Source organism: Schistocerca piceifrons, chromosome 5, assembly GCF_021461385.2.
Source record: "Schistocerca piceifrons isolate TAMUIC-IGC-003096 chromosome 5, iqSchPice1.1, whole genome shotgun sequence".
Classification (NCBI taxonomy): domain Eukaryota; kingdom Metazoa; phylum Arthropoda; class Insecta; order Orthoptera; family Acrididae; genus Schistocerca; species Schistocerca piceifrons.
The window spans coordinates 273,069,996-273,214,174 of record NC_060142.1 but is presented as its reverse complement, the minus strand read 5'-3'; the positions used below and the strand labels follow the sequence as shown (position 1 = coordinate 273,214,174).

Genomic DNA, 144,179 nt, shown 5'->3' with positions numbered 1-144,179 from the left:
CGCTCTCCCCACCCCTACCATTCCCTGCACTCCAACCATCTACATGCTTCCTGAAGTCCATAAACCGAACCACCAGGACGACGCATTGTGGCCGTTACTGAGAGAATCTCTGCTCTTGTAGGCCAACACCTACAGCCTATTACCCTCAACCTACCCTCGTATACAAAAGATACCATCCATTTCCTCCACGAAGTGTCCACAGTTAGTGTACCTTTACAGGGTGTATATAACCCAGGACAACCGGGAGATCTGGGAAAAGCCCAGGAATTTTTTCATCCGGGAGAAAAGTGGGAAAAACCTGGGAATTTTTCATTGTTTTAGTTTTGAGTTAAATTTTTGTAACTTTAACTGGTAAGAACCAATACTCTAACAAAGAGTAGTACCGTATCTCGCTACTGTGGAATAATACTGCAGCAATAAAAAACGAACGAGAGGAAAACAACCAAAATAAAACTTAAGTTGCAAAGGAAATACACCGTATACAACAACAAAACACAGTGTTCATACAAGCATCTGCCAACAGCAAAATGTGTCAAAGGCTTTAGGAAGACTGTGATGTATCTTAAAGTGTAACATGCGCAAAATAGATCAACATTATATGTGAAAGCTTAGCTTCTCTTGCAGCTTATTAATCTTAGAGACCAATATTATACATAAAAGATTTTCTTTTCTTGTAGCAACACTATGTATATTAATTTAAACCATTACGGTACCTTTTCCAGTCGGCCGTGGTGGCTGAGCGGTTCTAGGTGCTTCAGTCTGGAGCCGCAACCGCTACTGTTGTAGGTTCAAATCCTGCCTCGGGCATGGATGTGTGTGATGTCCTTAGGTTAGTTAGGTTTAAGTAGTTCTAAGTCCTAGGGGACTGATGACCTCAGATGTTACATCCCATAGTACTCAGAGCCATTTGAACCATTACCTTTTCCTATTTGTGTGTTCGCGTTACTTAACAGTGATGTTGCTATCGACTGACTACGTCACGTGTCCTATGCACTGAATATCTGCTATCATCAGCTGGCGAGATCGCTTGACATGAGCTCGATTTCAGTCCTTCAGAAAGTAACATGCGGTGTTTGGTATAATTCGAATTTATACTTTCATAATATGAAAATATGCAGTGTACAATTTGCTGCACATCAGACATCTTTCCAAAACGTGTTTTTCCCCTGAGTTTCGTTTTCTAAAGTGCCTGGAAATTATACACCAGTGTATAAAACCACAACCATTGAAAGGACTGATAAGTTTTACAGTCCCGAGGAAAATTATACTGTTACTTAACAATGAAAAGGTATATTTTCATCTGGGAGAAATTGTATTTTTAACCAGGAAATCCGGGAATTTTTTTTCCTCATCCACGTATATATCCTCCTTTAGCACACAGTGCCCTGCTTGTCACTATTGATGCCATCTCCCTTTACACTAACATCCTGGAAGCCCATGGCCTTACCACTATTGAACACTACCCTTCCTAATACCTGACGGATTCCAAACCAACAACCTCCTTCCTAGTTGCCATGACCGACTACACCCTAGTGGACAATTACTTCTCCTTTGATGGCATTACCTACTAACTAATCCGGCTACCACTATGGGCAGTCACATGGCAGCGTCCCATGCCAACTTTTTTATTGGCCATTTAGAGGAATCCATCCAAAATCCGAAACCCTTCACCTGGTTCAGATTCGTTGATGATGTCTTCGCGCTCTGGATTGGGGGTGAGGACACCCTATCCACATTCCTCCAGAACCTCAACACCTTCTCCCCCATTCGCTTTACCTGGTTCTTCTCGATCCAACAAGCTACCTTCCTCGATGTTGACTTCCACCTCAAAGATGGCTACATCAGTACCTCAGTCCATATCAAACCTACCAGCCACCAGCAATACCTGCACTTTGGCAGCTGCCTCCCATTCCACACCAAAAATTCCCTTCCATACAGCCTAATCACCCATGGCCATCTCATCTGCAGTAACAAGTGGTCCCTCTCGAAATATACCGAGTTTCTTACTGAGACCTTTATAGACCATAATTACCCACCCAACCTTGTATGAAAACAGATCTCCTATGCCTTATCTTTCCAGTCACCCACCACCTTCCAAAGTCCCACAGTCCGGCCGCAGAGGAGCATCCCCCTCATGACTCAGTACCACACAGGACTGGAACAACCGAATTACATTCTCTGTCAGGGTTCCAACTACCTCTCATCTTGCCCTGAAATGAGAAATGACTTATCCACTATCCTCCCCACCCCTCCTACAGTGGTATTCCACTGCCCAAAGAACTTACACAATATCCTCGTCCATCCCTACACAACCCCTGCTCCCAACTCCTTGCCTCATATCCCTGTAATAGACCTAGATGCAAGACCTGTCCCATATATCCTCCCACCACTATCTACTCCAGTCCGGTCACAAACATCACCTATCCCATCAAAGGCAAGGCTTCCTGTGAAACCAGTCAGGTGATCTACAAGCTAAGCTGCAACCACTGAGCTGCATTCTATGTGGGTATGACAACCAAAAAGCTGTCTGTCCGCATGAATGGCCACTGACAAAGTGTGTCCAAGAAACAAGTGGGCCACCCTGTTGCTGAGCATGCTGCCAAACATGACATCCTTCATTTCAATCACTGCTTCACAGCCTGTGCCATTCGGATTCTTCCCACCAGCACTAGCTTATATGATAGCATGGGTGGAAGCCCTCACTGCAATATTTCCTGCATTCTTGCAACCCTCCTGGCTTCAACCTTTGTTAGACATTGTACTTACCCATCTAGCCCCTTCCCTGTTCCTATTCCAGCACTCCACAGCCCTCAGTGTTTTTACTTCTTCCCCCCCCCCCCCTTTTCTCTTCCCCCTCCTCTATGTCTAACTTCCTGACTGGACTGAACCTAGCTGCCCTACCCTCTCTCCATCTCGTTCCTGCACTTTCTCACTAACAGTACTTTACCCATCTCTGCTCTGCTGACCCTCCCCTTCCCTGCCCCGGCCTCCTCCTCATCCCCACGCAGTTGTCTTTCCCATCATGCACAGCTGCTCACAGCCTGACTTCAGCTGCCGGAGACTGTGTTCATGTGTATGTTAGTTGAGTTTACGTGTGTGTGTGTGTGTGTGTGTGTGTGTGTGTGTGTATTGCCTTTTTTGACACAAAAGCTCATCTTGTGACAGTCTTTTTGTTATGTCTATCTCTGCTATATGGTGAGTAGCAACTATCCTCCTTTTTATAATACAGGGTGTCCCACTCAAACCTCCCTCATTTCAAAGACCCAGGGAAAAAAAATAAAAAGAAAAAGAAAATAAAACCACACACACACACACACACACACACACACACACACACACACACACACACACAGTGGATATGACAATGAAAAATGCACCACATTGTAGAGCATCTCAAAGAATTTATTTATTTATCATCATTACACCTCTACATGTGAACCATTTGTGCATGAATAATTTCGAGTCTTTATTAAATTTCTTGCCAAGTTCTTTCCTCTGTTATTGTTGCAGTCGCATTAGTGATACAATATCATCCACTTTGGTTGCATACACACGGTCCTTAACGAATCCCCACATGAAGAAATCAAGCGGCATAATGTCAGGTGAACATGGTGGCCAGGCAATGGGTCTTCCATGTCCGATCCAACAATTGGGAAATTTCCTATCCAGGAACTTGCAAATAGCCATTGACCAATGCAGCAGAGCCCCATATTGTTGAAAAATGATGTTGGGTTGCAAGTCTTGTATCTGAGGGTACACAAACTGCTCCAACATGTCCAGATACACTGACCCATTCACTGTTTGTTCCGTAAAGAAGAATGGTCCAACAATCCTGTCGTGCATTAGCCCGCACCAGATGTTTAGTTTAAGGCTATCATGAACATGTTCAATGACAACTTGCGAATTTTGTGAATCCCAAATCCGAACATTATTCCTATTAACCCTTCTTGATAGACGAAAGGTTGCCTCATCTGAGAATAAACATACACTCCTGGAAATGGAAAAAAGAACACATTGACACCGGTGTGTCAGACCCACCATACTTGCTCCGGACACTGCGAGAGGGCTGTACAAGCAATGATCACACGCACGGCACAGCGGACACAGCATTTGTGCACCGCCGCCGTCAGTGTCAGCCAGTTTGCCGTGGCATACGGAGCTCCATCGCAGTCTTTAACACTGGTAGCATGTCGCGACAGCGTGGACGTGAACTGTATGTGCAGTTGACGGACTTTGAGCGAGGGCGTATAGTGGGCATGCGGGAGGCCGGGTGGACGTACCGCCGAATTGCTCAACACGTGGGGCGTGAGGTCTCCACAGTACTTCGATGTTGTCGCCAGTGGTCGGCGGAAGGTGCACGTGCCCGTCGACCTGGGACCGGACCGCAGCGATGCACGGATGCACGCCAAGACCGTAGGATCCTACGCAGTGCCGTAGGGTACCGCACCGCCACTTCCCAGCAAATTAGGGACACTGTTGCTCCTGGGGTATCGGCGAGGACCATTCGCAACCGTCTGCATGAAGCTGGGCTACGGTCCCGCACACCGTTAGGCCGTCTTCCGCTCACGCCCCAACATCGTGCAGCCCGCCTCCAGTGGTGTCGCGACAGGCGTGAATGGAGGGACGAATGGAGACGTGTCGTCTTCAGCGATGAGAGTCGCTTCTGCCTTGGTGCCAATGATGGTCGTATGCGTGTTTGGCGCCGTGCAGGTGAGCGCCACAATCAGGACTGCATACGACCGAGGCACACAGGGCCAACACCCGGCATCATGGTGTGGGGAGCGATCTCCTACACTGGCCGTACACCACTGGTGATCGTCGAGGGGACACTGAATAGTGCACTGTACATCCAAACCGTCATCGAACCCATCGTTCTACCATTCCTAGACCGGCAAGGGAACTTGCTGTTCCAACAGGACAATGCACGTCCGCATGTATCCCGTGCCACCCAACGTGCTCTAGAAGGTGTAAGTCAACTACCCTGGCCAGCAAGATCTCCGGATCTGTCCCCCATTGAGCATGTTTGGGACTGGATGAAGCGTCGTCTCACGCGGTCTGCACGTCCAGCACGAACGCTGGTCCAACTGAGGCGCCAGGTGGAAATGGCATGGCAAGCCGTTCCACAGGACTACATCCAGCATATCTACGATCGTCTCCATGGGAAAATAGCAGCCTGGATTGCTGCGAAAGGTGGATATACACTGTACTAGTGCCGACATTGTGCATGCTCTGTTGCCTGTGTCTATGTGCCTGTGGTTCTGTCAGTGTGATCATGTGATGTATCTGACCCCAGGAATGTGTCAATAAAGTTTCCCCTTCCTGGGACAATGAATTCACGGTGTTCTTATTTCAATTTCCAGGAGTGTATTTACAGTCAGCTGTCATCCATATCAATACACTGCAACATATCTGCAGCAAATTGTTGTCGGCATGGTTTGTCATTCGGCATCAGATGTTGCAGAATTTGCACTTTGTAAGCACACATATGAAGAAGCTGGTGAACTACACAATGCAGTGTTGATTGAGGTACATCAAGTTGCCTAGATACTTGACAAACTGATTTACATGGGCTTCTGAGAAACGTTTGTCTGATGTCCTCCACTGTCTCTTCTGAAACTCTTGTAACTTCACCACCAGAATGTTTCAGAACACTTCCTGTTGCCAAAAACTTCCTATACCATTCCTTAATTGTTTTCACGTCAGGTGGACCACATTCATACATATGACGATAATTTCTTTGCACAGTAATTTGCGATTTTGTTTCTGCAAACCACACTACTGCTTGTGTGTGCTGCTGTGGAGTCACCATTTTCACTTCATGTGGCCATACTGCCTTCTGGTGATGATTCTTGGATCTTCTGATGCAGGAATATAAATTCTCTGTTGCAGCTTTCATTGTCGTACCTACTGTGGTTTTTCTCTCCTGGGTCCTTGAAATCAGGGAGGTATGAGTAGGACACCCTGTATTGTTACATTCAATTTTGAATTTTCCATTGTTCTATATAACCTTAGCTAGAACTCAGCCTGCACTATATCTTGTCGTGTTCAACATTTTCTCATAATTATGCACTACAAGAATGCTGTAAGTGCTGAAATGGACACTGATGGAGCAGTAACAATATTAGTCCATCACATTCGTTATTGGAGAAAGAAATAAGGATTTAAACGATACAGGATACATACTAAGTATGTGGAATGTACATTCTGTGTGTATTACAATGTTTTACATGAATGTGATGATTTGTTTTTTGATTTCACAAGAAAGAGTATTAAATCTTTTGATCAACTATTACCACTGATAAAGGATCAAACAGAAGGAATAGAAAAGTTCTAAAAGTAGCCAGAGTGTACTCTCTGAAGAGGACCGCATGGTCTCTTTAAGGTATTTAGCTACAATTTCTGTATACCTAGAGCTAAAGTATTAAAAGAGCACAATGCTATATAAAGAAGTAGATTTTTGTATTTAAATTAAGTTACTTAATGTGGACAGTGCAAAAAATCCGTAGTCATAAATCATTTTGTGAAAGCATAAGCTATGTACAGTATATAGTATAAAGTACACATATGTGGACTATAGAAATCATGATTCCAGAATCTCATTGACTCCCATCCTGCACATATCACACTCAAAAGATGGGTTATTAGACTTTTGACAGGTGGTCACATTAATGTGTGTGGCCAGTGTATTACGACCATTTGCCTCAGAACGTGTCCTACCATGAGATCACTTCTTCTAGTCCAGTTGTGCCACAAATTCCTCTTCTCCTCGATTCTATTCAGTACCTCCTCATTAGTTATGTGATCTAACCATCTAATCTTCAGCATTCTTCTGTAGCACCACATTTCAGAAGCTTCTATTCTCTACTACCCTAAAGTAAATTTGGAACATAAACATGAACTGTTAGAACACAAATGTTTAGATTTGCACTGTAAGTGAAATGTATAATCAAATGCTTTGGCTCTTAATTGCAGAAACAGTCACACTTGTTATTTGCAGTTACAGCACCGCCTACCATGAATGGAAAACAATGGTTTAAGTAAACTGTAAGTACGAGGTGTGATTTGAAATTTTTAAGAGTGGGCTTGTAATTGTACAGTGGTGGTACTTAAATCCTACTGTGATGCATCTCCTTCAAAATAGTTGCCTTCTGACTGAACACACTGACTCCAATGGTGTTTCTACTTTTGGAAACATTCCTGGAATTTTTCTTCCTGAAGTGTGTTAAAGATGCTCCCTGTATTTGCCTGGATGTCTTCAAGCAAGTCAAATCGCTTCACTTTCAGTGAAAATTTCAGTTTAGGAAACAGGTGGAAGTCCCCAGGGGCCAAACCAGGGAAAGATGGCGGTTGTGGAAGCATAGGAATTTTGAATTTGATCAAAAATTCAACAATGGAGAAGGCATGATGAGCTGGGGCATTGTCACGGTGTAGCACCCAACTCCTGTCTTTCCACAATGCAGGCCTTTTCTTCCACACCTTTTCACGCAAACACTCAAGGACACATTTGTAGTATTCCTGGTTAATTGTCTGTCCTCCAGGGGTAAATTCATGATGCACAATACTGGTAGAATAAAAAAAAAAATTCACCAACATTGTCTCCACCTTCAACCAACTTTGCCGTGTTTTTTATGGTCGTGGTGAACCTGGAGTCTTCCACTGCGAAGACTGCACTTTGATTTCAGGATCATATCTGTGTACCCACAGTTCATCACCTGTAATTACCCTTTAACAAATCTGGGTCATTTTTAGTCTGGTTTATCAGTCCTTGGCACACTTCAAGTCGGTATTGTCTCTAGTCACTTGACAACACTTTTCGAATGAATTTTGCAGACACTCGACACAGATCTTTAGTTAAAATTGGCTGAACTGCATAGAAGCTTTAAGTTAATCAGCCATCTCCCTAATTGTAAGTCTATGATCAAATTACACTTTCACATTGCGAACTTTCACATCATTTTCATTCATTTTTGAGGTGGAAAGACGGCCGGACTGTGGTTCATCTTCAAATTATTCACGTCCATTTTTAAATTTGTTGAACTAGACAAAAACATTTGACTGGTTCATACAATTATCTCCAAAAGCTGTTTTTAATAGTTCGTAAGTCTCAGAAGCTGATTTCCCATTTTTAAAACAAAATTTCACACAAACTCATTGCTCTGTTTTTCCGTCCACTTTTCACGCAGACAGAATCCGGCAACAAACCCTAACAGACTCACAATCAACCAGCAGCCACAGTGACATGAATAAAGGAGATGCAGTTTCCTGTAAGAGAGAGTTCAACGACAAGGCAATGACTCACTCCTCACCCTCCGTGTACCTGCCTGCCAAACCAGTAACCAGTAGTGGCTCCATTCTTAACACTTTCTAATCATACATCATAGAATCCAAATATTATTGTATTTGTGGTCTTCAATCCAAAGACTGGTTTGATGCAGCTCTCCACACTACTCTATCTTATGCAAACCTCTTCATCTATGAGTAACTACTGCAAACTATATCCTTCTGAATCTGCTTCACGTATTCATCTCTTTGTCTCCCTATATGATTTTTACCCTCCACTCTTCCCTCCAATACTAAAATTGTGATCCCTTGATGCCTCAGAATGTGTTCTACCAACTGATCCCTTCTTCTAGTCAAGTTGTGCCATAAATTTCTCTTTTCCCCAATTCTATTCAGTACCTTTTCATTAGTTACGTGACTTACCCATCTAATCTTCAGCATTCTACTGTAGCACCACATTTCAGAAGCTTCTGATCTCTTCTTATCAAAACTGTTTATCATCCCTTTTTCACATCCATACATGGATACACTCCATACAAATACTTTCAGGAAAGCCATCCTGACATTTAAATCTAACAAATTTCTCTTCTTCAGAAACACTTTCCTTGCCATTGCCAGTTTAAATTTTATGTCCTCTCTGCTTCAATCATCATCAATTATTTTGCTGCAATGTCTCATTTCCTTATCTAATTCCCTCAGAATCACCTGATTTGATTCAGCTATATTCTATTATCCAGTTATTTTGCTGTCCAAATAGCAAAAATCATCATCTGCTTTAAGTTTTCGTTCCTAATCTAATGCCCTTAGCATCACCTAATTTAATTTGACTACATTGCATTATCCTTGTTTTGCTTTTGTTGATGTTCATCATATATCCTCCTTTCAGGACACCCCATTCAACTGCTCTTTCATGTCCTTTGCCGTCTTTGACAAAATTGCAATGGCCTTGGGAAACTTCAAGGTTTTTATTTATTCTCGTTGGATTTTAATTTGTATTGCAAATTTTACTGTTGTTTCCTTTGCTACTGCTTGCTCAATATACAGATTGAATACCAGGAATAGGTTACAATCCTGTCTCACTCCCTTCTCAACCACTGCTTTCCTTTCATGTCCCTCGACTCTTATAATTGCTATTTGGTTTCTGTACAAATTGTATACAATTGCGAACACCAGTATTTTACCCCGAATACAATAAAAATACAAAGTTGACACTGATAATGCAATAGGAAGGGTGGTTAGAAGGTGGCCAGTTGTAGCAGACATGGATATATCCTGTACCAATATTAACTTTCCACGTAGGAAACATTTTTTTTTTAATGCATTGATTTTGATTTAGCTGTCTGAAATTTTTAAAGCAAGCATCCTGTATAAACCTGAGCCATGCACCATGGAGTGACGTTCCTACTGAAGATTGTGAATGCAGTGTGCAGTCCAGTTCAGCATGGTCAACCTGTGTGCTGCACTAAGACCATAGCATATTCAATTGTTGCATGTAATAGACTACAATTGGAAAATTCAGTATCCTGTGGCAATATTATTCTATGTTTATGTTGTAACAAAATCTTGTGTCGAAAGTTCGGAGGTGGTTGCCTGGATAATGTGGCATGAACCTCAAAGATTTCCAATTATGACTATTAGATTCAAGAGGGTGATGTAATGACTTCTGGCTCCATGGTTTCAAACAATAAGGTATCTAATGACTCACTAAAGGGGGAAAAAAGAAAATTATGACAAATCTTACATCAGTCTTGTATTTATTGATTCTAACAGTTCACATATTTGCATGTTATGAAGGAAGGTACTTCTTAATAATTCCATATGACCACTTAAGATGCGCCAACATTTAGAAACATACACCTTGATTGCAAAGACAGGAATGAATAACTTTTTACACGTAACAAAGAATGATTATTAATAAGTCAGAAAACTAAGGAGTGTGACCCAAACTGTGAATAAAAAAGACACAGAGAAAGTATTTGGTCAGGTACTGCACTGCACAAGCAGGTGAAGCGCAAACTATTGCTGAGAATTTAATAAAACCATGCGTGGCAAATATAACACAATGTATGCCCAATGAAAAATCCGCAAAGCATCTTTCTGCAGTGCTGCTTTCAAATCATACTGTTTCATGTCGAAGTCATGATTTTACATAATACATCAAACAAGAACTAGTTGGTCACTTTCAACACAGAAAATTTGTCATGCAAATGGAGGAATTGACTGATTTTGCTGGACTGGTCATCTTGCTGATAATTTTGTAAGATCCATATAAACATTCACTGCGCTATAACACTACAAAAAAGAAATTTTTGTCAAGATTAATAATCTTTTTCAAATAAACCATCTTGATTGTGAAGTGTCACATACTGTTTAGGTAAATGAAATTTGCCACTACCTATTTATGACATGGAAAGATGATAGTGAAAAAACAGTATAGTAGTATGAGGTATGGAATAAGTCGTGAAACATGTACTGTGTGTGATCGTTTTGTTTCATGTTTGTGCAGAGTTGAATGGAGAGTTGTGCAGTTCAAGTAATCAGCAAGACATGATGGCAAATAAATGTTTTCACCTGCTGTGAGAGGGGCCTTTTATGTTTTGATGTCACAGCTTGGTGGTGTCTTGACTGTCAAGGAGCTGATACCCTCTCCAAGAATGAACACAGTAGGCAACAAAGGAAGCTCTAAAAATGAAATGTCACTTACTTTTAGTTGAGCCTTTGAGACGGATTTTGTGTTTAATTTATATTGCATCTGCTCAAAGTTATGAAATAATTGCGATCTGTACACCCATTAAAACAAATACAAGACAGTCAGTGATGAAACGTTGATGTTATTTCATAATTAGAGTAGATATTGTTTTTCCTTCCAGCAATAACAGCTCCAAAGGGGAATAGTTGAAGTCTTTCCAGGGCTACATATGGTTCTATGGAGATAATGCTGTGCAGGACCCCCACATGAAGAAGATAAGTAAAGACTGAGTAACGTTAAAGGTAATACGTCGGGTGATAGACCAAATGTGAGGGTTCTGACTTGGCTTCAAACCCACTAGAATGAGGTTAAAAAACACGTAAATTTGGCAATGGTGACAATGTAATGAGATATCACCTCTGTAGATTATTGACAGATGAATAGACTGACTTTAACAGTTATAGTGACGTGAAAATACTTCCCTTTCTATTGCATATTTTAGGGGTCTGCAGATTTCAGGTTTTCTGTGATGGTGAAACTGTGGCAGAACCATTCTGTAGAAAGTGCTGAGCAGATAGTTCTTGGGGTAGGGGAGGGTGTTGGATTGGGAATTTATCTCTGGGGTACTGTCTTCTTTTCTTCTTCAACCCTAACACACCTGTCACTTTTCTTATTACTCCTGCAGGTGTATCAAATTAGTCCTCCCTCTGTCCACATGCAAAGTTCCTACTGAAGGATCCACATAATTGAAGTTACAACCTACAACAGTGGAATTGTACTACATGAGTGCAATTTCATGTACACTGACAGAATTCAATGGAGTGTCGATAACGTGACACATGTTAGTCACACCACGTGTTGTAGCAGAGGACAGTCCATGGAGAACACAGAAGGCTAGGAAAATTGATGTGTTCTTACATGCATAATAGAACAAGAGAATATAATGCTGAATAGTCAACAAGCTAATGAGGTGTGTTAACTGACCTTCAACAAGAAGTATGTTACGCATGACAGGAGTCTGAACATTAATGTAAGTTCACGACAAAAGATTTTATATAGAAAAGGAGAAGAGGTGCTAAGTTCTCCCAGTATGTAAAAAGAAGTACCAGTACATTGAATGTACTCAACAAATAGTCAAGTGTTTTCTTGCTCTAGTAGTTGTAAGAGAGTGAAAGATTAGAAAATATGTACCAATAAGCAGAAGCAGAATACATAGGGATGAGAACAATGTGTACTTCGTGTTATGTAATAAACAAGAGCAAGAAGGAAAAAAAAGTTAAAAAACAGAAGAGAAGTTAAAATGTGGAGGTAGAGAGTAATCTCTCTAATTTTTTATTATTTTTTTAAATTTTTACACGTATAACAACACCACGTACACAAATCCTTCATCGAGAACATACATTAATGCTCAAAATCATATGCTGCATAGCACAGTTCTTGTTGAAGATAAGTTTGTTGAAGATTAGTTTGTTGACTCTTTAGTGTATTATCTCTTGTTGTGTTACACTTGTTAGCACACCATCAATTTTCCTAGCCTTCTATGTCCTCCATGGGTTCTCCTCCCCTACAACACATGGTGTAACTAATATGTGTCATGTATTCAACACTCCATCAAATTCTGTCAGTCCATTGTCATCGTGATATGTGAAATACTCCAGTTGTAGGTTATAACTCCAATTATGTGGACTGTAAAGAGAAAGGGATCCTACAGTAGGACAGAGGGAGGATAGATTTGGTACTCCAGAGGGAAAAACAAGAAAAGGATGAAAGTGACAGGTGTGTTAGAATTGAAGAAGAAAAGAAGTTGGTGCCCTATAGAGAGATTCCCTTACCACCCTCCACCCTAAGGACCCTATATGCTAAGCCACTTCACCATGGCACTGGAGGAATTCTATAGAATGGCTCTGCCACAGATTCACCATTGTAGAAAACCCAAAAATTGACCCTAACAAATTCAATAGAAAGGAAAGTATTTACATATAAGTGTGTCATCAATCTGTCACTATAATCATGAAAATTAGTATATTCATATATCAATATTCTATAGAGGTGGCTTCCCCTAAAACAAAAACAAAAAAATATATAAACCTATGCATAATATTCTTCTTATTCAGTTTTATAAAATGTATAAAACTGATAACATTTTAATCGTAATTCTTAAATAGTTTTTTTACTACATTCATAGTTTATCTAAATCACATTGTTCCCACTATTTTACTTTTCTATACATTTTATAGTATTATATATTCTTCCAAATTCTAGTAGTATCAGAATAAAACTAAAATCATCCTTATTCTTAGTTTTTCATGTAACACATGTACATGGTAATATGCAGTTAAATGAAACACTTGGAAATATTAACTGTCATATATTAATTATAAAGTTTATGGACTAAAGCATCATCTATTATCATAAAGTAGCAGTTCAGTAGTCACAAAACAAGCACTAACTGCTATGCGTCCATATGTTGCAGATGTATATCTGCTTGTGTTCACAACTAGTTCAGTTCCCCCACTCTCGCCCGTTTTTTTTTTTTTTACAGAAGTGATAGTAGAAGGTGTTACTTTATTAAAAGGTAACAGGATAGTTGAAGAAGAAAGAAACTGTCTCCTGTCTCTGGGAAAACTATTGTTGTTGTTGTTGTGATCTTCAGCCTAAGACTGGTTTGATGCAGCTCTCCATGCTACTCAGTCCTGTGAGAGTCTCTTCATCTCCAAACAACTACTGCCATCTACATCCTTCAGAATCTGCCTACTATATTCATCTCTTGGTCTCCCTGTTTGATTTTTACACCCAACACTTTTATCCAATAATAAATTGGTGATCCCTTCATGTCTCAGATTGTGTCCTATAAAGCGATCCCTTCTTTTGGTCAAGTTGTGCCACAAATTTCTTGACTCCCTGTTCTGCTCAGTACCTCCTCATTAGTAACATGATCTACTCATCTAATCTTCAACATTCTTCTGTAGGACCACATTTCAAAAGCTTGTATTCCCTTTTTGTCTAAACATTCTATTGCCCATATTTCACTTCCATACATGGCTACACTCCAGACGAATGTTTTCAGAGAATACTTCCCAACACTTAAATCTATATTTCATGTTAACAAATTTATCTTCTCACAAAATACTTTTCTTGCCATTGCCAGTCTACATTTTCTATCCTCTTTACTTTGACCATCATCAGTTATTTTGCTGCCCAATTTGCAAAACTCATCTTCTACTTTAAGTGCCCATTCCTAATCTAATTCCCTTAGCATCACCTGATTTAATTTGACTGCATGCAATTATTCTTGATTTGCTTTTGCTTGTATCCATCTTATATCCACCTTTAAAGATAATGTAAATTCTGTTCAACTGCTCTTCCAAGTCTTTTGCTGTCTCTGACAGAATTACAATGTCATCAGCAAACCTCAAGGTTTTTGTTTCTTCTCCTTGGATTTTAATTCCGACTCCAAATTTTTCTGTTGTCTCCTTTACTGCTTGCTCAATATACAGATTGAATAGCATCGAGGATAAGCTACAATCCTGTCTCAGTCCCTTCTCATGTTTCCTTTTTCCTTGACTCTTACAACTGCCATCTGGTTTCTGTACAAGTTGTGAATAGCCTTTTGTTCACTGTATTTTTCCCCTGCAGCGATTAGAATTTCAAAGAGAGTAATCCAATCAACATTGTCAAAAGCTGTCTCTGAGTCTACAAATACTATAAATGTATGTTTGCCTTTTCTTAACCTATCATCTAAGATAAGTCTTAGGGTCAGTATTGCCTCGTGTGTTCATATGTTTAACCGGATTCCAAATTTATCTTCCCCGATGTCGGCTTCTACCAATTTTTCGACTCTTCTGTAAGGAATTCATGTTAGTATGTTGCAACTATGACTTATTAAACTGACAGTTTGGTAATTTTCACACCTGTCAGCAGCTTTCTTTGGAATTGGAATTATTACATTCTTCTTATAGTCTGAGGGTATTTTGCCTATTTTATATATCTTGCGCATCAGATAGAAGAGTTTTCTCATGGTCGGCTCTCCCAATGCTATCAGTAGTTCTGATGGAATATTGTCTATTCCTGGGCCCTTGTTTTGACTTAATCTTACAGAACTCTGTAAAATTGTTCTCGTATCATATCTCCCATCTCGTCTTCATCTATGTCCACCTCCCCTTCTATAATCTTGCCTTCTAGTTTATCTCCCTTGTATAGTCCCTCTAAATATGCCTTCCACCTTTCAGCTTTCCCTTCTTTGTTAGTACTGGTTTCCCATCTGAGCTCTTAATATTCATACAGCTGCTTCTGTTTTCCCCAAAGGCCTCTTTAATTTTCCTGTAGGTGGCAACTACCTTTCCCCTGGTGAAATATGCTACTAAATCCTTACTTTTGCCCTCTAGCCATTCCTGCTTAGCCATTTTGCACTTCCTATCAATCTCATTTTTTAAACATTTATATTCCCTTTCGCTTCTCCATCTGGTGCATTTTTATATGTTCTCATTTCTTCAGTTAAATTCCGTATCTCTTGTGTTATCCAAGGATTTGTACTAGGCCTTGTCTTTTTATCTATTTGATCCTCTGCTGCTGGGAAAACTAAAAAGAGAAATATTGAAGCAATTTAACTGGTTCAGCTGTCAGTCACAATTCCTGAATTCACAAAGAACTTGAACTTTTCTGGGCCTTGAATCTTTTAACCATATCTATGTTGTACAATACTGTATTTTTTCCTGAGTAAGTGTCTACCATGTATATTACTTTTGGATGTGGTACATCTTGCACTTCAAATGATCCCCTGTAACAAGGGAAAAATTAATTTTTCACCTTCTTTAAGTTGGAGATATGATGAAAACCATGTGCTAATGCCATATCACCTATTTGAAAGCTAGGTGTAACAGATTTATCATTGAAGATCTTGAGTCTGTTCTGTTCCTATGTATGCAGATGTTCATGCACCATCTCTTGCAATTTTTCTAATTCAGTCTCTGGCGATAATGGCCAGATAAAAATCTTCAACAAATGTTTTATTCATAATCTCCACCAGAACTAATCCCATTGAGATATTCAGAAGTTTGTTTAGGATCACCAAAAATTCTGGAACTAGTTTTGCCCATGTAGAACAGTAAACCCTGCACATAGTCATTCCAATTCATTCATAAAGTGTTCTCACAGATTAGTTTGTGATTATATTTGGGTATGGTTACATGTCATATCCTTTCCCATCCCAAGAATTCTTGAAAATTATGATTGTTAAATTGTGGACGATTATCCATCAATAGGCATCTTGAAAGTAGTCTTGTAAACAATGTATTACTGTACTGGTATTCACTTGTTTAATGGGCTAAAGTTTAACGTATTTTCACCAAATTTGGCTAACACTAATATGTAACTCTCTCTTTCCATACCTGTGGGTAACTGGCAAAAAAATCTGCAGCAGTTATGGAATATAGTTTTTAGTGCATATGATTGTTATCCTCTTTGTTGAGTTAACATGTTGTACATGACCCCCACAAAGCAACTGTTTTCTGACTCATATTTTTAAAGTAGTAGAATTTACAGATATATTTAATGCATTTTCTAATTCCAAAGTGACAATATTCTTTGTGTGTAAAGCATATCAGATCAGTTTCTACACTGTGTGGAATACATAGTTTCCATCTCGTCTGATCCGACTGTGCACTCCAAAATACTATAGCTTTTATTATCATCCACTGAGACTGCTCTGTCTCAGGCAGAGGCAGTTCTTTAAATTTGTTATACTTATTACTAAAATAATGACTTACTTGACTGAGCGAGGTGGTGCAGTGGTTAGCACACTGGACTCGCATTCGGGAGGATGACGGTTCAATCCCGCGTCCGGTCATCCTGATTTAGTTTTTCTGTGATTTCCCTAAATCGCTCCAGGCAAATGCCGGGATGGTTCCTTTGAAAGGGCATGGCTGACTTCCTTCCCCATCCTTCCCTAACCCGATGAGATGGATGACCTTGCTGTTTGGTCTCTTCCCCCGAAACAACCCAACCCCAATGATCTACTTGTATCTTCACATCTTGTTTCATTGTGAAGCTAAATTCCTTACATCATAGTTAGTGTACCTTAAACCCAAAAAATATATTGCAAAAATCACTCCCGGTTCTTCAGTTCATTTTAATTTACTCATACCTGGAGGTAATCGTGATAACACATTGGGCACTACATTCTGTGATCCTTTTATGTAATTAATTTCTGTATGTTATTCCTGTAAGAGTAGAACCCAACCCAATTTTTTTGTGCAACAACCGGCTTTCCATCAAACATGTCAGTGCTTAATGGTCTCTATAGATAATAGTCTGTGAACTCCATATCCGTGTTTAAAATTTTTGGATACTCCATACAGTCTCTTAACAGTTCTTTCTCTGTGCCCATGTAATTTATTTTGTGATTCATTAAGCTTCTACTAGTGAAAGTTATTGTCCCATGTTTGCCCAGTTTGGGATTTCATTCCCCTTGGAACAGTTCTCTAGCAACTCTGTTTTCTGATGCATCTGTTGTCAACTTAAACATCTCATTCATTACAGAATGCTTTAAAATGAGTGCATCTACTTGCGCCTGTTTAATATTTGAAAATGCTTCAGCTGTGCCTTCATCCCATGACCACGCAGACCATTTATTTAAAAGATTTAGTACTGTGGATCGTTTAAAGATTGGCCTTGAACATACTGATGATAGAATCTCACTAATCCTAAAAATGACTGCAACTGCTTTACATTCCGAAGTTCTGGACATTCCTTGATAGCTCTTATTCTCTCTGGGTCTGGTTTTATACCATTCATCTCAACAAAATACCCAAGAAATTTTAATGCCTCCCTCACAGACTGTTATTTCGACAGCTTGATTGTTATTCCCTTTTTATAAAATATTTTTAAAATGTTTGTTAGTAAATGACAATGTTTGTCTCAAGTTTTTGATACTAAAAGTATGTCATTTACATAGATAATCAGTTCTTGTAACAGTTCATCGAGCACTCATATAAAAACTGGCACAGAAATGTTTAACCCAAAAAAGCAACACTCAAAATTGGTAAGATTTCTCGTCAGATAGAAATGCAGTATATTTTTTGGAGTTTTTCTATAACTTGACTTGCCAGTAATCATTTGTCAGATGCATTGAGCTGAAGTATTTGGCCTGCTCGAATCTGGCTAATAAGTCTCCAATACAAATGGGTTTGTCCCTTTCTGTTTCAATATATTTAGTTAATGTACAAGCATCCAACACCAAGCATACCCCTCCTGTAGCTTTTCTCACAGCAAGTAATGGATTATTATATACACTCAGGTTTTGCTCAATAACTTGATTATCTACCATTTTTTAAAAATTTCTTTCTGGACTGCTGTTCTTAAACTTATAGGCACTAGGTATGTTTTACAAAAGAAAGGGTTTGGATCCTTTATCTTAAATTTACATATGTAATTTCCAATGATTCCCGGCTTGTTAGAGATTGTTTCTTTATATTTAGACAGAATATTATATCTCTTGTTGTTGCTCTGCAGTTAATAAGGGTGATTCATACATGTTATTATACAGGGTGTCCCATTTATCTTGACCACCCTAAATAACTGTTTATCCAGATGCAAATTACAAAATGTTTCAAGAAAATGTTCTTTAGCCATCAGGAGGAAATCAATCAGCATGATTGCTGTCATTGTAGCTTTGTTTTTTACAAAGATATGAATGGCAGTATTAATTTTTTAAATGGCACCCTGTATTTTTTATTCAGTAATTCATTTCCTCTTCTAGAGACCTATTCAAAAATGCACCACAGTGTACCATTCACTGGAACACAATGTTATTAATTACATGACACAACATTGACTTTGAGCCTGGGATCACAAACTCATCCACTTGCTGGGTTGTCAGAAAACAAATGAAAACCAAGTAAAAACATAACACAAAATTTGTCTTCAACTCTCCTGTACCATTGCCCAAGAGTAGAACATGCAAAGGTGCTCAAAGTGGTGACCCTGGACACCGATACACTGGTGCACTCATTGAGTGAAAGAATTATTTGCTGCTTCCAGTGTTGCCTGCTGAAGATAATTATAAGCAAGCACAATATGTTCCTGCATGTCCTCTAGAGTTGTTGGAATATTGCGATAGACGTCTTTAATGCATCCCCAAAGAAAAAATTCCAGAGGATTTAAATCAGGAGACCTAGCAGGCCAAGTAACTAACTCCTCGACCAATCCATCTGGCAGGACATCTTCAGTTCAGAACACGATGTGCACGCAAGGCATTGTGTGCTGGACATCCATCGTGTTGATACCATAGAAGCATTCTGGTTCATAGTGGCCCTTCCTCCAGAAGAGGAGGAATAATTTGTCTGAGGAAGTTGGCATACACTGTGCTGTTTAGACTACTATTGATGAAATAAGGGCCAGTAATTGTTGTACCAAGCATCCCACGCCATATATTAACTCTTCATTGATGCTGATGTTCCACCTGCCTAAGCCATCATGGGTTGTCACTGGACCAATAATGCATGTTCCTTGTACTTACACGTTCTTTGTTTGAGAAGGAGCATTCATCGGTAAATAGAACATTGGAGAAGAAGTTCGGGTTGGCGAGGATTTGCTGCTGTGCCCACGGACAGAACTTGACACGATTCTGAAAATCATTCCCATGCAATTCTTGATGTAGATGTACATGGTAAGGATGGAACTGGTGATGTGTAAGAATATGATGTACACTGGTTTTAGGAATGCCAATGTCGTGTCCAAGCTGTCATGTGCTCACATGTGGATTCTTAGCAACATAACTTCGGCAGCTTTGACTGTACGAGTGCTACGACAGTTGCATTGTCATAGCATGAAACTCCCTGTTTCCTGAAGTGTTGCAACAAGATGAGAAAACATTGACCAGGAAATGGGTCCTTATCAGGATATCACTCTATGTACAGTTCTGGTGCCTGCATAGCATTTCGCCTATCTTCAACAACAACAATAAAAGAATAGTTATGTCGATGCAATTTGTAGGAAGGACAGCCTTTACTGTATGCCTACTCTACACAACACTATTTAAAAGGACTAAGCTACTGTACTAAATGTACTCGTACATAAGAAAACAGTATTGCAATTACTGTTCTGCTAACTTACATTCCCCCTAGATGAGTAGCATTTCTACCTTCTCTTCATCGGTGTACACTCTGCTCACACAACTCTTCAACTGACGATGGTTGACGGAATAACGTGTGTGCATTCTACTTATGTTTACATTTGTCCTCTGTTAACATCAGCACGTGGATGTGTTCCATTATCCTGAGTACCTGCACTAAGCACTGGGAGCATCAATGTCAATGTTGTGTTATGTAATTAATAATGTTGTGTTTCAGTGAATGGTATACTGTGATACATTTTTGAATAGGTCTTTAGGAAAGGAAATGAATTACTGAATTAAAAATACAGGGTCCCATTTAAAAAAGTCATACCGCTGTTCATATCTTTGTAAAAAACAAAGCTACAATGACGGTAATCATGCTGATTGATCTCCTCACGGCTAAAGAACATTTTCTTGAAACATTTTTTAATTTGCATTTGGACAAACAGTTATTTAGAGCGGTCAAGATAAATGGGACACCCTGTATATTACTCTTTCACTAGTTAACATCTCATTTGAAGTTAATTCATCAAACGTTAACTGAGCAGTTGCCAACTAAACTATTTACTACTTAAAACAAGAGTGGGATTTACCTCTGCATCTGTCTTAAATATTGTTTTGCAACTAATTCCATAAATTACAAAACAGTTTTTTTGGTATAAAAATTTATAACTACTTTTTACTTTAGCAATCAATTCATTCCAAGAAACACTGGTAAATTTATATTTGATGCTATTAACAGAACTTTCATAAATTCTTGTTCTCCTATGGTTATAGGTATTCTTGTTTCATGCTTAACAGTTTTACCTTTGATTCCTGTAATATCTATTACATATACTCTTGTAACAGATGCATAAATTTATTTTTTGTAGTATGTACTAATTCTTGTGAAATTAATGAGACTTCACTACCAGAATTAATATAAATGTCTACAGGATTTCTATAAATTTTTCCTGTTACCACAGATGTTGATTGAATATCCTCTCAATCTCCTTCTACCTCTTCTAGTAACCATTAAAATGTGGACATTTTATGGGTAAGAGAAACTACCTTTTCTATGTATGAGCCTAATATCTCGTCCTGGATCTTGGTCCCTATTCCAGAATGCTGCCTGCTTTCTCTAACTATTATTGGATAGTTAGTTGTAATTACTGTGTTCTCTGTTGCTGTTCAATTTATCTGGTGCTATGTTGTCTTTCCTATTAGCTACCACCTTAGGCAGGAGTAGTTGTGAAAGAATGTTGCTATGTTGTAAACTCTCAGATGCATTTCTAGTTTCATTTTGTGTACATATTCGGCAAAGATTTGTATTCTATTATCCAACAAATTTGTTTGGTAATCATCCATTGCCTGTGTTATTATTTCCTCCTTTATTGTCTTGCATATGATTATTTATTTCTTTGTTCAAAGTATCTAATCCCTCAACATAGGTTAATAAATCACTAATCTAAGGACAACCCTGTATACCAAATCTCCTTTTGTACATAATATTGTAATCTTTTTACCACTATTTTGACTAAGTGTGATTCTTCTGTTGGATTATCTAAATACTTAGAATGGGTCAAGTGCCATTCTATGCACTTCTTATAACTTCCCCAAGAGCTATTAAAGTATTTTGGATCTTATAGCTCTACTGTCAATATCTGCCGTGTGCTAGCAGACCCGTACTTTCTCTTAAATTTTTCTTTTTAGTTCTCCCAAGCTGTAAACTCTTCAGAAAGAGTGGTTCCTCATTCTGCTGCACCTCCCACTAAGTAACTAAAGACAAAATTTATCTTTTTACCATCTTACAAATTTGATGGCAAATCTAGAAAAAATACTCTCAAAAAATACATCAGGTGAAATTCTCCATCTGGTTTGAATTATGGGAATTGTTTTGATAAGTTCATGTATTTCTTAGTAGTAACTCCTCTAGTAAATTATCTGATAACCTCCTACTATTTATAGCTGTCTTCCTCATAATTTCCTGCTTAGTACACTCTAAAGCCTCCTGCGTTTCTGTAATCCTTCCGTTGTTCTGCAAAGCCTTCTTTAGAATGACTGCTAAGTTAGTTAATTCTACTTTCTGTTGTGCTGTATGATTTACAAATTCTTATAACCATTCCTCCAGATTAGATAAAGCCTCAATTGTTCTGATTATATCTCTGAATTCTTTGCATTTTTCCAGTGCCATAATACATTAATTTATATCTGAGATTTGATCCTTAACCTGCTTGAATTCTTTAACGGAAACTGAGCTACAATGTTAACTTTGCATTCTAATTCTTGAAACTGCTCTTTGACTTCATTTTGAACTAAATCACATTAGTTATCTGTTTCATCCTTCAACTCCTTAGGTAACTTGTCAAAGTGTTTTTTAAATTCATTAACTTGGTTTGTACTGTATCAGTTAATTCTCTGTATCTGTTGTTGTTGTGGTCTTCAGTCCTGAGACTGGTTTGATGCAGCTCTCCATGCTACTCTATCCTGTGCAAGCTTCTTCATCTCCCAGTACCTACTGCAGCCTACATCCTTCTGAGTCTGCTTAGTGTATTCATCTCTTGGTCTCCCTCTTTGATTTTTACTCTCCACGCTGCCCTCCAATACTAAATTGGTGATCCCTCGATGTCTCAGAACATGTCCTACCAACCGATCTCTTCTTCTAGTCAAGTTGTGCCACAAGCTCCTCTTCTCCCCAATCAATTCTATTCAGTACCTCCTCATTAGTTATGTGATCTACCCATCTAATTCAGCAGTCTTCTGTAGCAAACTATATATTGTCCACGTTTCGCTTCCATACATGGCTACACTCCATACAAATACTTTCAGAAACGACTTCGTGACATTTAAATCTATACTCGATGTTAACAAATTTCTCTTCTTCATAAACGCTTTCCTTGCCATTGTCAGTCTACGTTTTATATCCTCTCTACTTCGACCATCATCAGTTATATTGCTCTCAAATAGCAAAACTCCTTTACTGCTTTAAGTGTCTCATTTCCTAATCTAATTTCCTCAGCATCACCCGACTTAATTCGACTACATCCCAGTATCCTCGTTTTGCTGTACCTAGTATCAGTTAATTCTCTCTATCTTAGTGCTTACATCCTTAATTTTCTGCATCAAGGCTTATAGCCTGTTAGGAAACTCTGCAGCCATGCTCCTCGTGAGTACTGTCATATAATGCAAATATACCCCTTCCTTTTGTTCACCTTCTACTTAGCTAGGTAAATTATCACCTCACAAAGTTTACACTAACACAATAACAAAAAAAAAAAAAAAAAAAAAAAAAAAAAAATGTCATACAATCTCCACAAAATGTTTAACAAACTTGAACTTAACAGCTCGCCATTTCTGTTGAACTACACCTTGGGATACATAGCCAATGCAATAGCGTGTATGATGTGATGTACCACAATATGTTGTACAACACAGATAACGTCTCAAAAGAAATGATTTGAAGACTGCAATGTGGCATATTGTGACATGCACACAGTATTGCTCAGCTACTACTGCGTAACCACCAATGGCAGGATTTGAAATCTCCTTCTCTGAACCCACCAAAAAATCTTCTTCTCTGAACTCATCGAAAATTGTTTACATTGTGGTTGGGGGGAAAATGCTTTTATATGTGTATTGTTGGTCCACAACTGTAGAACTGTGGATTGTTTTCAAATTTCATTACTTGTTTAGAATATATCAGTTCACTTTCTTCATGGTATTTTGTAAATAGCTTTTTGGCATTATGGCTGTATATGTCCACTTATATGTTCTTCTGTTTATTTTCGGTGGCTTATGCCAACACTGCAGTCTATCACTTACTGATCTTGAAAAACTTAAAATTGTATGCTTCACACCTTATTTATCTTCTTCCTCCTCACCAATGCTCCATATCCTGTCACAGTCACCAAAATGAAGTGTTTTTGACTCTCTTCTTGTGTGTTTGAAGCTGAGTAAACATCCTCACATTTGATTCATCACCCATTGAATCATGTGTTAATTTACTTGGTCACTGTTAATTATCTTCTTTATAAGGAGGCCTTATAAAGCAGCATCTCTGTAGAACCATGTGTAGTCCTGGACAGACTTCAACTCTTCTCCTTTGCAGCTGATATTGATGGAAGGAAAAACAATATCTATTCTAATTATGAAATGACATCAACATTCCATCACTGACTGTCTTTTATTTGTTTCAGTGGTTGTACAGATCATTATTACTTCATAACTTGGAGCAGATACAATATAAATACAGCATCCACCTTGAAGGCTCGACAAGAAGTAAGTGGCATTTCATTTTTAGAGCTTCCTTTGTCAGTCTTCGGTGGCTGGCGCGCTGCCAAGATGGACTTCAACCGCCTTATCGGCGGGGTCAAAGGTCAAGCGCTCAGGGAGCTGACATAACATGCTGTTGCATACTCTATGTCGACAGATTCGAGATGTACGCGCCCCGGTTCTCAGCTACGCTACAGAATTCAGGGCTACGCTACAATTCAATTTATTTGTGAAAATACAATGTACAATCTCCTACAAATTTCACATATTCACAAGTACCTTTACCTTTAATCCATATAAAAACAGTTTCATTAACAGATATCTTAAGTCTATTACGTGTATACAAGGAAAAGGGTGAGGGTGACATATATGTTGATTTGCCAAAGTCTTTATTAGCATTTTCAGTAACATGATATGTTCGGTATGCTATGATGTCACGATCAACAAAGCTTTCGAGTCCGGATACATTAGGTACACCTGTTCCACCACGTACAACAGCGACTGTTAGCCATCCATTTCCGTGGGTAAACGAATCATTGATGTCGATGCTGAAGTTCAGTCTGCATCCACAAAAGACTGCAGGTCCATCCAATAGAGAGTGTGCAGCAACAGATTTGATGGTATTCTTTTTCTTGTCATTGGAGAGGGTGTCTGTTCCCTGATAGTCAAGACACTGCCAAGCTGCAACATCAAAATATAAAAATCCCTGCTCACAGCAGGTGAAAATGTTTACTCGCTGTTGCACCTTATCAATTACTTGAACTGCACACCTCACCATTCAGCTCTGCGCAAGTGTGAAACAAAATGACTACGCACAGTATATGTTTTGCGACTTGTTCCATAGCTAATACTACTTTACTATTTTGTCACAATCATCTTTCCTACTCACAAACAGGAGTGGGAAGTTTCATTTGCCTAAACTGCATGTAACACTACAATTGGAATAATTGTATCAGTATTTATACAGATGGGACCAAGGCAGTGACTGGTAAAACAGTAGGAGTGGTATAATAAGAAGTAAGCACCAACTTGTAGTTCCAGCCATTGTATCCGACATAGACAAGCACTTGTGATAAAGAAATGTCACCAAATATAAAATTGATTCTTAATGAACCAGTAAATCAATTACATTAAATCACACTTTCTTCATTGCTGGTTGTGAAGATTATGGGAGCAAATAAAGAAACACTACTGCTCCACACTGAGTTGGAAGGTGAGACCTTAACAAGATTATTCAAACTAAGAGCTGAATTATAAGCTTTCATGACTGACATTTCTTTTAAATTAAAAGAAGTTTTGAGTGATGTGATTTAGTTGTTTAGACAAGATTTTTTGGCTGATGTGTTTGGAAAGATTAATGAATTAAATTCATCTTTACAAGGAAAACTGACAACAGTTTTTATCACCAATGACAAAATAAAGCCTTAAAAGATTAGGTATTTGGAGTGTTTGTGGTAGCAAGAGAGAACTAGAAAGCTTTTTTAACACTGATGTGTTTGTTGGTGTGATAGCTGAATTTCCAAATGAAATATTTGAAGAATTGCTCCACTGTCTCCGTGATATCATTTGAGACATATTTTTCTGAAGTGCAGAAAACTGACATTAAATGGTTGGTCAAAAATAAAAGTTCATGGATTCATAGTCCTTTTGAACCAAAATTGCGGGAGCCAGAAAATATGTCAAATAAAAACTGTAAACCCTTTTTAGAAACGGCATCAGATTCAAGCATGGAGTCATTGTTTGAAAAAATGTCCCTTGATGATTTTTGGTGCTAGTTTCATGATGATTGTCCACAACTTGACACACAGGCTCAGACTGTTCTCCTATTCCCAACAATATAACTTGTGTGAAATGGGATTCTCAGAATAAGCAGCTACAATGACACAGTACACCAGTAGACTGGATGCTGAACCTGACATTCATCATCAGCTCTCTTTTGTCAACCCTGACATTAAATGGTTGGTCAAAAATAAAAAGAAAATGCCATACTTCCCATAAAACAGAAAAAAAATTATTAATTTTTCAGTGGAATCAATACAGTGTTATATTGCATTATTGTATGTTGTTTTGTATACTGTTGTGGAAGTCAGTAGTGTATAATGTACCTATTATGATTTACATTAAATGTTTCTAATTAAAGAATGAACATAAACCATGCTTTGCTTATTTTAGGGCTCCATGAAATATTTAGTATTTCAAAAGGGTTCCAGCACCAAAATATTTGAGAACCACAGATCTAGACAGATGTAAACTTACAGATCATAGCTGCAGTTTTTGATGAGGTTAATAATTACTGGAAACAGTACTACTCAGACCAGCTTGCTTCACACTTTATTTCACCTGTTACATTACCATTTTTGTACATGTAATGATTCTTTAGGCACACAATTTCATTTATAATTTTTTTACATACATATATGACACATTGCACATTAACATTGCAGTTAAATGATGCACCACTGTTTGTTAATACACCTCAATATTAATGTGAAAATGACATTGTATTTGACATGAATTTGAATAAGATGATGTAATAAAAACAGAATTCAGTTCATGCTCTGCTGATGATACAAAAATCACAACAAAGTTCATTGTTGTAATGACATTAATTCTGCAGGTAATTGCATGCCAAATATTACTGTGTGTCAATTTGAATAATAGCCTGTATATAGATTCTATATGTTACAGTTAGTTAAATAATCAGCTTGCTGCATTCCTACTTCCACTGTTAGAAAATATGCTGACCGTTAATGATTTGAATAAAAAGTTGTTACACACTGATTCACATGTATTTGACACAGATTGTCACCATCACACAATGAGGACTAAGGAAAGGATGCCATTAAAGTCCAGTTACACAAATAACAAGACATTTTTTGGATTACTTGTACTGCTCAAAAAGAAATATATGTGTAAAGCACCATCTGGAAAATGACTGGCAACCTGATAGTCGCTGGACTTCCAGGACTCAAGCTAAATTATCCTACTAAGTTTAGTAGATATAGAAAATTTAATGTTTTGACTACAAGAAAGGTATTTTACAAGTAAATTACAATTCATGTTATCTTTTACTTTAAGAGAAGTCTGCCTCTTTTCGCCTCCCCCACTGCTATAGCAATTGGAGAATGCTCATGTTATCAAAACCTCACGAACTGTGTGCTATTGTAACTGTAGCCATAGATTTAAATCTTGCTGGAAAGGTATATTTAAAGTCAAATGTTTTTTCTCCTCTTCAACTTTAATAGAAAATAAACATTTCAAAATTAAGTAAAGGAACCGTAGAAACTTTTCATAGTTGTCATATGAGTAGAATTTGCCATACTTCTCTAATTATTACTGTATTGTTACTTATTAGTTCAATATGGTTGTTTGTCATTTATATTTACTATTTATAAATGGTGGAGCTGGAAGAATGCAAACATCAGATGTCAGCACACATAATATTTATATTTATGTTGAATATTATCTTTAGAGCAATAACAGAACACCCAGTAAGAAAATTGACAGCAAGAAACTGGTAAAGTAAGCATCAATTTGCATCCGGTCTCATAATTTGTGAGACATCCACAGTGAGTTTGGGTTGTGGGGAAAGGGAGTGGGCCTGAACAATGGAGTGATAAATTGTAACACTTGTTTATTGCCACCACAATGAGGTGAAAGAAATTAAGTCACCTTCAGAATACAAGCACAGGGCATTTTGTTGCAGTTAACTGACATATAATAGGGCTGTGTTGTGTGTGTGGGCTGCAGGGCTGTCGATGCTGTTCCCACACTGTGTAACAATTCTTAGCATTCATAGCTTATGAAGTCTCTCTGTGGATATGACTCTTCAAGCTTTCCCAGCAGATATTTTGTATAGTCTTCCCAGTTTTGCCGCTGAATCACATTGTGCAAATTCCACAATATTTCCTCGGAGCAATTGTTCGACATCTTCAGATGGTTCAACCTTGCTAGTGGCTAGGTACGACTGACGGTATCTGCATGTCGACACCCTATTTCTAGAACACATGTGCAAAGAATGCGCAGCTGCAGAAATCACCCTTGTCCAATGATTTGCAGATAGATGGTGCCATACTCAAATGCCCTCTGCCGAAAAGCGCAGAGCAGTTCTCGTGCGCGTGCACTGTACACTCTGTTTACTAACAGTGTGGCCAGACATTACTCACTAAAAAACCATTCTAGACCAATGTTATGATGGGTCTGTTATTGAAAAATCTTGATTTTTGCATCGTGATTTAATAGCAGCCAGTGCAGGGTTCCAGGCTATGCTTAGTTGAAATCCCGCTTCCCTGTTGGTGAGATTATCGGCTGTATGGATCTGCATTGCTTCCTTAATGATGCAGTGCCAGAAAGATGATGCCGGGGATAAAACTTCCGTCTTCTCATAAATCATGTGATGTCCTGTATTCAGACAGTGTTCCGCAAATTGCTGATTTTTCTGGTTGATGGAGGCATGTCTGATGCTGATGTTCATCACAGTGTTCTTGTACTGTGCGACATCTCTGGCCTATATGTGCTGTCCCACATTGAGAAGGAATCTTGTATACACTGCATTTCCTCAGGGTAAGATCATCCGTAACCAAACCCAACAGGTTTCTCAGTTTTGCAGATGGTCAAAAAACACACTTAATGCCATATCTTTTGAGGACTCTTCTGATTCTTGACGACATGGCACCAAAATACGGCAAAAAGGCCAAAGTGGTTGGTGTCTTAATATCTTCATTCTTCTCCACAGATTGAACTCACTTGGGCCTGAATGCATTACGTATCTGCCTCTCAGAATAACCATTTTGTTGGAACACTGTCTTCAGATGTTGTATTGCACTCAACAGGCTTTCAGGATCAGATACCACATGTGCTCTATGAACTAACATATGTAATGCTCTACCACATTGTGCATGATGTTTACATTCTGCAATCAGTACTGTGCTCTTCTGTTTTGAAGATAGTAACAGTGACTGCTCTCCTAAGAAAAATATTTTCTAAGTATATAATGGTGAAGACATGTTGCCTACTTCTATAATGTTTACATATAACCACCGGAGTGTTACAGATTCTTTATGATTTATTAAAAAAACTTTTATTGTAAGGTTACCATGGTAAGGTGTAATTAATATTAGTGCAGTGGATATTTTAATAGTAATTTTTAATTAGTTTATTGAACACAATCATAAACAAAATAGATAAATCAGTCATTAACAATATATTCTCTAACATTGACTAAAGCTGTCTGACAATGCCCAATATCTGTAGAAACTTATTTGTCCATGGTTAGAGTTGTCATAAAGCCAGGTACAGAGCGCTTTTTTGTCATTAAACAAATTTTCTTGATGGTTATTTGATAAAGAGCAGGCTTTGAGGGCATAAGGTCAGAAGTAAAGTGCCTGAGGGCATAAGGTCAGAAGCAAAGTGCCTGAGGGATGACTTCCCAAACAACCTTCTGGATAGATTTGTCTATTACATTAGAAGAGTGCATTATCATGTAGCATCAACAATTGATGCAGTTTTGTTAGTGATTTATCTTACATTGCAACCAAAAGGTGTCTCAGTTGTTGTCAACAAGTCCCAGTCGTGATGGACACACCTCTGGAGACAGTGCATAACACACTTTTGTGTCACTAGATGCCTTTTGTTCACACTGCCCTTTTCTTGAGGCGATGTCTTGTTTGGTCTCAGCCATTGACTTCTTCTTACGAAATTAATATAAAGGCATCATAACTCATCACCTGTAATTATATTGCACAGGAACACTCAATGTGTGAACTGATTGTGTTCAAACAAAAACACAGTAATAGTCATCCCTATAATTTTTATTGCTTTGAATCAGAGTATGCGGTACTTGATTTGACCAATAGCACCCGCCACACAGATGATGCAAATTTTCCAAGCAACATCCCTGCCTTCACCCCTCTATTAAATACAAAGTGAGTGAATGTTAGAGCTTTTTCCACTTATGAATCTATTTTATAATGCTTAAACAATGTTCTTAAGATTCAAGTATGCTATATCCAATCTGTAACAACAATATTTATGTATGCAAGACAAATATTTGAACTTCAATTAAGAAAATGACATATAATAAATATACTAATAATAACCAATGCATGATGTGTAACTGCAGAGTGTTTCCTTGATTTATCAAAGTTATTTTGGAAGGAAATTCAACCTATGTCAAGAAACAAATTTATGCTTACCAGTGAGAGAGCAGAAACTCACCCGAGGTCTGTAGGGTGAGAAAGCTCTTGAGCGTAAACTGTTTTGATCTTGAAGCTGATGTGACATCTTTCAGAGAACATTTTGCTGTTACTTGCAGGTTAGAAATGAGAGAAAATGATCTTGCAGGGTCCATCAAGCAGATCTATTTATCAGGGAGCCAAAATGCAGTTTCAAAATAAAAGGAATTAGTGGACTTGGACTTGTGCCTCCACGTCTACATTGTGTGATGTTTGCCACTAGATCATGAGCAGGTGAAACATGGTAATGTTGCTAGATTGTGCAGATGATGGCTGGGCTTAGAATTCAGATGGGGGTGGGGTAGGATCAGTTTTATTGACCACCTATGTGAATGACTTAGATTTAGTCTTTTCGTCAGCTGGCCAGCAGCTAGGTTTTGTGTCAAAGAGGGTAACTTTTCTTCTTACCTACTCATTCACTCATCTTCCTCATATACAAAGCTTCTAATTACATTTCCAACATTGAATGTGAATTCATTTATCTGTACTCTTTGGAGACACATTTGTTCAAGTGATAGTTCTTGTTACTTTCTCAGCATGTTTCATGCCAGTTGTACATTAAAACATGCCTTTTTTTTAAAAAAAGAAGATAATTGCCTAATCATTGTATAAAACTAAAAGGAGAGCTTCAGTCTCAACTAACCTGGGAATTTTGGGAATACAAAGTGGTCATAAAGTGTCCATACATTTCTAAGAAATAATGGAAACATTTATATAATATGCATGTGTGTTTGTTTTAAACCTACATATACATTTTCAGTACACTGCAAAAAGGATTCCATTCTTATTGAAGCAAAGTTCCATTGTTAAAAAGCAGACCTGAATATAATCTGAAGCATATCTTGTGATACTGATAGCACTGCATCCCAGATTTGAGTTCTTAGATCCTATAAATCTTTTACTTCCAGTTTGTACCCTCTGAACTTTATGTATTCCCAAGCGAAGAAATCCAAGGAGTCAGATCAGGTAAATACATTGAAAATAGTCTTGTCGTACATATCTGTCATTTGGCAGATCTTCAATTTAGTTACCAGTACTCACTTCTACAGTAATAGAAAGAAGGAATGTTCTGTGTTGTTGGAACAAAACAATGTCAGCAAAGCCTTCTTGCTGAAATGTGGTTCTAAGCCTTGCTCAAGCATAACAAGGTAAACACTTCCTGTAATTGCCTCTTCTGAAAAGTAAAAGGTCCATAAACTCTAGTCTTCCTGAATCCAAGCCACATATTAACTTTTCATGTATCTCTGTGCCATTCAGTAGTAGCATAAAGTGGCCTGGTACTCCTGATATGGCAATTCCATTTATTAACTTTCCATAGGTGTGGAATGTGGCCTGATCAGTAAACGAAGTGCAATCAGTGAAGTGTTCATTGTGTGTACCTTCTATAAAATCGCAAGATGCTGCTTTACTACTATTATTATCATAGCCATGTTGTTCATCTGTCAAGACTGGATAGACTGCATCAGTGTTAAAAGTTTAAGATTACATAATCATCACAATAAAAAAAAAAAAACCAAATTAGCCTAATTATGCTTAATAATAAAGAAAAATTTTGCATAAGTACAGCATAACACTTAATGATATGTATTGTGAGAGATTTTTAACAAGTGCATGTTCACTTCATTTCATACGGCAGTGCATTGTTTTGGAAGCCCAATTTGCTGTTTTACTGACAAAGATCTTTTTTAAACTTTACAGTGGTTTTTCACACAGATTTTACGATATCTTTCCTTGAAATTTCACCATGTCTAAGGACTGCATTTTAGTATATGGGAACAGGATTGGTAATTGAGATATAGGAAACTTAATTCCCATATATGTCGTAGCTTGTATATATTTACACTTGACTCTGCATCTGTATGGAATGAAGTATAACAAAGAACTGACTAAAGTAAAGTTAAGATGGAGGCTCGACAGAGCACTTAGAGTTCACAGATATTAAGTTTTGTGGTCAATACAAACTATCGACACCACACAGCCCCCCCCCTCCCCCTCTCGCATTACGAAGTACTACAGATGTCCAAGGGTGAGGGTGTGTGGGCATCGACGTCGGTGGAAATCGTACACGTAGGCAGGCTCACCACAAGTACTTCCACATGGAATGAGGTGGGTTGTGCAGGCAGAGCAGCAAGAGGCAGGTTTACTTTGAAGTCAGTCAGCCACCGTGGCCAGATGAGATGGCGGCCGGCTTGGGAGTAAACGGGCAGGGTGGCTGACGGCATTGTGGAGGTGTGTGTGGCCCTTAAGTGGATCGAGCTATCTGTAGATATGAAAGCACGTAGAGATGCTCGGTCACACTCACGCGGGATTGTGAGGCTGTGTGCAATGTTGATGTGTAAGGGACCATCTGATGGTGGGACCCCGGTATCTGACAAAAGAATGAGCACTTGGTCATCGAACGTCATTATAGAAACGTAATTCACTCAGCGTGGCGGCACGCTGCAGAACAAACTGATAGTAGGTGCGTGTGTCTCCAACTTTGGAGGTGAGAGCGCGAAACCTGCACAGGGTGAAACAGGGAACGAGGTCGGGAAACCAGCGAACGGTGCCGAACAGTCTTTGGTGGAAGAGGTGTGCAGTGAGGTTGATGGGAGCATGTCTTCATTCTCGATCAAGGATGGACCATCTGCAGAGTCCGACTGCGGTGGTGTGAGACCATCAGGGTCAACGAAAGCCCACTTCAGGCGATACAGAGAAACTGTGTGCAGTCTTTAATCATGATATCAAAAGTCTTGTCCCCCCACTGCAGGACCTTGTAGGGGCCAAGATAAGGAGGTTGAAGAGGTTGCCTAACTGCATCATCACGCAGCATGGTGTGGGAGCAGTCGGAGAATATGGTGGGATCATAAGTCTCGGGTGGTGAGTGACTGATGGGTGGGTGCAAACACGTTTGTTGAAAATAAGTGCGCATGGGCTAATGAAATCTGGTGAGGGGGGAAGATCCTCGCTAACATGGAGAAGAATAAGTTCCCCCGGTAGGACTGGATTCTCGCCGAAAACAAATTTGGATATAGTCCCCTGTAGGTTAGGTTTATAGGTTGAGCATAGACCAAGTAGCACCCATGGCAGAGCTTCCGACCAAGAGACAATCATGGCATCGAAGGGCCGTCTTGAGGGTGCAGTGCCATTTCTCCACCAACCCATTCGTTTGTGGATGATAGGCAGTAGTATGTATTTTTTTAATACCAGAGATATTGCAGAGGATGGCAAAAAGGGAGGATTCGAAGTGTCGACCTTGATCGGTGGTGATAGTGGTCGGGCACCCGAAACGAGTGATCCACAAACCAACGAAAGCCTTGGCTACCATATGCCCTCCAAAAGAGGAAGAGGCCCGATTAGATCAAAATGTATGTGACTGAATTGTCCTGCGGGAATGTCGAACTTGCCCAGAGGCGGGGAGGTGTGGCAGCTGATCTTGTTGCGCTGGCAAGTGACGCAGCTGCATGCCCAGGTTTGACAATCGCATTTGCTATTCTTCCAAACAAAACGTTCTGACACGAGACGTGTGGTGGCTCGAATGCCCAGGTGGGCTAGGTTATGCAGGGCGTCGAAAACCTGTTGGCGCAGCCCGGGTGGGAGCAAAGGGCATAGGGTGCCAGTCGAAGAATCACACCACACCTCATCAGAAAAGCCAGGAAATTTAGCCTTTGTGAAAAAAAGTGATGTTTGTGGGTCTCATAGGAAAGCCTGATTATCTTCGTCAGAAGCTTGGAGGGAGGCCAGATCAGAAAGATCAACGATGCGGGAAACAGCACTGATCCACAAGAAGAAATCCTCAGTGACGTTATCTGCACCCTTGATGTAATGGACGTCCATTGTGAATTGAGAAACCGGGTCAAAGTGGCAGTAACATTGAGGGTGTGGGTCCTCAGGTGGGTTGCAGAACGCTTCTGCCAGTGGTTTGTGATCAGTGAGGATGAAAAACGAATGTCCCTTGACATCGGGGCAGAAATGTTTGATTGCCTCATAAACAGCAAGGAGCTCTCTATCGAATGCAGAATATTTTCTCTCAGCCGTAGATAGTTTCTTGGAAAAGAAATGAAGGGGAGAAACCATGTCGCCCTTGCGTGGTTGCAACACTGCCCCCACTGTGATGTCGCTGGTGTCTGTAGTGCTGAATAACTTGGCCAAGGGGGCGGGGTGGACGAGTGCCACAGTATGAGCTAAAGAAATCTTCAGAGCCTTGAAGGACTCTAGTATCGGAGCAGTCCAAGAGAAGGGTTTGATACCGGAAGTTTGTTTGCCTGATATCGCGTCCGTCAGGGGTGCCTGAACAGCGGCAGCAGAAGGCAGATGGCGACGATAGTAATTGATGGTGCCGAGGAAGTAGCATAGCTCTTTGTAAGTAGCCGGGGGCTTCAGAGACGTGACAGCCTGCACACGAGATATGGGAGGCTGTATTCCATCAGTGGAAATGGTGTAACCTTCGAAGGAGACTGACGCCTGGCGCAACTGAAACTTGTCTTTGTTGACCTCGACACTGTTGGAGTTCAAGGTCTGGATGACCATAGACAAATGATTTTCATGTTCCTCCGCTGAGCTGCTGAAAATGAGAATGTCGTCCAGATAAGCAAAGCGAAACTTGAACTGTCACAAGATAGAGTTAATGAAACATTGCCACGTTTGCGCCGCATTCTTTAGGCCGAATGGCATGAAGTGGTATTGGAATAAACTGAATGATGTGATAGTAGCTGTCTTAGGAATGTCTTCCAGCACCATGGGAATCTGGTGGCAGGCGCGTTTACAGTCAATAACACTGAAAATTGTGGTGCCCGATAACATATGAGTGAAGTCTTTGATGTTCGGCACTGGGTAATTGTCCATGATGATACGAGCTTTTAAGTGTCTGTAATCACTGCACATTTGAAAAGATTCATCGTGTTTGGGGATGAGCTGGATTGGTGAAGACCAGTTTCTGTCTGAAGGTTGCAGAACACCTGCCGCCAAAAGTTCATTAATCTGCTGCCGGGCCGCGCGCAACATGATAGGGTTGAAGTGTCGGACCTTATGCCTAATAGGAGGGCCGGCAGTGGTAACTATCTTGTGTGTCATTCCATCAGTGACGGAAGAAACTGAGAACTGCACATGAGATTGGTTAATGTCCTGGCACCGAGTCTTTGGACGAGTAGGGCACGACGAGGCATAGCCTTTAGCGCGAGTGAAGAAAGGTAGCATGAAAGTCACATGTCTCTTACGGGAGCACAGCATGAGCTTGTGTGGAGGGGGTGGGTGTACGCACAGCGCCGAGTGAAGGGGAACGGGTGGCGACTGTCCGCTGTTAACCTTGCACTGGACAACTGGCACAGGCGAAAGCAGTGTTTGTGTCGCACATGGGGCCACAATGCCCAATGGGTCATGTGGCCAGTGAGTGAGAGAGGGGGAATGTTTATTAAACATGCGTTAGCTGTCCAAGAGGTGGACATGGTAGCAACACACGTACGACTGTCATTAGCAGCACTGTTTGAAACACTTGGCACTGGATGTCGGCAATGTAGAACGTCCACGGAAAATGTAGAGAAGGAAATGGGGTCACCTTAACCTTTACTGAGTCTGATGTAGGTAACGTCGATGTGTTGACAGCTCCTAGAAGTGACTTTGTCTTTGAAGAAGTTTGTGGAGCCATCGAAGTAGGTATGATCGACACATCAGCACCAGTATTGACCAGAAAAGTTAGACCTGATGCAATGTCAGTCACATAGAGATGACCACCCAGCCAGGCATACGAGTGAATGGAGTGCAATGTAAGAGGATGCCTGTTAGGTTCCACGCAGGACTCGGTGTCTCTTAGTTCCTGTGGTCAGCATTTGGGTGTTGACATGGCAACCTGCACCTCAAAAGAGGAAAGATTCAATGTTGGCTTTCACTCAGCTTTGATTGGAGGGATTGATGATAAAAAAGTGTTTTCCTTCTAGTGACTTGGAGGTGGAAAGTAAATTTTTGAAAAGTCCAGAATAACTGAATTTGGGTGTGAAGCTGAGGATGAGGCCTTTGGAAAGGACTGAAACTTCTGTTGGATTGAGATTTTTGACAGATACTTTGACAACATTGTTCTGGTTTTTGTGGAATCTTGTTGGGGAGTTTAGGGGATTGTGCCTTGGGGAAAATGTCATCTAGGCAGGGTCTGGATGCTATGAGGGTTTCACTCACTGGGAGAGGGGGAGGGGCACTGTGGGGAGAGGAGGGGGGTTCACTTCTTACAGGATGTGTATGGTTGGGAAGTGGTATTCCACGACAGCAGGAAAAAGCAATTGGGTCACAAAAGGAATCAAAAAATCATCTGAAACACTAAAGTACCTGAGCTCCATTAAACACAGCCAAACTAATCCTGCTTTCTCACTCTTTTATAAAAGATATAGGAAAACATATAGGAAAATATTGTTTGCAGCAAAGAGAGCTCATAACCCCAAAATAGTGCACTCTGCTGAAAACAAAAATAAGGCAGTATGGAAGATTGTGAAGCAGGAAACTGGTTCCAGGAAAATGAATCTGTCAAACTTGAAAATCAAAGAGGAAGGGACTCTAATAAAAGACCCAATATATTTGGCAAACTATATAAATGATTATTTTAGTAGCATAGGAATAAAATTACAGGAAAATTTTCTAACAGCCCCTCAGGTCAAAAAGCCAAATAATGGTGTATCACACTCAATGACGTTATTCCCTACAACACAGGAAGAAGTCTATAAAGCAGTCAGCAAACTGAAAAACAAAAACTCAGCTGGTTTGGATGAAGTCCCCATTTTTATAATTAAGGACTGTATCAAGAGCCTACTTCCACCTTTAGTTGATATTATAAATCAATCTTTCAAGCAGGGCTACTTTCCAGACTATTTAAAATATGCGAAATTACTACCTGTCTTCAAAAAAGGTGATGCAGGAATAATTGAAAATTATAGGCCAATTTCTCTACTATCATGCTTTGCAAAAATATTAGAAACTATTATGAAAGATAGGCTAATCAATTATTTAAATAAATACAACTTACTGTCTGTTGACCAGTTTGGATTTCGATCAGGGAAAAGCACAGAATCAGCAACAGCACACCTCACAAAACACATCTTAGAAGCATTAGATAGAGGTAACTACACAACAGGTATATTTCTTGATCTAACTAAAGCATTTGATACTGTAGACCACAACATATTGTTAAATAAGTTAGATGAACTTGGAATTAGGGGACTTGTGAAAAAGTGGTTCCAGTCATATCTAAAAAATAGAAGACAGATAACTGAAATCTCACATATTTCAAGTTGCTCAAACTATATTGTAAAGTATACTTCAGACCCAAATTATGTAAATATAGGTGTCCCACAGGGTAGTGTCCTTGGCCCAGTACTATTCCTCATTTACATAAACGACTTCCCACAGAGCATCAAGCATGGACAAACAATATTGTTTGCAGATGACTCAAATGTTCTAATCAGTGACAAATCACCAGATGCACTAAAAGAAAAAGCCGAACAAACACTAAACAGTGTACGTGAGTGGGCATCCAATAATAAACTAGCACTAAATCTTAAAAAAACAAATGCTGTTAACTTCTATGTTTGCAAAAAACCGCACTTTAACAACTTTAAGTTAAACAATGAAACTATAGAATGTGTAGACTACACAAAATTTCTTGGTATGCATGTTGACAGTCAGTTAAAGTGGGAAGAACATATTAAAATACTTAGTAACAGAATCGCTACAGCATGCTATGCTCTGAGAATTCTGACTGCAGTTTGTGATACTACATGTGTCAGATCTGTATATTTTTCTTATATCCACTCTGTTATTACCTATGGAATAATATTTTGGGGAGTCAACAGCAAAAATATTCAAATAGTTTTCAAATTACAAAAAAGAGCAATTCGTATAATAACCAAGAGTGGCAGTAGGGCTCACTGCCTTGAACATTTCCAAAAGCTGGAAATCCTAACTGTCCCCTGTGAATACATTTTTCAAACTGTTATGTATATAAAAAAAAATATTGACTGCTATATGAAGAATTCACTAGTACACAGCTATGAAACTAGAAACCAATTCAATCTGCATCTAGAGAGGAAAAATAAAGTTAAAACTCAGCAGAGCTTGTTGTACAATGCTGTTAAATTATATAATAAATTACCCCAAAAAATAAAAGATATTGACACAATCGGACAGTTCAAAACAAAACTAAAATTTTTTTTATTAAATAAAAGTTATTACGCAGTAACGGACTATCTGAATTAAAACAAGTAGCCTGCATTGTAATACATGAGGAAATAATTACGATATGTAATCAAAAATTGTACAGTACTATAAGAAAATTACAAATTACACAAGGATATAAAACTAATTTAAGATACCTCAAAAATGGGTGTAAATACTAATTTTATGTGTATAATTGTAGGTATATTGTATTGTATATGATTTTGCTGACGAAATCCACACAATGTAAATTGTTACATGGGTTAATAAAGAAATCAATCAATCAATCAAACAAAAGGGTAACAATAAGTTGGTTAATTTTGGCAAGTGGTATTAAAAGTGGTTTTACAGTTGTAGCAAAGCAGTTTTTACAATTTCAAACAATGGAAACTCCAGGTAGGAATATCTACAATGTAGGAAAAGTTAGATTACCACTTACCATAAAGAAGACATGTTAAGTTGCAGACAGAGACAATGGAAAGACACTAACACAAAGCTTTTGGCCACAGCCTTAATCAATAAAAGAGAAACACACAAAGAAGAACACCACTTGCACACATCACCACTAACTCCAGCAGCTTGGGCAAGAATGCGATTATCACATGGGATGGAAGCAAAAATCTGGAGCAGGTGGGGAGGGGGAAGGGATAATAGTGATGGGTGGGAGGAGAGTGGGACATCGTCTGGTGTAGTGTGCATGGACTAGAATGCCAACAGGCGCAGCGTCCAGAGGTTGTGGGGCAGGGAGCTGGGGAAACAAGAAGTGAAAAAGGAGAGAAGCAGGGATAGATGGGCAGGTGCATAGGGAGAGGGTGGCAAACAAAGAGGGTGGGAGACAAGAATGGGGAGGAGATGATACAACAGAGGGGATGGAAACTGTTGGGTGGAGGGTGTTGGAACAGTATGTTACTGTAGGCTGAGGCTGAGATAATTACGGGAATTGGTGGAGGGTGAGATCCAGATGTTCACATTGTGAAGCAACCATTGAAATTGTTACAAGTCAGAAGATGATTTATAGGTGATTGTGATTCATAATAACATTATTTTGTAGAAGAGATCGTATATGGTCCTAAATAAATCCAACTTGTACCAGTGTGAAATAAAATAATCCTTTTTAAATAATATTGGCACAATGTTCACTGAGTTAGTTTACTGCTCATCATATTTGGTGTAAACTGAATAATTTTTAACAATGGCTCCTGGAGATCATGACTTTGCCCAAATTGTTTAATTAGTGATTACTTCCTCCCATATTTTTGTGACAATAAAGATACAAGACGTTCTTTAAGCTGAAGGTCCGTAACACAAATACCATCGTACATGATAACATTAACAACTCTCAGTATAGATTACTCTCCTTGCAGATATGTTGCAAAAACAACTTAATGAATTAGGTGAGCTTAGTAATTTCCATCCCTGTTCTCTGTGCAGGTCTGCAGGTGCAGATACAGAACCAGCAGTTCCAGAAGGGACAAAGCAGGGAAATGAAGAGGAAGCACACGAAGCAAGTGATGTTTCCACAGTGGCAACATCCTCTGAAGAGGAGTATGAGCCGCCTCTCTTCCGAGCAGCCAGTGAGCATGAGCTTCCTCCAGAGTTCCGACTTGTACAGAAGCTTGTCAAGAATATGAAGGCCAGTGAAAGCCATCAAAGCTAAGATAACATTAGTTCCTAGTCTACTATATCTTGTTAAGTTATAACTTTTCCTGATTTTTGTATTATTCATCATTTCCATCTACCGCTTATCTTCTTTCCAATTAGCAGTTCTCTGCTGATTCTACATCTACATCAGTATGTAGACTCTGCAAACTACTGTACAGTGTGTGGTGGAGGGTACATGTAAAAGTCTTAGAGATTTCCTGTCTTGTTCCATTCACACATTGGGCGAGGGAAAAATGGTTGTCTACATGCCTCTGCCTCCATACGTACCCTGATTACTTTGATATTACTTGTATGATTCTCAAACAAGAACAATGATTCCAGCAGAACTGTCCAACAGTCTTCCTCAAATAATGATTCTCTAAGTTGACACTGCAGTGTTCCTAGATATCAACACTGTCTATCTTCACACTTGCATATGGACAAAGATAACAATCCACCAGATAACAGAGACATTGAATTGTCGAAGGGCACATAAACAAGACTGAAAACCATACTAGCTTTCAGATGCATTCATTTTAAGTTTAGAGTGCATAAGAAAGTAAGACAGGTGAGAAGGAAATACTTTGCCAGGACAAAGAAGAATTCCTCTAAACACTAGCAAAGTTTTCATTCTTGTTTATGAGATTTTTGATGACTTAGCATCTCAAGTTTTCAGTGAATTATTAACTTTATTTATATTTCCATGTGGCTCCCTTCCATGCTAAACGTTTCACTATCCATCTTTTGTTATTGTTTTGTATTTTAGTTCTCTTTTTGTCTTTTCCATATAGTGTACCCATATATTTTCCTGTGATTTTCATCTCTCTTTTCTTAAACACTCTAGCTCAAAAAAAGATTAGTCCAAAATCTAGAAAAGTTTTCTGTCTTGTTTATGTGCCTTTCAACCTCTCAGCATAAGGTTCCCAGCTTCCACATTCCACATGCTAATAAGTAGGGGACCGTTAGTTCATATGTGTGACAAACAGTAATGTGATGTTAACTTGTGTCCATCTAGACGCATCTGTCCAGTTTTTGTGACTTCTGGATAATGTTTTGTTATGTGCAGCTTATCTTAGAAATACCTTTAATTTTTTCAGTTTCCTGTTGTGGTATGAGAATCTGATTTTTTTTTAATTTAACAAGCTTCTTATGTTTTGATGGAAAAATCCAAGTTCGTTATGACTGTTACGTTTCCTGCACTGATAATTGCAGCTGTGTATATAGCTATTCAGCACCACTGTCTTTTGGAAACTTATACTGTTAAGAAGACCTAGCAAAATACTGGTAATGGCAGCTATTGAACAGACTGTGTTGCGGTTACCTTGAACTTGTCTGGAAATTAGTCATTTAAGTGACCTCATACTGGAAACATTCAGGAGTAGATCATACTGTGTATAGTGAAATTATGTGAGGACGGTGCACTAGTCACACGCACATGTGCTTACCACAGTCTGTTGAGCAACTCCTAAAGCTCTGAATTTATGTGTTCAACTGAATGCTTCATCCAGGCCATGTTGTGTTGCTTAAAGACTAACTCCATATTCACATTCATGTGAGCAGCATTGCGAGCGTTTTGCTTGATGTCATCTTCAAATGTGTAGCTAGAGATTATGGTCCAACTGATTTCCAAAACCCCCAATAATCACTACATAATCTTATTAATTGAGATCTTTCCCTAGAAAACTTCAATCATTGGTGACATAGCTGGTCTCTGCACTTGACCTAAAATACTGGTTACCTGATAAGCATTTCCCAGGGAACTCTGTAAAAGCTCAGACATTCTCTTCCCATAGCTACTCTACTAACAGAAGGACCTTTGATTAAACTTAACTTGTACTTTTTCCTGTCTTGTCAAAGTGTTTCTAAACTCCTTTGGATGTCTGCACACTTTTGTCCGCAGTCTGCAGAGCAGTGTACCTGTTGAAGATATCTAAACTAAAGAATCCCTTGAATCTCGTGACTTATCTAGCAGGTCTGACAACTGTCCTCTTACTAATCTTTCTGCTGCCAGTTGCATCTCTCAACTGTTGACCATTTCTATATTACAAAAGTGCAAAATTATCGAACTCTTCAGTAAAATATAATAACACAAGTGGCTATATTTACCCTCTAAATTGATAGAAAATTCATAATGTTTAAATAGTACTTTATAAAATATTAATTGTTGTTGACAACATTATTGTAGCGTTAAACTTTGTTGTCCTTGGAATGAATTGTATATTGAGTTTTATTTTGTAAACATATGCTGTTCAAGAGCTTTGTCTGAAGCAACTTTTCTGTTTATTGTTTTTGAAATGTATTTTAGTCAAGAATTAACTCTGCAGTTGTATTTAATAACTATTATGAAACATAGTGCACTTAATTAATTCAGTCCTACATCTCTCTCAACACTTCATAACACAATGTATAGTGTGCAAGTTATCATAGGCAAAGCTTTTGAACAGCATAATGAATATATTAAATAAAATTTATTATATAATATGCCCTGCTGTAATCAGACACACAGTGCCCTCTATATGTACCAGTGGGGTGCTGAACTCTGTTGCCGGGAAGTCCAAATCCATGCTGGTGCCACTGGATCAGTGCTGTGTCTGTCAGAGTGAAGAATAGGTACTTCCCTGTCCTGTTTGTTCACCTGACTTTTTACCCATAAATCTTGTCTGAAATATGATGGTTGCTTGGTAGCTTGTTCATCACAATCTCCAGCAACTATGTTAATGCTTTGTGGATGTGCAGAGAAATTGTATGGGGAGACATGACCATGAAACACATCATGGTCTTCTTAGATACTATACCAAGGCATTTAGAGGCTCTTGATTTCTAACACAAGGGAACTGCGCCTCATCCCAAATTCTCACTCACAAGGAACCCCCTGAGTGCAAGGTCACAAATGGCCAATGATGTTTACAGCATTTGACACCCCACGTATTGTCTATAATGCAACTACTGTATTGGCTGCGAGTGGCAACAGAGGGTGGGGGGGTGGGGACTTCGGGTATCCAATGGTGAGCACAACATGAGGCTATGGAGCATATTTGAACTGCTTAACCAACAAGTAACTGACATCAGTGCTACAGTGACAGTGGTGTTGATGCACAGAGCAGAGCAATGGTAATGATAAACAAAGCAAACATTGCATTATATGTACAACAACAGTTGCCAAAGTTGAAATTTCATGAGAAAGGAACCCAAGGAATCTTGCAGAGTGAGAAAGAAGTGGTAGATGAAATATTAGTGTTTCTACAAGATGAGTCAGTGAAATGTGTGGTGTCACTTGACTGTGCGGACAATGTATATGAGGAGAACAATGGCAAAGATATGTGCTTAACAAGTGAAAGTGATATTGAAACAGATATCAAGACATATAGTTCATCATCCATGTCTTACAGGGAGCCACAAATCCCATCTCCAGTGAAATGTAGTAACGAACAATTGTTGTCCAAGGTATGGGTACTAAACATAATTATGTACATGGAAGTTCATCTGCAGCATAGTAACAAAAATAAAATGAACAGATTTTTAATAAGTCTGCAGAAATATGACCATGTAGTACATTAGAAAAACTATGGATGCTAAAGGGAGGACAGGGCACACTTGTTACAAGGAGGCACAGCACAGTTTACAGGATGTGCATGATAGTGACCTACTATGTTATACACATCATGTGACATAGATTACAGTGATTTCAAGGAATGCAGTTGATGATTGCATGACTTCAAACATTGCTACAGAATTGGAAGTTGCAAGATAATGAAATTTCAAACCAAGTGTCAACTTGACAGTGCACAACAGACTGTGTAGATGAGATAAACAAACTTATCCCATTGATCAGTAAGGAATTTGTTTTCAACTCTGACTAGTTGGGATTTGAAGAGGAAACGCGTATGAAAGTAATGCTGGAAATTAGAGGTTCCAAGAGAGTTGTATCGAGATCAACAAACATCAATGCCCTAACACATTCTGGGTGGTAAATTGGCTGAAAAGTTATTTATTATGCAGCGAGAAGTTGGTGGTGGTCTGCCCCCCTGTGATTCTTTCTTGTGTGCGTGGTCTCGCAGGGGCAGTAGGAAATATTTATGTCTTAGCAAGCAAGAGTGGGAAAATGGGTGAAAGAGAACTACAAGTATGGTATGAGCACTCGTTTTGGTGACTAGTTAGCCAAAATAAATTACTTTTGCTTGATTCCTTCTCTGTGTATAATACAGGGTGTATACACCTGGGGACAACAGGGAAATCTAAGAAAAATGTGGGAGTTTTTAACCTGGGCAACTTTAGGAAAAAATTGTGATTTTTTTTTTTTTAGAATTCTGGGAATTTTTCATTGTTTTAAATTCCAGTTAATTTTTTTGTAATTTTGACTGGTAAGCACTGATATTGTAACAAAGAATTTTATGTTAGCCAACTACAGCAGAATAATATCACAGGAATGAAACATAAGTGAGAGAATAACACTAAAATAAAATTTCAGTTGCAAAGAAAATGAGCCATTCACAATAACTGAACACAGCGCACACACAAATGTCTGCCAACAGCAAAATGGGTCCAAGGCTTTAGGACGAAGACTAGGTAATACTTCTCAACAAGAAACTGCTTTCAATGGGAGTGACATCACTACTATTTACATTTCTGACAGGTTGTGGGAAAATATTGCAAACGATGATTTACGAAGCGTTACTTTCAAAGTAAATTTCCTTTTAAGCAAGATGAATAATGTTACTCATGAGAATGTGCGACGAATTTCTTAAGTCATGGAGTATTTGATTCTCAATCAAAAGTTAACACTTTACTTTGAGGATCAGCCTCATAAAAAATTTTAGACCCAGCCATTTATGTAATTATTTGGAATTTCACTGTCACATTTGTGCTTGATATACCTTAAAGGGTAGCATGTGCTAAAAAATACAAAGCTTCAAGGTTAGTTTTTCATATTTATTTTAGTTCTTTAATAGATTACAAAATTATTCAGCAACAATGGAAAAAATATAATTATTGTCCAAAAAAAGGTATGAGGTGTGTTCTTCTGTAATTTTGCATTTAACTGGCTTTACTATGGAAAAGTTGAAGTGCTCGAGAGAACATATATTCAGCCAGGTAACCCATGAAATTTTCAGTGCACAGCAGTGATCTCTCTCTCTCTCTCTCTCTCTCTCTCTCTCTCTCTCTCTTAGAAATGAAGGTCAGAATATAAAACCTGCCAAACATCAGTAAATAAAGCATCCCAATTCACTTATCTGCAAACATCGATCCAAAAAAGTTTAATTTTTAAATAATATATACAATTATTGATTTAAAGGTGTGTTAAGTGTATTTCCACTTGTTATTCGTATTCATAGAATAGTCCTTTATTCAGTGAATGATATGGATTGAGAACAGTAAGGTAAGGACCAAAATGCTTGTAATTGGGCTCACCCTGACAGTGATACAATATTTTGTTACAACAGTGTTGATGTTGCATAGAGCAATTGTGTGTGTGTTGTGTGTGTGTGTGTGTGTGTGTGTGTGTGTGTGTGTGTGTGTGTGTGTGTGTGTGTGTGTGTGTACTAGAACCCGAAGAGGATCAAGACACAATGCAGTTATCTGATCCTTATGTGATACTTACCAGTCAACAACACGTAAGTGGTTAACTCATTTTCTAATGTTATTAGAATGTTTTCGTTTACCTACTTTATATTTGAGTAAACAATAGGAAAATGAGCTAGTAAATTTTTTGCACCGAGAACTGTCTTGAAATACTATTTATACTTATGTAAACTTAAGGAAAATACATTAAATATTTTTTTTCGTAGAGAATTACCTTGAAACACTCCATTATGAAATGTTTGTAGGGATTTATTGCTGGTAAGCACTTAGTTTGTCAATAAGGAGCAGATTATTTAGTTTCTTCTTTCTACAATTTTTTTTGTAAGTGTGCAAATTATGCTTATTATATTTCTGTAGCTATGAAACTTACTGTATTTGTTTACTTTTAGTCATCAAATCACACAGCCACACTTCTAACTCTTCGCTGTCTTGCTGACCAAGATCTTAAGGACAAAATCATTCAGTCTGCTATACGAGAAGGGGAATGTCTGGAACTTCTCATTAACCTTATTGAAACAGACAACTTGAACTGCCAGGTAAATTTGTGTCAACTAATTTCACTCATTGTTAATTTTATCCTCTGTTAATATTTGGTAACTCAGTGTCTTTTTTGTAAATGAAAAATACAAAATGTTTGCAGTCTAACCTGTAGTGTAGGTTTTTTTTTCAGATTCTCTCATTTGCAGCAGTATTTTGAATGAAAGAACTGAAACATTTTGAAGGTTTTACTTATTACAGTTACGTGTAGATAGATTTCAACTCTGTGCAAAAGACACCCAGGAGTCTTTTAAATTGGTGACTGGACAACAGTGATTTAGAGCTAATGCTGTAATGCCTGCTGTAATAATTGTCATATGCTTTATGTACCCTAAATGTAAAAATTCTGATTATTTAGTTATTGACAGCTGTTCTCCAATATCACACACTGTTTTGCCCTTTTGTTACATAGCTTTTCAGTCATGCTAACATTTATTGAATCTTTTACTTTTTTTTATTAGTCTTGTACCACTCCACACAATACACCTCAATCCAGGCATTGTAATCACAATATAAGGCATGTATACCAATTGCATGGTAATATTTTTGTGTTAAGAACATAGGTCATGAGAGTGCCAAATATACGGAGTATATTTCAACATAAGAATTTCAATCCACCTGCCAAGACTTCTAACCAAAGAGGTGATATGTATTACATCTAGTATGAAACTGCATCAAACAAGGCAGAAAAATATACTGCATGTCTGACAACTGAAGGAAAAAATTCTACCTGCCGCATTTTTTAATGAATGCTTTATTTCATCAAAACTGGCGCCACAAGGATTATTTTGGTCATCAGCATTATAATATAGGAGTCTCTATCACTGATAAAGAGCATACTGAACATAAGTGTGACAAAAAACAAAATTATGAATAAAATATTTCATGTCTGTTTGAGATGAAAGAAAGCAGCCAGCTGATCTAAGCTGCACCTTCTAGATAACTAGAACACGTAGGATTGCCCTTTGCAATAGTCTGATTAAGTGCACTGGGTGAAAGTGACACAAAAGTATATCTTACAAGGCGGTTTGCTGCAGCTGACTGCAAGGCAAAAACATAAACCACAAATTTCTATTTCCTCAACATTTATATTTGCTGAATGCTTCAAATATTGGAAAGTATTAAATCTCCCTCAGAGAGCAAAATCATGTATGTAGCATCCAAATGGTACACAATTAGACAATTCCTGAAAAAAAATAATAAGAAAAACATTTTTGCTTTGCTGATTTTATATTAGCAAAATAATTTGAAAATGCTGTCACTTGGAAGAAGGGAAATATAAATGGAGGAAACACAGTATGCCATTCAATCAACTTGATTCTAAACCAAATATGTAGGTTGGCTCAAAACCGTATTTGATTTTACCACAGTGCTGTTTGTATGACAGCATGAGATTAATACTCATGAAATGGAAATGCTTCCTGAGGAAAAATGTCATGCCATCTCTATTTCACAAATATTTATTTCATTTAAAACAAGAAGTGATAAACACATACAACTAATTGAAACAGTTGATAGTGGCAGTAGTACAAGCATCCTGTGGAAAATAACAATGCTTTTCATGTAGCATGAGTGGCAGTGGTGGCAGCTGAACAAGACTCCTGCAACTGGTTAGTGTTCATTAAGCTCCAACAGCTGGCCACCAGCAGTAAACTGATACCGAAAAGTGATGCAAAAATCTTTGAAAACTGGCACTTATGATACCTCAGTTGGTTTGATATTTTTGCATGAGACTGCAAGTGCCAATTAGGGACCATAAGTAATGTGGTTGTTGAGTTCCAGAACTAGTTTCTGAAACCCACAGAACTCTACTGATGACTGCTTTTCTAAAGTTTCCTTCTCATTAAAATGTTAGTGAAGATTGCCTGTGTACATTACTAAATAGCTAAGTCTCAGTTGAGTCTAAAGCTTTCCAGGGGCAACAAAAATTTGATTTTCAATATTTCATATAATTATTGACAGAATTTAAAAAAATTAAAATGCTCTCATAATCTATTCAGAGTTACAGTCTTACAGTAATAGTTTAAGACAATGAGACAAATGTCAAAGTTACAAACTTGGAAAACTATCCAGACTACACTTATCCAGTGTTTTGATAATGAGAACATATAGGGACTTTAAACATAATTTCAAACTTTCTCTACACTTTTTCTTGCATACAGCCCCACAGAATTATGAAAAGAAAACAATTTACCACTTCTAAGTGTTTGTTCATAGAAATTATGTATTGTAACATGTGAACTGCTGTATGATTCATTTTCAATTGTACGATTGGTTTTGGACAGAAACAGTTTTCCAGTACCTGTTGTTCAACATTATGGATACAGGACAATTTTAATACAGAAAAAATATTTGCAGACTATTGTAAAATGAACACAATATTTACAAATTTTTGTTACTAGCGAGTGTGATATGTAAATAAATGTCAAAATATAACACACACGCACACGCAAAGGATGTTTGTTTTAACTGGACTGGAGACATTGAAATATATCAAAAACTATACATTGGATCACAAAAAGTTATAATTCCTATTTGTTTGTCTCGGAGGGGGACATACAACAATACTGCACTCAACCCGCCATCCCATCCTGTGCATGGGTGGTGGGGGGGCAACATTGAAATCTTCAATGGAAAGCCCCATTTTTTATTGCAGATTAGGACTATATGGCAAAATCTACATGCATTTTGTCTGAAACATTTATTTTCCATAAATGGCACTGTAATCAGAGAAATAGAAAAGGTACACAATATAATTTATGACATGCTACTCCATGGCCCTTAAAATACTATTGCATATGCATCCCCACCTATGTGCTGTGAGGGTACAACAGACCAGTATTTCATAACTGGGTAACTGGAAACCCCATTCACAATGTTGCATTCCTCTGACACTTCCAACAGAAGACCACTCAATGCACCACAGTGACCATGGCTCAAGGAGAATGCTACTCTACTTTTCCAATTAGTGTAAGTGTTCAGATGTAGTACTGCCAACTTCAATACATTTAGCGATCCGCTTTTCAAATGACTGTACACAGACAGAATTATATCTGTGGGAATGTCAGCACAGGTGAGCCGTGGTGGATTCATTTAATCTTTTCTTCCTGAAATAGTACTGTATCTCATTGCTACCTATCAGAACCCCTCGGAGAGCATTAAAGATAAACACCAGTCCTAATTGTCCAATTGTAAAGTGACCTGTTTCCAAATTACATACAAAAATAACCACTATTTCAGTATACATATAATTCAAAAATGATGCTTTGCTGATTAACATTGTTCTTATGTGAGAAACACAATATAAATGTGAAATTAATACTGTAACTAATCAAAAGAAATGTAGCACATGGTCAGGATGTACCAGTTAACTTATCATTATAAAATTACTACAGCAAATTAAATTGAACATATAAATAAAGCACGTTAATTGACTCTCCGATATATGTTAGCACTAAAATTCAGGCACTAGTTGATTTGTTATAAACAAATTTAGAAATGTAATTGTTACCTGTAACATAATTAGTCAGAAAATGTTATATTAACTCGTAACTAAGTTGAAAATAGGTTCACCTTGTTCAGCACTGAGATTATAAATTTTTAGCAATGTGTAGCTCATATTCGGTTTAACTTTTAATTGTGACTTTACATAAGATTGTAATTTTCATTGTAGGTAATTGTTAACAAAAGTATAAATAGAGGTCAATCAGGCACCTTGGGGCACTCGTTTTTTGGCTAGGGTTGCGAGCAAATGTATTGTAGGCTCACTCGTTTGTTGATTGTTGTGAAATCTGTGTCTCGTTTGATGTCAACTTTGGGTACATGTGATGTAACCGGTACAGTTTCACCAGTCTCGGACACAAGAGTACTGGAAATATATTGGTATTAAAACTGCACTGTAATTTGGAATTTATTTGGCAGTCTTCCGCAATCCTTTTCATAAGCTGCATAGCGATGAGACATGAATCCAGCAATTTTACAAAACCCCGAGAACTAAACAACTCTCAATGTTGGTAGAATTGACGTGAAAACAACAGCGCGTCGACTGGGCTTTTCACTCAAAACATATGCAATGCGGAGGTGGGAAAATATAAACATCTCATTCCCCCTTCATTTACTGGGGACCACTAGGTGGCATGAATTACCATTAGCTTCCTGTGTATCATCACTGGTCTTGAAAACATTCTTGAGCATGTGGAATTGGAAGTTTGTGGGTTCATGGTGAGAGGGCAACACGGACAGTGGGTGGCCTGTTGGTTGGGTGGGCTGTCAGCTCTATTTGTGCAGAGATTGATTAGTTATGAGCATGCAATTACTGGCTGCCCTTCAGTATGTTTCAGCTGAATTTTCTTCCCTCACGTCCATTCTGTGCGCTTTTGGATGCCGGTGTTTTGCATTGAGCTGAAATTATGGAATAAAGACTTCTTGATGTAGCAATGCTCTTAGTTTTATGAGTTGCAGGTCTATGATGTTTTCTGGAGTGTTTGTGGCTGCTTGACATTACCTCAGTGGAGCTGTTCGCACTAGCAACATATTTCTTAAGTTAACTTTGTTTATCCTACACTCTTATTTACAAGGTCTTACGTTAATATTTTCTGCCAAATATTTTGCATCTCTCCTGAAATGGGTACTATTATCTGATTTATGATTAACCTTCAGATTATTTCAGCCTGTACTTATTGTGCTAATATTTGGAAACTTTGAGCTTACTTTTTCTAGTGGCCGATGTTTGAGATGTTTGTCTAATTATTTTGCCACCACTACTGTATTGTATTCATTCCATGTGTGTAAAAGAAAATCTTGCTGTATCATAACCATTGGCACTTAACTTTCATGGCTTATCTGATCTGAAAACCGAATGTTTGGACTTGTGATTTTGTAATTGGTAATTGCAGCTGCGGATATTCCTTACAGAGGCTAGTCTGATTAATATTTAAATTAATTTAAATTTGTTTAAAACCTTTTTAAGAGCTGTAAGCTTCAATTTGTTCTTAAAGTTTTAGTAGAGTATTTCTTTTAATTATTCCAAAGCCAAATTGCTTTAATTGAGAAATGTCTTACCTTATTATCTTGCAATGTTATATACATTACTCTTATGTATTGCTTGTAGGTGGGGACCATGGAACAGTGGCTTAAACCTATTTCTTGTAAAATAAATAAATAAGTAAATAAAAATAAAAAAATCTTGTTTCTCATCCTTTGGTATGGTCAACACTGTATTTGGTTTGTTAGTGTAATGTGCCCTGTAAATAAAAGTGAACTGTCAAAGGAAAAATGATGTGATTATCATGGGTCCACCCTTCCATGTGTCTTTTCTTCCCCATCTTAATATGAAGGGGCATTTCAACAGGTGTTTCTGATGAATTCGACCACAGCTTCAAAGCACTTGCTAGTATACCTTATCTTTTAAATATCCACACAGAAAGAAATCTGGTGACCTAGTGGGCCAATTAATAGGGCTGCCTCTGCCGATCCACTAACTTGTGTAAATATGGTCTAATACCACCTGTACTTCAATTCCGTAATACGGTGGGAAACCATCATGCTGAAACCACATACATGTCAAACATCCAGGGCAACATCCTGCAGTAGTACTGGTAGCACCTACTCCAAAAACATGTGAAATTTGCATCCATTCAATGAGCCATCAATAAAATAAGGATCAATGAGTTAGCTCACCATGATGCCACACAATATGTTAACCAACAAAGGACATAAATGCTGACCTTGCTGGAACCAGTGGGAATTGTCTGCACTCCAGTAATGCATGCAATACACATTAACACTACCATGTAGACTCATTGGAAAATAGCATCTTGGCAAAGAATGTGGGTCATTTGCCTTTGTTGATGTGCCCATTCACAAAACACTATCCAGTTATGGAAACTGGCGCCATGCATTGACATGTGGTATGGATAGTACTTATGAGAATGCAGTATTGTCACAATACTATCTGCAGACTTACTGGAATTTTGGTGTAATTGCCGGGCCCTTACCAATGGCTTGTGGCACACTGCCACTAGTACAGCTTCTCCAGTAACACATTTGCTTCATTTTCTCTTGCCAGTCTGTACACTGCCATCATACATAAAGGCATTCACAACCTTGTAAAAGGATGAACAAGTGCAAGCTTTCTCTGAAAAAGTTCTGCATATAAGGCAACAACAGCCTCAACATTTCTCCTACATTCACCATAAATCAAGGTGATTTCAGTTTTTTCTTTTGTGGCTGTGACATTCATCATCCACTTGAACGTTTGTTGTCCAGATGGTAGGTAAGTGTGCAGGCAGTAAACACTGTTCAAGTATTGTAATGTTTAGTGCCATTGTCTATTCTATGTATGCACAGTATATGAGCTGCTATGACAGTGCAATTCCGTAAACTGCCACAGTGGTGTCTTTCATTAACTGTACTCATACAAGTATTGTATATACCAAGTGCACACAGAATTACTAAGTTCTTACTTATGTAGTATTTTATGCAATCTCTCATTTACTGTACAGTTTACAGTCCACTGATTCCAATGGTATATTTAGTTTTGCTTAAAAGCTTGTTGGTTACGAGAAATTAAGAACTGAAGTTGTTACAGCAGCGTGTAATAGTAAATTTAATGTGAGCTAATTAGTAACTTTGAGGGGATTGACACATCACTGGAAGATCCTTATTCCACTCCCTCAAGCAATTAGTTAAATGTTTCCAAAAACTCATTAACTCAAAAAGGAGCCCTTACACTTGTTTGACTCCAGGATTTGACATTATAGTTTTGTTGCTCTCTTTTTCCTCAACCTGATTGTTCCTTTAGATTTCCAAATAATCCACTAATTAAGACATTGGCTAGATTAGCAAAATCGTAAACTTCGAAATTTTATATGAAAGTAGGGAATCCACCATGTAGGTATACAGCATATCATTCAAATAGTACATTGAACTCTATTGTTTTCCACATCATTTGTTATTCTGATAAACCAGATTGTTGTTGGAGTCACTAGATCTACTCTAACACTAAATCTGACAGTTAGGCATCATAACATTGGTGAAGAAACAATACCGCGTAAGTATCAAAATAAGAATTTTACACGAGAGACAAAGAACTGTCTAAAATGCCTAATACATTTCACAGCGGCGCTAAATTTGCATCATAGCACTACAAGGAAATATTGGATCAAATAAAAATGTAAAAACAAAAAAAAAAAAAAAAAAATACGCTTTAGAAAGCTTAATTACGGCACATGCGCGGAATTGTCTCGGTATTTGTGCCATGATCTGTTACTTACGCGGTATTTATTTGTCAGTCTCCCGGCACGACTTGACACATTTACGTTGGTATTTGGTGCTGAGAAAGCTAGTAAGAACACGTTTTGGAGCATTAATCATTTTTATTGAAACATTTCATAGAAACATTTTAAATAAATAATAAATCCTAAATGTCACTCAAAGCAGCAACAGAGAATTACACTGCACTGATACTCGTCACACAGTTACTCCATGATAATTTTCATTCATAAGGAATGTTGTCATAATAACTATGACAATCTTTAGGAAGAACAGATGTAAGTTGTTGTAAATGATCCCATTTGGATTTCTTGATTTTCAGTCTTTCCTTGTATAGTTTCGGGAAGCAAATATCTCCAAGAATTTTCCTTGGACGCCTTGGGAATTCTTGCCATACCTCGTTGAAAGAGCACTTGTAGTAAATAATACCATTTGGGTGGTACTGTAGCGCCATCAGATCAGTAACTGTAGGCTCATTTTTTACACCTCTTCCAGGACCAATTGACTCGTACAGCCGCAATATTTTCTCTGCGTAGTTGATTAAAAAGGAATAATCTAGGTAATGGGCTTCATATGGCTGTGGCCTTTTTCTCACTTCTTTAGATATCATAGTGTTTTGGCTAGGAAGTGTAACTTCACATCCTTTAAGCTTGCACTCAATGGAACTGTGAACTGAGTCACATTCCATCTGAGTATGGCCTTTCTCCAAAAACTTTTGTGTAATCAATACTCCAGTATCAATTGTTAATCTTAAAAGAGCATTTGATAATATCACATTTCTGTTCTGATATGTACAGCCGTCAGAATAGAGAATGACATGAACAGGATTTTCCTTAATTGTTCTGGATAGGGTGTCCATGATGCATGAGGCGCATGATGCAACCAAATCACCTTGCATTTCATCGAACAAGTAACATACTGCATCACGACTTTCGAAATTATACATTGTAATGTTATGTACAGCCAACTTTGTTTTATAATAAACTGCACTTGCACTTAAAAATGGAGCTACTTTCACGACCCGTAAGTCCATGGTGTACACTGAGCAGAGCTTCTGCTGGACTTCTTTCTTGTCAGCATCTTTTTTCATCCTTGCCTGCTCTTTCCATTCTGTGTGTTGCTTCCACATGTCTTCACTCAAGTTACCAAGCGTGTAACTACAACACTAGTCGCACTGGTCTTTCTTGGGGAAAATAAGCTAATATTACCATCTTATAAAATCAAGTTAAAGGAAGCCTGACTTAATGGTGAAACCTTCTCCTCGTGACATTTTTCCCCGTAGAGTCCTTACAGCTGTTGTTGGGATTGTAAAATAGGGTCAAGGTACAACTTCGAGGAGGATTTCCTGCAGTAATGCGATGGAAAATTCGGAAGAGAGTCCAGGAATTCTTTCATGAAAGTTCTCTCATCTTTCTTCTTCGTCTGTTTGATTCAAGGTCGTGATGATTCTGTATCAGGACTCATCCTATGTGTGGAATTATCTAGCCAACACTGGACAGTCCATTCTTTAATCCCAAGAGTATTGAGAAACACCTTTTTGCATACTTTGTTTCCCCAGCTCATTTTTCAAATGATAAATGAGCGTCCCTTTTCTCCTGGATTTGCCAGTGTTCTGCCCTGGATGTTTGGTTGGAATTACATCCACAAGGTTGATAACGTAAACCTTCCTCTGATCCCATGACATCCTTTCCCAAAATGTGTTAAATACTGCCTGCCTATCATCAGCAGAAAACTGATGACACTTTCTTTGAACGGATTTCTGACACACCTTCGAAGTACATGTTGGACCTAATTTTCGTGCCTCTCTTGGAGTATCATTAGTGATTTTACCAATTCAACTTCTTTTCTATCCAATATACGCCTGTCCATGCATTCTCAGAATTTTATTGGCATTTTTCTTCCAATCTTCAGGATGTGGTTTAGACTTCTTTTTCCTGTCACTGCTTTCATCAGCATAAAATTCTTGACCTTCACTGTCAACACCATTATTTCTCCCGTGATCTTCCGATAATTTATCCACAGTGTTTCGCAAACAATGAGCACCATCACTTAGCAATGAGTGTGAAGTACTGTCGCCTCTAGTGGAAACTGTGACTGTGGTTTCATTTTGAGCATTGTTGGATACAGCCACTGAAGTTTCTAGATGGCAAAATATTTATAAATTGATTTAAGTAGACAAATATGAACCTCAATTCATGTATTTATGAGAACGACGGCATCAGTAATACTATTAACAATAATCTCAAGAAAATTTACCTGTGTCATTAGATGTTGCAGGAACAGTAACCGAGAACCCCATATACGAGGTAGGAGATGAGATACTGGCAGAAATAAAGCTGTGAGGACGGGTGCGTGAGTCATACTTGGGTAGCTCAGTTGGTAGGGTACTTGCCCGCGAAAGGTAAAGGTCCCAAGTTCGAGTCTCGGTCCGGCCCACAGTTTTAATCTGTCAGAAAGTTTCATATCAGCGCACACTCTGCTGCAGAGTGAAAATCTCATTCCGGAAACATCCCCTAGGCTGTGGCTAAGCCATGTCTCCGCAATATCCTTTCTTTCAGGAGTGTAGTTCTGCAAGGTTCGCAGGAGAGCTTCTGTAAAGTTTTGAAGATAGGAGATGAGGTAGTGGCAGAAGTAGAGCTGTGAGGATGGGTGCGTGAGTCGTGCTTGGGTAGCTCAGTTGGTAGAGCATTTGCCCGGGAAAGGCAAAGGTCCTGAGTTCGAGTCTCGGTCTGGCACACAGTTTTAATCTGCCAGGAAATTTTGAAGTCCCATATACGAAATTAAATCGGTAAATGTAATTTCAGCATTATGACTTTTCTCGCCTGTTGTTTGTTCTGAATTTATGGAAGATCCTACCAGAAAGTGGACAGTCTAGAAATCATTGGCGGAAATGAATAATGCACAGAACAAGTGAAATGGGGGTGTTCTGATTTATGTCACTTGCAGTGCTACTAACATTCAAAGGTGAATAATAAAACAATTTTCTTACCACTGTCAGTCACTCTCAGGAATGATTCTCCGCTTTCACAAGCTTATTTCAGCTGAGAAACAATTCCTTCTTCAGTAAAAAGATCATCATCTATATCGCTGTCCATTATCATGAATGAAGGTACAAGCATGGAACCACTTTTGAGCACTGTTAAATATGTAATAAGGCAGTAACAATTTGCTGTGGCTGTGTGTGCTTTTGTATTTACGTGGTATTGTTCACAGTATCCATAGATTGTAGATACGCTGTATTTAATTCTCTACAGTTCCGCGGTATTGCCATCTATTTATTAGCTGTGTCACATACCCGGTATTGTTTTAGATAGTTTTTTCATGGTAAATAATTAAAAATTCAGAATTATGGCGTTAAGAGCAGATGCACATATGGTCAACGATATCATCTTACTGAAAAACGAAAAATTGGCAAGTTGTCAGTTACGCGGTTTTGTTTCTTCATCGACAATAAGCTAAAATGTAATTTCCAAAATCACAAAATATTCCTACACCTGTCTATACGTATTCCCTCCAGGCAGCTAGTCTGCAGTCTGCTGCCAGAACTAGTCTGAGTAACATCTCCAGGTCACTCAACTGATAAACAACATGTTGTAATGTGTATTAAAGTCTGTGCTCAGTTACCAAGCATTTGACACTTCAGTGTTAAATTCTGCCTTAATTATTTCTGTTAATTTCTCCAAGACAACAACATAACCTTCCACATGTTGTCATGAGTTATTCGGAGACCTACTGTGTTCAATGACTGTATAGTCAAAATCAACTTTATGGTATTCATCTGCCAGAATCAGCATGTGAAAGTGTACCGCAAACATCTTCCCACTATTAAGACTGATTTGTAGTTTGCTGAAGTGTCTACCTGTGATTGACATGCTATGTGAGATATTAAGCTGGTTATTATGTTGCTATGAATGATAATAAATGTAAAAATCAGTCAAATTTAGTAAATAATGTGTTGCATACATTATTTAAAACTTGCCATATTACAGCAACATGATGGACATCTGATGACAAGCTACCAAGGGCAGTCAAGAAATCACAGGTAAAATATGTGAACAATTTTTCCACTAGGGTATCTTCAAATTCAAGCACTCTGATTGACAACAGCTTTATAAACCAAGGAAAACCACAGCATAAGAGAATCAGTACAATTTGTGAATGGTATCTCTGGCCACCAGAGGCAGATACTTACTAATGACAACCTGAATATCTGCCAGAAAAAATACATCCCTGTTGGAAAGTAGTAGAATAATAGAAATTGAATTGATTTAAATCTTGAAGTCAAGGCTCCAAGATATAGAATGGAGACATGGACACTGAAAAAGATTTAAACATCAAATAAAACTTTTTTAATAGCAAAATTGCAAAGCAAAACATGTCAGCTCAAAGTGAAACTTGTTTAACAATAAAATTTCAAGCATATTTGACTGCATATTTGACAAATAAGCTAATAGTTGATAAAAAAATATGCATTACCATTGGGATGAAATAAAATGCCTAATCATATCAGTTAAGTGAAGTTTTTTGCTAGCCAGTCACTTTTGTCAGTATACAGTACAGCAGATGTGATTATCACTGGACATCATCAGATCGAATAAGCAGCATCCTTGACACAATGCAGCATGACTTGTGGGTTCACAAGGTATAACGGCGTGCTACTTACTGGATCTAGAGATTACAGGAAATTGTTAAAATTGATCAGCCGTCATTAAAATCATTATGCCTGACAATGAAACTGTTAAAAGAATTAAATTTGCCATAATGAAGTATTTCCTCAAAAGAGAGATATAACATAAATAACTATAGCTTTGGACTACATCTTTAAGCCCTTGAGCTGGTACTGTATTATAGAATTGTAAAGCATATTGACAACTTTGACATCATCAGTGAAAAACAGTTCAGTTTTGAAAGAGGTATATCCACAACAGAAGCCACAGTCTTATTCTTTAACACTGCAATGGAACCATTACCATGAATGTGTTTAGGGTTTCAGATTTGTGTATAACAAAATATTTCTTGACAAAGAATGCCACTGCAGCATCAGGAGAGCAATAGGAAAGTCTATAATTCTAACTTCAAGAGAGAAACCAGAACATGGTCTCTGATGGCAAAGTGGATGGGATGAGAAGGAGTGTAGCTGGTCTGCGTGAGTCTGTCCTTTGTACACTGCTGTTTTTCATACATATTGCAAACAGAATAGTATCTAATATTTCTGTACAAAGTATAATACTTCTGTACAAAGTACAGTGTCAATCACAATGTTTGTGTTTTTCAGTCAGTAATCGTGGCACATAAATGGTAGATTTATATGAAAATTAGCTTCCAAGACAGATTTTTAAATTCTATAAACACATATACAACCGGTGTTCAGAACAATTTACATTTTTCTGAAAAGGTAGTTTTTCTCCTAAATTATGTATCACACTGTGATATAATTTTGCAAGTTTTTTCAGTTCTTTATGTGGATACTACATGAAAATGTGAGAAGCAAATGCAGTTATTAGTAAAGAATAATAAATGGCAATGTCATGGTTGATGTTGAAGTTTGACTGCATAAATGACAAACATTTGAAATACTTTTTATTGGTTGTGTTCCACAGCTTTAATAAATCACAGAAATGACATATTGTAACACTTGAAGCTGCTGCATAATTTATTTTTAATTGTATTACAAAGATAATACTGGTCATAACAGTAATTCTTTGCTGTTTTATTTTATACATTCTTCACCCAAAACCTACACAGCGGATCAAAAAAAGTTATAATTCCAATTTGTTTATCTCGGAGGGGGACATCCAATGATAACACACCTGATCCACCTCCACCACCCCACCCCGTGAGTGGGTGGCAGGGGTAACTTTGAAATCTTCAATGAGAACCTCCATTTTTTTTTGCGGACTACAATTCTATGGCAAAATCTACATATGTTTTGTCTGAAGCATTTTCTTCATTTTGCCACAGATGATGCTTTAATTGGAGGAATAGAAAAGGGTACACAATCATAATTTATGACATGCTACTCAATGGCCCTTGAATATCCAATGGCATGTGGGACCCTTCCTCCATGCTGTGACGACAGGTCAGATGAGTATCTCATAACATGTAATTGGAAACCCCATTAACAAAGTTGTATTCCTCTGAAATATCGATTATGGAATATAACTGGTAGCCAGTGCTAGGAGAGAAATGTCATTGTTCTGTGATTTCAATAACAAGTAGGTCAAAGTTGTCACCTTTATGCTATAATTTTATAGAATTTTTTTCATGTTTAGTGAACCATCTATACAAGCATAGTGATCTTGGCTGCACATGGTTTCTTGTATCTTTAATGGTATAGGAAATTAACACAGCTCAGTTATTAAGTAGTTTGAAGTAGTTTGTGGTTTGCATAATATTCTTGATTAAATGTATGTACTTCAATTTTGTGCACATTTGTGAAGCTCGTTTAGTTTTCTCACATTTCAATACAATGCCCTCATGTATTGTCCAAAGGTCAAATTTATTCAACCAAGTGATTGTTATTGGGTACAGTAAAAGAAAAAAAGGGAGCAAAATAGTTTTGACCCTGAGACAATTAGTGAAACTTTTTGGAACCTCTTCATAGAATGTAATTGTAAATTTCGTTGCATAATGTTCATATACTGACTAAGTTAAGTCATTGCTAAGAGGGAATGTTTTTTCAATAGGCTGATTTAAATCAGCCAAACTTAGTCATTGGTTATTTTACAATTTATTATACATATCATTATCATATACATTATACATATCATTATCGTATATGTTTGTTTGTATTTTATGGTTGTGCTGTTTTACTTACTCTTCTTTATATTTACCTGTGAATTGGTGGTAATCAAGATGGAATCGTATGTCTCAGTCATAAGAACAGTGGTATCTTTGTGATGAACTAGTGTCTTTATTTTGTGCCTTTTGTCCATGTGTGTGTGTGTGTGTGTGTGTGTGTGTGTGTGTGTGTGTCCGGGCTAGAGAGAGAGAGAGAGAGAGAGAGAGAGAGAGAGAGAGAGAGAGAGAGATAGTGGACTTTGTATGCAGTAATTGTTGTTCTATTTAAAATTCTTTATCATTAGGTGTTGTAATTAAATGCACTAGAAAAATCAGACACCTCTAAATTATGATTCGGTAGAAACATGTATCAAATCAGTACCTCTTGATGTGAAGTTGGTTATGAGTAGCAATATCTGCAGCTATCACATTTTATGAATGACAAAGTATCATTTGTGTTCTGTGCATTGAAAAACTGCTGAAAATCATTGCAAGGTGATAAGCACCCAGTTTTCTTCTTTCATTATTTCTTTTTCATGTTAATCAAGCCATATCACCTCAAGTGGAGCTTACTGTTATTGTTGTACAGAAGATTAAAGTTCATTAATTGCTTTGTAGATTACATCAAGCTATGCATTTTGCATTGTTACCGTGTAGTTTTAAGGCTGAAAAAATACACTAGGATGATATTCTTTTCCCAGAAAGTTAGTTGACAACCATGCTGATATTGGATTTGTGCTTATCCTGCTAGTTTAATCTGTCATTGCTTATGTAAGAGCTTTCTCTAACAATTTGAATGTATTAGTAGACTCACTTCCTGGCCACAAAAACAATAGGCTACCATAATTTAAGATAAACAAATAGTCTGTAATACAGTGATGTTGAAACAGATCTCTTGGTCAGTTACAATAATTTTTACATGTGAATACGTTTTCCCTTTTATTCTGTCCTGTAAGCAACAGCAGAATACAATTTGTAAGCAATGACCAAATATTTAACAAGCTGAGTGGTTAACTTTATATTCAATCAACAGTTTTGTTTCATTTCCTTTCTTTCCATTTTTTCTCCCCCTGTCAAGCATCAACTGTTCTTTGTTTCAGCTTGGGGCTCTTTTAATTTTAAGCAAAATATCATCTAGTCGCAGCATAAAAAAGAGTATTCTAGATTTTGAAGGAGTGCTGCCACTAGTCAACATTCTTTCATGCCCTGCAAGAGATTTGCAAATTTTGGCAGCAGAGACAATCCAGAACATAGCTAGCATGAGACAGGTTCGAAAGCTAGTAAGACAATATGGAGGCATTCCTGTTCTGGTAAGTGCTAAAACATTTACAAAAATTGCACAGAATTTTTAATGACCATACTTAGTGGACTAATCATTCAATTTCAAACAACTTTTTCATATAATTATACTATGATTATTAGAAATACTAACTTCCTTTGATTACCTAAAGTTTAGACAACAGTACCTGCTTACACCATAATGGATGTTTCCAAAAGATTATTCACTACTTAATTGTTTATTATATCTTTTTTTGTGTACAGTGATGATTCAGTGTTGGAATGAAACAATAAATATCTTCTGAGTGATAAAAACAACTCCAAAATATCACCAATTTCAACACAATGGGTGTGTTTGTAAAGGGAAGAGCATCACATAAATTTAAAAAATAAAAAATTGTTAAGAAACTGGTTACGTATGCTGACTTTAATGTAGATGCAAGAACTAATGAAAAATTTGTATCATATTTAAGGAACCAGATAGTTCCAAATGGACAAATCTAAATTTTGACTACTGTACAAGAGTTACATAAACTGCTTCAACATGTATTGATAATATTATAAATATATAGCTATAATTACAATGACGAAGGAAAATTTATTTTAGAGTCAGAAGTATCAGACCATGCAGCACTATTTGTATCATTATCAAAATTAAAATTGTCCCACTTACACACACACACACACACACACACACACACACACACACACACAAAATAAAACAGAATAAAACATAAAAGAATAATTAGGAACTTCAGTCAAGAAAATGTAGAGGTACTTGTTAAAGGGCTAAGCTTCATCATGCAGTCAGTCAGCAGACACACTTAGAAACAAAAGACAATTAGAATAATGTTTCAGCTGAATTCATGGGTATATGCAGGGAATGATTTCCTTTTGTAACTGTACGGGTTGTGTCTCAGAAAAGCACATCACGGGTAACAAAAAGAATTAGAGTGTTTAGTGTTCGGAAAAATGTATACATATAAGCTTTTAGATCTGTTGTAAGAAATGAAGTTGACAGTGAAATGGAGAGAAAATGCCCCTTTAAACTAATGATAAATGGTATAGCTGTTACAGATTCCAGTGCCATATGTAAATCCTTCAACAACTTCATAAATTGTCATAAAATCTGTGACTGCTCACTACAAAGTACAGATCCTAGTATGACAGAGAGAAATTGCTCAGGTTTTATGTTACATCATGGTTCAAGCTCTGAGTTATGAAAATCATATGTCCTTAAAAATTTAAACGCAGTGAGTTGGGATGATGTACCCACTAGAAGAATAAAAATAGTCTGTCTTGGTATTGAATGTCCACTCTCCCTCATAACTGACCAATGTTTTGATGAAGGACATTTTCCAGATTGACTAAAATATGCCATAATTTGACCATTTCCTGGAAACTGCAATCAAGACGAAACTGGAAACTGTAGACCTACTTCTTTGTTATCAGTTTCTTAAAAATATTTTATAGAGCTGCATGTGATCAGATAGAAAATTACAATTCATCCCACAGCATTATTTTATGCATTGACTGTGGTTTTAGGGAAGGCCACATACTAAATTAATTGGTCACAGAATTTAGCAGATGTTTCCATAATAGGATGTGTCTGTTGCGTATCATTTGTAACTTTACCAAAGGTTGAGACTGTAGATCAGGACATGCTTCTCTGAAAACAGACAAAGTATGGTTTTCAAGAAAAACTCTTTAAGTTGGATGTTCTCATACTTAACAAATAAAAACAAGGACTGTGTGTTAATAATAGTGGCAAGGAATTCCTCTCTGGTTGGAAGAACACACACACACACACAAATTAGGATTTCCACAAGGCCCAACATTTGGACTGTCTGATAACATCATCTATGCAGATGACTCAGCAACAACAGTCTGTTGTAAAACTGATGAAGATTGGATCTGCCATATTGAGCAGACTCATAGGGAAATAGAGACGTGGCTTAAAAATAATATCTTGAAATTAAATTTTGCAAAAAGAAAAATTGTTCATTTCACCATGGGGTTTCAGAATTGTTACACTCAAATGGCAGCCCCCTGTGAAAGTAGTTTTGTTGTTTAAAACATCTGTGTTGCAGGATACTCACCATGATCATAAAAGTCCAATGCATTATGATGAATGACATCTTTCTGGAAATCATCCAATTCAGTGACAATTCTTCTTCCACTCATATATTTTCCTGGAGATTTAAACTTCATTTCTTAACCACAGGTTTCCATTACTCATGTGTTTGCAAATATTCTCTGTATGGTTCATAGTGAAACACCACACACTTTTGCTGTTACAGTCTGTGTTGCTGATAAGATTTTGTCTCTTCTGACATTGTCTTTAAGGTCATGAGGAAATTCATCTACATTGTACATAAAACTTTTTTTGGCTGTGTGTGTGTCTTGAAACTCATTACCTTAACTCACAAACTAAAGTAACAGTACTCCCAATGAAAATCACTTCTGTTTTTGGAAACATGCACTTCTGTGCATTGCAGGCACAGGCAAACACTGCATAGTAGGTAGCAACAAAGTTGTAAAGCCTTGCCAGCAGCAGCATGAATGTAGTGCAGTATTGCCCCATAAACCATGTTAACAATAGGTGTTCAATTTTAGTCATTGCTTCTTACGATGCTACCTGAATGGTACCTGTTGTGGAAACGACACAGTGGCAACAGTGTGAGCTTAGAGTCACAGCTGAAGCCAGACTAGGTCAAAGGCTTCTCATATTGGCAATTGGAAATGGAGGGAATAATGAGAGGTGGAACAACTGAGCCAGCCCTGAGCCACTTTCACTTCTCCCTAGTACTGTGTACTCATTCTTAGTGAACAATTACTCAGTCTACTGACCAGTATCATGAAATGAAATGAAATGTCATGTGGTGAGGACCTCTCAGCGGGTAGACCCGATTGGCTGGTGCGAGTTTTTTGAGGTGACACCATTTCAGCAACTTGCACGTTGATGAGGATGAAGTGATGATGAAGAAGACGACACAAACACCCAGTCCCTGAGCGGAGAAAATCTCCATCCCAGCCAGGAATCGAACCCGGGCTCCCCGGCATGACGAGCTGGTGCACTGGCCACTCAGCTACCACAACTATAAAAAAACACCAGCAGTATCAGTGGTTTGCTTGGCTTTACAACAGAAATGTGATACACTAGTATTCTTTTTGAAACCTCTCATACTTCTATAACACAAGAGGTCATGAAATGAAAATAAGTTGAGGGATATGACTATTAATTAAACATACTAAAGTGAACGATAGTAAGTAATATTTTGATCTCTAATTTCAGCACTTCTTTATGTAGGGAATCAGAACTTAAGGTTGACAGTTTAATCAGCTACAGGTTCATTAGAGATTTAGCAAAGACAGAATACAGTGAAACATGTAATTACTCTAATGGAATGAAATAAAGTGGCAGTCACTGGATTAAGATAATTTGCTATTCATCACATAGAGGAGGCACTGAATGATTGATAGGCACATATAAAGCAACTGTAACTGTTAGCCATTATTCAGCTGTCAGATAAAATCCTTCATCAAATAGCATCACACATTCATACACAACAACTCTCACACAGGGGCATTGTTATCTGACACTGTGGTCCCTCTGCGGTGAGCAGTGATCTTAGCGTGCGTGGTTAGTGAGGCGCAGAAGACACATGGAATGGGGAGGGGTAGCAGGGTTATGGTGAAGGAAGATACCAAAGTGCTATCTGGGGGAGCAAGCAGGAATGTGGTGGGAACAGTATGGCAAGTTGCTAGGTGCACGTAACAGTGAACTATGCAGATGAACTGTGGGACAAAAGGCATGTGCGAAGGTTGAGTGGGAGCAGGGAAATGAATGAAGCAGATGGGGATCAGGGACTAGTGAAATTTTAGGCCAGGTGGTTTACGGGAACAGAGGATATGTTGCAAGGAGAGTTCCCATCTGCAGAATTCCGAAAAGCAGGTGGTGGTTGAAAGAATCTAGATGACATGGGCTATGAAACAGTCACTGAAGTCAAGCACATTGTGTTGCACAGCATGACAGCATGCTGGGCAACTCAGTGGTCCAGCCATCTGTTGGCTACAGTTTGCTGGTGGCCATTCATGCAGACTGACAGTTTGTCAGTGGTTATTCCCATATATAATGTTGCACAGTTGTTGCAGTTAAGTTAGTAAACTACATGGCTGCTTTCACAGGTGGCACCACTTTTGATGGGACAGGACATGCCCATGACTGGAACTGTGTGTGGTAGAAGGAGGATGTATGGGGACGGCTCTAGCACCTAGGTGTTTTGCAGGGATATGATCCATGGGGCCAGGTACTGAGAGCAGGATGGGGTAGGAGTGAACAAGGCTATTGTGTTGGTTGAGTGGGCAGTAGAGTCTCACTTTGGGAGAGATTGGGAGGATAACTAGGAGAATATTTTTCATTTTTGGGTACAGTCAGAGGTAGTCAGAACCCGGGAAAAGAACACGATTCAGTTGCTTCAGTGCAAGTGATATACAGTCACCTGGGGGGGGGGGGGAGGGGGGAGCTCCTTTGTTGGCCAGTCATTGGGTGTGCTTCGTAGTAGGTGATTTATGAGGCAATGGAGGTGAGATCTATTTTTGAACAAGGTAGAGAGGGTAATTCTGGTCCGTGAAGACCTCCGAAAGACCCTTGGCATATTTAGAAAGGGACTGCTCGTCCCTGCATGTTCAGTGATTGTGGGAGTGTAGGTTGTATGGGAGAGATTTCTTGGAATGGAATGGGTGGCTGCTGTCAAAATGGACATATTTTAGATGGTTGGTTGGTTTGATATGGGCTGAGGTACTGATGAAGCCATCCATGATGTGGAGGTTGACATCCAGGAATGTGGCTTGTTGGGCTGATGGAGGACATGGAAATAGGCAACCTTGGCATTGGAAGCAATTGAAATAATTGAAAGCAAGTCAGAGGCATAGAGTGGTGCCTCAGAACTACAGGAGGCACAGCTTCTTGCTAGCATCTCATATGTGCCTTGTGAAAGTGCTTGCAGAGGTAGGTGCTGAAACTTCAGTTGGCACTGAGCACCCACCCACACCTGACTTCAGTGTAGATGCAAGGACTAATGAAAAATTTGCAACATATTGAAAGAACCAGATAGTTACAAATGGACAAATCTAAATTTTGACTACTGTACAAGAGTTATAGCAACTGCTTCAACATGTATTGATAATATCATAAATATTTAGTTATAATTACAGTGTGTGTGCCCAAAAATGAAAAATATTTTCCCAATTATCCTCCCAATCCCTCCCACTGTGCTTCTCTACTGCCCACTCAACCAACACAATAGCCTTGTTCACTCTTACTCCATCCTGCTCCCAGCCCCTGGCCCCATGGATCATATCCCTGCAAGTGGGTGGAAATGCCAACCAGGAAACAAACTAGAGCATGCATGTCAGTGGCCATAGGCACAGAGGCAGAAAATGTGGCAGGCGACAACATCTGAGTCCTCTGCGGTGTCCAGCCAGGCGAGTGGGCTTGACCCTGTTGCTGGCTGCATCATGAGGTGCCAGCACATTCATGATGCTGGAAGCAGTGCCAGGTCGACATCTTTGGGTGTCTCCTGCCGCACAAATGATCGTGTTGCCAGAAGCAACATTGATGACTGTGATGGTGGCTGCTGCATGCCCTGGCTGCTCACTGGATCTGTGAACAAAACAGGGGTTGCAGAATATTGTGAATGGATGCCATCTGTGCAGCTCTGTTGGCTGTGCATGGTGTGAGTGGAGTGGGACAACACCTCAGACATCACACACTGTTCCCATTTGCGACCTCTACCAAACACACAAAAGAAAACTGGTTGCTGAGGCCGAAACTCTAACTTAGGAGGGGAGACATACAGTCCCTGTGGTGGACATACTAAATGGAGTACAGTCCTGTGGCATCCAGGAGCTCCACCGGTGACTTTCTGTCTTTGAGCAGGGAGTGCTATAATGATAGAAAAACTTTCAAAGCCTGGTACCATGTGTGAGTGGCCCACAGCTTGTCCATCTGTGATTTGAAGGCTCTTATGAAGCATTGGGCTTCACCATTTGACTGCAGATGAAAGGGCATTGTTAGTACATGCTGAACACCATTGTCTGCACGAAACTTTTGTAAATCTCAAGACATGAACCGTGGCCTATTATTTGACACTATCTCCTCAGGTAAGCCTTCAGTGCAGAAGATCAATGTAAGAGCTGTTACTGTGCTGTCGGGTGTGGTAGACTTCATTGGAACGACAAAGGGAAACTTGCTGTATGTGTTGACAACCACCAGCCTGTGTATTTACAGTATGGCCCAGCAAAATTTATGTGCAGGGATTACCATGGTCCACCAGAATGTGACCAATAAAAGTACTGCTGTGGGGGAGCAGACTGATACTATGCACACATTGCACTCTGTGAGGTCATGGCCTGTGTTCATTCATTCCCAGCCATGTACAATAGCACCTCGCCAATTGCTTTGTATGGACAATACCCCAATGTCCTCAGCGTAACAACCCACTGGAGGGACTGAGGGACTATGACCCTAGCGTTGCCACTTTCAGTGTGCATCAGGAGGACACCCATCTGTACAGAGATGGCACACCAATGAGCAAAGTCACAACAAATCACTGGGTGACATCTCTCCTTCAGACTCCGTGACCACCAATGACCAACAAATTTGGGTGCTATCTGCAATGCAAGTTCTGATGCCACCTTCTGCACCACACAGCAGAAGGTGACCAGAGAATCTTCCAAAAGCTAGATTTCTTCTGAATCAATGTGACGACAGGAGTCCCCAGAAGAATCAAATTCAGATTCAAAGCCAGTTAGGAGCATCAACAGGAGGTCGGCATTGAAGTGTTTGGTAGTGGGTTGATATGCTGACTCGTACTAGCAGTCGGACAAGATAAGTACCTACCATTGTAACTTCTGCACTGCACATGTTGGGGCAGGCTGGGAGGACCTGAATAGACCCACCTGTGATCTGTGGCCCGTAACTAGAGAAAAGTGGCGGCAGTACAGGTTCTGATGGAAGTGTGTGACCACATAAATGATAGCCAATGCCTCCTTTTCAAGCTGGCTGTAGTTGCATTGGGTCTTGATTAATGTCTTTGACACAAATGGAATTGGCCTGTCATTGGAACCCACTCGGTGTCACAACACCACACCGTTGCCCTAAGATGAGACATCTATTACAAGAATGACAGACTTGCTGGGCTGAAAGTGGACCAAACACGATTACTTAGTGGTGCACCTTTCAGCTGCTAGAAAGTGATTTGTCATTGGCTGACCATATGAACGGAATGCCTTTGTGGTGCTACTGATTTAGAGTTGCTGCAATCTGAGTAGCGTTTGGGCTAACACAGATGTAATAGGTTAGCTGCCCCATTACAGCTCGCAATTCTAGTACATTGGTTGGCACAGGCAAGTTGCAAATGGCCGCTAGGTGTGACTGTGCCAGATATCTGCCATGCACATTAATCATGTGGCCAAGATACTCATCAGTTTCAGTGAGAAAGGAGGAACACTTACAATGGTTGCACATCAGTCCCATTTTGGACAAAGCTTGGAGCAATGACTGTAAATTGTGTAAGTGTTCCACCATTGTATGGCCAGAGACAACTATACCATCTCAATAATTAGAATAAGAAGTACCTTTGGAAAATAGCTGGATTGGAAGCACTACCAAATGGTAACTGCTGAAACTGGAATAATTCCATGTGTTTATTGGTCACAAAAATCTTGTTTGCCTCTTCATCTAAAGGGAGTTGCAGACAGGCCTCCTAGAGATAATTTTTTGAAAAAAAAGATCCTGATTGAATTTGTCCCTCAAATCCTTAGGGAGGGGCAATGGAGAAGCATCAACAACAGTTTGCGGGTTGATGGTTGATTTAAAGTCTGCGCGGAGTCCCGAGCCACCCGACGGTTTAGTAAGGACCACCAGGGGCGATGCCCATTGGCTGACTGAGACTAGTTTGATGATGTCACTATCCTGAAATTTCCACAACTCTGCAGCAGCCTGGTGCTATAAACTTTGGCTGCACATTGTTTTTCAGTGTCACATGGGCCTCAAACCTTTGTTCCTTGCTTAAATTACTATGGAAGAGAGAACTGTGCTTGTCACATAATGTATTAATATTGGCCACAAAACCTAGATGAATTAATTTGTAACACCATTCCGCAATTTGACAATCCAAAAAGGTCAAAGCTATCCATGCCAAAAGAGATAGTAAACTCACGAAAGTGGAATACATGAAATAACACTGTTTTAATAGTACCACATAATATGGTTTGTAAACTGCACACTTAAAGCATTGGAATAGGTTATCTGTTATGTACGTGGTTGCTGAAGCTGTGGGCTATCTAACTATTTGTACGTAGTGTCGTTGAGCAGTGTAACAGTAGCAGCAGTATCTATCTGGAAATTAACACACTTGTTGAACATACACAACTGAAACATACAACTTATTGGATTGCCAATTGTTTTATTTATTTATTTGTCAATATAAATCTCTTTTTCAGTACATATATTGTACACAGGATATTGGACAGAAAACCTTTTTAGCTATTGGTTTTTCAAACGTCAATCATACATTATTTAAATTTTTGTGACAAATTGGGTCTATACAGTTAATAAATACAAATTTTTGAAATACTGTATATTTATAACTTATTTCCTACAATTAAAGATTCATATTACACTTTTTTCTTGCATAAGATACTGTGAGATTGAATAGTAGCAGTTTTTCAGAAGGTAGGCTGTTACAGACTTTTTAAAGCTTTGTAGTTCAGGAAGAGATTTTATATGTCTTGGTAATCTGTTGTAAAGTTTTGTTCCTGCATGATATACACCTTTTTGGCACAATGTGGTGTTACAATGATTTCCATGTATGTCATTGTCAGACCTGGTACTGTAATCATGGACACTTTTGTTTTGAGGAAAAAGGTTTTCTTTTCTCAGTATGCTTTTTTTGACGTGCATGACTACTTTCAGTATATAAATGCAGGGAAGGGGTAAGATCTTTAGATCTTTAAAGAAAGGTTTGAATGCTTTTCTGCTGCTCACTTGTTTCATTATTCTTATAATTGCCCTTTGTTTTCCTAAAAACTGTTATGGACTGATGTACATTTCCCCAGAAAATGATACCATACTTCAGTATTGAATGTACACGAGCAAAGTATACAGCCCTAACTGTTTCTGCACTAGTATTGTTGCAGAGAATTCTTACTACATAGCTCATTTGTGCTAGTTTTGAATTTAGGGATGTGATATGAGTGCTCTATTTAAGATTTTCCTGGATCCTGGATATGAATCCCAAGAAATTTAGTTTCATTGACAACACTAATGCTTTGGTTATCTATACATATTACAGGTTGTGCCAGATTTTTATTTTGATCAGTGTGGAAATTCATGAGTACCGTATTTTGGGGATTAACTATTAGACTGTTTCAGGTAAACCATTCAGACACTCCTTTTGTAATATCTTTTGCAGATGCAGTAAGATTTTCTTCTTTATTCCCTTCAATCAATAGACTGGTGTGATCTGCAAACAGTACTGGTCCAGAATCCCTAATGTGGGATGGGAAATCATTAATGTAAACCAAAAAAAGAAAGGGACCTAAAATGGAGCCCTGTGGAACACCATGTCAAGTTTAGAGTTTGTCCCTTGACAATCTGATGAAACAACAACAGGCTCTGTGGACAGCTGCACAGCAGACATAGCTTACACCTTATTAGAATCACTGCCAGACATGGAATGTGAAAGCTACCTAACACTTTCTATACTTAAACATACCAACTTGGTGCCACGTGCAAAACACCTGGCTTTGTGGCACAGGCATTGTTCCGTATCATGTGTTTGAAAGCAACGTGGGCAAGAGTTCCACAGTTGTGCAGACTGTGCCGCATCCTGACAGTGCGACTGGTTTGCACATGACCTAGATGTCGGCGACATCTGAACTGAGTGGGAGAGTGGGGGTTGGCCACTGAACTGTCTTACTGTTGACAGCAGATATTGGAGGTGCTTGAAAATCATGCTGAAAATAGCATTATCTAATAAGACCACGAAGTACTGTTACTCGCTGTTTGTAGGACTGTCCTGGTTGCTGTTTAATCTGAAAAACTTATAACGAGCAACTGCTACGTGCACTTGTGATTTAAAATGATTTGACATTGTAGAGGACCTCATGAGGTTGGTGATTGGGAAACAGTTTAACTTCAACCAGAGGACATCTGAGCCTACCGTGGAGAGAAAATGGTATATACGCTGGTTATCTGTTACGCCATAGGTGTGGAAATACACCACCAACTGTCCATCATAATCAGCTTTGTCTTCACTTTGCCCCAGAAACTCTCTGAATGTAGGTGCTTGAACCACTTGTTGAGTTGTTTTCAACTGAACAGGATGGGGTGGCAGTTGTGGTGCTGCCAAAATTTCTTGCAGTGCTTGTAATAGTTGTTCAGTCCTTTGGTCCTACAATTGTACAGCTTGTATTTAAGACACATCCGGAAGAGACATTTTGAACACTAAATGTAACAACACACAGAAACAGAAAAATAGTACTGCTGCAGGAGAAGGGTAGTCACACAATATGCTGTAGTGAGCTAATTGTAAGCTGCGCCCTCAGTGTCACTTTACTTGTTGTGTCAGACATCTTTGACACTGAGGTGGCTAGTAATAATAGAATTAATTAGAACACCCAGAATAACTAATACTTTGTTAATCACAACAAAACTTATCTTTGTCTGCCAGGCTTGGCTATAAAATTGCACACGTGATCTTGCACTTCAGAACACACTAAATGAACCATGATTACTGAGTGTTAAGTTGATAAAATGGCTGTATTGTGACTTCACTACAGTCACTAGAAAACACAAGTTCATAGACACTTGTTGACACAGTTCCAATAGCGTTGGTGCATAGGTGCAGATCACAGGAGACAAGTCTCTACACAACCTGATGACCGACACAAGCTGTGTCATGGTGAGTAGACAGCACAACAAGGTTAATCTGACAGGTGCTTCTCAGAAGGGCCAGGATCTGACCTCGAACAGAACTGTCCTCCTGGACTCTGGCGACACTATTTCAGAGCAGATGTGCAGTGGTGATGCACGGGAGGCACGGCTCTCTCCTATTATCTCATTGGCACCTCATGATACCACTTTGTTGTGCATCATGTCTGCAGTTGTCAATACTTCTTGCACCTCCTGTAGATAAGAAAGGTAAAAGAATGAACCCACTAAATTACAGATTGAGATTCTTAACATCAGTTTGCAGCAGAATGTTCTGTATGTTCTATGTTTGAATATAATAAATTTTTGTGAAACTGAAATGCTTCTGTTAACAAATCAGTATGGATTTAGAAAACATCACTCATGTGTAACTCAGCTTTCCCTTTTCTCACACAATACCCTGTGAACCATAGATGAAGGGTAGCTGGCAGATTCCATATTCCTTGATTTCTGGAAAGCATTTGACACATTGTCTGTTAACGTAAGGCTCAGCATACAGAATAGGTTCTCAGATCTGAAATGATGGTAAGGGACAAGTTAGTTGTTTTGAGAAATTGTGCACTGAAGTTTCAATAAAAGCTGCTAAAAATCATATTTCAAATACATTACTTGTGAGTCATTCAGATAATTCATTGTTTTCTAAGATTTCTAGAGTAATGACCTATTTTTAAAATCACAAATTCTATCCACAATTTTATTCTTAAAAATATGATGGGTACTCAACATTGTCTACTGAATGTGCTTAACCTGCTTAGAATTGACATACCACTGTTTACTTGCTGGGTGATTTAATGAAACATTACTGTTAAACCTCTCAAAATTACACATTTAAAAGGTCAGAATTATTTCTATTTATGATACTAAGGTTGACACTACCAAATTTTGCAATAATAATAGACAGCCTCAATAATTAATCTATGATTCAACACAATATATAATTAATTTTATTATTGCCTTACTGCAGCGTGAAAATGATGTTAAGGATGCCCTTCACATTTCTGCCGTCACACTGTCACATAAACTGTGATAACTGAACTGGTGTAACTGACCTTAGGTAACATAGATATATAGTTTTTTTTTCAGTAACTGTAAAATTTTACCATGAGTGAGAAGTGTGGGCTCTGTCGTAGGTTTGTGAGTAGTGGGTTATGGCATGCGATTTGTTTAAAGTATTTTCATTGGGGGGAATGCAGTGGGGAAGTCAGTGGCCATTCTAGCGAGATCCTCTCCTGGGAATGCAGAATCTGTACTAGAAATAAGTTGATAGAGGAACAGGGAGCATAAGCTTTGTGCCCTACAGATGCAGTTACAACACGCAAAAGAGAAACTAGATAGGTTGAGGAGGGTATAGGGTGCTGGGGAATGGGAACTAGCAGTTGGCAAGAAGGCAGCCAGGAGGAGGAAGTATTCAGACAGTTATACTTTGTGTGTATGAAATAGATCTGACCAACTGTCAGAGTTGAGTGAAGAGGAGCCTCTTGTAGCTGTAGGTGTAGGAAACATGCAGCAGTACTATGCAGTTAGGAAGTCTAGATCATTTGCAAAGTCTAACGGGAAGAAGAAGGTTCTGCTGCTAGGTAGTTTGCATGGTAGAGGTGTGGGCCAGCAGTTGCAGGAAGTGTTGAGGAGTGGGTACCAGGTTACCAGCATTGTGAAGCGTAGTGCAGGATTGGCTCAGGTGATTGACGGCATAGGGGAGTTATGTAGGAATTTTATGAAAGAGGATCAGGTAGTGATTATGGGTGGAGCAGGGAATAGTCTTGATAGGGACAGGGAATATGATGTAGGTGATGAGCTGGTAAAGACAGCTACACTAATGTGCATTATGTGCAACTGTTTCAGCATCATGATCAGCCTCATCTTAATGTGGCTGTTAGGCACATTAACATGGGTCTGGAGAGGTCAGTGATGGCAGAGGGCATGGGTCACACTGCAGTGGTGCCAGTTGAGTCTATCAGTAGATCGGGTTTCACGAGGCATGGCCTGTACCTCAGTAGGTATGGGAAGGGGAGGCTGGCAAAGCTTATAGGTGACAGTGTAGTGGGTGGCCTAAATCACAGGACCTTTCATCTCTCTACCATCAACTTCGAGCATACAGCCAGTGCTACCTACCGGTAGCAGTGTGACCTAGATGCCTGTGGAAATGCTGTGTGGAGCCATGTAAACAACAGTTCAGAAGTGATAATCACCATGGTGAATAAGTGTTGTGTTCCTGGTTGTGGCGGTAATTACGACAAGAAGAAGAAGGTTCACATTTTTAAATTTCCAACCAATGAGAATATGTGAAGGAAATGGTTATCTGCAATCAAAAGAGAGAACTTCATTCCTAGCAAGCATTCTGTGGTGAGTACCTTTCATTTTAAGCCATACTTATCAACGAAAGTATATGGCAGTTGAAGTTTGAGTATCAGTACAGGTTTCAGCGACATGCATGCAGTATATTATTTTTCACTTCGTAGGTCTGCCATTTGCACTTCTGCGAAGACGATATATTGTGGGAAACACAAGTAGTAGACTGGAAAACTGGGGCTACATTAACTGCACCACTAAGCAAGCCACAACTCTGACAAAAACGCAGTCCCAAGCAAATTTCGTAAGTGCCATTTGTAAATTTCGAAAGTGATGCCAAAAACCAGAGAATCTCCTTCTGAAAAACAGGAGAAAAGAGAAGCTGCTGCACTGAGAGCATCCATAGAAGACAGTATTAAATCTCCAGAAGAATATAATAAGTTTTCCTTCATTTCATTTCAAGAACTGATAAAGATACTTGATTCTGTTACTATTAGTGAAAAGTGGTCAAAAGCTGTGAAAGATTTATACATACTGTTTTTTTATGTTGACACTGAAAGAGTACCGCATCATATTTTGTACATAATTATTAGTCAGGAACTCAGTGTAAGCATTTATGTTAAGGGTTGTGAAATCACTTCCAAGAAAGTTCCAAAAACTGTAAGTAATATTCATGATCTAGACAGTATTATAATATTTGTTGAAAGTTTAGTGTGCAAAAAGGAATAAAACATTTTCAAGACATCTTTGTTGTTAGATACACTATCTGATCAAAAGTATCCAGACCTCTGGCTGAAAATGACTTACAAGTTCGTGGCACCCTCCATTGGTTATGCTGGAATTCAATACGGAGTCTGCCTTGATGACAGCTTCCACTCTCGCAGGCATATGTTCAGTCAGGTGCTGGAAGATTTCTTGGGGAATGACAGCCCATTCTTCATGAAGTGCTGCACCAAGGAGAGGTATCGATGTCGATCGGTGAGGCCTGGCATGAAGTCGGTGTTCCAAAACATCCCAAAGGCATTCTATAGGATTCCAGTTAGGACTCTCGGCAGGCCAATCCATTACAGGGATGTTATTGTCATGTAACCACTCTGCCACAGGCCGTGCATTATGAACAGGTGCTTGATCGTGTTGAAAGACGCTGTTGCCATCCCCGAATTGCTCTTCAACAGTGGGAAGCAAGTAGGTGCTTAAAACATCAATGTAGGCCTGTGATATGATAGTGCTATGCAAAACAACAAAGGGCACAAACCTCCTCCATGAAAAACACGAGCACACCATGACACCACCGCCTGCAAATTTTACTGTTTGTACTAAACATGCTGGCAGATAAAATTTGCCATACCCACACCCTGCCATCAGATCACCACATTGTGTACCATGGTTTGCCACTCCACACAATGTTTTTCCACTGTTCAATCATCCAATGTTACGCTCATTACACAAGGGAGGTGTCATTTGGCATTTACCAGCATGCTGTGCCTTATGGAATTCCTGTGTGACGGTCTGGATAAATGTCTGCATATTACACATTACAGCCCTCTTCAACTGTCGGTGGTCTCTGTCAGTCAACAGATGAGCTCAGCCTGTACGCTTTTGTGCTGTACAGATCCCTTCATGTTTCCACTTCACTATCACATCAGAAACAGTGGACCTAGAGATGTTTAGGAGTGTGGATATCTCATGTAGAGACGTATAACACAAGTGACACTGAATCCCCTACCATGTTCGAAGTCCGTGAGTTCCATGGAGAACCCCATTCTGCTCTCTCATGATGTCTAATGACTACTGAGGTTGCTGATATGGAGTACCTGGCAGTAGGTGGCAGCAAAATGCTCCTAATATGAAAAATGTATATTTTTGGGGGTGTCCAGATACTTTTGATCACATATTGTAACTTAGAATGTGAGGGGAAAACTAAACCTGCTGTTGAATTCATAAGAAGCCAGTTTCAGTTAAGCTTTTCACCTCCTGAGAGACATTGGTTTTCTCCCCATGTTTAAATATTTGCTTTTTTGTTGTTTTTTATTTCAAGCCATGCTTACAGATTCATAAGGAGCACTGGAAATATTCTGCCTCATTGTAATACTATTAGAAACATCTGTGCAAATATTAATGTTCATCCTAACAGTCCAAACTTTCTAGTTTATATTAGGGAGACAGTATCAAACCTTAATCATCACAATTGTTTTGTGACACTCATGTTAGAAGAAATACACATTAAGCCAGCCATGGACTACAGAGGAGGAAATTTAGTTGGTATGGCACATTAAAGATGTTGTCCACATCTTGCCTGTAAATGACTGCTGACCATTTGTTCAGTGCAATAAAAAAAAACTATTGATTGGGTTGGAAGACTTAGGTTTAAAGGTTATTTGTATTTGTTCAGACAATAATTCAATTAATAGAAGAGCTGTTAGTAATTTTTCAAATCCACCTCAACTTAGTATTGCTTACCCACACCCTTCAGATCATTTCAGACCCTTGTTTTATGTTGTAGACTCAGCACACATTTATAAATGCATCAGAAATTACTGAGTGAATTTGAAAGATGAACTTCTGACATTTTACTTCCCCATATTTGAAAACAAATCTGTGAGAATGCAAGCTTCATTTTCTGCAGTTAGGTACATATTTGACAATGAAACGAATAAATTATTGAAATTTGGGTATGGTTTAAGTATGAAAGCTGTATGACCCTCTTTATTAGAAAAACAAAATGTAGATCTTGTTTGTCAAATTTCCAATGACAACATCAAGTGTAGTTTACTGGAGTTGGGGTCTTCAAATAACATTAAAAATTATGAAGGAAATGCTGAATTTATTAAAGTAATAAGCCCATGGTAGAAAATTGTGAATGTTAAGTCCCCTTTGAAAGGCCTTAGACTTAGGAAGGAAATGCAAAAGCCTCTAACAAGCCACAAGGACGATGAGAGGCGTAAATTTCTAGAAAATTTTCTAAATTGGCCACACAACTGGAGCTCCATCAATCTGTCAAGTGGTAACCTCAGTAAGGAAACACACTATGCACACAAGTGTACAGTATATGCATTATTAGAACTGAGAATGTGTTGTCTGTCAGAACTTAAAATGTCTTACTTGCTACCAGGAAAATTTCAGACTGATGCCTTGGAAGCCAGGTTTGGATCATATCGACAGCTATCTTGATCCCAGTACCATGTGTCAATGAGGCAAATATTTCAGGCAGAGAAAAAGCTGAGGTTATCAGCTTTGTTAGAGCTTTCTTTACAAGGTGACTCAGCTAAGAAAATTGTAATTAGATCTCTACAAAGCTGAGATCAATCTGAACGTCTTGATGTTTCCTGTGACATCTCAGCATCAGGTATTTGTAAATTAAATGTTAGTCAGTGTGATTTGGAACTTATTGGTCCAGAATTACCGGTGCTTACATTCATTGCTGGATACTGTTTGATATGTTGTGCACCTCTAACCTGTGATCTTGTTCAGAGCGCTCACTGTAATCGATTATAGTTCGCTGTCCTGGTGCGGGTGGCACTCCGGTGGTGATTTGCTATGACGTCGCTGGCGTGTGTTTGCAGTGGCCAGCGGAAAGCGAGAGGGTAGTTGGTTTTCCGGGTATTGCAGGGAACGTGAAGTTTGCTCTGCCTGACCGGCTTGTGACTAGCACTAAAGTTGTTGTGCCTCGCAGTATGAGCAGAGTGGTCTGGGGCGGAGGTGACTTGCCGCTGTGCTAGGCATGCGGTGGTGATTAATTGGAGTCAGCGTACTTGTCTGATGTGGAGGTCCGGCGGGGTCCTGTGATACTCTGGCCCGGAGACAACTAGTTGCTGAATTTTGGAGTCGTCTGCCAGGTTAGTGTGTGGGCTCAGTTGGCTCTTCAGATTTTCGCCTGGAAGCTCCAGCAGCAGTTTCTGAACTTTTCTGATGTGGGACGGTGTTGTTGGAACTTTTTGCTGTGTGTGTGGCTCGTTACAATATTTGATGGTACTAATTTATTTGCTCAATTGGAGTCCTGCCCGGAGTTGCGTTCATGTATGGTACATTTGGCAGTCGATGTGTTAGGTAAAGTCTGCCTAAGAAGGGTGGTTTTGTACAGTATAGACATAGTGAATTACTGCTGCTTGGTATATGTGGTCTTCTGGGACCTGAACAAAATGATCTAGTCAATTTGGTTGTGTAAGAGCATTTAGTGGTATGTTCTGTATTTTTTTACTGTGTTATTATTAACTTGGTGGAATAGTCGCATTTGGTGTCATTAAGGCACTTCTAAGACTGTGGTTTGACTATTCATGTGCGCTTGAATTTTATTGTTTCATTATAGAAAGCAAGAATTGTTTGAGATTTGTGTGTGTTGGCTTCCAGCACTTATTAAGAGCGCCCAAGTTAACAGCACTGTTGTTATCATGTGCTGTCGGGATGTTATACTGTATTTTTGAATTTTACCTTGTGTTGATATTATCTGTCGTGTGTTACAGAACATAACCAAGGTGCGTAAGTGATGGGCAGTTGTGGGAGGCATGTCGGGGAGCTCTCAGTGGTTTATTTCGGGGACCGTTTCTAGTGGGAAGGCTCCGAAGTGTTGAGAGCTCACTCATCTGTGATTGCGTTGGGAGTTGCCCTCACCCTTTGGTTGTATCAAATTATTATTTTGTTATTATATTTATTGGTTGTGTGTTGCGTTTCTTTCATTTCATGGTGCCAAGCACCATTATCTTTCTCAAAGTTTTTTATATAAATCATTTTAAATTGTAATGCCAAGTTAACTTATTATTGGATTTTGTCTTTTGGATAAACTCTAAAAGCACTATTGTAAAAGGTTCTTGGTTTTATGGTGGCAAGCCGCCATTATTGTTTTTAAAGCTCACTCTTTTACCATTTGTTAAGTTTTGTAAGTTATATGAATTTGTTGTTATTTAAAAGAGTTTAGTATTTGCAATTTAATAAATTGTGTACAGAGTCTGCTGTTTGGATATTACTGGGTGGAACTCATTGGATAGTTGTCCTATAAGAACACACATTTCAAATGGTAGCAGAGTGTGGTTTCGATCCACGGACCTCTGGGTTATGGGCCCAGCACACTTCCACCTCTTAATAAGTGCCGGAAGCCAACACACACAAATCTCAAACAATTCTTGCTTCCTAAAATGAAACAATAAAAGTTAAGCGCACATGAATAGTCAAACCACAGTCTTAGAAGTGCCTTAATGACACCAAATGCGACTATTCCACCAAGTTAATAATAACACAGTAAAAAATACAGAACATACCACTAAATGCTCTTACACAACCAAATTGACTAGATCGTGTTGTTCAGGTCCCAGAAGACCACATATACCAAGCATCAGTAATTCACTATGCACATACACTGTACAAAACCGCTCTTCTTAGGCAGACTTTACCTAACACATCGACTGCCAAATGTACCATACATGAACGCAACTCCGGGCAGGACTCCAGTTGAGCAAATAAATTAGTACCATCAAATGTTGTAACGAGCCACACACACAGCAAAAAGTTCCAACAACACTGTCCCGCATCAGAAAAGTTCAGAAACTGCTGCTGGAGCTTCCAGGGGAAAATCTGAAGAGCCAACTGAGCCCACACCCTAACCTGGCAGACGACTCCAAAATTCAGCAACTAGTTGTCTCCGGGCCAGAGTATCACAGGACCCCGCCGGACCTCCACATCAGACAAGTATGCTGACTCCAATTAATCACCACCGCATGGCCAGCACAACGGCAAGTCACCTCCGCCCCAGACCACTCTGCTCATATTGCGAGGCACAACAACCTTAGCGCTAGTCACTAGCCGGTCAGGCAGAGTGAACTTCATGTTCTGTGCAGTAACCACAAAACCAACTACCCTCTCGCTTTCCGCCGGCCACTGCAAACACATGCCAATGACGTCATAGCAAATCACTGCCAGAGCGCCACTCGCACCAGGACAGCGAACTATAATCGATTACAGTGGGTGCTCTGAACAAGATCACAGGTTAGCGACGCATGCCATATAACTGTTGCTACAGCACAATAAAGAAGTTAAAGTGTGGTAACTGTGCTCAGTCTTTAACAACAGATAAGTAGCTGACATGTAGTGCTGAGCACAAAGTAATTAAAGATTTTGTTAGAGGTGGCTTGCGTTATCCACAGTAAATGCCATTGCTGATAGTAATGTATTCTTTTTATTTCATGCAAAAACTATTATCAGATGAACACTGTAATTCCTTTTGTCAGGCTTCAAAACCAATGGCAAACAGCATGTAAATTAATTCTTGATTGTGTCATAGCCAATGACGATTTTGCAGTAGATGTCTGTGACAAACATTCAGCACACTTAATAACTGTTGTGAAATGGAAAATGACAAGGTGCATAGGTCATTAAACAAAAGGAGACTGAAAACTGTGGTGGAAGGACATACTATAAACGAAGAAAGTGAAAAGAAATGTAAATCATTTTCATTAGTAGTTGTCGACTTTTGTTAACTTCACTAAGAAAGTTTTTGGTACTAACTACAGTATGTGTAAGCTCTCTCTATACATATTTCTTTCTTCAGCTCTGATCTTACAAAACTTTCACCAGTTTCAATATAGAGATAATATACTTTGTGTCTAGTATGTTACTGTAATGAATATTACTTAGTGGAGTGTAGGATCGTGAGTGAGCTGTTAGGTGTTAAGAGGAAGGACTGATAAGTGTATCTAGTCATAAATGTTTGTTATGTTCCTACTATTACATATTCGCAATGCATTTTAAAAATGTTGCTGGTACTTGTTATTCCCATACCTGTGACTCATGTCTCTGATGTAAGATATTATCATTTTAGATACTATACAACTGTGAGATACTTCATGTGGGTGCAAGATGGTGTGAGTTTGCAGTTAGGTGGTAAGAGAAGGGGGAGATAAGTGTCATTAGTCATAATTGCTTCCCTTGTTCCTCCTATCATTTTTAATGTGTTTTGAAAATATGTTGTTGTTGTGGTCTTCAGTCCTGAGACTGGTTTGAGACAGCTCTCCATGCTAATCTATCCTGGTGCAAGCTCCTTCATCTCCCAGTACCTCCTGCAACCTACATCCTTCTGAATCTGCTTAGTGTATTCATCTATTGGTCTCCCTCTACGTATTTACCCTCCACACTGCCCTCCAATGCTAAATTTGTGATCCCTTGATGCCTCAGGACATGTCCTACCAACCGATTCATTCTTCTAGTCAAGTTGTGCCACAAACTACTCTTCTCCCCAATCCTATTCAATACCTCCTCATTACTTACGTGATCTACCCACCTAATCTTCAACATTCTTCTGTAGCACCACATTTCAAAAGCTTCTATACTCTTCTTGTCCAAACTATTTATCGTTCATGTTTCACTTCCATACATGGCTACACTCCATACAAATACTTTCAGAAATGACTTCCTGACATTTAAATCTATACACGATGTTAACAAATTTTTCTTCTTCAGAAACGCTTTCCTTGCCATTTCCAGTCTACATTTTATATCCTCTCTACTTCGACCATCATCAGTTATTTTGCTCCCCAAATAGCAAAACTCCTTTACTACTTTAAGTGTCTCATTTCCTAATCTAATTCCATCAGCATCACCCGACTTAATTCGACTACATTCCAATATCCTCGTTTTGCTTTTGTTGATGTTCATCTTATATCCTCCTTTCAAAACACTGTCCATTCCGTTCAACTACTCTTTCAAGTCCTTTGCTGTCTCTGACAGAATTACAATGTCATCGGCGAACCTCAAAGTTTTCATTTCTTCTCCATGAATTTTAATACCTATTCCAAATTTTTCTTTTTTTTCCTTTACTGCTTGCTCAATATACAGATTGATTAACATCGGGGAGAGGCTACAACCCTGTCTCACTCCCTTCCCAACCACTGCTTCCCTTTCATGCCCCTCAACTCTCATAACCGCCATCTGGTTTCTGTACAAATTGTAATTAGCCTTTCGCTCCCTGTATTTTACCCCTGCCACCTTTAGAATTTGAAAGGGAGTATTCCAGTCAACATTGTCAAAAGCTTTCGTTAAGTCTACAAATGCTAGAAACGTAGGTTTGCCTTTCCTTAATCTTCCTTCTAAGATAAGTCATAAGGTCAGTATTGCCTCACGTGTTCCAACATTTCTACGGAATCCAAACTGATCTTCCCCGAGGTCGGCTTCTACCAGTTTTTCCATTCGTCTGTAAAGAATTCGCATTAGTATTTTGCAGCTGTGACTTATTAAACTGATAGTTTGGTAATTTTCACATCTGTAAACACCTGATTTCTTTGGGATTGGAATTATTATATTCTTCTTGAAGTCTGAGGGTATTTCGCCTGCCTCGCACATATTGCTCACCAGATGGTAGAGTTTTGTCAGGACTGGCTCTCCCAAGGCTGTCAGTAGTTCTAATGGAATGTTGTCTACTCCCCGGGGCCTTGTTTCGACTCAGGTCTTTCAGTGCTCTGTCAAACTCTTCACGCAGTATCGTACCTCACATTTCATCTTCATCTACATCCTCTTCCATTTCCATAATATTGTCCTCAAGCACATTGCCCTTGTATAGGCCCTCTATATACTCCTTCCACCTTTCTGCTTTCCCTTCTTTGCTTAGAACTGGGTTTCCATCCGAGCTCTTGATATTCATACAAGTGGCTCTCTTTTCTCCAAAGGTCTCTTTAATTTTCCTGTAGGCAGTATCTATCTTACCCCTAGTGAGATAAGCCTCTACATCCTTACATTTGTCCTCTAGCCATGCTGCTTAGCCATTTTGTACTTCCTGTCGATCTCATTTTTGAGATGTTTGTATCCCTTTTTGCCTGCTTCATTCACTGCATTTTTATATTTTCTCCTTTCATCAATTAAATTCAATATTTCTTCTGTTACACAAGGATTTCTACTAGCCCTCGTCTTTTTACCTACTTGATCCTCTGCTGCCTTCACTACTTCATCCCTCAAAGCTACCCATTCGTCTTCTACTGTGTTTCTTTCCCCTGTTCCTGTCAATTGTTCCCTTATGCTCTTCCTGGAACTCTGTACAACCTCTGGTTCTTTCAGTTTATCCAGGTCCCATCTCCTTAAATTCCCACCTTTTTGCAATTTCTTCAGTTGTAATCTACAGTTCGTAACCAATAGATTGTGGTCAGAGTCCACATCTGCCCCTGGAAATGCCCTACAATTTTAAACCTGGTTCCTAAATCTCTGTCTTACCATTATATAATCTATCTGATACCTTTTAGTATCTCCAGGATTCTTCCATGTATACAACCTTCTTTTATGATTCTTGAACCAAGTGTTAGCTATGATTAAGTTATGCTCTGTGCAAAATTCTACCAGACGGCTTCCTCTTTCATTTCTTAGCCCCAATCCATATTCACCTACTACGTTTCCTTCTCTCCCTTTTCCTACTGTCGAATTCCAGTCACCCATGACTATTAAATTTTCGTCTCCCTTCACTACCTGAATAATTTCTTTTACCTCATCATACATTTCTTCAATTTCTTCGTCATCTGCAGAGCTAGTTGGCATATAAACTTGTACTACTGTAGTAGGCATGGTCTTCGTGTCTGTCTTGGCCACTATAATACGATCACTATGCTGTTTGTAGTAGCTTACCCGCACTCCTATTTTTTTATTCATTATTAAACCTACTCCTGCATTACCCCTATTTGATTTTGTGTTTATAACCCTGTATTCACCTGACCAGAAGTCTTGTCCCTCCTGCCACCGAACTTCACTAGTTCCCACTATATCTAACTTTAACCTATCCATTTCCCTTTTTAAATTTTCTAACCTATCTGCCCGATTAAGGGATCTGACATTCCACGCTCCAATCCATAGAACACCAGTTTTCTATCTCCTGATAATGACGTCCTCCTGAGTAGTCCCCGCCCGGAGATCTGAATGGGGGACTATTTTACCTCTGGAATATTTTGCCCAAGAGGACGCCATCATCATTTAACCATACAGTAAAGCTGCATGCTCTTGGGAAAAATTACGGCTGTAGTTTCCCCTTGTTTTCAGCCGTTCGCAGTACCACAACAGCAAGGCCGTTTTGGTTGGTGTTACAAGGCCAGATCAGTCAATCATCCAGACTGTTGCCCCTGTTTGAAAATATATGGTTTCTGATATCCAACAGGTCATTTAAGAGTTTTCTAATTGCTATTGTTCTTTGAGTGCTGCTTTCCTTAAGAATGGTGTGTGTGTTATTGCTGACACTTTTTATCCAATTCCTTTGACTCTTATCCTTGATGCGAGTTGATGTGGTTTCAGATAGTATGAAAATGTCAAATAGTGTGGGTGTGGGATTGTATGAGTGAGTTGTTAGGTGGTAAGAGGAATGGCAGATAAGTGCATCTAGTCATAATTACTTGTCTTGCTCCTCCTATTGTTTTCACCGTGGAATATTTGGTTTCTGATATCCACCAGATTATTTACGATATGTCTATTTTCTATTATTTTTGTTTGAGTTTTGCTTTCTGGATGGATGAGGTGTGTGCTTTTGCTGACACTTGTTATTCCCATACCTTTGACTCTTGTCCCTGATGTGAAGTGTTACAGTTTTAGTTAGTTTCATGTTCCATGGATCATTTTGCATGTTAAACCATAATTATTTGGAATGAGCCATTTTAAATTCACATTGCAAATTAATTTGTACATATGGCTACTTGCTGAAGTTTTTAAGTGTATTTTACCACACAAATGTGAAATGAGTTGTTCCACACTAGTGACCTGAGATGTTATCTGCTTTTCTGTGAAATATTGTTCTAGTCATATGCACCACTTTTCATTTTTATATTTGAACTAGTAAATTCCTGGATTCCTAAAGTTTTAATATGTACTTTTTCTTAGTTCTGGTGTTTTTTTTTTGTGCTGCATTGTATTTTCTGAATATGTTACTTGCTGTGTGTACTCTTGTTTCACATTCAAGATGCAGTGATAGCAACTTTACTGTCTTTAAGATCGCTCTCATTCGCTTATTATCTCACAGCATTCTTTGCCACATTGCCATTTTGTAGAGTTTGGTGAGACGTATTTGCATGTCTTTGACAATGTGCTGTGTTGATCCTGCTTTGAAAGTTAAGTGTGGTTGGACAAGGGTGTCATGTTTGTATTTCCTTTATGTTTCATGAATTTGGATTGTCTTGTTTTTCTTCTTGTATTTGTGTGAGAGTTATTTGTGTAGAAACCTGTTAGTGGGATGTGATCTTCAACTTGAAGACTAAAATCTATTATCTTCCCTACATATTGTGCTGTGCCCATTAGCACAATAATTGAGAACCACACTTGTTAATATTTAAAATGTTTTGTAGAAAAAACTTTGCTATCTAGAAATGCAAATGTGATAGAGTTTGAGTAAATATTACCATCTGTACTGACATTAACTATTAAGGGGCTGTGGCATCAGTCATTATGTCTGTGAAATGAACATAGCAAATGAAAACAAGGTTACATTCATGAGGACTGCTACTTTGTTAATCTGTGCAATGTTTCCATAAGTGTAATGTAAAATAAATGCTTTCATTGTTAAATAATGCTGGGCTGTTTCATGCAATTCAATAGACTTTGTATGTTTTGCTTGTGCTCATAGGTTTAGTAAGAGTTATCAGTAATCTTTTTTCCACTTTTATTGTTTACAATTTACATCAAACCATATATTTGAAATATGTTATGGATGTATATTATTATTTGTTGAACATTGTTTAGATGTGTAAACTGTATATTCTACAATATTGTTTGTGTCAGTGTTACGAGAATAAAAGTGTGCAGTGTAAATAAAAACTTTGGTACAATTGAAGGGGTTGCTGGAAGAAAATGCTAGCCATCAATTAAGGATTAAACTGATAACTTTATCTGTTGTTTCCCAATACACAATGTTCTGGGAGGTAGTAGTTTCAGGTGTGCCATCAGAATGCACTGTCTACTCTGATTATGTCCTTGTCTTTCAAATTAATGAAACATGTAACATACAATAACTCAAAATATGCTGTTGTTAATTAGCACTTTCTTCTGCCATCTCCTTCAGTGTCGTATGCTATTTTAGACCTGACATACCTTAGGAAAAAAAGAAAGTGCTTTAAGTCTCAGTAATGTCATTTCTTACAGCTTGACAGCCTTTAGTGCCTGGAATTGCCAAAGTTGTGTTAAGCACAAAAAATTTTCATGATTCTATATCTGACACAGCTGAAAACAGTAAATGCTTCTGCTTTTTCCCCCCAAGATAACAAATCAACTCATAGTAATTTCATTTATAGTCAAGCTCGATCGTCTTAACATCTATTACTGTGTTATAGTAATCGTTTCTAAAACAGTGTTAGCGCAATGATTTGGCGAAAGGCAGGGTTGACGCTAAATGCCTCGATGGATTGCATGACGTCATAGTTGAGTTGTGAGGCCTTGTTGTTTAGGTGGCACTGGTAGTGGTGGGAACACTCATGAAAAATTTTCTGTAGTAGCTGGTGTTACAGTTGCATCTCTTTTAGATTGATGTCAGCTGATAGTTATACCTGCTTAAAGGAAGTCCCTCTATGGACTCACCTTCAGAGGATGTCATGTTTCCAAGTAGAGAAGGAATCAGCGTATTTCACCTAAATATAAGAAGTATTAGAGTTAAAGTTAATGTACTGCTTATAGATGTTGACTCTGAAATTATTGGTATATCAGAGCACCACTTAAATAATTTGACAATTCAGAGGCTTCCTTTACCAGGATACAGATTAGCTGGCTGTTTTTCAAGGAGTTCCTTGTGGAGTGGGGGAGTAGCCATGTATGTTTTAATTTTTCCTCCTATCTATGTAATTATGTAGTTCTCAATTCGTTCGAGCAATCAATCATTCATAATAGGAAACACAATCATAACTCAGTCACTCAAAATGATTCAGAAATTTTACTTGTTAGAATGAAATCAGACGATGATTCTTCTTCTCTGGAGGCTCGTGCTTTTCGGCAGTCTGCTAATTTGACGAATAAAATGCCTTGTAATTTTGGGAGCGTTGTATGATCAGTCGGGAAACCTCAGATATTTGGCTTTGATGAAGTTTAACCTTCCGAAGAAGTAATGGAGCTCTTGGATTATTAAATGAAGGTTCGTATATAGCCTTTCGGAAGTTCCCTTCTGATTAACAACTACACAATATATCGATGAATGTCGTTAATTCTCAAATGTCAAATACACACCTTTTGTATGAAGGAGCAATATATATATTTCCCTTTTTATCCTACAATTTCGTATCAGTTATCTTCTGTCATAAATCGCAATATTCAGATTACAATTCTTCAAACAAAGCTCAGGCTATTCGGCACGAAGACAATCTCAGAAGCTTTTTTTCTTCTAACAACCACCAGAGAGAGTACTACTCTGCTCATGGCATAGCTATTGTATGAAACTACGTCGCGCATGGATTCTGCGAGTATGAAGATAGAAAATTAGTAAACGTCATTCAAGGGTAGAATTGTATCAGAATAATTCATCGAATATAAAGAGATATTACAACACAAAAACAGTGTTTCATTTGAGTCCATAGGCATATCACAGCACTGCACTGTACAGATATTTGAGTGTTGTGCAGGGGCAGTTGAATTTAGTGAAATTAAACTTCTAATTGTTGTTGTTTATAGGTGCCCTAACTCTGACTTCCAAGCATTTCTGCTCGAGCTAGAGAGGGTTCTTGATTCACTTTATAGAAATTATCAAAAATTAGCTATATGTGGTGACTTCAATATTAATTTTGTATGTGATGGTGCAAGAAAAAGAGTTTTGGTAGATCTCTTAAATTCATATGATCTGATGCAGAATGCGTTTTTTCCAAGTAGGGTGGAGGGGAACAGTAGCACAGCCATAGACAATAATTTTTTTTTCATTCTTCATTACTAGATGGGCATTCTGTTAGTAAAAGGGTGAATGGCCTTTCACACCATGATGCACAAATTTTAACTTTAAAAGGCTTTTGTACTCAAACAAATGCCACATATAATTACAAACTATGTAGGAAAGTTAATCCAACAGCAATAGAGAGATTTTTAAACATCATCAAAGAACAAGAGTGGCAGGATGTTTATAGTGCCAATAATATAGACAACAAATATAATACTTTCCTTAACACATTTCTCATGCTCTTTGTGAGTTGCTTTCCATTAGAACATTCTAAATGGGGCACTAACAGTAAAAGGCAGCCTGGGTGGCTGACTAGTGAGATAAAGATATCATGTAGAACAAAGCGGGAATTATATTAAAATATTAGAAGTAATCACAGTGGAGCTACAGTAGCCCATTACAAACAGCACTGTAAGATGCTTAAAATGTTATCAGGAAGGCAAAGAGTATGTGGTATGCAAATAGAATAGCTAATTCACAGGATAAAATTATAACAATATGGTCAGTTGTGAAAGAATTGTTTGGTCAGCAGCACAAGGTCGATGATATAAAGTCAGTTCATATGAAAAATATTTCTGTTACTGATAAATTAGATATATGTACAGTATTTAACAATCATTTTCTGAACATTACTGCGGAATTAAACAAAAATTTAGTTTCTACAGGGAATCGTATAACTTTCTTGGCAAATGCCTGTCCGAGATTCATGTCTTAAATACTCCTCTGTGATACAGACAAGGGGGGAGATTGAGTCAGTAATTAAATCACTGAAGACTAAGGACTCTCATGGATATGATGGAGTGCCTAACAGAATATTAAAGTACTGTGCTGCACATGTTAATCCTGTATTTAGCCACATTTGTAATTTTTACCTTTAGGAATGATCAGTTTCCTGAGTGATTAACATACTCAGTAGTAAAGCTGCTTTATAAAAGGGAGAAAGGGATAAATTAGACAGTTTTAGACCTGTTTCTATGCCACCAGTGTTCGCTAAAGTTATTGAAAAAGTAGTGTATATAAGGATAATTGATCATTTTATATCACACAATTTGCTATCAAATTTATAGCTCGGCTTTAGAAGTCGTTTAACAACTGAGAATGCTATATTCTCTTTTCTCTGTGAGGTGCTGGATGGGTTAAATAAAAGGTTCCAAATGTTAGGCATATTTTTTGATTTAACTAAGGTGTTTGATTGTGTTGATAACACAATATTGTTCCAGAAGTTGGACCATTATGGAATACAGGGACTAGCTCACAACTGGTTCACCTATTGCTTTAGCATCAGACAGCAAAAGTTCATTATTCACAGTGTTGAGAATGGCTGTAATGTGAGGTCTGAGTGGGGTACAGTCAAATGGGGGGTGCCCCAGGGATCAGTGTTGCGACCACTCGTGTTCCTTATTTATATAAATGATATGCCTTCTACTACTATGAGTAACTCTAAAATATTTGTGTTTGCTGATGACACTAGCTTGGTAGTAAAGGATGTTGTGTGCAACATTGGCTCAGTTTCAAACACTGTAGTTCATGACCTAAGTTCATGGCTTGTAGAAAATAAACTAACGCTAAATCAAAGAAAGTCCCAGTTTTTACAGTTTCTAAAACCTGATGTTTTAATTTCATAGAATGGGCATATGATTAGTGAAACTGAACAGTTCAAATTTCTAGATATTTCTAGTGAATGGAACGCAACACAAGCAAATCTTCATGGACATACAAAATCGCTATTATTCATTACTTAGTTCATGTAGAAAACTGCGTGTTAAGTCTTAACAAAATAAGTAATTTTAACGTATATGTGATTTTAGCATTGAAGTACCCAGTCCATAGAGAAGCTTCCAAGTAAAAATTATCTTAATAATCTTAACAATCACTAAATTTTGTTAGTCTTGGCAGGGACAGAACTCAAGTTACAAGGGCCGTCTCTGCTAACACAGTAACTCAGTGTCACGCAGCTGCATGAACGCAGGGCACTCAGTGCAGGTAGCAGATTAGCTGATAACAACTCAGCCTGAAGGAGTGGTTTAGCAAGAGCGTCAGGAGCAGTTCAGCAGTTAGATGGTTAATCCTACCTTTCAGTATTTATTGTATTTAGGGACAAGTTTATTCTATTAAACTTTGTGTACTTCAAAACACTTTCACAAGTACTTAGCCTCTTTCTTTCAAGATTCATTTTCTTCTACTGAATCCAGGCACACTCGCTCCACTGTAAAAACTTTTAAAGTAGAATCCTACTTGTCACAAAGCATGTGGCTGTCACACATTTTTGTTCTCACAATGTTTTACTGGTAGTTAGTTTGAGCTAACTATTGAACAAAATAAAAAGTACTTTCTGCCAGGAAATACATACCTTCTCTTCAAAACCACCAAAATGACTGTCAAACATAATACACAGTTTGAAAGATTGATCACCATCAGCATTATTTACACCCTTACCTGTAATACACCATAGGTAAGAAGCACAGAATATGGAGATTAAAAAGAACTATACACTGTCATATCTCCTTACATTGATGACCAAAATCAATTATAAAAATTTCCATTCCCAAGGATCCAACATGTTCCCATTTGTTTGGGAGTCAAAATCTGACTAAAAAGTTTTAGCAAATTGAGCCACTTCTCAGCTGCTTGCACTGCTGTTTCCAGCAACATATTCATTCCATGTGCTAGAAGTGCAGATTCATTTATTTGATAATGTACAGAGATGTAAAATACAATTACTAATGTAGTTTTGTGTGTAGCTTATTGGTCATAACAGGAATCTGTTAATTTTATACGCTGAAAATGACATTTTTAATCGCATATGTATTTTTCATCACAGGTTGACTTACTTGACATCAACCCAACTGCCTTGCAGTTTCCTGTTGAAGCACTGTCGCCTGAAGACGTGAAGCAAGTGGAGGTGGCTCGTAACAGCATAAAGGCCCTGTGGACACTCTCAGTGTCTAACAGAAACAAAAAAGAAATGCTGAAAGCAAACTGTGTACCTCTCTTTGCAAAGCTCTTCCGATCAGTTCATCCAGATATTATAATACCCACTGCAGGGATTCTACAAGAATGTGCCTTAGAGGTATGTTGTGCTGATAGAAATTTCCTGCAATGTTTCAGATTTTATTGCATGACTTATGTTACTGAGGTACGTATTTCACCATTCACTTCCAGTTGTAAGTACTATCATTGTGGTTGTGTCAAAGTTCCTCATCAGAACAGAATTCAAAAACCTCCTCTTTCTATCCCTATAGTCTATTAAGTCATATTTTTATCTTTTAAAAGTGTTAAATCAGAATCATTGTAAATAACTGTCTTTCTTTGATACAAGGACTGCCATCACAAAGTGTTTTAGATTCCTCCTTTTTATTACACCTGCCTTGCAACTTTTTTCAATATTCCAACATTCTTACTGTGAGTGCCATTCTACTGTCACTGCTGTTCCTTTTGTGGGTGCAATTGTTCCTGCCAGCATTGGAGAAATGCTGGTTCAATAGTGGCCAAAAAGTAACACTAGGAGAATGGAAACAATATCTGGGGTGTCACATGCATAAGAACATTCTTCACTACCACTTTAGTGCCTCCACAGGCGTGACAATGCTGCCACACTAAAGTGTTGGTTGGCAGTGGCTCAATAATGACCAGGAAATTGAACCCCAAGAAGAAAAATTAAAACTCATCATGTGAGTCAATTTATGGGAAGCAGAAAGTTAGAACCCTTGTATAGGCATGCCCCAAGACAACTCAGTCCATGGCCATGTGGCTGTCCACTGAGCACTAGGCAACAACACTCAGCACGATGCGTGAGGAAAGGTCCGTGGTAGGTGAACTCGCTGCAAGCACTGGCCAGCTCGGCTTATGGCCTGCCGTAGCTAAACCTTCCCGACAGCAGGTCTATCCATACTACTTACAATGTGCACCCTCCATGGCATGTTTTCACCTATGATTTGCGCTACCTATGCCAGTTCATCTGCCTCAATCACAGTGTCTGCTGGCTTAGCAGTAAACTTTTGATAAGAGAGTGGCAATAGCAAGATTGTTGCAGTCTTTAGCTGATAGCTTGTTGGGATGCTCAGGTTGTGGTAACAGGTGCAGGAAGCAGTCTTAGGTGCAACACACGAGTAGCTGAGTCCAGCTCTGTTAATGCCAGATCAGTTCTTGGTAGACCTGGGGAAAGTGCGAAAGCAATTGAAACTTTTAGTTGAACCAGACAAGTTGAATTGGCCATTGTATTACCACACAGCAGCAGTTGAGGTCAGGATGGATTTAGCTTTATAGCATGTACTAATACAACTTCTGATTAGCAATGAGTGCGCCAGGTTCAAATGTTACATCATACATGCCTACCGCTTAAAGTGGGGAACCTCGGGGAAGTATGTACAAGTAGAGACATAGGAGGTAACACTGAACACAGAATGTGGTAGTAGTCATGCGGTGAAATCACTATCACAACTTGAACATCGTGAGAGGGAGAGCATTACCATCTGCATGACCCTGTTAGTGCATATGGATCCTGTCACATGCAAAGTGCAATTGTTGTACTTAGGTAAAATAGAAGGTCAGGATTGTTCATGTGACATCCTGGAGCCATGACACTGTTTCCAGCAAGTGGCTCTGCACTGCGTTTATTCTGTAAACATTACTGAAGCTGTCGTAGTGAACTGCTATGAACCAGGTAAGCTTGCAGGAGCTTGATGTTTGGAACTGCATGAGAGTGGAATAATTAAAAATTAATGGTATGGACTGTAACAACAGGGCAGACCTTTCACCTGTCAGCCTTGGTTACGGAGGAAACGAAGTTGAACATTGCACAGCCACTGTTCTACTGGCCAGCAAAGCCAAGGTTGTTCCTCACCATGTGGAGAGGCTTTGTGTGACAGACAGGCACATTTAAAAGTCGATCTTTTGGACAAAGTCCTTTGCAGATGTAGTGCAGTCACTGTGTTTTGCACACTTCTGTGGAAATAGCAGCTCCGCTATGGCTATGTTGAAAGCCACGGGCATCTGACAGCCGATGAGGAACTTGTGTGCCAATTTTATCAATAAGCCTGTTTACTTGCCATGAGGGGGCCGGGCCACACCTCACAATCCTGGTAACATAGCTGACACGGAACAGGGCAGGTGGTTACTTCATTGTTGGGCCACAGAGGTTTTGATTTGTACGTGGTTGGAAGTCCACCACATGGGGATGTAACACTGTATGATGGATGAGCACTTTCAGGCTCACTACAGCAGCAGCTGAACTTCTGCCTTGATGGGCAACAATTCATGTCTGGGGCAGGGCACGACCACTTACATACCAACACTGGCCACATGCTCCATCAACCGATGGGGTGAGCTCTTCTTCTGGGTCTTGAAAGTCTCCACAACAATTCTGGCAGTCGATCATACTGCTGGCACATGTCACATGGCACCACACTGCCCAGACTGGGGCATGCATTGCTGAGTGGGCTAAAAAAGTGCCAGCATCATTGGGCACAGACATTACAGCCAGCCACACAACCTGCAGCTGGCTTCTACAGCTGTCAGCAGTGCCTCCATACATCATGCTTGAGAGAATGTGTCCACAGCAGCAAAGCACTGTGAATATTGTAGCATAAGTTTTATAAAAATGTTTTACATTCCAGCTGTTTTTCCTAGCCACCACCGGGCAGCACCATTATCTCCACTCCTTGCTGCATGTCAACCTCAACACCATAGTTTGGCCTCTCACCCCCAGGCCACTATACAGAGGAGAGGCAAACACACACACATACACATACACACACACACAAACACACACACACACAACTGACACACATATGCCCACTATCATCTCTGGGCACCGTGGTGTCACTGCAGTGAGAAGCAATCTCTGCTGGGTTGAGTAGTGTAGGTAAGAAGGGGGAGTTCTAGCTGGGTATGAGTGGTGGAAAATTCTGTAGTGCTGCCTTTAGAAGTGTGCAGAGATGTGGCAGCAACACGATGGTGGGCTGCTAAGTGCAGTGTTGGGAGAGCTGTGGTGTGTGGGAAAATGAGAAACAGAGAAAATGGAAAGAATTGTGCAGGTGAACTGGTTATGTGAGAATGAAGGATACGTTTGGGGAGAATCTGCACCTGTAAAATTCAGGAAAATAAATCTGGAGTTGGTAGAAATAATCAAAATGGCATGGGTTGCAAAGCAGTCGTTGAAGTCAAGCACATCATATTGTGTCGCATGCTCAGCAAGTAAATAGTTCAGCTGTCTCTTGACCACATTTTGAAGGTGGCCATTCATGTGGTCACAGACCTCATTATGTGTTACTTCACATACACCAAGGTAACACCGGAAATTGTCTCATACTGTGTAAGAAAATAAGCATGCAAATGGTATTGAGAAGATTCAGTTGATTCAATGACTCCTCGACATTAGTGTATCAAGTGTGAACACTTTGATTTCAGTTTATTGCAATAAAAGGAAGTGAAATCATGGAACACTAATGATGCATATCTTTTCCATGAGGTAGCTAACAATGAAATTATCAATCTTCTTTTACAAATAATTTCAGTGGTTGTTTGCATTACAATTACTGTATGGTGATGTATATTCAAGTACCTGGTGTACTTGATAGAGAGGCTCTCATACGTTGTATAAGGAACCACTGTTCCTTATCCTTTGGGTTTATAAAGTGCATCAGAAGTGTATGTCATGCAGAAAAATGGCATTCTTGTCATATGATCATGCATTATACCACAGAGTAGACAGAATGCTTTTTATAATATCTCATGTGGAAATTAGAATCTGTTTTCTTTGTAGTAATGAATACAGCCCACACTCTTGCCAGTATTTACTGTGGAATGCTGCAGGACATCAATCTACAATCAAAAATTCTAATAATTATCACAGTCTGATTCATACCAGCTGCATAGGACCAGATTATCGATAGCTAACTTGTGTGGATTCTGTGATCTTTTGAATCACTTCCAGAGCGAAATCAGGATGTATCATTCTCCTAATGATAATTGTATCTAACTAAAGAAAGCTATACAAATAACCCCTATTTAAGAGACACCAGTTAGCTACAATTTATTTACTTAGACCTTTCAAGTGTATCATCTGCGTGAGTGGCAAGGCTGAACAATATTATGAAGTGGTAAATTATCGAGTTTCATTCTTTTCACTAGATTTCTGCAGTCTGCTTCCAGTCACCATCTACTTTCTGCGTGCTTTAACAAAAGTAATGTTATTCAGTACAGCATTCTGTTAAAATGTTATAATAGCTGGTTGCCCTGAAAGTTTGACAGACATGAAGATTAACCTTCTTTCAGAAAAGTTACCAGTCAGCATTCGAGAATCATGGGATGATAGCTGATTTTGTTCAGTATCTTTTTTCTGAAAGTGCAGAACTGAAAAAGCACTCAGCATCAGCTATTTTTAGGGTGAGTTATTAATTCTGTTTGGAATTACATTGGTTTTTCAAAAATTGAAACAAATTTCTTTTGCTTTAGCATCTGCAAATTCTAATATTTTTCTTTTTAACAGTGTGCAGAGGGTGACATTACACGAAATATGGTTCGGCTGGCTGATGGCTTATACATTTTAGTCAAGCTTGCCAAAACCATCAAAGTTCATCCAGACAGATTACTTTTAGCTGCTGTGACAGGTGCAATATGGAAATGTGCTCTTAATTCTGAGAATGTTCAGCGATTTGATGAACTTGAAGCTGTGGAAGTTTTGATTGCTATTTTACAAGATGAATATAGAGAGCTACATAGCTTTTGTCTTGTGACAAGGAATCCTATTTGTCGCAAAGAATGTTTTCTACCAGAAATTCTTGAGGTAATTTGTAAATATTTCATATGGTTGAATGTTGTCCTAAATGTCACTATTTGCAAAGTTGAAAAATTTAATGTTCACTGGAAAGTAGAGGCAAGGAATAAACTAACTTATGCAGTGTATTACATTTTGTTGTTACTCACAAGCATTGCATTTTATAGATTGAAAAACATTCTTCATATAGAGAATTCAGAAATCAGTCAATAATAATCAATAATAAACTATTGGGTTCTTTTACAAGAAACTGAAAAAAGCATAACAAGTTGAATATTTACTGATACTCTGAATGAACTCATTTTGAGAAGCGTATTTATTCCACTTCACATAGTATTATAAACAAAGATTATATTTTAAACAATTATTTTCCTTAAGACTTGAACCCAAATATATGTACTCAATTTGAACAGGTGTTGACAAATGTGATTGGAGGACTATCGCAGTTTGCAAAACTTTCTCACAACCGTGAAGCACTTCGTGAAGCACGTGTTGTTCCCTTGCTGGTTGAACTGTTGTTTGAGTCAAAAGAAGACCTGCTTGAAAATGTTGCTCATCTACTGGGTGAATGTGCCAAAGAAAAGGAATCAATGTCCATCATTGAAGAACTTGATGGTGTCAGTCTTCTTTGGTCACTGCTTAAAAACCCATCAACAAATGTGCAAGCAAATGCTGCTTGGGCTTTGTGCCCATGCCTCGAAAATTCAAAGGTATGAAAATAATCGTTCATTGAAACTTGAGATGTTGATATGTTATGTAAAGCTCTGAAATGCATCACATAAATTTCACAAGTAATTCAGTCAAATATAATAAGAACTAATATTGCATAGCTGTGAAAAAAATCATTTAAATGGCACGAAAAGAAAGCACTTTGTACAGGATACAAAGCTAATTATTCACCTGTTTACTGCTGTTCCTGAACGAAACCAGACATTACAATTTAAATACTGGAGAAACCATGAAGAATATTAATGAGATGGTATTATTATACATATTTTTTGCATATCACCAGCAGTTAGAATAGAATGATCATTTGTACCCAGCATAACATATTCATAGTTGAACCTCGAGTGGCCGCACCTATGTGTAAAGTGCACCAAATAAGAATAATGTTGTCTTGTATCATTTCATTGTTGTTTTACAGTTGCGAGCCCATACCTATTCCTTCATTATTCCTTCAGATAACACTATGATAAGTTGTGTTGTCATATCTCTAAGTGAGCAGTGGTAGTACAAAATAAACAGCAAGATAGATGAGAAAAAATTTATGATCTGTGCAAGAAAATGCTCCACTTTCCAAGCTAGCAGCACAATCCACAATGAGGTAGTTGTCTACAGGATAGTAACTAAATAAACACTTTGCAGGGATCTGATGCAACTGTGCTGTTTAGTGCTTTGAGTGGGTCATTATGTCGGGTAAGACTTGTATGCGGTAACAGAGTTGTATAATGAAACTTTATGTCATTATTGCTTAATTGAACAGCCATGTTAAAAACCTTAAGATTTTTGCCTGCCCGGGTATCTAAGGCTGTATCTAAATATAAAGACTTAAAGAAAAAATTGTTAAATACCAGCATGTCTATCTGTTTTAATAAGAAATGTGAATGGAGTGAATTAGTCCCCACTTATTTAAAGGCTTTTATTAACTTCAGATATTGTAAAAATCATCCTTTGAGCTTCAGGCCTATTGTAAAAAAATTAATTTCTGATAACATAAAATTGCTTTATGCCAAAAAAGACACTCTTAATGCAGAGGCTTATGACTTTTATCTTGAAATTACAAAATTGTGCCATGATTTGTTTAATGTTAATATCAATCTTGTATGGTCACAAATTAATGACTACTTAGAGAATAATAAACAAGGTATTATGTACAGGCACAAAAAAAATCAGTAAGCTTTTCTGCCTTTTTCCACCTGAGAGATCTTCCGAAAAATTTAAAAAAAGTGACCATGTCTTTTATCACTGAGTTTTAAATAAGACTAATATTAATTTTACAGAAGCAGAAACTAGTCTGTTAGAAAAAGGGCTTAAGTATAATGTTAAACCACATTTGACTAACAAGCACGTCGTGCAGAATTTCCTTGTAGACCTGAAAATTGGTTTAGGTTGCATAAAAATGGATAGTGCTGTTCAAACTAGGATTGCGTATGATGTAACAAATATTTTTAGTATATGTCAGGCTGCTTCCCCTAATGCCTCATGTATAATGACAAGGCCTTGATTAGAAATATTAATAAGAAACTTAAAGATAATGAGGCTCTTATAATGAAAGCTGATAAGGGCTCTTCACTAGTAATTGCATATAATGAGGAATATATTTCGAAAACCATGTCTTTTTTCGAAGATTTTGCAGATGGGTTATCTCCTGTTTTAACTATCATATATTTTATATCCCTTAAATAAGAAACTGTGGGGAGTGGTTGGAAGAAAGTACAGGTCTCACCTGTCTGCAAGAAGGATAACAGAAGCAATCCACAAAACTACCAAGCATCCTGTCTCACTGATATCCAGCTGTTGAAGACTCCTACAACATATTCTTAGATCAAATTCATTGAGATATCTTGAATAGAATTATCTCCTCCATGCCAACGAGAATGGATTCTTCAAGCATCTGTCACACAGAACCCAACTCATCATTTCCTTATATGACATCCCAAATCCCATGGATCAAGGCAATCAGGTAGATGCAAAATTTATTGACTTCTGAAGAACATTTCATTTGCAAGGGAAACTCCCCATCACACAACCTCAGAGTTAGTGGTAAAATTGGCCAGTACATAGCCTGTCAAATCCAGCATGAAAACAGGAAGATGGTGTACTGAACTGTGAAAAAATAAGCAAAATAGAAACAGTGAATGGTCCAAGCTCAAGATATGTAACATCGAGCAAATTGCAAGAGCCACAGCATCATGGTTGTGTGATCATAGTGTTGGACTCCAATGCAGGAGATCCGTGTTCAAATCTCCCTCATGCCCCATTTTTTTTCACAAAATTATCAATGTTCCATCCAGTCGTTAATGTGCCTGTTCTGCCTTGGTAATTGTCATACTGGTTACAGAATATGAGTTGTATTAAGAATATATTACTGTCACAAGTAAATGTGATGAATAGTGAGAGCAGGTGAGATGCTGCATAGACTCCCAAAAGAAATTAAATCAACAAATAAACAGGTTTGAACTATGTTACAACAAAGGAATTCAAGAATCAAAACTTCCAAAACAGAATGCCAGAGTCATAACATGTGGTACTTGTGTAGAACAAATAGGATCTACATACATCTGGAGGTCCCTTCCTTACACCTCACTGTTGCGAACAGATGTTACACCACAGTAGAGACACAAGTTTGAACATAGTGAACAGACACATTAATGACAGGATGGACAGTTCATAATTTTGTGTGCAAAAAAAAAGGGGGGGGGGAGGAGGCACAAGAGAGATTTGCACACAAATTTCCTCCTTCACAGTCCAACACCTCAGCCACGTAATCATGATGCCATGGCTATTCCAGTTCAATTCATGTTGCACATCTTGAGTTTCAACAGTCACTGTTTTAATTTTGCTTAATTTTCGTGGTTCATTACATCTTCTTTATGTTTTCCTGCTTTTCAGTTTTTGATAGAATATTCTCTAGGCCATCTTACTATTAAATTTCATGGGGGTCACAATGGGGAGTTTCCCTTATGAGTACCGCACTAATATTTACTAACAAAACTTGGAATATACCCATATATCAAACAAAACTTGTGAATGGATTGCAGTAGGGAGACACAGAATGTTACCTTTGATAGACAGTCATCAACAAAAGTAGAAATAGTTTCAGGTGTGCCTCAGAGAAGTGTGTTTGGACCCATGATGTACATGTTTCATAGTAATGGTAACCTCAGACTTTTTACGGGTGTTGCAGTTTACTATAATGAGCACTACCGCAAAAAAGGTGCAGAAATTTCCAGTTGGATGCTGGAAGGATTTCAAAGTGGTGCAAAGACTGGCAACATGCTTTAAATGTTAAGAAATGTAAAATTCTGTACTTAACAAAATGCAGAAATGTAGCTTCCTATGACTACAATATCAGTGGGTCATAATTGGAATCAGTCAACTCTTTGAAATAAGTGAGTGTAAGAATTTGTAGATATACAAAATGGACTGGTCACATTCCCACATTGGCAAGTAAAGCAGAATTCAGAGTTTGCTTCGTTGGCAGGATGCTGGGAAATGCAGTCAGTCTGCGGAGGAGAGTACTTACAAAACACCTGTGTGTCCCATCATAGAATATAACTCAATTGTGTAGTGCCTGTACCAGACAGGAATAACAGAGGATAGTGAACGTATTCAATGAAGGACAGCACAAATGACTGCAGGTTTATTTGACTCATGAGAGAACAGCACAGGAATGCTGAAAAACCTGAATTGCCAGATGCTTGAATATGTTGTTGTTGTGGTCTTCAGTCTGGAGACTGGTTTGATGCAGCTCTCCATGCTGCACTATCCTGTGCAAGTTTCTTCATCTCCCAGTGCCTTCTGCAACCTACATACTTCTGAATCTGCTTAGTGTAGTCATCTCTTGGTCTCCCTCTGCGATTTTTATGGTCCATGCTGCCCTCCAATACTAAATTGGTGATCCCTTGATGCTTCAGAACATGTCCTACCAAGCGATCCCTACTTCTAGTCAAGTTGTGCCACAAACTACTCTTCTCCCCAATTCTATTCAGTACCTCCTCATTAGTTATGTGATCTACCCATCTAATCTTCAGCATTTTTCTGTAGCACTACATTACAAAAGCTTCTATTCTCTTCTTGCCAAAACTATTTAACGTCCACGTTTCACTTCCATACGTGGCTGCACTCCATACAAATACTTTCAGAAATGACTTCCTCACACTTAAATTTATACTTGACGTTAACAAATTTCTCTTCTTCAGAAACGCTTTCCTTGCCATTGTCAGTCTACATTTTATACCATCTCTACTTCTTCCATCATTAGTTATTTTGCTCCCTAAATAGCAAAACTCATTTACTACTTTAAGTTTCTCATTTCCTAATCTAATTCCCTCAGCATCACCTGATTTCATTCGACTACATTCCATTCCTCATTTTGCTTTTGTTGATGTTCATCTTATATCCTCCTTTCAAGACACTGTCCATTCCATTAAATCGCTCTTCCAGGTCCTTTGCTGTCTCTGACAGAATTACAATATCATCGGCGAACCTCAAAGCTTTTATTTCTTCTCCATGAATTTTAATCCTACTCCAAATTTTTGTTTTGTTTCCTTTCCTGCTTGCTCAATATACAGACTGAATAACATCAGCAATAGGCTACAACCCTGTCTCACTCCCTTTGCAACCACTGCTTCCCTTTCATGCCCCTCAACTCGTATAACTGCCAACTGGTTTCTGTACAAATTATAAATAGCCTTTCACTCCCTGTATTTTACTCCTGCCACCTTCAGAATTTTAAACAGAGTATTCCATTCAACATTGTCAAAAGCTTTCTCTAAGTCTACAAATGCTAGAAACATAGGTTTGCCTTTCCTTAAACTGTCTTCTAAGCTAAGTCGTAGGATCAATATTGCCTCATGTGTTCCAACATTTCTACGGAATCCAAACTGATCTTCCCTGAGGTCGGCTTCTATCAGTTTTTCCATTCATCTGTAAAGAATTCGCGTTAGTATTTTGCAGCTGTGACTCATTAAACTGATAGTTCGGAAATTTTTACATCTGTCAACACCTGCTTTCTTTGGAATTGGAATTACTATATTCTTCTTGAAGTCTGGTGATATTTCACCTGTCTCATACATCTTGCTCATCAGATGGTAGAGTATTGTCAGGGCTGGCTCTCCCAAGACTATCAGTAGTTCTAATGGAATGCTGTCTACTCCCGGGGCCTTGTTTCAACTCAGGTCTTTCAGTGCTCTGTCAAACTCTTCACACAGTACCATATCTCCCATTTCATCTTCATCTACATACTATTCCATTTCCATAATATTCTCCTCAAGTACTTCACCCTTGTATAGACCCTCTATATATTCCTTCCACCTTTCTGCTTTCCCTTCTTTGCTTAGAACTGGGTTTCCATCTGAGTTCTTGATATTCATACAAGTGGCTCTCTTTTCTCCAAAGGTCTCTCTAATTTTCCTGTAGGCAGTATCTATCTTACCCCTAGTGTTATATGTCTCTACATCCTTACATTTATCCTCCAGCCATCCCTGCTTAGCCAATTTGCACTTCATATCGATCTCATTTTTGAGACGTTTGTATTCCTTTTTGCCTTCTTCATTCACTGCATTTTTATATTTTCTCCTTTCATCAATTAAATTCAATATACTCTTTCCCAAGGATTTCTACCAGTCCTCATCTTCTTACCTACTTGATCCTCTGCTGCCTTCACTGCTTCATCCCTCAGAGCTACCCATTCTTCTTCTACTGTATTTCTTTTCCCCATTCTTGTCAATCGTTCCCTAATGCTCTGCCTGAAACTCTCTACAACCTCTGGTTCTGTCAGTTTATCCACCTTTTTGCAGTTTCTTCAGTTTTAATCTATAGTTTAATACCAATAGATTGTGGTCAGAGTCCACATCTGCCCCTGGAAATGTCTTACAATTTAAAACCTGGTTCCTAAATCTCTGTCTTACCATTATAAAATCTATCTGAAACCTTCCAGTATTTCCAGGCCTCTTCCACATATACAACCATCTTTCGTGGTTCTTGAACCAATTGTTAGCTATAATTAAGTTATGCTCTGTGCAAAATTTACCAGGCGGCTTCCTCTTTCATTCCTGACTCCCAGTCCATATTCACCTACTATGCTACCTTCTCTTCCTTTTCCTACTATCGAATTCCAGTCACCCATGACTATTAAATTTTTGCCTCCCTCCACTATCTGAACAGTTTCTTTTATTTCATCATACATTTCATCAATCTCTTTGTCATCTGTGGAGCTAGTTGGCATATAAACTTGTACCACTGTGGTAGGCGTGGGCTTTGTATCTATCTTGGCCACTATAATGCGTTCACCATGCTGTTTCTAGTAGCTTACGTGCATTCCTATTTTTTTATTCATTATTAAACCTACTCGTGCATTACCCCTATTTGATTTTCTATTTATAACCCTGTATTCTCCTGACCAGAAGTCGTGTTCCTCCTGCCACCGAACTTCACTAATTTCCACGATATCTAACTTTAACCTATCCAGTTCCTTTTTTAAATTTTCTAACCTGCTTGCTCAATTAAGGGATCTGACATTCCACACTCTGATCCATAGAACGTTACTTTTCTAATGATGTCCTCCTGAGTAGTCCCCGCCCGGAGATCCAAATGGGGGACTATTTTACCTCCGGAATATTTTACCCAAGAGGACGCCATCATCATTCAACCATACAGTAAAGCTGCATGCCCTCGGGAAAAGTTACGGCTGTAGTTTCCCCTTGCTTTCAGCCGTTCATAGAACCAGCACAGCAAGGCCATTTTGGTTAGTGTTACAAGGCCAGATCAGTCAATCATCCAGACTGTTGCCCCTGCAACTACTGAAAAGGCTGCTGCCCCTCTTCAGGAACCACACATTTGTCTGGCCTTTCAACAGATACCCCTACATCGTGGTTGCACCTTCGGTACGGCTATCTGTATCACTGAGGCACACAAGCCTCCCCACCAGCGGCTAGGTCCGTTGTTCATGGTTGAATATAGAGACCAATTATCTTCATAAAGACTGCTTACTAAATTTTGAGAACCAGTATTGGGTGAAGAATCTAAAATATCCTTCTACCCTCTTCATGTTGCTCCAGTAGGAACTGCAAAGACCAGTTACATGACTCAGAGAAGCATTCTTCCTGAGCTCCCTGTGTGGAATGGGAATAAACCATAACATGATAGCATGATGTACAATTGGAGGTACACACTGCCATGAAAATCACAGTGTTTTGCAGAGTTTGTGTGTAGATGTAGAGGTATTTCGTCTAATGTATGATTTTTCCCTGTGGCTTATTAAAAAATTAGGTAGAGTTTCAAGATTCCTGATGAATACTCACTAAACCATATAGCAAGAGGCGTACATATAGGGGATGGGATGATTATGAGGGGTGGCCAATAAGTAATGCCATACATTTTTTTTCTGAAAGCACATTGGTTTTATTCAGGTTCCCAATACACTGTTTTATTCCTCACTCCTCCAGCTACAAAACCCTACATTTCGACATAATCTTCATTCAATGCAATGGCTTTACACCACCTTACTGGAAGGGGCTGTATGCCCGCATGCTACTGCTCTGCTGGTCAGCATCAGAACCACTGTCTGGCTGCATCAATAACCTCTCTATCATCCACATATTGTTTACTGTAGTGTGCATCTTTCACTAAACCAAATAGGTGGAAGTCAGAAGGTGAGAGATCTGGGCTGTAGAATGAATGATGAAGAACAGTCCAGGGAAGTTGTATGAGCTCCTCTGGGGTGGGCAGATTTGTGTGAGGCCTTGAGTTGTCTTGGAGATGAAGTTCATTTGACTTTTTGTGGTGACAAACATGCTGAAGTTTTTCTTCAATTTCCTGAAAGTAGTACAATACACTTCTGGGTTGATTATTGCACCATGAGTGAGGATAAAAAACAGAATAACCTTGTCAGAGTCCTAGAAGACCATCACCTCACTTTACTGGTTGAGAGTGCAGCTTTGAACTTTTTCTATGAAGGAGAGGTAGTGTGGTGCCAGTCTATGGATTGTCGTTTTGTTTCCAGTTCAAAGTGATGAACCCGTGTCTCATTGCCTGAGACAATGCTCAACAAAAAATTGTGATGATCACAAACAGTTCCACACAGATGGTCTACAATTGTTCATTAGGATCTTCTGTTGGGCAGTGAGGAACCCAGCAGGGACACATGTTTGAGGCTACAACTGGTGGACAGGTGCCTCAGAAATACCAAGAGAGACATTCTGTTGTGCAGCAAGGTGTGTGATTGTGATCAGTCAGTCACCTTGAATGAGAATGTCTGCACGTTACAACCTGCAGGAGTCGCAGCTGTGTATGGTCAGGTGGCAAGAGGGTGATCTGACAGGTTTGCGAGACCTTGTTATGATGATGAAAGACACCTCGCCCAATGACTCACTGTGCCTTTGTTCACTGCTTGTCTCCATAGACATTGTGCAAGCATTTATGAATATCTGCAGTGTTCTGGTTTATCACCAAAAGAAATTCAATGACAGCTCTCTCCTTGGACTGCACCTCTGATACAGATGCCATTTTGAAAGCTTTTTATAGTGCTGCCATGTATTGGAACTTCATCAAACTATATGGGCTGAGGTGGAAATACTCCATGATGTCCCATAACAAATTCTCCATTTTTTTTAAAATGAAGTTGTCCAAGGAAAAAAAATGTGTTGCATTGAACGCTGCTTGTAAATTATAAATTTTTTGCAACAAAACCTGAGAAGTTATCTATCTCCAGGAGTGCAATGGCTTTTATAATATAATACATCATGAGACAGATGAAAACCAAGAACAGAACTTACGTTCCCCAGGAGTTAGTCTTTATTATAAGAAAACCAGTATGTCTAAAGAAATGTCAAAATTTAATCTGATAATAAATATGCCTTGATGAGGAATTTTCTGCCAAAAAAAACAACAAGATTTACACTTTGTATTAGCATTAAACAATGCAATTTATGTAAATATTTGTGACTTAAGACAGTGGTTTGCTAGTCTTTATGTACGTAATGTCATAACATCTACATAATTTGCTTTCTGTTCTAACAACCATGAATAGTAATAATCATATCATAATCTAATATTATGTTTTCCTGATAATTTAATGTTGTATGACATTAACGTTAAATCAGAAGCTCACCATGTGGATACCGAGGAACACCATAATTACCTATATCCCATTCTGAATTTAAGGTACACCTACACATTTTAATGATGATTCTTTGTTTCCTGTAATTTTGATAAGGACCAACAAAGTAAGGAGGACATTCTGTAATTAATTCAATACTTAGATAACAAAGTTCGAAGTGTCGTACTAAATATGCCCTCAGAATCCTCAGTGGCATTGTCTTCTAAGGTATAATGATTTTTATAATTCAGTTCGAACTGTGTATTTGCTTTGATTGCCTGGAATGTCTATTTAGGAGCTGTTCTATAATTCTTTTCTGACTTATTGTGTGCTTTACGTTAAGAAAGAATCCATTGATACTGTTGGCAGTATTAAACAATGAAGATATGTTTAGTAAAAGATTTGGAAATATTTCTGTTTATGCTGCTTTTTATGTTTTTTAGCATTTAAGGAATTAATTTGCTATTGTGACATGTTTGTTAGATGTCTTAATGTACATGGCATTCATTAATATTCACAATTAATCATTTTCAGAATAAAATTCAGTTGTCAATTGTACAATCAGGAAATTTACAGGGCTACTGTAAATTATTCATTCATTTACAACTTTATATATTGTATGAAGTATTACGGTGGAAATGTAATTGATGCATGAAAAGAACTGTAAACTCACTGAATTTGCATTGTGCTCACTAGTTGGTGTTATGAGTGCAGTGTATTTGGAAACTGGTGATAAAGCAAGAACAGAGTGTTTATATGTTGGAATATGCAAGATGTTTAGCTGTTACAATCATGCAGCATGCATTCAGAAGGAATTATGGAAGAAAACTGCCATGTAATCAGAACACTGCGCATTGATATTGACAATATAGGGACACTAGTTCTTTCTCTAAACAGAAAATTACCTGTCAACCAAGTCTGCCAGATGCAACTGAGGAGAAAGTGAGTGAAAGTTTCATACACAGTCCAAAAAAATTACCGGTCCACACAAGCCATGAACTAGGAATACCACAGCAATCTGTGTGGAAGATTGTGAGACAGCGGTTGCATTTCAGACTGTACTGTCTGCAGATGATGCCTTTTGATTGTTTCCACAGCTGCCTGCTGATTCTGAGAATTTCATATTCCAATAAGATGGGCCACTTCCTCATTGGAACATCTACATTTGTCACTACCTAAATGATGAACTTCCACATCACTGGATTGGGTGTAGCAGTGAAGATTATATGGCCCTGTTTCCTTGCCCCCACCACAGGTTGCCTGTCATAATGCTGCAAGACTTTTTCCTTTGTGGTACATTAAGGACCATGTGTATATACCCCCACTTCCAAGAACAGATAATGTATCGATGCTGCTGTGATGACTATTGAAGGGATGTTGCTGCATAAGGTATGGAAAAAAACTTGACTACCTGTTTGGACACATGTTGTGTGACCAGAGGGTGACTTATAGAACATGTGTAGAATGCAAAATGCAAATTTCATGAGTTTACAGTTCTCTTCATGCAACAATCGCATTTGTATATGTAATACTTTGGAAAATATAGAACTTTGAAAACAAATGAACTGTGTGTAGTAGCCTTGTATTTTGCTTTACTGGTTTGAACAGATTAATCTGTCACCTTCAGAGGATTAATATTGGTTTAGCAGATTTCATTATGTTCTTCAGAGAATCGCAATGCCATTTCAATATCTTCTTCACAGAAGCATTATACCATGACTTGTCAAAATATGTAAATATTGTTTGTGATAATTATAAACACAGATTGTTAAGTATTACATACAATATGTACTTTTTCCAACATTGTCAAGGTCCTATGCTTCTGTGAAGGAGATACTGAAATCTATATTAAGCTTCTGAAGATGACAGATAAATCTATAGAAACCAGTAAAGCAAGACAAATTTCCTGTTTGTGCAAGTGCTGACTGAATTTTATTCTGAAATATGTACCATGGCTGCTGAGAAAATAATAGCCCTGAATAAAATTATAGAAATTATTACGTTCAAACAAGATGAGCTGATAATTGTTGTTTCTTCTCTCTGTGCACAGGATGCAGGAGAAATGGTGAAAAGCATCCCTGGAAGCATGTTGATTGCAATACGTTTACTTCGTACTTCTAATGATACAAATGTTTTGGCTGGTGTATGTGCTGTCTTGGCCAGGATAGCACTGGACAAGGAGAACCTGGCTATTATCACAGACCATGGAGTGGCAACTGTACTAGCTAAGCATGTAACAACAGTAAGTGTGATGTGGTTTCTGGTTTCTAAATCTTCAGCTACAATATGTTGTTTCCATGTAACAGCAGCTTGTAAAAGTACCCATGCGACTCACCAAAATCTATTTTTGGAAAGTAAATATGTGATGGATAAAAGGGGAAAACCACAGGAATTTTGATAATGTCTGCTTTCTGTCATGGTACTTAATGTAAAAGAGGGATAAACTCAAAATCTGATGCTTAGTTGTGTCAAAAGCTATTCACACTTCATAAATTTATTTTTCGTTCTGAATAATAATTTTAGAGTCTTGTTTCAAATTGCTTGTTCATTATTTGTTATTGTAGTTGTTGTTGCTTTTATCAATGATTTGAGCAATTAATATCATGCTACAACAGTATTTCCTTTTATTTTCCTTTGTCTGGTGTTTACCCTGTCTTCAGCAATACTTCAAGCATTGTCCTCCCCAATAGTTGAGTGGTCAGCACGAGGGAATGCTATGCTAAGGGGTCAGGGTTTGATTCCTGGCTGGGTCGGAGATTTTCCCCATTCAGGTACTGAGTGTTGTGTTGTCTTCATCATCATCATTTCATCCCCACTGACGCGCAAGTCACCAAATTGGTGTCAAGTCAAAAGACTTGCACCAGGCGACCGGTCTACCTGACAGGAGGGCCTAGCCACATGACATTTCATTTCATTTCACTTCAAGCATTTTCTGACATGCTTCCTTTGTTCATCATAATTACATGCACATGATTGATGATTAAGTGATGATGCCTAGGTATCCTTTAAGAACAGTTTTATTACAGCATCACAACACTGCCAAGTTCCACAGAAAACAGGACAACAACTGGCATAGTCGTTGATGTGATGCAGCGTATGCTTGGCAGGAAGCTCCAATGGACGGACCACTGGTTGTGGCCAGCTTTTGAGCCATAGCTGAGGAAAGTGCTCTCTGCTGAAGGTTGAGCCATAACTGATGTACACAGCAGGTAGAGGAATATCCATGGGTGCTTGATGTCCACATGACCCACAGATAAAGGCTAGTTCCCTTGATAGCAGTGCTGCCATTGCTGCTGGGGTTGCCACCTCTGAATGATGATGGTGCCTCTGATGGCACCTGCTAGCATTTAGCCTGTCAAAATATAGTTTGCAGTCAGTACCATGTCCATAACATACACTGTGCAAGTGAGAAGCATAAACAGTCTCTTGAAGGAGGACCGCCTGCTGAGTAAGAGCAGGCTTCCTGCAGGGTGCAGACGTTGATCTGGAAGCTGAAGTGGTCAGCGACAGTGAGATACTTGACTTCCCTTTGTCCTCAAAGAAAAGATTATGGAGCCTTCTTGATGCTAGGAAAAAGATTCTGAAAGGTGTACCTCAGCTGGGGGTGGTGGGCCAACCAAAGAAGATCATAGTGCCAGCTGATGTCCTCAATTGGTGCAGAGGGCATCCAAGATTGAGGGGAACTTTTGGTGGCTCTCTCCGATGCTGTACCCTAAAATTCAAGACTCGAAGCTGGGAAGCAGTATCTGCAGATACGTTGGGTGGTCCACATCAGGATTTGAAGAAAGCTTTTCTTGAGGGGGGGGGGGGGGGGGGGGGGGTAGGCAAGAGAACTGTGGTGCCGAAAGAGCAGACTGATGTAGCTAGCTGCTGGATTGGTCCAGAAGGAGGGATCACAGGATCAGAGATGACCAATCAGTGACCCACACAAGCAAACCCCATGACTGTCCAAAGGGCAGAAAGAGGAATGGGTGCCATAAGCACCACAGGCACCAAGAATAACAGTCAAAAGGCCCAGAAATGTGAAAACAGAAAAATGTTACAGGAAAATGTGTGCAACTGAATGTGAAGGATGTTCAGAGGGCACAAAGTACAGTGTGTGTAGAAGCACACTAATGGAACAGACCGGCAGAGAAAACTATTCGAGGGAATGTGGAAAACATTTTGAGATGTAAACTGACACTGGGGCTTGAGATGGCAAAAACTACTACCAGTGCCCTGAAGAAATGGAAAAGATGACTTGTGTAGAATCATGAGAATGCAGGAATAAAATGCAACAAATGAAAAAGATTTACGCTGCAACAAATGAGAAAAGCTGTACGCAAAAAGAAGGGCAAGAAAACATAATGAGGCACCAACGGAGCTGAGAAAAACAGCATGTAGCCACATGTAACCCAAAAGAAGAAGGTGCCAGGTGTTGTGCTGCACCTGCAAGGATGGCCGACCATGGCTTTATCTTCTCAAAGTGGGTGGAGCAGCTTCTGGATCAGTCAGTCAGTACAGATTCAGCAGGATGCAGCTGGAGCCTAGTCTGAGTGCTGTAACGCCAGAGGACTACACCGAGAAATGTTGCTTGTACCCTCATCGCCATCTTGTAGCTGGGCCTCTGCCCACCCTCGATTAAAGGGCTGGCCACGATTGCACAAGCATCAGGCATAGCTGGAGGGGGCCACCAGCCATGTACCAGATGTGACTGCAACACGAACATGGAGTTGGCACTGGAGCCAGGGAACATTAACCATTGTTGCCATCTTTTGTATCCTCTATTTTAACTGCATGCACATGATTCATGACTGAATAATGATTCCCAGGTAGCCTTTCAGAACGCTTTTAGTATAGCATGAGAACAAAGTCAAGTTCCACATAAAACAGAATAACAACTTGTGATGAAGCAAGCTGGAATATTTTTACTTCCCCTCTTGTTTTGCCATCTGTCTCCTTAAAATTCATTTTTTTCAATTTTAACTGATTACCATTGACATACATGAATATAATCTGCATTTCGTATTAGAGAACTATTGGCCCTCAGTTTTAAAGAATATAACACCAGATCTAATTTTGTGCTTGGTTTTATGTATGTAATTGATTTTATTTATTTTAACTATCCCTAGTTAGTATCTTTTATTATAGGGTGAAATCAGTAATTGTTTCATAATGTAAATTCTATTGTTGACATATAAACAAATATAAATTCTGTAATAATTGTAAACATTTGGAAGGCGAAATAGTAGTAATCTGTTTGGCTCTCTTCAAAAACATGTTAGCAAAGCCAGCCCTTAATTAATTCCAAAGTAATTAACAGTTTTGTCAAAAGTATTGTTTGCTTAACTATATATGTTAATTTCATGATTTAAACAAATAATTCAGCCTAACTCTTGCAGTAGGAGAAACTGTTAAAAGGATGCAATTTTCTGATGTATTCATTTAATTTAATGAGTTAAGTTTTAATTGTAATTTCTGTATATTTAACTTGAAACAATATGTAGTTTCAGTGCCTATTATTGTGATGATATATAAGGGCCCAGTTCTTGATCACGAGTCAGTCAGTCCACGGCTGAGTTTCAGATGAGCAACCTGTATTTGTTAAAACAACAACACTGTATCAACTTAACAGAGAAATAAGTGTTACACCAATGGGCCGTGTGTTAAAGCAGTAACAGTGTCTGTTCCATATGTACCTTTCTATTCTTCAAGAACTGTGAACTTTTTGATTAGGTTTTTACTACTCGTAGATGTAGAAAACTGGCGTTCTATGGATCTGAGTGTGGAATGTCAGATCCCTTAATCTGTTAAGTAGGTTAGAAAATTTATAAAGGGAAATGGATAGGTTAAAGTTAGATATAGTGGGAATTAGTGAAGTTCACTGGCAGGAGGAACAAGACTTTTGGTCAGGCGAATACAGGGTTATAAACACAAAATCAAATAGGGGTAATGCAGGAGTAGGTTTAATAATGAATAAAAAATAGGAGTGCGGGTAAGCTACTACAAACAGCATAGTGAATGCATTATTGTGGCGAAGATAGGCACGAAGCCCACACCTACTGCAGTTGTACAAGTTTATATGCCAACTAGCTCTGCAGATGATGAAGAGATAGATGAAATGTATAATGAGATAAAATAAATTATTCAGGTAGTGAAGGGAGACGAAAATTTAATAATCATGTGTGACTGGAATTCGAGAGTAGGGAAAGGGAGAGAAGGAAACATAATAGGTGAATATGGATTGGGGATAAGAAATGAAAGAGGAAGCCATCTGGAAGAATTTTGCACAGAGCATAACTTAATCATAGCTAACACTTGGTTCAAGAATCATGAAAGAAGGTTGTATACATGGAAGAATCCTGGAGATACTACAAGGTATCAGATAGATTATATAATGGAAAGACAGATATTTAGGAACCAGGTTTTAAATTGTAAGACATTTCCAGGGGCAGATGTGGACTCTGACCACAATCTATTGGTTATGAACTATAGATTAAAACTGAAGAAACTGCAAAAAGGTGGGAATTTAAGGAAATGGGACCTGGATAAACTGATTAAACAAGAGGTTGTACAGAGTTTCAGGGAGAGCACAAGGGAACAATTGACAGGAATGAGGGAAGGAAATACAGTAGAAGAAGAATGGGTAGCTCTGAGGGATGAAGTAGTGAAGGCAGCAGAGGATCAAGTAGGTAAAAAGACGAGGGCTAGTAGAAATCCTTGTGTAACAGAAGAAATATTGAATTTAATTGATGAAAGGAGAAAATATAAAAATGCAGTAAATGAAGAAGGCAAAAAGGAATACAACGTCTCAAAAACGAGATCAACAGGAAGTGCAAAATGGCTAAGCAGGCATGGCTAGAGGACAAATGTAAGGATGTAGAGGCTTATCTCACTAGGGGTAAGATAGATACTGCCTACAGGAAAATTAAAGAGACCTTTGGAGAAAAGAGAGCCACTTGTATGAATATCAAGAGCTCGGATGGAAACCCAGTTCTAAGCAAAGAAGGGAAAGCAGAAAGGTGGAAGGAGTATATAGAGGGTCTATACAAGGGCAATGTACTTGAGGACAATATTATGGAAATGGAAGAGGATGTAGATGAAGATGAAATGTGATGAGGTAAGATACTGTGTGAAGAGTTTGACAGAGCACTGAAAGACCTGAGTCAAAATAAGGCCCCGGGAGTAGACAACATTCCATTAGAACTACTGACGGCCTTGGGAGAGCCAGTCCTGACAAAACTCTACCATCTGGTGAGCAATATGTAGGAGAGAGGTGAAACACCCTCAGACTTTAAGAAGAATATAATAATTCCAATCCCAAAGAAAGCAGGTGTTGACAGATGTGAAAATTACCGAACTATCAGTTTAATAAGTCACAGCTGCAAAATACTAATGCAAATTCTTTACAGACGAATGGAAAAACTGGTAGAAGCCGACCTCGGGGAAGATCAGTTTGGATTCCGTAGAAATGTTGGAACACATGAGGCAATACTGACTTTACGACTTATCTTAGAGGAATGATTAAGGAAAGGCAAACCTACATTTCTACCATTTGTAGACTTAGAGAAAGCTTTTGACAATGTTGACTGGAATACTCTCTTTCAAATTCTAAAGGTGGCAGGGGTAAAGTACAGGGAGCGAAAGGCTATTTACAATTTGTACAGAAACCAGATGGCAGTTATAAGGGTTGAGGGGCATGAAAGGGAAGCAGTGGTTGGGAAGGGAGTGAGACAGGGTTGTAGCCTCTCCCTGATGTTATTCAATGTGTATATTGAGCAAGCAGTATAGGAAACAAAAGAAAAATTTGGAGTAGGAATTAAAATCCATGGAGAAGAAATAAAAACTTTGAGGTTCACCGATGATATTGTAATTCTGTCAGAGACAGCAAAAGACCTGGAAGAGCAGTTGAATGCAATGGACAGTGTCTTGAAAGGAGGATATAAGATGAACATCAACAAAAGCAAAACGAGGATAATGGAATATAGTCGAATTAAGACGGGTGCTGCTGAGGGAATTAGATTAGGAAATGAGACACTTAAAGTAGTAAAGGAGTTTTGATATTTGGGGAACAAAATAACTGATGATGGGCGAAGTAGGGAGGATATAAAATGTAGACTGACAATGATGAGGAAAGAGAAATTTCTTAACATTGAGTATAGATTTAAGTGGCAGGAAATCATTTCTAAAAGTATTCGTGTGGAGTGCAGCCATGTATGGAAGTGAAACATGGGCGTTAAATAGTTTGGACAAGAAGAGAATAGAAGCTTTTGAAATGTGGTGCTACTGAAGAATGCTGAAGATTAGATAGGTAGATCACATAACTAATGAGGAGGTATTGAATAGAATTGGGGGGAAAATAAATTTCGGGCACAACTTGACTAGATAAGGGATCGGTTGGTAGGACATGTTCTGAGGCATGAAGGGATCACCAATTTAGTATTGGAGGGGAGTGTGGAGGGTAAAAATCGTAGAGGGAGACCAAGAGATGAATACACTAAGCAGATTCAGAAGGATGTAGGTTGCAGTAAGTACTGGGAGATGAAGAAGCTTGCACGGGATAGAGTAGCATGGAGAGCTGCATCAAACCAGTCCCAGGACTGAAGACCACAATAGAAACAATAGATGTTCAACAGGAAACAATTGTAGCAGTATGTGGATGTTCACCTGTTAACAATTAATGAGGCTTATGGGAAGCTAGAACAGTAATGCACTGGCCATATATATATATAACTGTGAATTATTGGATTGTTGTGAAAAGTGAAAGTAAAAGACTATGAAATGCAACTGTGCATCTGTTGTTTACATTATTTACAGTAGTCAGTGCCCAATTTACAAACCCCATTTTTTTCAGCCAGTGTAGCAACTCAGTATGTCGACACCGAGGACAACAAACGAAGAAATAAATAAAGCAGGCAGAACCGCTACAAACTGAAATGATCATCCTTGATCTGATGTGAATAACAGAATCAAGGCCTTTAGGGGGACATTGGTCATGATGATCACAATAGCATAAGTACACAGTCAAAGTCCACTGTAGCAAGACTAGTCTGTGGTGGACTATCATCCCTGTTGCAGAGAGATGAATGTCACTGTTGTGGTGTGGTGTAGATTTGGCAGGAAGCTACAACGGATATACTGTAGATTGCAGCCAGCTCTTGGCCTGGGGCTGAGTGAAGTGCTGCCTGCTGGTGGGTGAGCCATGACTTAAGTACACAGCAGGCAGAAGAGTATCTGTTGGCACTCAGAGCCACATGACACACTAATCGTAGCTAGTTTCCTCTATAGTAGTGCCACCATTTCACCTGATAGCTTTTAGCCAGTCAACAAATTGTTTCTAATCAGTACTGTGTTCATGACATATGATGTACGAGTACTTGCAATATGCATAAACAGTCTCTGAAAAGAGGAACACCTGTGAACCAAGGACAGTGTTCCTACAGGGCATGGACAATTATCTGGAAGCGAAAGTGATCAGCAACAGTGATCATTCAGTTCCTAATCTACAAAATTTTGCACTTTGCTCCCAAATGTGGAAATGCTGTGATGTTCAACTATTCTAAATCTTGGCACATTTCCTTAACCATATTTTCTTCTTTTTTGTCAATAGAGGGTTGAATATCTGTTTTACTAATCCATTTTCATTCCTGTTGTATAGGTTTCCAAGAAACATCAGCTACCTCCTTCTCCTCATAGTATTCAAAATCCTTTCCACATCCTGCTAGACTTTGTGTTGTTTCACAGTTTCCGTATGTCTTCAGTCCAAACTGTCCCCAGTATTTTTCTGAGTATTCTGCTTTCCAAAATCCCTAGCTTCTGCAGGCTATAGTTGAAAATGAGGCATTCATTGGCATAGAGACATTCTAATTTGAAGGCAGTGTTGTAGTGCCACATCTTGGCATTCCAGGAAATATATTTGTTCTGTGATTTTTTGGTCAATGCATATACCCTTTTTGTCTTAACATTACATAGATCAGCATACATCGTAAAATTAAAATACATATTCTGTAGTTAACACATCTCAAAATCAAATGTCATGAACGTTTATTAGTTCAGGAATATTAACAGGTATTTTCATCTATATCGACAACTACTGAATATTGGCACAGCCCTACAGGTATTTTCATCTATATCGACATCTACTGAATATTGGCACTGAATAGGGGGGTGGGCATAAAAATATAATATATAATGGAAACTGATTAATAATTGCTGCTTGAATAATCAAAAAAATTGGAAAGAATAATTGAAAGAAATTTGAAGGTACACCTATCCTGAGTGAACTTTAACAGGCATTATATCAACAGACCTTCAATATGCAATACATTATTATTATTATTATTGGTGTTTTGCCCTTAAAGAGCGCATTTGGACTAAACTACATGGCCAGTTCCTTTTGCTGCCTTCCTTGCTGCCCAAACTTCCCTCATTCGCTCGCTGTGTTTCTGTTTCCGGTCCTCTGTCCATGCTTCTTGTCAGCTTTGTGTCTTCGGCTTCATCTTGATTGCCTTTTTGGTTGCCCATATTTCTTTCATCTTCTGGCTGTGATCTTGCTTGCGTTCTTTGGTCCATTTTATGCCTGTTCGTTTGTCGCATTGTATCTCATGTAGTTTACTTTTCTTAATGATGTTTCTGAACTTTATTCTGTCGTTTATTGTGTCTGCTGTTATGTTGAGCTGGTTCAGGTCGTTTTCTACCTCTGCTACCCATTTGTTGTTTCTAGTGGTTACCCAGTCAAAGATCTGTTTGGTCAGCTTGTGTGATGGCATTCTGTATAGGTGTCCATAGAATTGTAGTCTGCGTTTTCTAATATTTTCTGTAATTGTCTCCGTATGTTTGTACAGTTCCTCTGTATGTTTCTTGATCCATATTCCATTGTTGTTAGTTGCGCCAAATATTTTCCTAAGTATTTTCCGTTCTACTTTTTCTAATTGTCTGATACGTGTATGCCCTAGTATTAGTGTGGTCTCTGCTGCATATAGTGCCTCGGGGAGCACCACCGTGTCGTAATGGCGTAATTTGGCTTTTTGTGAGATAGACTTCTTGTTGTAATGATTCCACACTACTTTGTATGCCTTGTCCAGTTTAGTCTTTCTTTCTTCGTTTGAGTCTCTGTTATGTCCACTCATTTGTAGTGTTTCACCGAGGTATTTGAAGTTTGCCGTTTTGTAAATCGTGCCATACTTTGTGTTCAGAGATGAGAGTTTCTTTGTGCTCATAAACTGTGTCTTTTCGTAAGAGATCTGTAGTCCAGTTTTGGAAGCGATTTCGTGCAGTTTTTCAATAGCGTCTTTTGTTTCCTTTATACCTTTCGTGACAATCGCCAAATCGTCAGCAAAAGCCAGGCATTTAATCTGTAGGTTTCCTAAGGTTATCCCCTGTTGTGATGTTTCCCATTCTTTTATGACCTTATCTAACACCAGATTGAAAAGGAGAGGTGAGAGGCCATCGCCTTGTCGGACACCTGTGCAAATTTCAAAGGGCTCTGATAGTTCCCCACAGAACTTTACTTTGGAGGTTGTGTTGGTTAAAGTTTGCTCTATGATAGCCCGTGTTTTGTTGTCTACTTTGTATTCAGCTAGAATTTTGAAGAGAGTTTTCCGGTCGATAGAGTCGTACGCCTTTTTGAAGTCAACAAAGGTAATGATCAGGTTCTGTTTGTGTTGTAAAATCATTTTCAGGTTCCAAATTTGTTCCGCACAAGACCGCCCTTTATGGAAGCCTGCTTGGTATTCCCCAATCAAGTGGTCGGTTTGGCATTCTAGTCTGTTCAGTAAAGCTTTAGAGAGGATCTTGTATGTGACCGGTAGTAGGGATATTCCTCTGTAGTTGTTCGGGTCAGTCTTGTCATCTTTTTTGTGTAGTGGGTGTATCAGGGCAGTTTTCCAGTCGCCAGGAATTTTCATGGTCTTCCAAGATCCTGTGGATGTCTTTGGTGAGTTCTGGGTCTTGCAACTTCCAGATTTCCGCGATGATGCCATCTTCTCCTGGTGCTCTACGATTCTTGAGTGACTTTATTATTTCTTTAACTTCTTCTAGAGTTGGAGGTTCACTATCTGGATTGTATGTGCTCGTTTCTGTCATCATTTCTTCCATGGGGGGGTCCGTGTTGAGCAGTTTTTCAAAGTACTTTGCCAGAATGTCACAATTGTTTTTGGTATTGGTTTCTAGGGTTCCATCTGGTCTTCTGAAGCACAAGTTGGGTGATTGATATCCAGTCATATTTTCTCTGAACGTTCTGTAGAAGTTTCTTGTATTGTTCTTCATGAAGTCCGATTCGATCTCTGTCAGTCGCCGTTTGTCATACTGTCATTTTTCACTGCGAATGATTTTGCTTGATTGCTTCTGTGTTTTCAAGAAGTTCATCCAATTCTCTTGGGATTTATGGCTACTAAATTTTTTCCATGCACTGATTCGTTGGTCAATAGCTTGGTCACATGTGTGGTTCCACCAACGGTGTTTCCGTGTTCGTGGTGCTTGTGCTAGTTTCATGGCCTCTCGGATTCTTCGTGAAAGTTGTGTCCAGTCTGTTGTTTTCTCCATTTTAATTTTGTGTAATATTTGTGTCTGGTTTAAAGTAACGTATTGTGGATCTGGTCTAACAATTTTGTTCTTCTGGAGCTTTTTCTTGGGCAAAAGACGAATCCTGATCTGTAGTAGGTGGTGGTCTGAGTCGAAGTAGCCTTTACGGGTGTCTATGTTCAAAATTTCTTTTTGTGAGTCTTTCTGCACTATTACGTGGTCGATTTGTAGTTCTTGCTTTCCGCTGGGGAATTTCCATGTGGTAAGTTTTCGTGTTGGTTTCTTGAATTTTGTTGACATAATGGCGAGGTCGTGGCTTTTGCAAAAGTCTATCAGATGTTTTCCGTTTTTGTTGGTGTCCTTGTGTGGAGTATGTTTTCCTGTGATATGTCTGTATATCTTTTCTTTTCCGAGTTTGGCGTTGAAGTCTCCCAGTATTATTTTGACTCTATGTGCAGGAATTTTTCTGATAGTTTCTTCCATACATATATATATATATATATATATATATATTTTCACCATTTAAATTTATGTACTTCTTTTTCTTGTTACTGCCATTGCGTATAGAGCTTGGTATGACAATATTGGTTCTGGATCGCCCCACCTCTGCTCACACAGATTCATCTTGTCTGCTCCTCTTGATATCAGGATTCTCGGTGTGGGCGAAATGATGAACAGATGGGTATGGTCATCATGAATTTAAGAGTAAACTTTGCTTTACTAATAACTTTTTGTAGCACTTCTTTAGTATCTAGTTGGAATACATATATTTTAACATTAGTAACAGGGCAGAACTTTTCATACGTTTGCCCGCTACTACTTATAGAGACAAACAGATGAGTATATAAAAATTCATCAGCTGAAGAGCGTATCTCTACTTGTTTTGTATCTATCTCAGCATCATTGCTGGTGTAAAATAACTTATTATTTTATATATATCTTTTATGTACAAAAAGTAAAGAACAAGGGAAAGAATAATAATAATAATAATAATAATAATAGTAATAATAATAATAATAATATGATTCATTACAATTTCCCCCCACTGTGCACTGACATCATATGGAGGTGCAAAGTGTGTGGGTTTATTTCCCTTTTTATGGGTTGATAACCCTGGCAAGTATGGGCATAGCGTTTATTTTTCGGCCATTGGAGTTATCCTACATGGTTATAAATTTATATAGGCATGTCAGCTTCCCTTAACACATACCTACATAAGTTTTCTTTCATGACAAAGTTCTTGCTGTAACCGCATAGTCCCACTATTGTCAGTCAGTATCTGCCCAGTGTTTAGCTTGCAAACCATGCATATGCAGCTCAATGTTGGTTACCATGCCAGCTCACTTTCACATGTTTAATACAAAGTCTGAGTGCCTGTGTCGTGCATCCACCGTAGCCTTCACTGAACAAATTCGTGAAGCTCATGTCCAGTGGCACGACCCCTTGTGAAATCTTCGATGTAGTGGCAACTGGTTTCAATATCAGCGGCCCGAGGAATGTATTTCACCTCATCACTCTCACTTATTTAGTGGGAACACCAGCTGTACATTCCACATCCATCGACAAGGTAAGTTTCTTGCCGCTTTTACGATATTGTCGAGCACAGAAAATTCATGTTATTGCGACATTGTCTAGCACAGAAAATTCATGTTACACAAAGTATTGTCATTTTTAGTTCATCCCACACACACCCACATATCTCACACACAAACACTTAACACTTTTCAGGCAGGTTTCGTATGTTTTGTGCTTTGTTTTTGAACATCTTTCATACTGTTGCATTACACACAATTTCTGTAGTATCCTTTCCACATACTATATGCATAACAAAAAAATACAAATACAACTACAGAAATAAACTTATCCTATTCATTTTCTGACATGTCATTATCATTGCTTATGTACATTTTAGTCCGATTGTCATTTTGTTTTAGTACATTTTATTAAATTGTAATTTCAATACATTTTTTAATTCCAATTATATGAGTACACTCTTTGCTCTCGTTTGGTTTTCAATTCTTGACATAACATTCATAATAGATTCTACTTTTCTTTATGGCATAAATTGACATACATTTCATTTAAATTTACAGTGACTTCTTGTCGGAGCATATTTATCAATTTCAAAGAATTAAAGAAGTAAACAATAGTCGCTGCTATAGATTCTATGCGCTGCTCAAATAACTAGGCATGGCTTCGCCCCTCTAGCATTCTCCAGGAAGCATCCATACGCTAAAAGGTTGAGGAAATTTCACAGAAAGGCATTTATGTGCTCAGCTACATCATGGAACTCAACTTAACTGTGATCCCAAGAACAAAATGATTTGTTGTTTATAAACACAATTAAAATCTGATGATACCAATTGTATCAAATACTTATTAAAGTGCAGCTCAATATTTACTAGTTATGTTCATTGTATAAAGGATGAACCATTTCATATGCTGAGGTATACAGAGCTGTGTCATCAATAGTATATGTTATGTCCAATGAGTGTAGAACAGCATTTATATGAGTGATAAACATGTAAAAAAAATTTCAGTGTAAATCAGGTGTTTGATGGTTTCATGGGTAACTGATGCTCACAGTAGTTAGGTTTTGACCCCTTGATTATTTGATAGTGCTCCACCTTAGTTCAGCATCGTGATATGCCATGTACTGCAACTGTATTCTTTTACACATTTTTTCACACTATCACATTCATACCTATCATAAACTTGCAACTATATTTAGTCGTGTTGCAGCCCTTTCTTAAGTTTATATGGTACCTAATGCTTGACAAGCATTTATCTTTCTTCACTTTGGGACGTGTCAATGCATCATTCCCTGGAAGAAAAAACTTAATACTAATTTAAAACTAAATCTTCATAGATAGGTGTAGAGTGGCTTGATGGTCACTAATACCACTTTCATATATTCAACCATGTATTCACTTACTTCAGCGTGCAGTTGTGCTATCACAAACTCATTTAATGCCATGTGTGCATCTCTACTTACCTTGTAAATCTGAAAGATAAAGTGTATTATAGGTGTGATGTGACCTCTTATTCAGATTGCCACTTATATTGTACTCACCTGTTTACCTGCAGAAAGAGTTTTCTGGTCCCCTGGCTATAATTAGCGTGTGTACTTTCAATACTTAAACTTATAAATATATAGATTTAATGTATATAGTACTGTAACTTCAGTGAATATATCAAAGTTTAGGATCCCTTTCTGTGTGTATAATCCATTAGCTTATCTTCATTTGCATTTTTTGTGTGGATAGTCTTAGTTATAGCATAGACTCTCCCTTAATTTTCTATGTCCCTGTTTATGCAATAGGCTTTAAAAATGCTAATACAGGCTGTAGCTCATAGGGTTTGTTTGTTTTCGGTGCTCCACACTTTCAGCTGTGTCTGTCTGGTGCGCACGCCCTTGCGATTTGTTGTCTAGATTTCTCCCCAGTGTGTGTGCGCTGTGTCGCTCTGTTACTACTAACATTGCAGCGAGTTGTATATTGCATTGTATGCTACTGTGCCTTTCACAAGTTCATTTATTCATTTACAACTGGGCTACATGCAAGGTGAAGCATTGAGTTTAAAATATCGTCATATCTAGACAAGTAAAAGTAAAATTCTTCCTTGTTACATCCGCTCACCTTATCATTTACACATTTTACATATTAGAAAAACAACGCAAACAAAAATTTTTCTTATCAGCTAACAAGATAAATTCTGGAATGTGATTTTCCAGCATCCTAAATCTAATAATATTATACATATGTACAACTTAGAGGGTATATACCTACCTTGATCATATCTGATAAAGCAAGTGTTGATCAAGCTCGTCCCCTCACTCTCCTCCAAGATCACAGAACAGTTCAAGTTCTCTGGTGTCGCAGTGGCATTGGTCTCTGGGTTAGGCGTAACTTCCACTATGTGGACTGTTGGTGTTTGATTACACCAACTAGTATCCTGAGAGGCTCTCGACTGAAATTCTCCTTGCCTCTGGATAATATTACATATATGTGTGTTACTTTGCTGGACGAGTTCTGCTGTCTGTGGGCTATTCAGTTGTTTGTTATTGTTTTGTGTTTGCCAAGTGATTGGCTGATTATTGTTGATAGCTTGTGTCTGTACATATTGTACAGGCTGGCCATATGCTACTCTGCCATTGTAGTTGTTTTTGCTAAATTTTTGCCTATTTCTTTTATATCCACCTCTGAAAGTACAGATTTCTCCATTGCTATTGTGATTACCATTACCATTACCATAGGTCTGTGCGGGGTAAAGTTTCCATCCATGTTGTACTATGAATCCATTGTTTACTTGTTCATCTGTAAATCTCTGTGTCGCTATCAGCCTATTAACAGGCTTGTGTTGTACTGGTCTCTCTTCATATATCAAATCTATTGAGTCCACTACAGATAGAAAGTATTCGGTGTCGTGGTCCGGGATGGTAATGAGTTTTTCCCTACTGTGTGCAGGACGACAGCTCTTTAAAATTTTCAGAACGGCTACGTCAGATACTGGGTTCATACAGTATCTGGTTTAATTCAAATATTTTTCAAAAAAGCCCCTTAAGCTTCCATACTTACTATTGAACAGAGCTGGGTTGAATGCTTCACATCTGAGCCTCTCTTGTATGGTCTCAGACCAACACTTATCCACAAATTCTCTCTCAAACTGTTCATAATAGTGGCAACATCCCTCCATGTCCATAGCCCATAGCAGAACATCACCCTGTGTATATCCAACAACAAATCTAATTTTCTGTGCATTGGTCCAGGTACGACGTAAAACATTTTGAAATGCCCTGATAAAGACCACAGGGTGTGTTATTTCCCTTCTGAAGTAAATATCAGGAACTGTCGATGCCTATGTAATGCCTCATCTGCAAGGAATGTTGACAAACATGTGGCGCCATCGGTGACAGGCATGTTAATGTTCACTTGTGAAATAGTGCATGGCAACTGTGCTTCTACGTTCTATGTGATTACTCTGCTATTCACAGTAAACTTCCTGACAGAGGGTTCAATGAACCACCTTCAAGTTTTCTCTCTACCATTCCACTCTTGAGCAGCGCACGGGAAAATGAGCACTTAAATTTTTCTGTGCATTCCCTGATTTCTTTTATTGTATCATGATGATCATTTCTCCCTATGCAGGTGGGTGCCAACAGAATGTTTTCACAATCAGAGGAAAAAATTTGTGATTTAAATTTCATGAGAAGATCCTGTCAAAATGAAAAACGCATTTGTTTTAATGATAGCCACTCCAATTCACATATCATGTCTGTGGCACTATCTCCCCTACTTAGCAATGAGCTGCCCTTCTTTGTACTTTTTTGATGTCATCCATCAGTCCCATCTGATGCAGATCCCACACCACACAGCAATACTCCAGAATAGGGTGGACAAGCATGGTGTAAGCAGTCTCTTTGGTAGACCTGTTGCACCTTCTACTTGTTCTGCCAATGAATCGCAATCTTTGGTTGGCTCTACCCACAACATTATCCATGTGATAGTTCCAATTTAGGGTATTTGTAATTGTAATCCCTAAGTATTTAGTTGAATTTACAACCTTCATATTTGTGTGACTTATAATGTAATTGAAATTTAGCGGATTTCTTTTAATACTCATGTGAATAACTTCGCACTTTTCTTTATTCAGTGTCAGTTGCCACTTTCTGCACCATTTGTTCGACAGGCGCAACTTCTGGCAAGTGTTGTTGCATTGTGCAACCTTCACTGTTTTCCTTCAATGGACGAACCCCATATTGTGGGTAATCAGTGAACATATCTAACTTCTCTTAAAGCATAGGTTTGTTTTCTGTCATATGTTGTTTTGGAATGTCAGTAGTTTTGGCAACACTACCTTATAATGTTTCCTCTGCTTCCATTAAACCCGATTCTAGTTTAGCTAGAAGTTGACTTTCTTTCTCTTTTAGAGCTTCTTCTACAGTATCTACATAAATTTTGCAACTGTGACACTACCTTTTCAGCAAGGGTGCTTCCCTTATCCAGCATCCTGACTTCAGCTTTTCCAGTTATTTCCTTTTCATCTGCACATAATATATCTCTCTGTTTTTTGGCAAATTCTGATTCTAAACTTAGCTGATCTACTCATACTCAGCTTGTGTATTTCTGTAGGTAGGTTTTTGCAAAGATCTTGCAGCTGTCTGACTGTGTTTCTCAAATTTTTTACCAACATATCTACTTTGGTTTGCATCTTCTGAATTGGAGAATGTTTCACCAAGATTTTGTAACTCACCTGCAGTTTGTTCCTGTTTATAGTCTACAGATGTTATTTTTTCCCTCAATGTATTTATATTGCGTGACATGTCAGTAATTATTTCTTCTTTTAGTTACGTACCAAGCTCTGTGAATTTCCCAGATAATTCATCAGATAATTCAGTGTGTATAGTTTTGTTCACCTCACTGAACCGTTGACTAATACTAGTCTTGAAATCGTTAAATGAATTATATTGCTGTGCAAACTGTTGTCCTATATTTTCCTGATGTCCTGTGAACTGCTGTGTAAACTGCTGTGTTATTAGTTGCATGAGCAGTGACAAATTGCGTGTCTCGCTAGTATTTGCATTCCTTTCATGAACTGTTTCCTATTCTTGCATTTGCAACATTGTGAGCAATTAATCAAAGGAATTTTCGCAGTCGTGCACTTCAGTTTCACTATGTGAAAAAATGTTTTCCCGTGAGAACTGAGAAATTGTCTCATGAAGCGTCATGAAAGTGACATCTTGATTAGTTATATTACCAGTGTCATCATTTTTTAATAGTGGGACGCCAGCCTTGTTGTTTCAGTAGCCAAAGGCCAGTTGACAAGTTGGCATGTCACTTTCAACTGCCAAGCTCAGATTTGCGACATCTTTCCTTTGAATCCATTGTGAACAATGTTTAACAAAACTATGAAAAAAAAAAGATTTTCAAACATGAAATTTTGTTTGTATTGGTACTTTTCAATTTAATTAGATTTATGGGCATATTCATTAATGACCTGGTTATTCTCTGATGCAGTCTTACAGAATCTGAATGAATTATTTTGCACTTTAATGTTGACTACTTTCCTTAAAGAATATTAATTCGAAAGGAGAGGAGATTACCTATGGTGAGGAGATGGCACCAAGTGCGGCCATATAAGCGTACAGCGTAGCAGCTTCCTACCTTTACCGCTGAAATCTGAATTGCCGGCGCATCTCGTTAGTAGGCAGAATTTAATTTTAATTTGCTCCTTCAAATTTTTATTAGTCTCAATGTCATAGACATGTAACAAATGCAACAAAGGTCTCATTAGTTTCTTGTAACAATAAAATGGATCATTTATTGCGAAAAAAAAATTTTTTATCTTAAAAATTGAAAGGTCTGTTCGTATTCTGCTTGGCGCTGTCTTTTGAATGGTCACCATTGAATAGTGGCATAAAAATATAATATGCAAATTCTTCTTGTCTACTTTGACGGGTATGTTCGTCGTGAATGTGTGAGTAAACTTTGCTCTCCTAGTAACTTTTTATAGCACTTCTTTAATGTTCGGTTCAAATACACATTTTTAAAAAGTATTAATGCGGCAGAACCTTACATACATCTGCCCGCTACCACTTCTAGAGACAAACAGATGAATATACAAAAATTCATCAGTTGAAGAGCATATCTCTACTTGTTTTGTTTCTATCCCAGCATCATTGTTGTTGGTACGAAATAACTTATATATATATAAAAGGAAAAGCATGAGGGAAATAATAATAATATGATTCATTACGCTACATACATACCCTGCAAGACATAGTACAGCACATGGCAGAGGGTACGTTCTATCACTGCCAGTGTTTTCCTCTCTCTTCCTCTTGCAAATGGAGTGAGGAAAAAATAAGCATCTACAACATGTCATTTCTCTTATCTTCATAATCCATACAGGAAATGTTGTGAGGGAGGCTAATCAGAGACTGTGTTTTATTGGCAGGACACTTAGAAAATGTAACAGGTCTACTAAGGAGACTGCCTACACTACACTTGTCCGTCCTCTTTTAGAATACTGCTGTGCAGTGTGGGATCCTTACCAAATAGGACTGATGGAGTACATCGAAAAAGTTCAAAGAAAGGCAGCACACTTTTTATTATTGCAAGATAGGGGAGACAGTGTCACTGAAATGATACAGAATTTGGGGTGGACATCAATAAAACAAAGGGGTTTTTCTCCTCCAAATGCGAATATATTTTGTTGACACCAACCTATGTAGGGAGAAATGATCACCATGATAAAGTAAGGGAAATCAAAGATCATACAGAAAGATATACATGTTTGTTCTTTCCATGTGCTATACGAGATTGGAATAATAGAGAATTGTCAAGGTGGTTCAAGGAACCCTTTGCCAGGCACTTAAATGTGATTTGCAGAGTATCCATGTAGATGTAGATGTAGAAATTTCTCCAGAACCCAAACTGGTCTTCTCTGAGGTCAGCTTCTGCTAGGTTTTCCATTCTTTGTAAATAATGCATATCATTATTTTAACCATGACTTATTAAACTGATAGAACAGTAATATTCACTCATGTCAGCAACTGCTTCCATTGGTATTTGAATTATTATTTTTCTTGGTATCTGAGGATAGCTTGACAGTGTCATAAATCTTGCACACCAAGTGAAATAGTTTTATCATGGCTGGTTCACCCCAGGACTCAATAATTCTGGGGGAATATTGTCTACTCCAGGGGGCCTTGATTCAAAATATCTCTTTCAGTGCTGTGTCAAATTCTTCTTGTAGTATCATATTCACAATTGGATCTTCATCTTCCCCTGTTGTTCAAGTGCATTTCCCATGTACAGCCTCTCTGTATATTCCTTACACCTTTTCCTATTTTGCTTAGTACTGGTGTACCCAGTTTCTTAAGTTTTAATTAGAGTTCATAACCAATAAATTATTCTGACAGTTCACATAAGACCCTGGAAATTCTTACAGTTTAAAATATGGTCATGAAATCTCTGCCTTGCCATTATACAACAAATCTGAGACCTTCCAGTGTCCCCAGGTCTCTTCCCAATGTACTGTTTTCTTTTCTTATTCTTAAACCAAGTGTTAACGATGACTAAACTATGCAAAGTTCTACCACACAACTTCCTTTTTCATTCCTTTCCCAGTCGATATTCTGCTGCTATTTTTTCCTTCTCTTCCTCTTCCTACTACTGAATTCCACTCACCCATCACAATTAAACTTTCCTGTCACTTAACTTTCTGAATAATTTCGTCTATCTCATAATACAGTGTTTCAATATCTTCATCATCTGTAGAGCTAGTTGGCATATAAACATGTGGTACTGTCATGGGTATTGGCTTTGTGTCTGTCTTGGCTATCATAATGTGTTCACTATGCTGTTCATAGTATTGTACCCACTTTCCTGTTTTCTTATTCATTATTAGACTTTCACCTGCATTACCTGTGTTTGATTTTGTATTTATAACCATGTACTCACCTGACAATATGTTCCATTCTTTTTGACACCACACTTCATTAATACCCATTAATTCTAACTACAGTCTAGCCAGTTTCCTTTTTAAAATCTCTAATCTCCCTAACTGATTAAGGGACCTAACATTCCATGATATGACCTGCAGAATGTCAGTATTATTTTTCCTGATAACATAACCCAGAGATCTGAATGGGGGCCTATTTTACTTCTAGAATATTTTACCCAAGAGGACAACATTGCCACCATACAGAAGATCTGCATGCCCTCAGTGTAAAACACAATTGTAATTTACTCTTGCTTTCAGCCATTCACAATACCAACAAAGCAAGTTCATGTTGGCTGATGTTACAAGGCCACATCAGTCAATCATCCTGACTTTTGGCTCTGCAACTATCGAAAAGGCTACTGCCACTCTCCAGGAACCATGTTTGTCTGGCCTCTCCACAGATAACTCTCCATTGTGGTTGTACCTAATGTAGGCCTATTGCTGTTTGTATAATTGAGGAACTCCAGGTGCCCCACCTTGGCAAGGTCCACAGTTTTTGGGGACGACTAGATAGTCAAAGTACATTTTAAGAATGTTTGGTAGTTTACAATTTTTGTGGATAATGCACTTATTTCATAGAAAACTGACAGTTGTAAGCTGCAGTTGTGTATTCTATAAAGTTTAGAAGAAATATATTGTTTGGAACATTGTTCTCTTATAATTGCTGTAGGTACTCACTAGTGCAATACATTCAAATTGATGAACTTGTTGACCAGTTTTTGTAAATTATAACTATTATATAGTGTTCCACTTAGTTTACCCCTTCAATAGCAGTGTATATTGGCTGTATTTGCCATAACATTCCACCGTTAGAAGTTTGTTCCAAGAGTCTGTTACTACTAGAAGGTCCAGACACAAATTCCCATTTACCATCAGGGTGTCATAACCTTTGTTCAAGTTGCCTCTAATTGATTTTTTGTCTTATATTCCATTATGCTTTCAAGTGTCACCCTACTTGATTCCTGCCTGGGTATTGCTCAGATTGCTGTCAAGTGATTGGAAGCATCTTTGAGTAGGTGTGCTGAGTGAACTGCCAAGAGTCACATACCAAAAGTATCTCAACTGCTATCCTTCCCCAAGGATACTGTCTCCTCTCCAGGAACTACAAGGGCAGTAACTAATCAATAACTATATTGTCAGTGCCAAGTCAGAGGTAGGTTTAGGAGCCTTGTACATGGCTGGAGGGGGGGGGGGGGGGGGGGCAGAGAGGACTCAGGGTACTGTGCTACCATTACCCCTACACTTACTCATACCCTACTCTTAGCCTTACCAGCATGTTTGAGCTGTTGCCTTCAGCTGGCACTACCAGGTCCCATAGTATTATTGTAAAATGCTCCCTTCCTACACCTCCACACAGATTAAATGATTAAAATCCTAGTGGTCAACTGCCCAGAGTTTGAAGCACACCTAAAACTGGTGGAGCTCACATAATACGAGGAACATAAAATTGGCTAAAATCTGAAACTGACAGCAGCCAGACGTTTGGAGGAAATCTAACTGTATATCGGAAGGAGGGGTAACGGGAAATGGTGTATTCATTTCCAAAGCCAAGAAACTCCCCCACTAAGACAGAACTGTGTGATTATATGAACAAGACTCAGTATCAAGGCTGTTCTTGACCTTACTATTGGTATTCATCTATCAGCCATCATGCTCACCATCAGAGGTAACCAAAAACTTTAAAGAAAACTTCAGTTCATTAGTATGTATGTTCCCAATTATATTGTAATCACCAAGGTGGCCTTATTCATCTGACAAGAATTTACTGACCAGTTAAATATACATCATAGAAGAAAATTATTGCATAACAGAAACTCGATGACAGCATTTAGAGAGAAATTATGGGAAGAATGCTGGAGGGAGAGGGAGATCTATAAACCAGAAAAAGTTGACAGAAAATTTAACTCTTTGCAAACATATTTCTACAGCACATTTAGTCTTGTTTTTCCATGAAACAAATATGGCCAAAATTGAACAGATGCAAGGATAAGTGGTGGATAACTCCTGGGATGAAAGTATCTTGAGTTCTGAAGAAAGAGCTGTACATAATTAAAGAACAAGCAGTAGTCAAATTGGCAACTCACTTATCACTTGTTTTGTCAAATCCTCCACTCTTGACAGTACACAAATCTAAACTCATGTACCATTCTCAAAAAATAAAACACTCCAAGATTAAGGCAAGAACCACTTGGAACATTGTTAAGCAAGAAACAAGCAAAACTAGTAATCCAATTGAAAGTGTGCCCCAGAAAATAGCTGTAGCAGAAATGAAATTTTCAAATCATTGGCCTCACAGTGGCTGCAAGCACTACACTCAGTAATAAACAAACAAATACAGATGTGCTAGATTTACTTGTGCGGACATTGCATGCACCACTAATAGACATTAGTTTCAAAAATATATCTCCTAAGGAGATTACAGAACTCATCAGGTAACTAAAAAGTAGTAATTCAGCTTGCTATCATTGTGTTTCTAGCAGAATATTAAAATATTGTACTGGCCTTATAGGATTACCTTTAAGCTATTTTGATAGTCAAGTGATGAATGACTAGGAACATATTTGCTGACAGACTTAAATATGCTGTAGTAATATCCATCTACAAAACTGGAGATAAGAAAATTACCTTTAACTACAGGCCTATATCACTCCTTCCACACTTTCCAAAAGTGTTTGAGAAAGTGGCCTATAGCAGAATATTGACTCATTTAACAAAGCAGAACTTGTTGACCGCGTCTCAGTTTGGCTTTTACAAAGAATTCTCCACACAGAAATGAACGCAATACCTCGCAAATGAAGTACTAGCAGAGATAAACAAGAAAAATTATCCTGTTGTTAAATGCTTTCACCTTGCTAATGCCATTGATTGCATGGATCACAAAACTGTACTTAGCAAACTAAAGTATTATAGCATTAATGGCAAGGATGGGCTCTTACCTTCATTACAGGAAACGGAGGGTCTCATTAACAAACTGTACCTGAGGCGTGGAAATATTGTTATAATGGGCAAACATAGCATGTGAAGTGCCACAGGGATCACTGTTGGGCCCATTCTTGTTTGTAACCTACATAAATGATCCACTGACACCTTTAAAGGGCAGTTCATAAATATGTTATGCTCTGAGGAATGTATTTGTGCCATCCTTTGGGTGACCTCATCATTCAGGAAGGCATAATGGGTCAATACAAGGACACATCTCTCCTTCGCAGCCATGTCCACCCCTACATATTGTTTCCTCAGCCCGATGGCATCTACCAGCAGGAGAATGCAACATAGCTTGCAGTGTATGTGCATGGTTCAAAGAGCACTGGATGAGTTTTCTGTACTCTGCTGGATACCAAACTTCCTAGATTCAAACACAGTCAAGAAACTGTGGGATCACCTGGATCAGGCTGTTCGTGTCATGGAATCTCAGCCGAGAAAACTAGTGCAGCTTGCTATGCCATTGGAGTCAGCATGACTCCACATCCCTGTCTGTACCTTCCGGAACCTCATTAACTCCCTTCGCATTTCACATTGGTCCACACTGCAAAATGTGTTATTTGTTCACCTCTCTTCCTTCCCCTTCAACCTTTCTGCTAGAAGAAGGAGCCACAGCTGTGCAGCCTTGCAAATCTCAATACCTTTTTATATGTGTGTTCTCCTGGCACCACTGGGTGAAGAGGATTTTAAAATATGGGTTTGTCAGCCAACAGGAGAGAGTAGCAGAAATGCAGAAAAACTGAAATGGCACCAGATATCCTGGGATAAGATATTTACAAAATTTCGAGAACTAGTATTAAGTGAGGAAACTAGGCACATACTATTGCCTCCTAAGTATCACTCTCACAGGTGCCATGAAAGCAAGATTAGAGCAATTACTGAGTGTATAGAGATATTTAAGCAGTCGTTGTTCCTGTGACCCATACAGAAATGGAATGAGAAGATATCCTAATGGAGCAGTGGGGGTTGCATACTATGCACGTAGATGTAGACTGACTTGAAAATATTTTACTTCATTTTTAATTACTTTTTAATCAGCAGTGCATGTTTTTGGTTGGTTTGAAAATTTCAAACATGGAGGAAGTTGGCCGGCCGGCGTGGCTGAACGGTTCTAGGCGCTTCAGTCTGGAACCACGCGACCACTACGGTCGCAGGTTCGAATCCTGCCTCGGGCATGGATGTGTGTGATGTCCTTAGGTTAGTTAGGTTTAAGTAGTTCTAAGACTAGGGGACTGTTGACCTCAGATGTTAATTCCCATAGTGCTTAGAGCCATTTGAACCATTTGAATTTGGAGGAAGTTGCTAGGTGAAACCTTTTTGTAACAGCTACCATGATTTTCATATAGTTAATAATTTTACTACATCAGTTTCATTTGTTCTCTTGCTGCTTTACCAGTTTATGTCTCTCATTATAGGAAGAAGACATTTTCCGAGAAAATCTGGCACAAGCAATTGCTAATGTCTCTGCAGTGGATGCTAACAGATATGAAATTGGCCGTCTCGGGTGTATCCCTGTGATTGTCAATTACTTGGTATCAAAGAACCAGGCTGTTTGCCGTGCTGCTGCAAATGCTCTTTTCCAGCTGTCAGCATATCCACTTAATTGTCAAATTATGCAGCAGAGTGGAGTTTTACCAGTAAGCTGTTTCTGTATTATAAACTTAGCCATCTACCTTTTAAAGATAGATATCTGTCAGACTAGCCATTGAAATAAAAATGTTGTGAGTTGCCTCATACCAGTAACTATTATAGGTGGTGAAGTTGTACCTGATAGGGTAACTTTATACTGAAATAACATATCTTTCACAATGCCACAATTATACTAATAAAAGAAAAAGACAGAAAGAAAGTTCTATGTTGCAAAAGTACTTGAACTGAATTACAGGCATAAGAAACCCAAACAAGCTTTTGTCAATATGTTTACTGAGTACACTTGGAGCTTTGCTTATCAATGGTACTATGTAATGTCCTTGAATCACTCTGTGTTCATAGCTTATAGCATTATCTCTGTGTGTGACTGCTGGACATGCTGGGGCCTGGTTGGCCCACTGATTGCCCTGTTACTTTTCCTTGCCCCACCCTAAGTCTTCTAAGATGTAACAGAATTCTCCATCTGTCACTATTTTTCTACAAGACTTGGCTGTTTTCTGTGGATATGACACCTCCACTCCCTGGGTAATTGGCAGTACTCCTTAGAGTTGCATCAATTCAGAAACCATTTATTTTTAGACATTAACGTATATTTTTGTTACATTTCTCTCCATATGGTTCCATTTGGTATAATTACAAATGTTCAAATTGATTGTGGGATTACAACCAGTCATCATTAACTTCACCTCACTATATTTTTACTGGACACCTGGCAGTCATCTTCAGGTGAGCCACTGAAGACTTATGAAGATGTTCTCCGCTCCACCCTATATAGAGTGCTGAGAATATTGCCGCGCATGTGTCAGAGTCATGATGACAGATAGACCACACCACCCGGTGGCAGTGCCCTCACTGGTGGAACTGCAAGGATCAGCTGCCTTCAGCTTAGCCACTCACTGCAGCCATCGGAGTATTCTGGAATCTTCATCTGGAGCAAACCTCAAAGATGATGGGATTTCATGCATTATCGAGCTAGCAGCCACTGTCATGGGTCGTTAGATTTTCCGTGGTGCATATTTCAATGTGTTATTTTGTAATGGAGTCCCAAAAAGATGTTGCTGGGGCAAAAATTAATGTTTTCACATACTCCATTGAATGTCCATTGGAGATGCAATGTTTTGCTATTGCAGACTTTCTCTGATTGCAAATGCGAGCGCAACATTTATATTCTGTGCAGGTTCTTGCATTGTGCTTGTGGTTTGCCCTATGTAGACCATATCACATTGGGAAGGTATATTGTAAATTCCAGCCTTCTGCAATAACAAATTATCTTTCACCGATCCCAGCAGGTCTGAAATCTTAGATTATGGGTGGAAAATTACTTTCACCTGAAAATTACTAAGAATTCTTGCAATTTTGAAGGAAATGTTTCCAAGAAAGGGAAGAAAAGCTTGGAACTTTGCTGGCACATTTTCCTCTTATCCATTTCCCAGTCACTCTTCTGTTGAACCAAAACATCCAGTTTGGGAGGCAACTATCCTGTAATTCAATAGTATATCGAATGTTCTCATGAATGGAGTTAATATGATTATGAGGTCTGTTTAAAACATTCTGGAACTTTGTCCACACAATTTTTCTACGCTTGCCATTTATGTATTGTGCATGGTCTCCTCTGAAATACTTTCCTCCACAATTGATACACCACTCCCAAAGCCATTTCCACTTCCGGAAGCAGTCTTGGTATGCCTCTTGCTGGATTGCACAAAGCACTGTCTGCGAATTTTCTTTTATCTTATCTGTCATTGCAAATCTTCATCCTTTCACTGGGGTTTTCAACTTTGGAAATAAAAAAGACAACAGGGGCCAGATCTGGAGAGTACGGAGGATGAGGCAGCACAATGACTTCATTTTTTGTGCTGCAGTCATTCATCAACAGGGATGAATGTGCAGGTGCATTATCATGATGCAAGAACCATGAATTATCTTGCCATATTTCAGGCTCTTTCCTTGAAACATTTTCTTGCAGGTGTCACAACATGTCCAGATAGTGCCTTCAATTAACAATTTGACTCTGTGGCATGAATTCATGATGAACTAATCCTTCAAAGTCAAAGAAAACTACCAGCAAGGCTTTGACATGTCACCTGACCTGATGAGCTTGTTTTGGGGGTAGAAAATATTTCTGGACCCATTGTGATGGTCTCAATATCATAACCGGCGAGCCATGTCTCATCACCATTTATGATTCTCTTAAGGAACATATCATTCTCATTTGCATGATCCAAAAGCTCTTCACAGATTGTGAGGTGAAGATCTTTCTGGTCTTGACTCATGAGCCATGGGATGAACTTGATGCAACACAATGCATTCCAGGATGCTGCATCAGGATTTCAACATGATCGACCTGAAATGTTACATTCTTCTGCAATCTTTTGGACAGTCAGTCTTTGCAGGCTTACTGCATTATTTGGTTTGTCTCTATAGATGTTTTCTTGAGTTTCACACAAAATTCATGCTCTGTTCCTCTAATTCTGCCATCTCAAAATTTGCAAACTGTGCTACACAACATTCTATTCAGTACAGCACTGAACAATAACTAACAGACACACAACAATGAAACTTCCAGCAGATGCGCATTAAACACTGGTGTGTGCAGGTATGCTAACTGCATTTTGCTCTGTCACACCACTGGTGTAACATTACAAATGTTCCAGAAATATTTGAACAGACATCATAGAAACTCTATTAACTTATCTTCTTCATGGGGCCACATCATGAAAGTATCATCCATGTACCTCCAAAAAACAGTTGGTTTAAGAACCACTGATTTAAGTGCCTTCCCTCCATATCCTCCATAAAAAAATTTAGCCACCAGGGGGGACAAGTGGCTGCCCATGATGATGGCATCAGTCTGTTCTAAATACCCTGGTTGATCATAAAATAGGTTGAGGAAAGAGCGACATGGGTGATCACAAAATAGGTTGAGGAAAGAGCATGTCAAAACATTAGTGATGCCCACCAGAAACTGTTTACCAATTAGTGCCAAGAAATCAACAAGAGGTATCTTTGTAAAAAGAGCCACTACATGAAAACTCACTAGAATATCTGAACTACTTAGATAGAGAGCCCTCATGGACATTTGCCAAGCAATGGTCTCAGCAAGAAACCAAGATGTCCGGCTGAATCATATGTGGAGGCTTCAATATTACTCACTGTAGGCTGTAAAGGAAGACCATCTTTGTGCTGTATGCAATCTTGGCGGTATGCTACCCTGTGGTTTTAACCACTTGATGGTCTTTGGAGGTAATGAGGAACAATTCAGGAATGTACACATCTTCCATTGCATCTTGCAGTAGGGTCGTGATCAGTCTTCCTGTACAGAGCATCCCTAAGTAGGCCATAGATCTCCTCCAAATACAAACTACAAGGTAACAAAACAGTTGTTTGTATGTATGTGTGTATGTTAACCGGGGACCTAGAAACGATGGAGAGGCTCCGTCCCTGCCGCAGTCGTAGTGGTCCACAACCCCATGATGACTACCGCAGTCCACTTCACCCCTCTGCCACCCCACACCAAACCCAGGGTTATTGTGCAGTTCGGCCCCCGGTGGACCCCTCAGGGAATGTCTCACACCGGATGAGTGTAGCCCCTATGTTTGTGTGGTAGAGTAATGGTGGTGTACACGTAAGTGGAGAACTTGTTTGCACAGCAATCGCCGATATAGTGTAACTGAGGCAGAATAAGGGGAACCAGCCCTCATTCACCAAGGCAGATGGAAAACCACCTAAAAACCATCCACAGACTGGCCGGCTCACCAGACCTCGACACAAATCCATCGGGCGGATTCGTACCGGGGACCAGGCGCTCCTTCCCGCCCGGAAAGCAGTGCGTTAGACTGCACGGCCAACCAGGCGGGCCAACAAAACAGTTGAGTTACCTTTATCAGCCTACAGCACCACTATGTCCAGATCCTCTTGGAGACTGCATAGTGCAGCCCTTTCTTCAGAGGTTATATTACTGCATTGAGGAGGAGCTTTCAAAAGAGCCCAGCAAGTTCCCCTTCTTATTTGTTTGGCAGCATCCATAGGAAAGCATCGTACAACTTCTTCAATGCTACTCACAAAACTTATCGGAGGTAGTGCATGAGGTGTACATGAAAAATTGAGTCCTTTACCCAATACAGACAGCATCACATCATCGCATTTCTTCCCTGGAAGTTGACAGTAGAACATCGTGCAGTTTTTCCCTGTGGTGACAGCTGTTGTGGCACCAAACAATAAAATTTTGGCATCTGCCAAGAGCTTGCATCCTTATATATCCAATCAAACTAGGCTGAAGTCACTCCATCAACCCAAGCCTGTGATACAGGAGACAGAAGGGCTGCAACCTTCAGATATAGGTGGAACAGTTCTTCTGAAATGGCATCCAACCTTTGTCTCATATAGAAAATTCTCTTCTCAACAATAGCATGACTGGCCTTCTTTATTATCTTCCATGCAGTGACAGTCTTAATAAAATGTGTCACTTTGGCAAATTTTGGTATTATGCCATGGTCCTGTCATCTCATTAAAAAAACTTAAAGAACTTAAAAGTTTTGCTTTCTTATCACACAGCTTGTCAAAATTTCTTTCATGTGAGCCCATCTTCTCCCCGTAAAGGCGTCTGATGTGAAACTAAAAATTTTCCTGGTGAATTAAATGTTCTAAAAGCTGATCATCATAAACATCCATCCACTATATTTTGACTGGGCACCTGCCAGTCACCTTCAGGTGAGCCATCAAAGACTGACGGATGTTCTCCACTCCGCACTCTATAGCGTTCTGAGAGTACTGCCGCAAATGTGTCAGAGTCATGGTGATAGATGGACCACACCAACCAGCAGCAGCACCCTCACTGGTGGATCTGCGAAGATCAGTTGTCTTCGGCATTGCCGCACATCGCAGCCATCAGAGCATTCTGGTGTCTTCATCTGGAGCAAATCTCAGAGATGACAATGACGCGATTTCACACATTATTCAGCCGGTACTTACTGTCAGGGTTCATCAGATTTTCCATGGTGCGTATTTCAATGGATTCTTTTATAATGGAGTCTCAAAAAAAAGTTTCTGTGGCCAAAATTAATATTTTGTCATCGTCCATTGAGTGTCCATTGAAGATACAATGTTCTGCAGTTGCAGACTTGCTGGGTTGCAAAGGGCGAGTGCAGCATTTATGTTTTGTGCAGCATTCTTCTACTGTGTGTGTTGTTTGTCCTATATAGGCTGTACCACATGGACAAGATATTTTGTAAGTTCCACCTTCCGCAATAACAATTATCTTTCACTGATCCCAGCAGGTCCTAAATCTTAGTGGTGGGTGGAAAATCACTTTCACCTGAAAATTACTAAGGATTCTTGCAATTTTGAAGGAAATATTTCCAACAAAGGGAAGGAAAGCTAGAAACTTTGCTGGCACATTCTCTTCTTTATCCATTTTCCAGTTCTTGGTTTTAGCTGAGAATGTGGGGTGGAGTATCCATTGTCTCTGAACATTGTCTTTAAATGTGCAAACTCTTTGGGCGACTAACTGCATCTGACACTGTATGCGCTCTGTGTACAAAGGTGTTCAGCACACTCATGGTAGTGATGGGTGATGGCAACTCAAAGAGTAAGTGCAAATCAGTGTGAGTGGGCTTACAGTAAACAGAATGTTCCAGAGAGACGTCACTCTTCTGTCGAACCAAAACATGTAAAATTGGGAGACCGCTATCTTTCTCTAATTCCATAGTAAACTGAATGAAGATGATGTAAAAACTCCATTAACTTATCTTCTCCTTGGGGCCACACTATGAAAGTATCATCCACGTATCTCCAAAAGACAGTTGTTTCAGAACCACTGATCAAGTGCTCTTTCCTCAAAATGCTTGATAAAATGTTAGCCATCAGGAGACAATGGGCTGCCAGTGGTGATGCCATCAGTTTATTCAAAATATTCCTGGTTGAACATAAAATAGATTGAGGACAGGATGTGCCGAAACAAAGCAGTGATGCCCATCTGAAACTGTTTACCAATTAGTACCAAGGGATCAGCAAGAGGTAACTTTGTAAAAACAGTTACTACATCAAAACTCACTAAATGAGATGTTGGGACTGTGGCATAATAGCAAAATTTGCAGAGTGATGCATTTTGTGAAGACTGCCAGTGCAAATAAGATAACAGAGAAGGCGAGTCATGCTGTTGGTATTCTCCTTATTTACTACACAGTCAGTTCCTACTCTATTTGTGATATTACATCCTTAGTTGTATTTGTACATATTATTCAGTCTGTCTGTATAAATGCTCTTGTTCCATATCCTTAACATTTATTGTAGAAGCTGACTTTTCCAACTTGTTCTAGTAATACATTTGTTGGAACTTGTTTCCCACATAGTACTGTCAGACTTTTCTCTTTAGGAACCATGTACAACTACCCATTACTATTTAATTGTGTCCAGTTCTTTGATTTAAAGATGCAATTCTCTTTACACAGACACTTATAGTATGAAGCAACTTTGCCTTAGACTCTTCCTGATCAGATGTTGACAATAGTGTAAATGTTTGTCTGCAAAGCCTTTTGTTCTTATTTAGTTCTTAACAATCTAGTTGTTTTGTTGACCATTTTGCTTACTGGCTCTTTGCATCATCATTAAGTAAAAACTCTTTTTCTGGGTGGATGAAAATATACTTCACTTTCGACTGAGGGATTTCTTTTGGTAAAGGAAATGTACTGTATAAGGTAAACATGTAATTAAGGGAACATTCAGTATGTATCCTAATATCCTTTCTGCTATAAATACATCTATATTGATAAACATTAACACGAGATATCCTGACAATTTGACTAGAGGAACAGGGGACTTAATGTCTTTAAGTTCATCTCTTATTAAATTGAGGAACTTCACATTTTGTACGGGGTTTGTTATGTGAGGTTGCAATATGCCCTTCTGTGCATTAGCTAGGGTATTTTTCATTTGTTTGTATTCTTCCCATTCAAAATTTTAACATGTTTTCATTTTTCTTTATCATACTTACTCTTCTATTTACCAACTTTTTTGTGTTCCTTATAATATGTAGCATCAGCTATGTCTAGTGTGCCAAATAGTTTATTACCTGGCTGGCAAAATTTAAACAGGCTCCTCTTCTTTGTTGTCTTGTGCCTTGGTAATTCATGTACCAACTTCTGTAATTCTGTTATTCTTTCTGTATGGAATGTCACTTGTTGGTCAAGTAAGCAACTATCTGTTAAGCCTAAATTAAGTTCTCTCAGAGCGTCCATACCTCTCTGTACTGCCAATTTTTCATGCTTTTCAGCCACCTGGAAGTCTCAGTCATAGCACTTAAATTTATGTATATTTCAATTCTTCAAGTGATACTGTATATTTCCACTTCTCCTAAATTATCATAGTATAATCTAAAGTTTTCTCTCTTTCTGGAGCTTTAGAATCCATTGTCAATTATTCTGTGTTGGCACTTGCTGTGATCACTAGTAGTACTAGTGTCCCTCCTACTTGTGCCATGCTGTTTTAATCTGTTTGCATGTACCTCCATTTCTTTGTTTCCTTTCATTTTTATAATTAAATTCTGTGTGTTTATCCTTACTACTTCATATGGCCCTCACCACTGTGAGGGTAGCTTCCTAGGTTTGCCATGTCTTACTGTCTCATCATACAGCATCACTTTATCATGCACTTGAATTCTTTTGGATTTTGTCATTTATCATGCTGTTCTTTGTTAGTCCTTTTCTGTTGTATTATCAATGTTCTTGCTATATCATGTGCTTCTTGCATTCTAGCTCTCAATCTGTTCACATATGTTTTGCAGTCATAACTTACCAAAGCTGATTCTCATTGCAATATTCTGCTACATTAACCGATATTTCATACATGAATTCAAAGGTTGTATAAACTGTACTACTGTGTGGTGGTGTGTTCAATACAGAAATTGAATATGGTACCCAATTGTCCCATGCACTTTGATCCCCAATCACAATGTGTATCAAGTTCTCTGTCAGTGTACAGTGACTTCTTTCTAGTGCACCATTTGACTGTGGATGGTATGCTTTTGTACATATTCTGATAATCCACAAAAATTTACAAACCCTATTAAAAAGATCACTTAACAGGTTTGACCCTTTATCAGTTAAAAGCACTCATGAAACTACATATCTTAAATTCATGCGTTCCTAAAATACTTCTGCTACTGTTTCAGCATCTTGCCTTTCTATTATCACCGCTAAGGTAAACTTACTTAAATCATCTTGGAATGCCAGCATGTATCTCTTTCCTGTGCTTGATACCTCTGAAGGGTCCACTATATCAATTGAACACATCTCAAATACGATTTTTTCAGTGTCTGTTATTTCCAGTGTCATTTTTGTCTATGACGGCGTAAACTTATACTTTTGGTGTGATGGACATTTCCATACATATTCTTGTACATCTTTGTGGTACTGTAGTTTGATTCTGCCTTATTTAATGGCCTGGATGCCTATGCAATGAGCGAGTATTTGCTAACCTCATTGCCTCGGGATAGAGCTACTCCCAGAGATGGACTGCTCATGTCTGTCATCACTATGAATGGCTTTGTAAAATCTGGGTACTGAAGTAGTGTTGGAATAAACAATTTCTCCATTAGGTCCTTGAATGCATTGTTTTTTTTATTTGACCCATTCATATTCTTCTCCTTTCTCTAGCAGCTCATGAAGCTGCTTTGTGATTTTGCTGAACTTTGCAATAAGTCATCAGTAGTATCCAATTAATCCTAAAAACCTTTTCAATTCCTTCACTGTGCTTAGCCGTGGAAAGAACTCACCTTTTCCACCTCTGTCACATCCAGTGAGATTCCCTGGTTCATAATAAAATCACCCAAGAAAATGTCTTCTTTTCTTAAGAAATTACACTTATCCAGTTGCAGCTGTAATTTGTGCTCTTGCAACCTATCAAGAATTAAAGTGAGTTTCTCATTATGCTCTTGCAGGTTTCTTCTGCAACACATTATATCATCTAGGTACAGAAAACATTTTAGCATTTGCAGACCTGCCAAAACTGTGTTCATCAGTCATTGAAAACAACCTGGGGCTCCTTTCACTCCCACTGGCATTCATTTATACTCATAATGTTAATAGTTTGAGCTGGATGCTATCTTATCTCTGTCCTGCTCATACATCAGTATATGATGGTCCACTTGCAAGTTAAGTGCCTAGAAGTACTTTGCTTGTCCTAGTTGGTCCAAGACACTGGAGATACTTGGTAACAGAAATGCATCACTTACTGTGAAGTCATTTAACAGCCTGCATTCCACTACAATTATCCACTTCTGTTTACCACTGGCATCTCTCTTTCTTGGAACTAACAAAGATGCATTCCATGGGCTAGAGCTTTCAGTAATTATGGTATGCTGCATGGTCTAGCATTCACTACCTTCCCCACATGTTCCGGTGCTGTTGGTATTCTGTGTGCCATTGTGGATATATGTGACAATTTGTCACTTGGTAGATGGAATACATCTCCATACACTGTGAAAACTTCTACTAATGCATTCTTTTCTTCCACATTGAAGCTATCCACACTCATTTGTTTTTTGCAAAGAGCTACCACATCTTCCTATCTTTTCCAGTGACTTCCTTACTGCCTCCGATTTCATGCTAATTCTTCTGTCACTAACCTGACATTTTTAATTGTACTTTTTCCTCTGACAAATTCATTGGACTTACAACTCTGGTATGTACACCCCATGTACAATTTTCTGTTTTGGGATAACCATTTCCCTTTCACCAAGTCACAGTACTTCACTGTACATGTTCAATTGCATTATCTTTCCCTCATGTCATCCAATTTCCCCATCGGGCTCCTCTAATCGGCCTTGAACTTATATCCTTTTGGTTCCTCCTCCACTGTTAAGGTTGTGTCCTTCCCTTGTAATCTTAACACTTTTCCTGCTTAGTCTAATTTAGCTTTATGCTGCGATAGAAAATATCTACCGATCAACCTGTCACATTGGATGTCTAGTCCTGACACACACATGAAACTTGTGTTGTTCTTCTCTGGCACCTTCCAGACTTAAATGTATTTCCACTGCGCCTAATGTATGTACAGCTTCGCTGGTGATGCCCTTTGGTTAAAGCTTTGATGCTTTGTGTGTTCTAATTGTACAGTTTACAAGAATACTTTTTCTCTTAAGAAGCAAAAATGTGGCCCCCATATCTATTTACAGCTTTAATTTCTTCCTCATCTCTACACAATATATGCTAAAGAGCCAAAGAAACTGGTACACCTGCCTAATATTGTGTAGGGCCCCCTTGAGCACGCAGAAGTGCCACAACATGACATGGCATGGACTTGACTAATGTCTGAAGTAGTGCTGGAGGAAATTGACATCTTGAACCCTGCAGGGCTGTCCATAAAGCTGTAAGAGTATGAGGGGTGGAGATCTCTTCTGAACCACACGTTGCAAGGCATCACAGATATGCTCAATAATGTTCTTGTCTAGGGAGTTTGGTGGCCAGCAAAAGTGTTTAAAGTGAGAAGAGTGTTCCTAGAGCCATTCTGTAGCAATTCTGGACATGTGGGGTGTCGCATTGTCCTGCTGGAATTGCCCAAGACCATCAGAATGCACAATGGACATGAATGGATGCAGGTGATCAGACAGGATGCTTTGTAAGTGTGACCTGTCAGAGTCATATCGAGACTATCGGGAGTCCCACATCACTCCAACTGCACACGCCCCACACCATTTCAGAGCCTTCACCTGCTTGAACAGTCCATGGATTCATGAGGTTGTCTCCATGCCCATACATGTCCATGTGCTTGATACAGTTTGAAATGAGATGTGTCCGACCAGGCAACATGTTTCCAGTCGTCAACAGTCCAATGTCAGTGTTGATGGGCTCTGGCGGGGCGTAAAGCTACGCATCATGCAGTTGTCAGCCTTCAGCTCTGAAAGCCAATATCGATGATGTTTCATTGACTGGTTCTCACGCTGACACTTGTTGATGGCCCAGCATTAAAAATCTGCAGCAATAA

The 144,179-nt window shown here is 38.7% G+C and overlaps 1 protein-coding gene across 1 annotated transcript; it reads left to right on the top strand.

Annotated features, from left to right (window-relative positions):
- Window positions 1–27,263: 27,263 nt before the first annotated feature.
- Window positions 27,264–141,760, top strand: LOC124798938 (armadillo repeat-containing protein gudu-like). The gene is made up of 11 exons (XM_047262472.1): window positions 27,264–27,376; window positions 40,169–40,343; window positions 46,348–46,494; window positions 61,648–61,857; window positions 91,784–92,032; window positions 96,238–96,348; window positions 96,452–96,748; window positions 97,153–97,449; window positions 108,610–108,801; window positions 132,965–133,186; window positions 141,614–141,760. Exons 1-11 carry the CDS (start codon window positions 27,264–27,266, stop codon window positions 141,758–141,760), a joined length of 2,160 nt encoding a protein of 719 aa, XP_047118428.1.
- The last annotated feature ends 2,419 nt before the right edge of the window (window positions 141,761–144,179 follow it).

Excerpts from the sequence above, each read along its gene's own strand:
- LOC124798938 (XM_047262472.1), top strand. The coding sequence starts at position 27,264 with ATGACTGGCAACCTGATAGTCGCTGGACTTCCAGGACTCAAGCTAAAT. Across the intron at positions 27,377-40,168 it reads ACAAGAAAGGTATTTTACAA|GTCTGCAGGTGCAGATACAG; the intron begins GTAAATTACAAT and ends TTCTCTGTGCAG. Across the intron at positions 40,344-46,347 it reads TTCCTCCAGAGTTCCGACTT|TCATCAAATCACACAGCCAC; the intron begins GTACAGAAGCTT and ends GTTTACTTTTAG.